We start from the raw sequence: 144,179 nt of genomic DNA on the forward strand, positions 1-144,179 counted from the left end.
AAGTTGGAGCTTATGGAGAATGGAAGGCCAGCAAGACCTTGAAACAACTTCAGCCTGAATGAGTGGTCATGGAGATTTGGAGTGGCAATGGATTGAAGATTGTGGCAGAGACCTAAAGATGATGACTTTGGTCAGTTAGAGCAAGTTTGGAAAATAGCAGATTCAAGGACCTTGGAAAGGAAAGGGAGGTTGGTGATGGGGTAATCATTTCTCGAGGATAGAGGAGGTTTTTTTTTTTTAAAATGGCTTTATAACAGTAGTTTTGAAAGGAGAGACAATGCCTGAGGAAGGTGGTAGCTGAAGAGGACAGATGAACCAGTGATGAGTTTTTTTTGAGGAATGAGGTGACTTGTGGTTTTGAAAAGGTGACAGACAATAATTGAGGAAAGGAAGCCATTAACAATGTTAGCTTCTGTGGAAGCCAGGAATTGAATGATAAGTGGATCAAGGCAGGTGAATCTTGTGGTCGACATGAACATGGAGAGGGCCTTGGGAGACGGGGGCGGGGGAGATAGTGTGAGCTGGAGAGTAGAAACGAGCATAGAGAGCTAAATGGATGGCTTTTATCTTAAAGACAAAGAAGTCCATGAGCTATTTGTACCTGGCTTTTGAGGGGAGGGTTGAGTTTTGCTGGGCCATTCCAGTGATATTACTGATGGAAAATATCTTTGTGCTGCTCTATAGGAAACAACTGACAAAATCATAGGTGGTAGACTGGTATATTGATTTTCCAAAGGTCTCATTTTGATCTGAAGTTGTTGTCCCTACTGTTTCTTGTGAGGCCACACTGGAACAAAGAGGTGTTCCCTGTAGGCGTTATCACTAGAATGGCATGACAGCAAGGTTGATCTCACTCAACAGTCTCCATGGGGCAACAAAGTAGGTGTTTTCATGAAACCATTAAATATTGTCAGTCTATTATTTTTCTACATAGTATGAGTGAATATTTTAAACAAAAAATGTACTTCCCCATAACACTTTCTCTCCACCCCTTAAAATGAATGAATGAATGCACAATTTTTTTAAGTTGTACTGATGTGATTGGTAAATAGGGAAGAAAAGTGACAAGTGTTTAAAAAACAAAATGTAGTGTAGTTGCAGTTGAATTTTAAAAAGTCTTAAGTACATTTTAAACCATGTTGAGAATACAGTATCTCTTGTATGTCATAAAAGTTGCTTTCTTGTTCCTTTTATTGGAGGTGGCTGTACACTGAAATACAAAAAAAAATTACAACCAAGGCATTTGCTTTTAAACAGAGGACACTTTCAGGGAAGTAACAGTATCTCAAACTGCCATGAGGCAATATCTGTTAAGTTGCCTGAACACTATTATCTCCAATTACTGGGAAAAATAGACATGTTGGTTTTCTGGATGCTATCATCAACATTTGACTGAAAACATTGCATTGTTGTCTCACTTAGTTACAGATTTGTGCTTTAAGGAAAGAACTGAACAATATTGTCACTAAGATTTCAGTACGGTGTATTGGTGAGTGGGTGAGATTTTCACACAGCGTTTTTCCTTTGCTACAAATTCAGCAAACATAACGGTGGGCTAATGACATTTTCATATTAATTCCACTTGAACTTTGAAAAATACCCAGCACTGTAACTAGATTTTTCTCTTTCATATCTGGGTATTTTATGGGGAGCATTTTGAGCTATATAACACTAAGTATTTATAGTTGCAGGTTTGTCATTGGTGGCGGAAGCAACTTGGTGATAAATTTAAGAGAATCACACTAGTATACCACATATTAAGGCGTAGTACCATGTGGGATTTTCAGCACAGTACCGATACACTGAAAGAGCAGAGTGACAACACTGAGCTAAACAAGGCTCATCTGTAAAGTAAACTGAACAATGAAAACAGAACTTTAAAAACCACAACATAAAATGAGCACCTTTGGCGTCTTTGTCTGCTTACATTTTCTTCTCTTCACTCATCAGATCATACACAATAAAGTCAATGATAAGAATGGTAACTCTTGCTACAAGGGCTTATTTTCTTTAAAAAGCAAAAAAAATTGCATTCTCTTTCCTGCCACTCTTCTTGTAAAGGCATCAAGTCAAGGTGGGGTTCAGGTCCATCGGCACCAGCAGCCCTCCAGCACCTTATTCTTCAAGTTCAGGCCTAGGCGGGGATTGCTGACAGGCTATATTCAATTGTGGGCAGCATATAGCCAAGCTGACCCTCTCCTCACCAAACATTGTCAAAATTAATTTTCCAGCATGGTCACTGGGTAGTGATCGGGAATGGGAACCATGGCTGATTATTCCTCTCCCAAAACCCAGAAGATACTGAAACCAATTGCAGCACCCCTACTGCAACCCTGGCTGAGATCAGCTAGCTTAACACAGACCAGGTCAAACCTGGGACCTCCCTAGTCTGTAAAGCTCAATATTTATCAACTGAGCCATCAGGGCAGCCATTTATTTTTTTAATCTTGAAAGTCAAGGGTTATATCCCATTGTTATGCGTTATTATAACGGGAGAAAACTAAACAACTATTAAAAACATGATCTGGCACAGAAATTTATCACATAATTACTGGAGTCGGCGGTAACTTGTACAAAGTTCATGGTCCCTAATATCTCCCCAACCTCCATTCTTCACGTGTGGAGTGATTGGAGCCAATGGATACATTTTACTTATTGCCATGGTTTCTGGGAACAAGTGCTGTACATTGCTACTTATAATTCTGTCAATTTTAGAAATTTCAACAGATGGCATGCAAGCTTTCTTGTGATGCATACCACAATCGCCAGCATGGAAAATACGAGGAACTTCACAGACCATAACTTTCCAATACCGAGGCAGACAGGATACTGTTAAATACTGTAATGTCCAGTCCCAGTTGTAGTCATCATATTCACAGAAAGTATTTGTGCACTCTATCATTTTCTGATAGGTGTCTCTAGTCATAGCCATGCCCATGTTGTGTTCTGTTGATCGCCAGGTTTTCACTTCCACCTTATTTGTTTTATCTGTGAAATCACTGACACGTGCATACGAACCAATGGACAATAAGTCACAGTCAGGACAACTTTCAGCCTTCAGGCTCCACATATTTTTCAAGACATGATAGAAATCAGGTGACAAGTAGTGGTCCTCTTCAATGAAGAGCATTAAACCCTTATGATCTTCCAAAACTTTTACCCTTTCCCAAACAAAATGCAACTTCCACCACCAGTGATGTTTGGTCTGACAGAATTTGGCCTCCCTATAGTGGCCGAATGAATCTGGATATTCAGCATTGATACAGCCCAATTTGAAAGCATTTGCTTTGCTTATGTCACGTGGACAGTCTTTAGGATCGTGTCCTGGGAATTCATTGGGATACAACTGGATACTGAATGGAAAAAATATCTGCAACACTTGACAAAAATCGATGCTAGCTACGATGTGATTGATCTGCGGAGACCAGAAGTCGTGGCTGAATATCAACAAGACGTTTTCTATTCCTTTGGCTTTTCTGAGCGAATCCACGAGCATCTGCAGGTATTCTGGCCTGTTGTGCACTTGAATCACCACCACCACATCATTGGGAGGACGTGTCTTTACGGTCTCCTGGTTCCTGACAGTCTGGTCAAAGTTCAGCTGGTAAACGACTCCGCGGTAAACCAGGGTCAGGTTGTCGACCTCTGGCTTGTCAAACCTGCTCAGCTGAGACTCGTTGGAAACTTTCCGGATCGCGTTGCCATTGCCAGCTCGCACCGACCTCGAAGTTTCGTCGCCCCTCGGAAAGGCTTCGTTTTTTCTGAACTTTCCGCCCGTCCAGAAGGCAAAGGCGGCGACCAACATGATGAGCGCCAGGAGAAAGACTTTCCTCTTGTAGATGCGAAACCTCATGTTCAGCGGCGAGGAAGCGACCCCGTCAGTGAAACTGGGCAAAAGTGGAGGTGACAATAAATCCCGATTAAAAGCGGCGGCCAGTTTCGCCGCAGATCTACCACTCGAATGACAGACACGCCGCGATCGCACACTCGACCGTTGCCAGCCGGCACCGCGGCTCCCCCCGCAATAACTGACGCCAGGCCCAGGTGTCCGGACAGCCGTCGTGCAGCAATTGCCCGCCCGCCACAAGCCCGGCAGTCGCTGCCTCTCTGTGCCACCACCTCCCAACAATAGATGCCGGAAGGAAATCTGAAGGCAGCGCGGCGGGTGAGTGGGGGATATCCGTTCACGGAGCGGCTCCTCCCTGCCTGCAGCGCTTCGCTTCGCTCCGCCTCACATTTAAACCGAGGCCGACGCTACCTCGGCTAACGGCTCCCCAGCACCCCGCCGCCCGGCAACCTACCGCGATGCCGCCCGCCGATTGGTGCGTTGCCCGCTTATTCGAACGCGTGCTTGACGCCAGGTTAATTGTGTATGGTCAGCCTAACTGTCCATCACCGCCCGCCCCGCCGCTCATTGGTGCTTCTGTGCACCAATGGCGTTGCACCTCAAATTACTGAGACGCTGACCGACAACGTCAGTGCTGCGCAGATCAGAGGAAGAAGAAGGAATATAGTGCTTGCTCCCTGTTCATTGTGCTTATCCGGACTGGCTATTTGACGATTTGGGAGGGAGGTCGTCTGGTTGTACTGACTTATTGACTGTAACAAAACCAAAATGCTGCAGGAGCTGGAAATCTCAAATAGAGACAGAAAGTGCTGGAAATACTCAGCATTGTGGAAAGAGAATGACCATCGACCTGAAACGTTAACCTTGTTTCTCTCTCCGCAGATGCTGCCTGGCCGGCTGACTGTTTCCAGCATTTTCCGTTTTTATGTTATAACTTATTTACTGTTTGGTGATTCGGTATCATGGTCTTCTCTGAAATCTCATCTTCTTGGCTGGGTGAGAGGGTGACCAACCTGTTTCCTCCTCCACCAGTGTCACTCAAAATGGCGAATGTGCAAGAAAGATAAGTGAATTTTTCCTCTGGAGGAAGGCTGTTGGGCTCAGAAGAAAGCACCACAACAGAAATAACAATACTGAAAACACGCAGTAGATTTGTCAATCCCATAAATAGAAAAAAAATGTCTCTGCCAAAATGGTATCCTGATGAAGGGTCTACACCCGATTCGTTATCCTGGGGAGGGTAGCCTATTTTTCTTTACTGGTTTAATTTTTCCTGCATATATAAGTTTTTTTTCTCCTTTTCTAATCTAATCTCCCTGCCTTTTTTCTTGTCTGGATCTTTCCCAAACCTTTTCACTGTCTTTGATATTTACACATTCTTTTTTGTCTTCTTTACCTCCCAGATCATCTAATAGTTACCTGTTTTTTTATTAAGAAATTTGCAGGTTATTTAATCGTTCCTATGATTGGAGTATCTCTTCATTCTTTTCACCCAAATCCTCTTTTTCCAACACTTAAAATGAAAAAGGGTTACACCTGAAATGTTCGATTCTTTACAGATGCTGGCAGATTTGTAGTGCATTTTCTGTTTTTGCTATTGCTTAGCCAGATTTTAAAGTGTATAGTAGGAACAAACATTTGTTGTAGCCATACTTTAGTATCCTATACTGAAAACTTCAACAAGCACCAGTATCAACTGTTATACTCATAATAAATGGTGAGACTGAGACTGTAATTTTTTTTAAATTTCAAAATATACTTTATTCATATAAAAATTTGTACAGTACATTCAAAAGCAGTTCAGTACATTTAGCTGCGGTCAGCAATCCCATACACTACATTTGGGTGCTGACGGCAGTTCCGTTCGATACATTTCCTTGCTTTTCAGTTCAAGTACAATTCGGTACAATACAGGATACATTGTAGTACATTCAACAAATTACATTACTTGTGTCACTATACAGTACACGGAATGGGTGACGGTACATTTACACTTTTCCTTTCCAATGTGCATTACGAAACAGACCTTGCATTGTACATGGCACTACATAGGTGTTTACAGATCATGGTGCTCCATGTACACAAAAAAGAAGTTACAAGTATGGCCCGAGGGGAGTTTTGTACTGATTCTTGCCCCTGGGTTTACCGTGGCAGAAGGGCTTTAAACTGTGGCCCTTCCCCACCATGCCTTTGCGGCGACTGCACCAATTTTAAGTGCGTCCCTCAGCACGTAATCCTGGATCTTAGAAACATAGAAACATAGAAAATAGGTGCAGGAGTAGGCCATTCGGCCCTTCGAGCCTGCACCGCCATTCAATGAGTTCATGGAAGATTGCGCCAGTCTGCAACACGCAGACGTGGACATCTCCTTGCTCTGGAAGACCAGCAAGTTTCGGCAAGACCAAAGAGCGTCTTTGACCGAGTTGATGGCCCTCCAGCAGCAGGTGATGTCTGTCTCGGTGTGTGTCCCTGGGAACAGCCCGTAGAGCACAGTCCTGTGTTACGGAGCAGCGCGGGATGAACCTTGACAGCAACCACTGCATCTCTTTCCAAACCTGCCTTGCGAAGGCGCAATCCTGAAGGAGATGGGTGACAGTCTTGGTGCTTTTGTGACAGCTCTGGCGATGAGACATTCTGCCAAACGAGTTCGACAGTCTGCTTGGGGAACCACCCGACAGGGTCCACCCTCCTTTCGTAGAGTGTCCAGGACGTTACGTGCTGACCACTTTTATGGTCTTGTGGTCAAAGGGGTTTTTTGTGAAAAACTTTTCCACGAAGGACAGGTGGGCAGGCATGGTCCAGCTGGTGGGGGCGTTTCGCGGCAGCGTGGCCAGGCCCATCCTTCACAACAAAGGGGACAGGTAGATACTCAGCACGTAGTGACACTTGGTGTTTGCGTACCGGGGGTCTGTGCACAGCTTGATGCAGCCGCACACAAAGGTGGCCATCAGGATGAGGGCCACGTTCGGAACATCCTTTCCTCCACTGTCCAGAGATTTGTACATTGTGTCTCTGCGGACACGTTCCATTTTGGAGCTCCAGACAAAGTGGAAGACGGCCCAGGTAACTGCCGCGAGAGATGGGCCAGACCTGTGCCACGTGTAGCAACCCTGAGAGCACCTCACTCCTGATGACCAGGTTCTTTCCTGCCATGGAGAGGAAGCGCAACTTCCACCATCCCAGTTTTTGCTTCACTTTGGCGATACGCTCTTCCCAGTTTTTGGCCCACGCCCTGTCCACTCCGAACCATATTCCCAACACCTTCAGGTAATCTGGTTTAATGGTGAAGGGAATAAAGGATCGGTCGGTCCAGTTGCCAAAGAGCACGGCCTCGCTTTTGCTGCGATTGACCTTTGCTCCCGAGGCCAGTTCAATCGAGCAATCTGCGGACCAACTGCGGATCCGAGCAAAAGACGGCGACGTCATCCATGTACAGGGAGGTCATGACCTGAGCACCTCCGCTGCCTGGGATCGTCACCCCTCTAATGCTCGCATCCCTCCTGATGGACTCGGCAAAGGGCTCGATACAACACACAAACAAGATAGAGGAGAGAGGACAGCCTTGCCTGACTCCAGATCTGATTGGAAAGCTTTCAGTTTCCCACCCGTTGATTTGAACTGCACTACTGATGTCTGTATAGAGCAGTTGGACCCAATTGCGGATACCCTCCCCAAACCCCATTTTGGAGAGCACGTCCATCAGGTACATGTGCGATATCCTATCAAAGGCTTTCTTCTGGTCTAAGCTGATTAAGCAGGTGTCCACCCTCCTGACCCGCACGTAGGCGATCGTATCCCTGAGTAGCGCAAGGCTATCAGAGATCTTCCTGCCTGGGACAGCGCAGGTCTGGTCCGGGTGAATCACCAGCTCAAGAGCAGACTTGACCCTTTGACAGGATCTTGTAGTCCACATTGAGCAGCGAAATGGGCCACCAGTTTTTGATTTCCTCCCTCTCCCCCTTCTGCTTGTAGATGAGGGTGATGATGCCTTTCCTCATCGATTCTGACATGCTGCCAGCCAGAAGCATACCCCCGTACACTTCTAGCAGGTCTGGGCCCATCCAGTCCCACAGAGCCGAATACAACTTGCCGTTGCTTCCGGGAGTTTTATTCATCTCGAAGGACCGTACGGCCTTTGTCAGCTCGTCCAGAGTTAGCGGGTGATCCAGACTCTCCTGCTCGCTGTCGTCTTAAGACCTCCGAAATAGACGACAGGAAAGACTGGGAGGCCGCGCGGTCTGTGGGCTTGAAGTCGTACAGCCCGGCATAGAAGGATTTGCTGATCCTCTGCATGTCAGGCTGCAAAGACGTCACAGAACCGTCTTCTTCCTTTAGGCTGGTGATCATAGAGCTCCCCGTGTACTTTTTGGAAGAAGAAGCGCGAACACGTCTCATCCTGCTCGACGGAGCGGACTCTGGAGCGGAAGATGATCTTGGAGGACTCTGAGGCAAAGAGCGAGGCTTGCTGGCCCTTCACCTCTTCGAGTTCCTCCGCGACATCGAACCCCAGAGACTGCAGCAGGAGCAGGTTTTGCATACTCTTCTGGAGTTGGGACAATTCCCTCTGTCTCCCTCTCGCCTCCTGAACACCTTTGAGGATGAAGAACCTCTTGATGTTCGTCTTGATTGTTTCCCACCAGTGCATCGGGGAATCGCAGAGGGGTTTTACGGTTCTCCAACCTTTGTAATCCCTCTTGAGTTCCTCAACGTTTTCCGGAGTCAACAGTTTCACGTTCAGCTTCCATATCCCTCTGCCAACTTTCTGGTTTTCCTGTGGGCGACAGTTGGCCAGGAGGAGGCAGTGGTCAGAGAAGAATACCGGCGTGACGTCGGTGGATCTGACCTTGAGCGTGTGGGACACAAATAGGAAGTCTATTCTGGAACGGACGGACCCGTCTGGTCTTGACCAGGTGTATCTGAGCGGTGCTCCATCTGCAGGGTTGCTGAAGATGTTGCACAGCTTGGCATCTCTTACCGCATCCATCAGGAGTCTGGACGTGGCGTCCAGTTTGCTGTCGGCTCTGCTGGATCGTCCAGCCGCATCGATGATGCAGTTGAAGTCACCGCCCAGAATGACCGGACTGGACGTCGCCAGCAGCAGTGGGAGCTGCTGGGAGGGCCAGCCGCTCGCTTCTGAGAGGCGAGGCATACACGTTAATTAGCCTTAGAGGGGAATTTTTGTACATTACATCTGCTACGAGGAGGCAGCTGCCCACCACCTCCTTAACTTCGGTGATGGTGAAGCGGCCTCCCCGCAGCAGAATGCCTAGGCCGGAAGACCGGCAATCGTTGCCTCCTGACCATATGGATGGTCCACGGGCCCACCTTTGTGACCACTGTGGCAGACCGCACTCCTGCAAGAACAGCAGGTCCGCTTTGACCTTGGCGAGGTACCCCAAGGTGGAAACACATTGCGTAGTGGATTTTACGCTACGCACGTTAATAGTAGCTATTTTAAAATCCATTTTAAAGTTACTGTTTACAGGTACAAACATTACTCTTCAAATAAATCGTCCTTTAAGTCCGAGGTCTGCCCAGTGGCCAGTTCCGTCATGCATAGGTTTAAACTATACAAGTCTACTGCACCTGGGCTGGCGTGGTCGTCATCCTCTGCCGTGGGAGTGTTTCGACCAGGGGACTGCTGCAGTGCTGTTATAAGGTCCGTTATGTCCTCTGCACTGTCCTCGCCTGGTGTTGGTGGTTCCCTCTTTTCATCAGTCGTGTCGGTCTCGGGCTGGTGTGCTTCGATCGCTGCGTCACTCCCGGTATTCCGGAGGTGGGGTGTGCTGGGCACTTCGCTGCTCCCGTTCTCCCGGAGCTGGTCTGCGTTGGTTGCTTCTTCGCTCCCAGTGTTCCGGAGCTCATGTGCGCTGGGCACTTCGCTGCTCGCGGGTTCCTGGAGCGGGGCTGCGCCGGTCACTTCACTGCTCCCGGCTGCCTGTGGCTGTGGGTTAGCGTATTGCCTTTTGTTTTGGTTGCGGTAGTAAGAAGCTTTTTCTCGTCTTTCCTCATCAGACGAGCTGCCGTCGCTGCTGTCTGACGTGGTTGTTAGCCGCCTCTTCCCTGTTGTTTCCGCAGGGACCCTTGCTCGCCTGTTCTTATGCTTGCGGGCCTTTTTCTTGACGGTCTCCCATCCCGCTTCATCATCTGCTGTCTCCTCGTTCCTGGACTCGGTGCACTGGGGGAGAGCTTCACTGCTGGCTGCTGGTGTCTCGCAGCTCGCCGTAGCAGGCTTGTCTTCCTCGCCGACTTGTTCCGAGTCCACGGGGGCGGTTGCTTCTTTGCCCCGGGCGTTGATCAGGGGGAGGATGTGGGTCTCCTCTGGAGCGTTGTGTTCCTCAGCTTCCTCCTCCTCTCGTGCAATGTTCTTTGCTGCCTGCGCATAGCTGAAGTTGCGTTTGGGGCAGTTTTTGTAAAGGTGCCCAGCCAGACTACAGAGGTTGCAGCACTTGGTCTCCTTACAGTCCTTTGTCTGGTGGCCTTCGTTCTTGCAGTTTCGGCAGATGACAGTTTTGCAGCTTGCCGCCACCTGGCCTGCCTTCCCGCAGGTGCCGCACACGTTGGGTTGGCCAGCGTACACCAAGTAGCCCCGACTTCCTCCGATGGCGAAGCTGGAGGGGGGGGGGGGGTGCAGAATGGTTCCGCTGGCGTCCACCTTCATGGTGACCTGGATCTGGCGCTTGCTGGTCCAAATCCCGTGCAAGTCTTTCAAGTCGCTGCTGTTTCCTGCCCCATCGACATACCTGGCGAGGAAAGTCAGCACATCAATGTGGGGGTTGTACATCTGCACTGTGATAGTGCATCTTCTCTGTGACGGGAGGGTGAACAGTGGCTCCCAAGTCAGCACTGAGCGCAGCGGTTCACTTGCCTCCTACAGTCCCTTCAGGAACTTCAGGCAGAGGGTGACGGTTCTGAAGATCACATCGAAGTAACCTCTCTTCGGGAGGTCCTGCAAGGTGAAGACGTTGGCGACTTTCATGCCACATGTTCCCAGCAGGATTTTCTTCACGATAAGGTCCCAGTTGATCGTTGTCTGTCCATCCACTTCCTTTACCGTCACTCGGATGGTGTTTCGGACGCCCTGGTTCGCTGCTCGGTTGGCCGCCATCTGGGTTGCAGATTCCTCCTTTCGATGTGTATTTTGGCCGATGCCTTCAATCTGTTGTGGTGCCAGTCCGGCACCTAGGTGGGCCTCTGGACCCGCCCAATGGTCGGTCGACATGCAGATTTTCCTCTTCTCTCCAATTGCCGCTTGGCCCAAGCCAAAAGGCCAGAGCCAGCAAAAGTGGAAAAACGAGTTTCTGCAATCAGTCAATTTGCATATGAATGCCCAATCAACCGAGACTACACTCGATCTTAGCCAAAAGGCCGAGAGCCAACAAGCATAACCTCCCTGCTCTTGTATTCTATGCCTCGGCTAACAAACCAAGTGTGAATGTTACTGAGAACACTTCACAAAGTAGTGTGTGTAATGAGCAAGTGTGGCCTTAGCTCCTTTATTAAGGTTCCAGAGTGCAGGTACCTCATGGGTGGCCTGTTTATATACTGTGCTCCCAAGGGATGCTGGGATCTCTTGGGACTCAACAGGTAGGCCCTCTGGTGGTCAGGTGTAATGCAAGTTACAAAGGGTTAAATACATAACATCAACATATTACATGTAATTTCTGCCGAGGAATTCTCTCCCAAAATAGTGTCATCTGGGAATTTGCCCCTTGTGACATTATTTAAATACAGATATAAAATATTGAAGTGCTGCTGCAGCAATTATTGTATTCCTTTCAATAATTTTGAAATATGGTTTAAGCACTAGTACCTTATATTGAAACACAGTTGAAGCATGTTTAAGTTTGACTGTTGGCACCTCAATGGGCCCAGAAGAGGCGAGGGCCAGCCACACTGCGATTATGTGTGCACGCTAGGTCCGTGCAGCAGAGCTGGTCTCCAGTCGTCTTGGGTAATCCTTGTCACTGGACCAAGAGCAAGCTCTGTCAAGCCCGTGTGATGGCTGATGTGCAACGGCCACCACACGTTTAAAAAAAATCCACGCACAGGCATCTTCCACCCTTCAAGATGTAGTTCGGGCTCTGGAGTATTCGGTCCTTCATTGAAACACCTGTGAACAGATCCCTTTTTGGCATGGAAGCAAGTCATCCTCGCTTCGAGGGACTGCCTATGATGATAGTTCTCATTATGCTCTCAGCAAACAGTTAATTTAATGAGACACTTGTGTTGACTTTAACTGATGTGCTGCCTAATATGTGAAGAAAATTACAGTTGGGATGATTATTAGCCATTCCCTTTGGCGGTTCTAGCCACGGTAGATGAATTTTGGTGGCCTGGATGAGCAATAAATTGTCATTTTGTCCAGTTTATTTTTTATTCTCAGATGGCAAGGCAAACTTACACCCATCCCAAGATGCACTGAGAAGGTGATGGTGGGCCTTCTTGGACTGCTGCAGTTCGTGTGGTGATGACGCTCTCAAAATGCTGAGAGGTAAGGAATTCCACAATTATGACCCAGCGACAATGAGGCTCAGTGATATATGTCCAAGTATGATATGTGATTTGAAGGGGAACGCATGTTTCCATGCACCCGCTGCCCTTTGTTCATCTTAATAGTGGAGATCAGGGTTTTGGGAGGTGTTGCCAAAGAAGTCATGGTAAGTAGCTGTAGTGGAGCCGGTAGATAGTAAACACTGCTACCAATGGTTTCCTGGTGGTAAAGGAGGAATTTTAGATGCTGATCAAGTGGACTGCTTTATCTAGGATGGCGTCGAGCTTCTTAAGTGGTGTTGCAGTTGCACCCATCTAGGCAAGTGGAGATTATTTAATTGTCCACCTGTGCCTTTTAGGGAAATCGAGGTGAGCCATGTGTCACAGAAGACCCACATGACTAGTACAATTGAATTTCTGATCACTGGTGACCCCCAAGATGTTGATGGTGAGGAACTTGTCAACATTACTGCCATTGAATATCATGGGGAGTTTGATAGGCTTTCTGGGGTTAATCATTGCTTGACACTTGTATGGTACAAATGTTATTTGCCACATATCAACCCAAGTCTGGATGTTGTCCAGGTCTTGGTGTATTCAGGACAGATTGCTTCATTATCTGAGAAATTTTCTTGATGTTTGCAATACCAGTAATTTCTGAAGATGTTCATTTTCAGGGTATACTCTTCCTAAATACTTCAATTTCTCCCCCGCCCATCTGAATGAGAAGGAATCTCTTATACCAGATGGAAGTTCTTCCACTTACATCTGGCTTGGATAAATGGGTCCTTTTCGGGTTGGAAATCGGTGGTTAGTGGTGTGCCACAGGGATCGGTGCTGGGACCACAAATGTTTACAATATACATGGATGACCTGGAAGAGGGGACAGAGTGTAGTGTAACAAAATTTGCAGATGACACAAAGATTAGTGGGAAGCGGGTTGTGTAGAGGACACAGAGAGGCTGCAAAGAGATTTAGATAGGTTAAGCGAATGGGCTAAGGTTTGGCAGATAGAATACAATGTTGGAAAATGTGAGGTCATCCACCTTGGGGAAAAAAAAAACAGTAAAAGGGAATATTATTTGAATGGGGAGAAATTACAACATGTTGCAGTGCAGAGGGACCTGGGGGTCCTTGTGCATGAATCCCAAAAAGTTAGTTTGCAGGTGCAGCAGGTAATCGGAAAGGCAAATTAAATGTTGGCCTTCAGTGCGAGAGGGATGGAGTACAAAAGCAGGGAGGTCCTGCTGCAACTGTATAGGCTATTGGTGAGGCCGCACCTGGAGTACTGCGTGCAGTTTTGGTCAACTTACTTAAGGAAGGATATACTGGCTTTGGAGGGGGTACAGAGACGATTCACTAGGCTGATTCCGGAGATGAGGGGGTTACCTTATGATGATAGATTGAGTAGACTGGGTCTTTACTCGTTGGGAGTTCAGAAGGATGAGGGGTGATCTTATAGAAACATTTAAAATAATGAAAGGGATAGACTAGAGGCGGAGAGGTTGTTTCCACTGGTCAGGGAGACGAGAACTAGGGGGCACAGCCTCAAAATACAGGGGAGCCAATTTAAAACCGAGTTGAGAAGGAATTTCTTCTCCCAGAGGGTTGTGAATCTGTGGAATTCTCTGCCGAAGGAAGCAGTTGAGGCTAGCTCATTGAATGTATTCAAATCGCAGATAGATAGATTTTTAACCAATAAGGGAATTAAGGGTTACGGGGAGCGGGCGGGTAAGTGGAGCTGAGTCCACGGCCAGATCAGCCATGATCTTTTTGAATGGCGGAGCAGGCTCGAGGGGCTAGATGGCCTACTCCTGTTCCTAATTCTTATGTTCTTCTGACTCAGCATGTAGTAATTGTATGTGTGGAGACTTGTGGCTGTATAGCTCCATTTTGGTAATGACATCAGGGTGAGCTGTGAGTACATCAGTTTTGTATAATAATTCTGATTGTGATGAGCTAGTTTCAGAACTCAGTAAGGTGTAGCACTAGTATTTTAATTAGGATTTTAACATCACAGTTCATTATCTAGCTTGGCCAGTATGATCTGCATTGGAAGGATTTTTGCTCTTTGGTGGATTAGAGTGTTTGCGGTCTTCTGCCAAATGCGTGAAATCGAATTTATATTGATCATGGAAGACAGTATTTTTGGGGGTAGGAGCATATCAGCTCAGGATAAAGTAATGCAGTGGTTATGTTACTGGACTAGTAATCCATGGCTGTTTGAGAATTTAAATTCTGTTTCAAAAGTCTCAATCCAGTTCCTTGTGGGCATAGGCTCACAATGCAAACTTGCTTCTAATTCAGCACTAATTGGCAATCTCAGTCTGGAAGACCAGTGTAGGGAATGTCACAGTGCAGCAGAGGCGACTGTTCACCAGAAGTTGTTTTCAACTTTAAAAGCTTAACTTTCTGCAGGGCTATGAAGCAGCTGCTTTTATACATTAGCTAATTATTATCCTTACCAGTTTAAGATCACTCTTCAAAATGAGTTCTGACTGATAGGGCAATAAAATTTTTTCCTATAGTTACCAGGAGATGTGATTCAATTACAAGTATTAAAGTTGGTGTCGGTCATGTCTTCTACTAAAAGGCCCTATGTGCACCTCCTCCTTGGGAGTCCTTGTGCATGAAACACAAAAAGTTAAGTATGCAGGTACAGGAAGTAATCAGGAAGGCAAATGGAATGTTGGCCTTTATTGCAAGGAGGATAGAGTATAAAAGCAGAGAAGTCCTGCTACAACTGTACAGGGTATTAGTGAGGTCACACCTAGAGTACTGCATACAATTTTGGTCCCCGTGTTTAAGGAAGGATATACTTGCATTGGAGGCTGTTCAGAGAAGGTTCACTAGGTTGAGTAGGTTGGGCCTATACACATTGGAGTTCAGAAGAATGAGAGGTGATCTGATCGAAATATATAAGATAATGAGGGGGCGAGACAAGGTGGATGCAGAGAGGATATCTCCACTCATAGGGGCAACTAAAACTAGTCTCAATAAGGGACTGCCCATTTAAAATTGAGATAAGGAGGTTGTAAATCTATGGAATTCTCTGCCCCAGAGAGCTGTGTCATTGAATATATTTAAGGCGGAGATAGATAGATTTTTGAGCGATAAGGGAATAAAGGGTTAAGGGGAGCGGGCAGGGAAGTGGAGCTGAGTCCACGATCAGATCAGCCATGATATTAAATGAAGGAGCCAGATGGCCTACTCGTGCTCCTATTTCTTATGTTCGTAAGCACATTGCTGAGAGTCTGGAGTCACATAGGCCAGACCAGGAAAGGAAGGCAGATTTCCTTCCTTAAAAGGAACCAGATGGGTTTTTACGATAATCCGATAGTTACATAGTCACTATTACTGATACTAGCCTTTTATTGCAGACTTAATTAATTAACTGAATTTAAATTCCCCAGCTACCGTGGTGGGATTTGAACCCAGGGTTATTAGTCCAGGCCTCTGGATTACTAGTCCAATAACATTACCACTATGCTACCGTTCTCTTAGACTGCCAGCGAATCCAAGGAATCTTAAGAGAAAATGGGCCGAAAATCAAACATGATTTTGATTTTTTTGACAGGAAGTGGTGCCGATATAACTTGTGGTTGAAAAGCTCACATTTAAGAACTGTGCAGAGTTGACAGCGTTGATGGTGAAACAAGTCCTTCTATTAGTCAAGTGCAGAGAAGCACTGATTCACGCAAGATCACATGATACAATCATAGTATAACCACAGGTGCTGCTTGAACTAGAAAGTACAGAATGTTTGAGGTCTTGAAACTAGGGTCTACTAACTCCATTGAGTAAATTCTCAACCCATCTAAATGACAAGAAGCAACACATTTTACTTTTATAGAAAATCATTTTTGGTGCTGAAACAAAATTGCAAAAATAATTAAAATGTAAACATTTCCAAGAATTATATCTTGTATTAATATTGGTCTGTCTGGTGTAATTTTAATGGACACAACACCAAATTATTAAGTTAATTTTTATTAAATATAAATGAAAATGCCACATTCAAGGGAACAAATTTCTTATACATTACAGTCTTGTCAATAAAAAAAACAACTGTATACTTCAGGTTTAAACGCTGCTGTAGGAAAGTGAGACACCCAGTGATCTATATACATTGACTGTTGTTGTGCTGCCTTGTATAAACTTTAGTTATGCGTGACTTAATCTATATACAGTCTCAAGATCCACTTAAATTTTATTCTTAAAAAAGTATTGCAAGCATTTTTAAACACTAATTTTCCTGTCAAACAGGCTTAATAAAAGTGTCCCAAGATTACAAAATATAGTACCCGAACTGCTGAACATCATTTCAACTCAAAACTTAAAACGTAAACAGTTTCAAGTTTCAAGTTTCCTCCCAGCAAGACTGCAATACCCACTTGCTGATTTGGAGTTCATAGTTTGTAGTAGTGTTCTTAAAATGTACATTTTGTTAAATTTCATCCACCACAGGAGTACACACCGATGCTGGATATGTTGGATAACAGCCGTCGTGTACATTGAGGTCTCTGCTTATCTCTTAAATCAATACAAATTCCTAACATTAATACATTTGGGAAATATTCTGCAACCTACCATTTAGTTACAGTATTTCACACTGATCATCTGTTGCGTTGTTGATACTTGTCAAGGAACTCTGAGTAACAAGTTAACGAACAGAAATAACAGAGAATTGGGGCCTCAGTGCCACCCATGTTGTCCACAAGGACCACAGTATGGGAGACCTGATGCAAATTCAGATTTACAACCACTTGAATGAAAGAGTTCAGGCAAGGTCTTCTGCAAAGGCATGTTTTAGTCAAATCCAGATCTTGACATAGATGAGCTGGAAGGATATTTGGCCCATAAGCAATCCTTTACAAGAAAAAAAATGCAATTAGTTAAAAAGGTAAGACATTAAAAGATCTAAAGCACATACAAGATGTAAAATAACCAAGTCTCAGCCATAACTGGACTCCATTCCAGGCCATTTAATTGATGGGTATAATTGACAGTGCATTGAATAAGTCACAAAGTTGAATACAACACTTATTCTAAGCTTCCACACATTGTTACATGTTTACATAATAGGGTGCAAAGTGCTGCTGAGATAGCAAATTATTGCAGCAACAGATTGTCATTTTTGCTTTCTGTATTTTTTTAATATATGCAAAAAATGTTACTTTGAAGCAACTCAATATCTGTACCATTTGAATGTCCGATTCCCATCCAAATCATGGGTTTGAATCCAAGCTTTCTCCAGTATTCAAACTCCCCCGCATTGGTTTGTTGGCACACAGCATTTACCTTGGGCAAGGGAGAAACCAACAATTCTCAATGTAAAAATGCACTTCAAGTTTGGCAAAGCCTACTAAACTCCTGACTCTGGGAGCTCCAACAGCTTTGTCAGTCAGTGGCATCACAAGGAAGATCCCAGGTCTAGGTTGTGTTAGCTGATCTCAGCTAGGGTGACATTGCAGACAATTTGTCTCGAGACCCTCAACTTTAACTGATGGAAAGGATGGGTTGGAGGGAGATATGGAAATCAACCAGACTTCTCAAATCCTAATTGCTGCCCAGTGACTTCTGCTGGAAAATATACATGTGTAAACATCAGCGAGGACAGAAATATGGTCAGCTCTGGTTCCTCCCATAGTTGAAAGTCAAATTGCTGTCAATCCAATTGGATAGGTATTAGAAAGTTGCTGACATCTATGAAACTATACCTAAAATATATGTCAGCACCTACTGGATGGAATGTATTGTGGGAGATATTTGGGAGCAAAATATTAGTGCAGATTCTTCTTCCAAGCTGGAAGGGTTTAAAAAAAACCGTAATAGTAAAATAATCAATTTTGCGCTGGATTTTAAGTAAAATTCTTTGTTAATTTTTATTCCTGAAGCACCATCCACAGACAAGGCTATTTTGGTGCTTATTTTAAAATTGCCAGTTAAAATAACTTCTCTCAAAGTAAATATGCATTTAAAATCAACATTATAGATTGCAGAGAAGTAACAGAATTCTGTGAATCATTCGGCTGCGATTCAACAGGAGAGAGCAGCTCAAAAGCAATCAGTTATATCTGTAGTTTGATGTGCTCCCTGTGTTGCAATACTGATCATCCTGTACTTGGCCAAGTACAAGGGGAACACATTTATATTGTGGTCAGCTTTTACTAAATCTGCAGACTTGAAACCCAGTAATGCTGCTGCTGCTAGGCTAATGGGCAGACCCATTATTAAATGCTGCATCTATTTTATTTGTGTGCGTTAAAATCCCTTACCTGTAATTTACCATTGCTCTTGCTGCAATCTCCAACAGGGTCATTGGAATCTGCAGCTGAATTGTCGGAGCCAGAAGATTAGGCTGTTCAAAAAGGTTTCCAAATAGATCCACATTCTCAAGGCACAACCTCTGGAAATCACACGGAAGATAAGGCAATTTGTTGCGCGCTGCTGAGAGGAAGCGCAGTTTAGTTAGCTGTCCAATCTTGTAAGGAAGCTGGAGTAACTCATTGTCATCAAGTTTTAGATTAATGAGTTCATGCAGTTCACAGAACTGAACAGGCAGTGCACGTAATCTGTTGTGGCTCAAGTCCAAAAACTGCAGTGATTTCTGCAATGTGGAGCTACACAATGCAACACTGAATGTCTCCAAGTGGTTATTGTGCAAAACAAGTTCAGACAGGCAGGCAAGATCCCCGATGGTAGCTGGAAGTTTGCGTATGTGGTTATTGCTAAGATCCAGCTTCCGCAGTCTTCTAAGGCAAAGCATACGCATATCCACACGTGCTAGTTTGCAGTAGGACACCTGCAGAAATTCTAGAGAGTAAGGGAAGTTTGTGGTGAGAGGATAATCCTTTCTGGATGTGATTACCATTTTGGCTTTTGGCTTTTCAACCTCAGAGGTCTTAGCTGGAGCCAGGTTGGACAATGGTATAGTGTCTATTTCACTATCTCGGTGAGCCAGCCTTAAAGCAGAAAGGAAGTTCTTCAAATTATTGACATCTGCCTGTTAACAACAGAAAACATATTTCAGCACATTATGAAATACCTGTTAATGGTTTACATTGCATTGTTATACATAGAAAGTAACCTTTTTTGTTAGGCATTTCCATTTTACCATACGGAGCTGTGCTGTACCAGATAATTATTCTCCCAGAAAATACAACAGACTCTCACTCTAACATTGCTGACAAGAGTATATCATTTGGGTCTCCCTTATTAGAAAACACAAAGCTACAGCCAACCTTTAAATCATCCCTTGCTAGAATGTACTTTCTGTAAAAATGTGCTTCTGTAAAGAGTCAGCTAGAGTAGAATAATTCAACAGTTTCTCATTAGAAGCATGTAACATCAAACATATCCAAGTCACAAAAAATGTCAACCACAGCTATTAACATGGGACCAAATGTTCTATACATTTACATGAAGACAATTAAAGTGTAACTGACCTTTACACATTCACACTATTTAAGAATAGAATTACTGGTGATCGGTTTAGTATTCATCCTGCTTTAAATAGGTACCAATGAAGCGGGAAGAGGTCCTACAAGCTGAATTTAGGAAGCTAGGAGTTAAATTAAAAAGTAGGACCTCAAAGGTAGTAATCTTTGGATTGCTACCAGTGTCACGTGCTAATCAGAGTAGAGGGATCAGGATAGTTAGAATAAATATGTGGCTTGAGCAGTGGTGCAAGAGGGAGGGATTCAAATTCCTGGGACATTAGAATAATTTCTAGGGGAAGTGGGACCTGTACAAAAGGGACAGTCTGCACTTGGGCAGGACCAGAACTGATGTCCTAGGGGTAACAATTGCTAATGCAGTTCGGGAGTGTTTAAACTAATATGGCAGGGGGATGGGAACCTATGCAGCGAGACAGGGCGAAGTAATATGGAGTCAGAAACAGATGGTAGAAAGGTAAAAAGCAATAGTGGAAGGCCGAGTAAACAAAGGCAAGAAACAAAAAGGGCCACACTACATCATAATTCTAAAAAGACAAAAGGTGTTAAAAAAAAACAAGTCTGAAGGCTTTGTGTCTTAATGTAAGGAGTATCCGTAATAAGGTGGATGAATTATCTGTGCAAATAGATATTAACAGATATGATGTGATTGGGATTACAGAGAGGTGGCTTCAGGATGATCAGGGCTGGGAACTCAACATCCAAGGGTATTCAACATTCAGGAAGGATAGAATAAAAGGAAAAGGAGGTGGGGTAGCATTGCTGGTTGAAGAGGAGATTAATGCAATAGTTAGGAAGGACATTAGCTTGGATGATGTGGAATCTATATGGGTAGAGCTGCAGAACACCAAAGGGCAAAAAACGTTAGTGGGAGTTGTGTACAGACCTCCATACAGTAGTAGTGATGTTGGGGAGGGCATCAAACAGGAAATTAGGGGTGCATGCAATAAAGGTGCAGCAGTTATCATGGGTGACTTTAATATGCATAGCATTGGGCTAACCAAACTAGAAGCAATACGGCAGAGGAGGATTTCCTGGAGTGCATAAGGGATGGTTTTCTAGACCAATATGTCGAGGAACCAACTAGGGGTGGGGGGGGGGGGGGGGGGGGGAGGCCATCTTAGACTGAGTGTTGTGTAATGAGAGAGGATTAATTAGCAATCTCGTTGTGCGAGGCCCCTTGGGGAAGAGTGACCATAATATGGTGGAATTCTACTTTAGGATGGAGAATGAAACAGTTAATTCAGAGACCATAGTCCAGAACTTAAAGAAGGGTAACTTTGAAGGTATGAGACGTGAATTGGCTAGGATAGATTAGCGAATGATGCTTAAGGGGTTTGACAGTGGATGGGCAATGGCAGACATTTAGAGACCGCATGGATGAACTGCAACAATTGTACATCCCTGTGTGGCGTAAAAATAAAAAAGGGAAGGTGGCTCAACCGTGGTTATCAAAGGAAATCAGGGATAGTATTAAAGCCAAGGAAGTGGCATACAAATTGGCTAGAAATTGCAGTGAACCCAGGGACTGGGAGAAATGTAAAACTCAGCAGAGGAGGACAAAGGGTTTGATTAGGGCAGGGAAAATAGAGTACGAGAGGAAGCTTGCAGGGAACATTAAAACGGACAGCAAAAGCTTCTGTAGCTATGTAAAGAGAAAAAGATTAGTAAAGGCAAACGTAGGTCCCCTGCAGTCAGAATCAGGGGAAGTCATCACAGGGAACAAAAAAATGGCAGACCAATTGAACAAGTACTTTGGTTCGGTATTCACTAAGGAGGACACAAACAACATTCCGGGTATAAAAGGGGTCAGAGGGTCTAGTAAGGAGGAGGAACTGAGGGAAATCCTTATTAGTCGGGAAATTGTGTTGGGGAAGTTGATGGGATTGAAGGCCGATAAATCCCCAGGGCCTGATGGTCTGCATCCTAGAGTACTTAAGGAGGTGGCCTTGGAAATAGCGGATGCATTGACAGTCATTTTCCAACATTCCATAGACTCTGGATCAGTTCCTATGGAGTGGAGGGTAGCCAATGTAATCCCACTTTTTAAAAAAAAGGAGGGAGAGAGAAAACAGGGAATTATAGACCGGTCAGCCTGACATCGGTAGTGGGTAAAATGATGGAATTAATTATTAAGGATGAAATAGCAGCGCATTTGGAAGGAGGGGACACGATAGGTCCAAGTCAGCATGGATTTGTGAAAGGGAAATCATGCTTGACAAATCTTCTGGAATTTTTTGAGGATGTTTCCAGTAGAGTGGACAAGGGAGAACCAGTTGATGTGGTGTATTTGGACTTTCAGAAGGCTTTTGACAAGGTCCCACACAAGAGATTAATATTGAAAGTTAAAGCACATGGGATTGGGGGTAGTGTGCTGACGTGGATTGATAACTGGTTGGCAGACAGGAAGCAAAGAGTAGGCAGTGCAGTGGCAGGCAGTGACTAGTGGGGTACCGCAAGGTTCTGTGCTGGGGCTCCAGCCGTTTACATTGTACATTCATGATTTAGACGAGAGGATTAAATGTAGTATCTCCAAATTTACGTATGACACTAAGTTGGGTGGCAGTGTGAGCTGCGAGGAGGATGCTATGAGGCTGCAGAGTGACTTGGATAGGTTAGGTGAGTAGGCAAATGCATGGCAGATGAAGTATAATGTGGATAAATGTGAGGTTATTCACTTTGGTGGTAAAAACAGAGAGACAGACTATTATCTGAAAGGTGACAGATTAGGAAAAGGGGAGGTGCAACGAGACCTGGGTGTCATGGTACATCAGTCATTGAAGGTTGGCATGCAGGTACAGCAGGCGGTTAAGAAAGCAAATGGCATGTTGGCCTTCATAGCGAGGGGATTTGAGTACAGGGGCAGGGAGGTGTTACTACAGTTGTACAGGGCCTTGGTGAGGGCACACCTGGAGTATTGTGTACAGTTTTGGTCTCCTAACTTGAGGAAGGACATTCTTGCTATTGAGGGAGTGCAGCGAAGGTTCACCAGACTGATAGGACTGACAAAACAAGAAAGACTGGATCAACTGGGCTTGTATTCACTGGAGTTCAGAAGAATGAGAGGGGATCTCATAGAAACATTTAAAATTCTGACTGGTTTAGACAGGTTAGATGCAGGAAGAATGTTCCCAATGTTGGGGAAGTCCAGAACCAGGGATCACAGTCTAAGGATAAGGAGTAAGCCATTTAGGACCGAGATGAGGAGAAACTTCACCCAGAGAGTGGTGAACCTGTGGGATTTTCTACCACAGAAAGTTGTTGAGGCCAATTCACTAAATATATTCAAAAAGGAGTTAGATGTAAGTCTACTTGAAGCACTACTGTAATGTGGTAGGTATTTATTCAGTGGAACATGTGTTGAAACAAAAGCTGAATTTAGCCAATGGCACAATACTATTTGAACAGTAATAAGATTATAAGTAAGCAGTTTATTTGTGACCACTGTGTTTTGAAATGTTAATTCAGTTATTCCTCAAGACAAATAGTGCACTACAGTAATGGAAATTACACCATAGAAACACTTGACGTGTATTTTCTGAGTTGCATCTCAGTGCAATTTGGTGCAACAATAAAAAATATTTTAAAACTTTACAACCCAAGTATTATTCCTCCTGGATTTTCTCTATTATTCTCTTGAAGGTGGTCATTCATGCTTTAAAATCATAAATTTTACAAATGCCCCCTATAAAAGGGGAGAGGGACACTAAACCTGGCAATTAAAACAAATTAAACTTTAAAACATATAAAATCAAATTAAAATTTGGTTGCCGGGGGTGATAGTGCACTCCAGTCCCTCCGGCGCCCACCTCTCGCCGAAGGCCGCGAGCTCTCCAAGGACACGCTGAAGAGAGGCAGGCAGTCGGGTTGAACGACCCCCTCGACCGCCCGCTGCCTGGACAGGTTGATGACCACGTTGGACATGCCAAGGAGCAGTCCTACGAGGAGGCGAGATAGTTATACATATAGAGTGAACCCTGTTGTCAGCTGGCAGCGCTCTTCCCTGTGAATCAGGAAGCTCTGGGTTCAAACCCTACTCCAGGCATTAAGCAGATAATCTATGTTGATATTTCAGTGAGATACTGAGGGAGTGCTATATTGTTGGAGAGCTACCCTTTGAGGAAATATTAAATCAAAATCCCATCTGCTTGTTATGGAAGTTCAAGTGGATAGTAAAAAACACAAGGCATTAACTGGGGGCTCCCCTGGTTTCGTAGCCAATGTTCTCCCTCAATCACCATTGACCAGAAACTTAACTGGACCTGCCACATAAATACTGTGGCTACAAGAGCAGGTCAGAACCTGGGTATTCTACAGCAAGTGAATCATCTCCTGACTCCTCAAAGCCTTTCCACCACCTACAAGGCACAAGTCAGGAGAGTGATGGAATACTCTCTACTTTCTTGGATGAGTGCGGCTCCAACAACACTCAAGAAGCTCGACACCATCCAAGACAAAGCAGTTCGCTTGATCAGCACTCCATCCACCACCTTAAACATTCACTCCCTCCAGCACTGATGCAATGGTGCTGCAGTGTGTACTTGCTAGGGCTTCTTCAATAGCATCTCCCAAACCCACGACCTCTACCACAAAGGCAGCAAGCGCATGGGAACACCATCAGCTCCAGGTCACACACCATCCTGACTAGGAAATATATCGTCGTTCCTTCATCATCGCTGCGTCAACATCCTGGAACTCCCTATCTAATAGCACTGTGGGACCTGATTAATTTATAATTATCGAGTAGCTGTGTGCTGTCTACGTGCTCACTAACAATGGAAAAGGTTGCAGCATGGTTGGGGGCCAAAGCACAGTCACCGGGTTAAGCGCTGTTCCGACCAGATAACAGGAACATGCTGCGAAACAGTGAACAGCAGGTGGAAGGGGCATGATGTGGTAATCACATCATGACCAAGGCGATTGCTATCTGCAATGGACAGCTGGATCATAACCAGCGGCCGTCCGGGGTCGACAAACTGACCCCAGTAACAGCAGGGAGACAATCAGATAATGGGAAGACCCCACGCTCACGACTATAACTGAAGCTGTAACACGCGGTAGAGTGCACTTTATTCTTAGTAACCGCAAGATGTAACTGAACGAAACTGGGCCAATAAAGTTTGCCTGGATACTACCACCGGACTAGAGTCTCGTCAACTGCTAAGAATATAAGAGACCCTACAGCAGTATGGAGGTACCTTCAACACAGTTGCAGCAGTTCAAGAAGGCAGCTCACCACCACCTTCTCAAGGGCAATTTGGGATGGGTAATAAATGCTGGCATTGCCAGCAACACCCACATCCCAGGGAAGAGCACTGCTAGCTGACTCGAGTTTACTCAGTTTATAATGATCTTTAAAAAAAAAATTGCTGACTGGTTAATTATTTCGCTGCTGCTTGTGATTTCCTGCTACGTGTAAAATAGCTGCCATTTTTGCCTACATAAACAAACAGTTACTACACTTCAAAATAATTGATTGTGTGAAGAACTGAGATCGGATAAGGTTCTAAATAAATGTAACATTCTCTAGAGCATGAAGTCATCAATAAGTCTGAAATTCTCATGAGGTCACAACATTTGTAGCCTCATTTGGCAGCTTTATAAGTCCATGAAGCATAGGCATGAAACAGAATTTATTTCATCTACATATTAGTGTTATGTAGCTCACTTTAGTCACACTACATTTTTGGTAGTATTTCTCTAGCACTGACTAGGATACAAAACAAGCCTTTAAACGACAGAAATCGTTGCACAAACTGTATGGAGTTATCCTATTGAAGTTTTTATTGGTCAAATAAAAATAAGTCAAACATTATTGAACTTCAATTATGGAAGAAGTGCATTTTCAATCGATTGCAGACTTGGATACAGTTGGACAGAGGTATTTCTGTAAAGACACGTCTCGGGACAAATCTGATTCCTCCCGCTTTCAAATTATTTTCATAGATTGAAAGGATACACAAAGGCACAATAGATCTATTTTGCATTTGGACAATGGGAAATGTGGATCGTTAAAAATAGCACAATTTACATTTCATGCTATAGATTGCATTACGTGTGATAGAGGATTGGCTAACAGAAAACAGAGTCGGGATAAATGGGTTATTTTGCGGTTGGCAAACGGTAACTAGTGGGGTGCCGCAGGATCGGTGCTGGGGCCTCAACTATTTACAATCTATATTAATGACTTGGATGAAGGGACCGAGTGTAAAGTAGCCAAGTTTGCTGATACAAAGATGGTGGGAAAGCAAATTGTGAAGAGGATGCAAAGAATCTGCAAAAGGGATATTGAAAGGCTAAGTGAGTGGGCAAACAATTTGCAGATGGAGTATAATGTGGGAAAGTGTGAGGTTATCCACTTTGACAGGAAAAATAAAAAAGCAAATTATTTAAAAGGAGAGAGATTACAAAATGCTGCAGTGCCGAGGGACCTGGGGGTCCTTGTGCATGAAACACAAAAAGTTAGTATGCAGGTACAGCAGGTAATCAGGAAGGCAAATGGAATGTTGGCCTTTACTGCAAGGGGGAGGGAGTATAAGAGCAGGGAAGTCCTGTTACAACTGTACAGGGTATTGGTGAGACCACACCTAGAGTACTGCGCACAGTTTTGGTCTCCTTATTTAAGGAGGGATATACTTGCATTGGAGGCAGTTCAGAGAAGGTTCACTAGGTTGATTCCTGAGATGAAGGGGTTGACTTATGAAGAAAGGTTGGCAGGTTGGAGTTTAGAAGAATGAGAGGTGATCTTATTGAAACATAAAAGATACTGAGGGGGCTTGACAAGGTAGATGCAGAGAGGATGTTTCCACTCGTGAGGGAATCTAGAACTAGGGGGCAGAGTTTAAGAATAAGGGGTCGCCCATTTAGAACTGAGATGAGGAGCAATTTCTTCTCTGAGGGCCATAAATCTGTGGAATTCTCTGCCCCAGAGATCTGTGAAGGTTCACCAGACTGATTCCCGGGAAAGGCGGGACTGACCTATCAAGAAAGACTGGATCAACTGGGCTTGTATTCACTGGAGTTCAGAAGAATGAGAGGGGATCTCATAGAAACGTTTAAAATTCTGATGGTTTAGACAGGTTAGATGCAGGAAGAATGTTCCCAATGTTGGGGAAGTCCAGAACCAGGGGTCACAGTCTAAGGATAAGGGGTAAGCCATTTAGGACCGAGATGAGGAGAAACTTCTTCACCCAGAGAGTGGTGAACCTGTGGAATTCTTTACCACAGAAAGTTGTTGAGGCCAATTCACTAAATATATTCAAAAAGGAGTTAGATGTAGTCCTTACTACTAGGGGGATCAAGGGGTATGGCGAGAAAGCAGGAATGGGGTACTGAAGTTGCATGTTCAGCCATGAACTCATTGAATGGCAGTGCAGGCTCGAAGGGCCGAATGGCCTACTCCTGCACCTATTTTCTATGTTTCTATCTTAATGAATGGCAGAGCAAGCTTGAGGGACCGTAAAGCCTACTCCTGCTCCTATTTCTTATGTTCTTATTCCAAGATTGGTTACTTAAACTACTTGTCCAGGACAATCCAGCGGAGATAAATTATCGTACCGAAATGTAAAATGATTTTACACAAAGCTTTGAATGCAAACTACAGGTTTGCATTAACAAGGTCCATAGGGAGGAGGATCGGTAACAAAAATATTTCAGGCAGTAAATTATTTTCTCAACTGAAAGATTTACCCATAAATAATTGATTTGATTATCTAATTCATAGGAAGTTAACTAAATTCACCACAGAAGAAAAATCAGATAAAGATATCCAATGAAGTCTCAATAGAATTTAGGTTGACATTAAAATGCTAAATTAACACGTACAGACAATGCATCACTTAAATTTTGGCAAATGTCAAAGGTATTGAGGCATGTTGCATCCACTGCCAGTTACCAAGATGTCTAGGCTTTATGCCAACATCAAGTAGGTCTCAACAGAGAAGCGAAGCAAACCACACGATGACCAGAGGAAGTAAATTTCCAAAGATAAACACTTGGGGCCCAAGTTTCCAAATGATTTGCGCCTGATTTTTAGGAGCAACTGGTGGAGAACGGACTATCTTAGAAATCGCAATTCTCCACATTTTTTTTTCTGCAGTTCTAGTCAGGTAGAACAGTTCTACTTTGGAACAGAATTTTTTTTTCAAAAGGGGGCGTGTCCGGCCACTGGCGCCTGATTTGAAAGTTTCCACAGTGAAAACGTACTCCAAACTAACTTAGAATGGAGCAAGTGAAGATTTTGTAGAACTGAAAAAAACTGTTCTACACATTAAAAAATCAGGCGCAGGTTACAAATTAGGCGTCCAGAACGAGGTGGGGGAAGGGAAGTCATTAAATTCTACAATAAATCCTTATTTATACTTCTACAAATAAATCCAACCTGAATAAACATTTATAAGCAAAGAAAAGATTAAATAAACCATCTTCCTACCTGTGTGAAAGTGCTTCAGGCACGGAGAATGCTGCAGTCAGCCTGAGGCGCCCGTTCTTCCCGCGGGGAGGGGGGGGAAAAGAGAGAGGGAGGCGCCCGTTCTTCCTGCGGCGCGGGGGGAGGAGGAGGTGCCCGTTCTTCCCGCGGCGGGGGGGGGGGGGGGAGGGGGAGAAGGCGTCCGCTCTTCCCGCAGGGGGGGGGGGGGGGGGGGTGGGGGAAGGAGGAGGCGCCTGTTCTTCCCACGGGGGAGGGGGGAAGGAGACAGTGAGAAGGCTGCAAGTGCTGATGGCAATGTGCTTTTATTAAAAAATGTTCAAAAATTAAACAGCTACAAAGAACTACAAAAATGGCCAAGTGCCAATGTTTCCTTCACACTGCGCGTGCGCGAACGCTCCAACACGCACGGTTGCCGGCAGGAAAAAACTAATTTAAATAGTACCCGCCCCCTCCCACTTACAAAATCGCCGCGAGTGTAGGCTCCGCCCCACTGGGCGAGGAGCTGCAGAACGCTCCAGAATCGCGAGTTTTTTTTTTAAGACGCCGTTTTAGGCGTGAAAAACGGGCGCCCAGCTCCGAGGGGCAACCGTTTTTTATCGTGTGGAAACTTGGGCCCTATATGTGGTGTGAATTAACCATTAATACATTTGTCTCATAAAATTCCCATTTACTTTTGTGAGCACAGGTAGAACGTCCAAAATCTAGAGTTCTAAAAACCGGAACTGTCCGAAAACTGGACATTGTGCAGATTGCAAGAGTTGAAGTCCGGAAATATTTCCCGAAAACTGGACTTTTAAGCTGTACATACCTTTCTCCAAGCAGGAATCCAGAAAAATACGCAGCCCGGCACGGCCTCGAGGTTGCCGTCGGATGTAATGCTCCAAAATTCGGAAATTCATGAAAGTCGGCCCAAGGGTTTCCGGATTCGGGACGTCAGATTTTCTCCGAAATCCGGAAATACCCGAAAACCGGAATGGCCTCGGTCCCGAGGTTTCTGGATGTTGTATCTGTATACCAATTTCACTCCCTGTGATAGGGTGGAAGGCAGGAGAGATTGAATAACAACCGTTGTCATTCAATCTCTCTTGCCTTCTACCCTATCACAGACCTTCCCTTTTAGTTCTTTCCTCCCAATTGAGAAGATCGACGCGTGGTTTAATGCAGTCAGCTGACCTCTCTAGATGCTTCCAATCTCTGCTTTGGTAGTGATAAGACTTTTATGTAAGGGGAAAATGGAGTGATTTAAGTTATTTTACAAACACTCAAGAATCTACTGGCAGTTTTATGCTATTCGCGTCATGGACCATTTGAACGTGGGGCCATTGTCGATTATTTACATTTGTGCTTTCAGCTTTGTTGCTATGTGGACATCTACAGCCTACATTTTTCTACCGGTTGTGCACAAATTACAATTATATTAATGGCTTGTGAGTGAAATAATTAGGGTTTTATTGCTATTTCTTATAATACATGCCAGTTTTTAGTGCCTGCCGGGAAGTGGGAGTGTGCAGCAATCTGTCACTTAGTGTTATGGAGAGTGCCACTTAAGTTATTGGCCCGAAGTCTGCATCAGCAGCAAGCAAATGGCCATTCTACCCAAACTACCCATTCATTACACTTACACGCGCCCACAGACTTTGTGGCCTTTTCCACTGGAACTTGCGGTTAGTAGAGAACCAAAATTGAGCGGCATCCTCCACAGGGGATTGGGACCTGTGTGAACAGGGCAAACAATGGTGTGTCTCCATAACCAATAAGATTGAAGAATCCTTACTGAGACCACAGCGTCTAAGCCAGGAAGTGCAAATTAGAATAGTTAATTCAATGCAAAATCATGTAGAGAGCGAAATAAGAGAGGGAAAGAAAGATGGGATTAAGAAAAAGCGATGAGACACACAAAGTAAATTTATTTATTAATCTCCAATAATAATGAGGAAATGAGGCTCCACACTTGTAAAAATTAATTTTCAGTGCCAGAGAGATTGTTTGGCTATAAGACTTATCACTCTGTTAAAAAAATTCACTTGCACTTGAATGGACAAGCCTCAACTTTTGCCAGCATGTTTAATGGTTATCTATCATCCTCTGCCGCCTCCAGGCCAGATCCAAGGTCATCCCATCCTCTGTCATTGAACTCCAGTACGCAGACAACACTTGCGACTGCGCATACTCGGAGGCCGAACTCCAAGCCATCATCAACACCTTTACCGAGGCGTACGAGAGCATGGGCTTCACGCTAAACATCCATAAGACAAAGGTCCTCTACCAACCTGATCCCGCCACACAGCACTACCCCTCGTTTATCAAAATCCACGACGAGGCCTTGGTCAATGTGGATCATTTTCCATACCTTGGGAGCCTGTCAGCAAGAGCAGACATTGACGATGAAGTCCAACACTGTCTTCAGTGTGCCAGCGCAGCCTTTGGTCACCCAAGGAAGACTGTGTTTGAAGACCAGGACCTCATATCCGGCACCAAGCTCATGGTCTAAAGGGCAGTAGTGATACCTGCCCTCCTATATGGCTCAGAGACGTGGACTATATACAGCAGACTCTTCAAAACACTGGAGAAGTACCACCAGCGCTGCCTCTGCAAGATCCTGCAAATCCATTGGCAGGACAGACGCACCAATGTCAGTGTTCTCGCTCAGGCCAACATCCCCAGCACTGAAGCATTGACTACGCTCGATCAGCTCTGTTGGGCAGGCCACATTGTCCGCATGCCCGACATGAGACTTCCAAAGCAAGCGCGCTACGTGGAGCTTCAACACGGCAAGCGAGCTCCAGATGGGCAGAGGAAATGCTTCAAGGACACCCTCAAAGCCTCCTTGATTAAGTGCAACATCCCCACCGACTCCTGGGAATGCCTGGTCCACATCCGCCCAAAGTGGAGCATCCAGGATGGCGCTGAGCACCTCGAGTCCCATCACCGAGAACTAGCAGAAACCAAGCGTAGACAGCGGAATGAGCCTGCGTCAATCCAGACTCCCCGACCACCCTTTCCTTCAACCACTGTCTGCCTCATCTGTGACAGACTGTAGGTCCTGCACTGGACTCCTCAGTCACCTGAGAACTTACTTTTAGAGTGGAAACAAGTCATCCTCGACTCCGAGGGACTGCCTATGATCATATAAGTATCGCAACTTCTGGCTGTACCATGTATTTTAATACCGAGTCTCTATGAGCTACCAGCGTAGCACAGCTTCTGGAGCAGCAGGGCAACTGGGACAGCAATTTCCTAATTTCTGCATTTAACTGCACATGTGCAGATGCCGGAAGTTTCTGTCCGATTTACTTCTTAATAACGGTGAGGCCACTCACTGTTAATTCTACCCCAAAATCCGAAACAATATGTCACATGATGTGACCCTCACAATGCCACCTTAAGGCGCAGCGTCTTTGGAATGTTGTGGCTACTCACTATTTTTAACATATAAATAGATAATACATTTATTATTTTGTTCCCTTGTGGCAACATATTTATGTTGAGGTTGGAGGATTTTAAAAAAAAGTGGCATTATAATAAAATGGCAGCATCCATTCTATATATCTTTGACATTCCAGATAGTATACGGTACGACTTTATTTGAAGAAATGTATCATGGCTACTGTTTATTTTTGACTGACTTCTCATATGTAAAGGATGTCCAGTTTCTACCCCTCCCCCAATTTTCAACCTCTATCTTTCAAGTTCGCCCTGCCCTTCAGGACATTCTTGTCTGAAGGCAATCTTTTCCCAGGCATCTACTAATATCACATTTAAACTATTAAGAACTGCTTCAACATTTTGTCTTGACAATTTTCCTTTTCTTTAGGAAAACACCTAGCCTCCAGTTATTTTCCCCCACTACCAGCCAAGGAAGGTATTGATCATGTGGCATCACGTAACTTCACATTCTGGAACACTAACATGTACCGATGTATCAAAGTCGTAAGTTGAAATGTTTTCTCAACTAGTAACTGCATATAACAAAGCAATTCCCAGGGAACAGATGTTATTCAAATAGCTATAAGAATACAAACAAAAATAGTTCCGACAGGGGATGGGGCACGATATCTGTGGGTTCAGTCTGACAAAACAGCTTAAGGGTGCCAAGCTTCTGCTGGAAGGCAAACAGGATGACTTCAGTCTTCCCGATTTGAGCTGGAAAAGCGGATACCATGTTTACTACTTTAATCACAGCACCAAACTTGTAAACATGTATATAATTGCTTAATGAACCTTCAAAACTTACTATTCCTCCTAACTGGGCATTAATGGATCATCTCCATTTTTAAACAGACACATTATGCCAACATAGCAACAGTTTGAATTCAAACTTTATATAAAAAAAAAATCAATAAATCCAGCTTGTACCTTACTTAGACAAACATCCACTGCTGGTTCTTTCAGTCTGATGGTAGCTTTTCCTTCTTCCACGAATTTGGTGAAAAACTGCTCTATATTTTCTTTCAGCTGCAAAGAGTTTTTTGTGAAAATATATTGTTAGCCAGATGCTTTCAAAAGTCCACTTGATTGACTAATTCTATACTGCATAACTCACCTTGTATTTACAGCCTGCTTTGTCTTTTAAGGTACAGATCAAGAGATGAATGGTTGCAGAGTTGTTTTTGATGTTTCGATCGTGGTGTTTCCCTATTGACAGAACAGCTCGGTTCCCTTTCCCTCTATTCCTCATACCGAAGGTCGGGAGCATCCGATTGATCACTTCCACCTCGCACTGGAGTTTCATAGTATCTGTAATGAAATGATCACCCACTGAAGACATAACTCTGGACAATCGGAGCACATAGCATTCCCATGGATGTCAACCAGATAAACAAGTTACCAGTATGGTCGCACAGAGTGTTTTCGTTCCTCATTGGCTGCCTCCACGGCAAATACAGCCACTGATAGGGGCCGCAGATCGCGTCACACAATGGATACAACGCCCCCTCCCCTTCCCTCTCACCAGCCAAATACATCGCGGGGTCATCGAGAAGTAAACGAGTACAGCTGCAGGGGCAAGAGTCGGGGGGGGGGGCAGCAAGAGCCCGGGGGGGGGGGGCAGCAAGAGCCCGGGGGGGGGGGGGGGAAGCAAGAGCCGGGGGAGGGGGGGGGGGGGGAAGCAAGAGCCCGGGGGGGGGGGGGGGGGAGCAAGAGCCCGGGGGGGGGGGGGGGGAGCAAGAGCCCGGGGGGGGGGGGGGGGGAGCAAGAGCCCGGGGGGGGGGGGGGAGCAAGAGCCCGGGGGGGGGGGGGGGAGCAAGAGCCCGGGGGGGTGGGGGGGAGCAAGAGCCCGGGGGGGGGGGGGGGGAGCAAGAGCCCGGGGGGGGGGGGGGGAGCAAGAGCCCGGGGGGGGGGGGGGGGAGCAAGAGCCCGGGGGGGGGGGGGGGAGCAAGAGCCCGGGGGGGGGGGGAGCAAGAGCCCGGGGGGGGGGGGGGGGGAAGCAAGAGCCCGGGGGTGGGGGAAGCAAGAGCCGGGGGGGGGGGGGGGGGTGAGAAAGTTGGATCTCAAACCAGCGTACTAAGCTTAAATGAAGGAGTCTATGAAGGCATGAGGGCAGAGTTGGGTAAAGTGGACTGGGAAAATAGATTAAAGGGTATGACGGTTGATGAACAGTGGTGTACATTTAAGGAGATATTTCACAACTCTCAAGAAAAATATATTCCAGTTAAGAGGAAAGTGTGTAAGAGAAAAGGTAGCCATCCATGGCTAACTAAGGAAATTAAGGATGGTATCCAATTAAAAACAAGGGCATACAAAGTGGCCAAAACTAGTGGGCAAAACAGAAGACTGGGAAGCTTTTAAAAGCCAGTAAAGAACAACTAAAAAATGATTAAGAAAGGGAAGATAGACTATGAAAGTAAACTTATAAAAACAGCTAGCAGGAGTTTCTATAGGTATATAAAAAGGAAAAGGAAGGCTAAAGTAACTGTTAGTCCCTTAGAGGACGAGGCCAGGGAATTAGTAATGGGGAACATGGAGATGGCAGAAACTCTGAACAAATATTTTGTATCAGTCTTTACGGTAGAGGACACTAACATTATTCCGACAGGGCTATGGGGAGAAAAACTTAACACAATCACAATCACTAAGGAGGCGGTACTCAGTAAGATTATGGGACTAAAAGGCGGATAAATCCCCTGGACCTGATGGCTTGCATCCTCGGGTCTTAAAAGAAAAGTAGCGGTAGGGATTGTGGATTCATTGGTTGTAATTTACCAAAATTCCCTGGATTCTGGGGAGGTACCAGCAGATTGGAAAATTGCAAATGTAACGCCCCTCTTTAAAAAAGGAGGCAGACAAAATGCAGGAAACTATAAACCAGTTAGTCTAACATCTGTGTTTGGAAAAATGTTGGAGTCCATTATCAAAAAAGCAAATTCAGTCAGGCAGAGTCAGCATGGATTTATGAAGGGGAAGTCATGTTTGACAAATCTGCTGGAGTTCTTTGAAGATGTAACGAACAGGGTGGATAAAGGGGAATCAGTGGATGTGGTGTATTTAGACTTCCAGAAGGCATTTGACAAGGTGCCACATAAGAACATAAGAATTAGGAACAGGAGTAGGCCATCTAGCCCCTCGAGCCTGCTCCGCCATTCAACAAGATCATGGCTGATCTGGCTGTGGACTCAGCTCCACTTACCCGCCCGCTCCCAGTAACCCTTAATTCCCTTATTGGTTAAAAATCTATCTATCTGTGACTTGAATACATTCAATGAGCTAGCCTCAACTGCTTCCTTGGGCAGAGAATTCCATAGATAAAAGGTTACTGCACAAGATAAAAGTTCACGGGGTTGGGGCTAATATATTAGCATGGATAGAGGATTGGCTAGCTAACAGAAAACAGAAGAGTTGGGATAAATGGTTCATTCTCTGGTTGGCAACCAGTAACTAGTGGGGTGCCGCAGGGATCAGTGCTGGGACCAGTACTATTTACAATCTATATAAACAACTTGGAAGAAGGGATTGAGTGTAACATAGCCAAGTTTGCTGATGATACAAAGATGGGAGGAAAAGCAATGTGTGAGGAGGACACAAAAAATCTGCAAAATGACAGACAGGCTAAGTGAGTGGGCAAAAATTTGGCAGACGGAGTATAATGTTGGAAAGTGTGAGATAATGCACTTCGGCAGAAAAAAAATCAAAGAGCAAGTTATTATTTAAATGGAGAAAGATTGCAAAATGCCACAGCACAGCGGGACCTGGAGGTACTTGTGCGTGAATCACAAAAGGATAGTATGCAGGTACAGCAAGTGATAAGGAAGGCCAATGGAATCTTGGCCTTTATTGCAAAGGGGATGGAGTATAAAAGCAAGGAAGCTTTGCTACAGCTATATAAAGGTATTGGTGAGGCCACACCTAGAATACTGCGTGCAGTTTTGGTTTCCATATTTGTGAAAGGATATACTTGCTTTGGAGGCAGTTCAGAGAAGGTTCACTAGGTTGATTCCGGGGATGAGGGGAGTTGACTTATGAGGAAAGGTTGAATAGGTTGGGCCTCTGCTCAGTGGAATTCAGAAGAATGAGGGGTGATCTTATCGAAACGTGTAAGATTATGAGGGGGCTTGACAAGGTGGATGCAGAGAGGATGTTCCACTGATGGGGGAGACTAGAACTAGAGGGCATGATTTAAAATAAGGCGCCGCCCATTTAAGACAGAGATGAGGAAAAATTTCTTCTCTCAGAGGGTTGTTAATCTCTGGAATTTGCTGCCTCAGAGCTGTGGATGCTGGGACATTGAATAAATTTAAGACAGAAATAGACAGTTTCTTAAACGATAAGGGGATAAGGGTTATGGGGAACTGGCGGGGAAGTGGAGCAGAGTCCATGATCAGATCAGCCATGATGTTATTAAATGGCAGAGCAGGCTGAAGGGGCCGTATGGCTTACTGCTGCTCCTATTTCTTATGTTCTTATGAAAGACCCGGGACTAGGGGGGGGGGGGGGGCGGTTGCGAAAGACCCAGGAGAGTGGTGGTGAGGAGGGCCAAGACCCGGGGGAGGGGGGGGGGGGAAGGGGGTGGCCGAGACCCGGGAGAGGGAGGGGGGGCCGAGACCCGGGAGAGGGGGGGCCCCGAGACCTGGGAGAGGGGGGGGGTCGAGACACGGGAGAGGGGGGGGGGGATCGAGACCCGGGAGGGGGGGGGGCGAGACCTGGGAGAGGGGGGGGGGCCGAGACCTGGGAGAGGGGGGGGGGGGAGACGAGACCCGGGAGAGGGAGGGCCGAGACCTGGGAGAGGGGGTGGGGGGCCGAGACCCGGGAGAGGGGGGGCCGAGACCTGGGAGAGGGGGGGGCCGAGACCCGGAAGCGAGACCCAGGAGGGGGGGGGGGGCGCGAGACCCGGGAGGGGGGGGGGGGGGGGAGGGCCGAGACCCGGGAGAGGGGGGCCCCGAGACCCTGGAGAGGGGGGGGGCCCCCGAGACCCGGGAGAGGGGGGGGCCGAGACCCGGGAGAGCCGAGACCCGGGAGAGGGGGGGGGGCCGAGACCCGGGAGAGGGAGGGCCGAGACCTGGGAGAGGGGGTGGGGGGCCGAGACCCGGGAGAGGGAGGGCCGAGACCCGGGAGAGGGGGGGGCCGAGACCCGGGAGGGGGGGGGGGAGGGCCGAGACCCGGGAGAGGGAGGGCCGAGACCTGGGAGAGGGGGTGGGGGGCCGAGACCCGGGAGAGGGAGGGCCGAGACCCGGGAGAGGGGGGGGGCCGAGACCCGGGAGAGGGGGGGGGGGCCGAGACCCGGGAGAGGGGGGGGGCCGAGACCCGGGAGAGGGGGGGGGGGGACGGGCCAGACCCGGGAGAGGGGGGGGGGGGACGGGCCAGACCCGGGAGAGGGGGGGGGGGGACGGGCCAGACCCGGGAGAGGGGGGGGGGGGGGACGGGCCGAGACCCGGGAGAGGGGGGGGGGGGACGGGCCGAGACCCGGGAGAGGGAGGGAGGGGGACGGGCCGAGACCCGGGAGAGGGAGCCGACACCCGGGAGAGGGAGAGGGGGAGGGGCAGGGATTAGAGTTTATGTCATTAATACTAACACCGAAAACCGATGTTGCTTTAAAAACTTGTAAAACAGGGTCTGACGTAAATCAGTTTTGGGGAAGTGCCAATTCGGGGAAAGTTCAGTTGCTGCACTGTAAAACGTGCTACTTCCCGAACGTGCTGTTCCTGTGTTCCAGTATAAAGTACTCCGTGTGATGCGGCTCTTTTGCCGACACGAGCAACAGATTTTCATTAGTTTCAATTCGTCACGTTCTCACAGACAGATTATTCGCGGTTACATTTTTTTTACACTCGAGTCCTGTATTGGTTTGAATTGGAAAATGTTTAAAACGGTTTACAGTGAGCCAGTTAAAAGCGCTTGAGCAGTAGATATGACCTCCCATGTCCAGTGTAATACCTTCCAGATACCATTTACATTCTGGAACCGCCATGAGATTTAGTCGTCAGTGCACGTACTGTACATTCACAAGGGCGGCAGTAAAACCTCAAAAGCCAAGAGCCCAGCTTTGTACCACAAAACATTATAGTGAATTAACAAATAACCACGTCACCATGTTCTCCACTAGTTCACGATCACGTACATTTGTAGTCAGCATAAGTGGAAAACAAAAGCCAAGAGGGAAGGGCTGTTTACAACAAAAACACACAAGTCTGACGAAAGGACTTTACCAATTCTGATATATACTTCTGGAAACAAAATATTGTATGCATCTCCAACTCATATCTTAATTCTCATTTTTCATTGCAAAAAATGAACAATTTCAGTTACAAAGGTGGAAAAATTAAACGCAAAGATTCAGTACTCTTGGTCCATAAACCTTTTCTATCAGCAAAAAGAGTTTCTTTGAAAATTAAGATTTCAGTGGGTATAGATGTTGCAAAGATAAGCTACTAAGAACAAAAGCAGATAGGTTGCAAGGAGCTAGCAGTACATCCAGTCTTGAGCAAAGATCTTTAAATAAACAGAGTGGAGTTGAGAAAGAATTACTTCTCCCAGAGGGTTGTGAATCTGTGGAATTCTCTGCCCAGGGAAGCAGTTGAGGTTAGCTCATTGAATGTATTCAAATCACAGATAGATAGATTTTTAACCAATAAGGGAATTAAAGGTTATGGGGAGCGGGCGGGTAAGTGGAGCTGAGTCCACGGCCAGATCAGCCATGATCTTGTTGAATGGCAGAGCAGGCTCGAGGGGCTAGATGGCCTACTCCTGTTCCTAATTCTTATGTTCTTATGTTCTAACAAGGAAAAATAGGTGTTCTTTTCTCCCGCTATATAAAAAGCCCTGGCAGTTTCATATTGATCTGGTCACCAACTGTGGAAGACCCAGGCTGTGGAAGTGGCCAAAGACCAATATAAAAGTAGCGTTGAAAGAATTTAACACATTTTGATTCAGAGGCCAAGGAAAAAGACACAGCAACTGTAGAATGGTTCTGACGAAAAGTCAGCGACCTGAAACGTTAACTCTGTTTCTCTCTCCACAGATGCTGGCTGATCTGCTGAGTATTTCCAGCATTGAGATATCCAGTATCCCCAGTATTTTGCTTTTGTTACTATAGAATGGTACTTTTTTTCTCATTTTAACTGCAGTCAAGCTCAATAATACCGAGTGACTTTAAACAGACTTCCTGAATCCAGTATTGTTACCCCATTTTCAAGGATCGGACTTAATGACAGACAAAAAAAAAAATTTTCAATGGCATCAATAGCTGAATCAGTCCAGTCAACCATCTAAACATGCCCTCCAAAATACTTTATACTTAATTTTATCAATTGTTGGAAGATATACGAAAGATGTTACGAAAGGATATACTTGGTTTGGAGGCAGTTCAGAGAAGGTTCACAAGGTTGATTCCAGAGATGAGGGGGTTGACTTATGAGGAAAGGTTGAGTAGGTTGGACCTCTACTCATTGGAATTCAGAAGAATAAGAGGTGATCTTATCGAAACGGATAAGATTATGAGGGGGCTTGACAAGGTGGATGCAGAGAGGATGTTTCCACTGATGGGGGAGACTAGAATTAGAGGGCATGATCTTAGAATAAGGGGCCGCCCATTTAAAACAGAGATGAGGAGAAATTTCTTCTCTGAGGGTTGTAAATCTGTGGAATTTGCTGCCTCAGAGAGCTGTGGAAGCTGGGACATTGAATAAATTTAAGACAGAAACAGACAGCTTCTTAAACAATAAGGGAATAAGGGGTTATGGAGAGTGGGCAGGGAAGTGGCGCTGAATCCATGATCGGATCAGCCATGACCATATTAAATGGCGGAGCAGGCTCAAGGGGCCGCATGGCCTTGTCCTGCTCTTATTTCTTATATTCTTTGAATAGGCCGGCCTCCCATCTTCCACCCTCTAAACTTCAGCTCATCCAAAACTCTGCTGCCCGTATCCTAACTCGCACCAAGTCCTGCTCACCCGTGCTTGCTGACCAACATTGGCTCCCAGTTAAGCAATGCCTCGATTTCAAAATTCTCCTGCGTATTTTCAAATCCCTCCATGGCCTCGCCTCTCCCTATCTCGAATCTCCTCGAGCCCACAACTCCCACCCGGAGATATCTGCGCTCCTCCAATTCTGGCCTTCAGCTGCCCCAAGCTCTGAAATTTCCTCACTAAACCCTCTCCATCTCTCTTTCCTCCTTTAAGATGCTCCTTAAAACCTACCCCTTTGACTAAGCTTTTGGTCATCTGCCCTAATATCTCCTTATGCAGCTCGGTGTCAAATTCCGTTTGATAACGGTCATGTAAAGCACCTTGGGGTGTTTTACTACATTAATGGCGCTATATAAATACAATTTGTTGTTGTATTTCATAGACTTTGTTTTTTTAGCCTAAAGGCAGTGATCTTAAGAATAGTAGGCAGTGTTGTCTCACTATGATTTTAGTAACTGCAATGAATGGTGAGCATCTAATTCTTAATACTATTTCCACTGTGATAAACACCAATTATAGATTCCGTCTTTCCACACTTGGGTTATGTCAACAGACTGCATAGTGGACTGTGCCTCAATCCTGCTCCACCACCCCCACCCCAGTTAATGTTTTAAAAAAATATATAAATACATCTGTACCATTGATAGTACCTGTAGTGGTTAAATTAGAATCAGATTATTGACAAAATTAAAGTTCAAAAACAAAGCTTGTAGCTTTTAAACTCCAAATTGCTAGTTGCTGGTCAACATTGGTAAAAGTGTTTGGCAACTGCAGTTTTGATACACCAGGATAGTTTATATTTAAACATTTAACATGTTTGAATGAGACACTAAATCTGTACTTTCCTTCAACATTTAGTAAACTGGAACGTTTTGTTCATTATTCGAGTTGTGTTGTTTGCTGCACTTGGAATGCGGTGTCCACATGGTGGGTGATAGAGGCTCTGGAAAAGGTGCAGAAGAGGGCCACTAGACTAATTCCAAGTCTAAAGCATCTTAGTTATCAAGATAGGCTAAATGAGTTGGGAATCTTTACCTTAGAGCAGCACAGACTTAGGGGGGGGGGGGATCTGATTGAAGTTGATAAGATAATGAAGGGAATAGACAGTGTTCCAGCCAACAAATTAATTAAATTAAATAAGTTAGGCAGGACCAGGGGTCATAAATTTAAGTTGTATAGGGCTAGGTCTAGGAGGTGGTTCTTTTCCCAGAGAATAGTAGACCTCTGGAACAAGCTTGTGTGGTAGATGCAAACTTGCTTGGTTCCTTCAAGCGAGGACTGGATTTATTTCTGGTTGGGATGGAGATCACTTCTTACAGAAGGTAGGTACTGCAGGGAATTCAAGACCAGAGTGATCTCCTGGACTAGTTTTAATCACCTAGATGGGTCAGAGGGGAATTTTTCTCCCCCAAAATTGGCCTGGGATTTTTTATGCTCTCCCAGGAGATCACATGGTTTCAGGTGGGGTGGAATGTATATGTTGTGTGGGACAGGTCGATGGACCAGATGATCTTTACCTGTCCATCATTGTTCGTATGCCAATATTCCAGGATGCTGAGTCAGTAACCAGTATTCATGTCGTCCTCCCTGCCAGCAGTGTTCAAATAGGCTTGAGCAGCACAAAACATTAACTGCTGATTCACCTATTTTTCCCTACAAAATAATGAAACACATCTCTCGACTCTGCTTCTTTATAGGCCCTATTGATGCACAATAAGAGCCTCAAAGATCTAGGTATTACAAGACTCGTAAGACAGACTTATAAAGACATCCACACCCATGGAAAACACTAGGGAATGATTTGGGATGTCCAAAATTTTTTTACACAAAATATCAATACCCATAAACTTTACCTGCAGAGATCCTACAACCACCAGAAAATAGCAGTTAACTTTTAGTTTTAACAAAACTAAGATTAATATATTGCTCCTAACATTAAAAAAATGTTAATTTCTCAAACCATAGTTTTGACCATTTGCCTCTGTTTTGGCACCATCCACAGATGATGACCAGCTAGTTGTCCTTTGCCAATGCCATGAGAAGGTAAGAAAACTGCCAGGATGATTTGTCTGTGCATTTTGCCTCCCTGGAGGGGGTTTCTTAACAACCTGCATTTATAGAGAATCTTTAACATAGTAAAATATTCCAAGGTCCTTCATAGGACACCGAGACACACAAGGAGATATTAGGACAAGTGACCAAAAGCTTGGCTAAAGAGGTAGGTTTTAAGGAAGATCTTAAAGGAGGAGAGAGAGGTAGAGAGGCGGAGGGGCTTCGGGAGGCAATTGCAGAACCTAGGGGCCAGGCAGCTGAAGTCACGGCTGTCAATGGTGGAGCGATTAAAATCGGGGAAGCGCAAGAGGCCAGAATTGGAGGAATGCAGAGGGTTGTAGGGATGGAGGTGGTTACAGAGCTAGGACGGGGCAAGGCCATGGAAGGATATGAAGAAGAAAACAAGTATGAGAAATTTAAAATCGAAGCATTGCCGGATCGAATGCCAATGTAGGTCAGTGACCATTACAGGTGATGGGTGAACAGGGCTTGGTATGAGTTAGAATCCACTTTATGCCTCATACAGACAGCCAGACCAAAAGAATGGTGAATCATGGCCTTAAACCCACATCTCACACAGTACATTACATTATGACAATATATTGTGTCACCCAGGTCAGTTTAATTTCAGTGACTTTATATTATTTAACAATAAAGCGAACACTGGCAACACCAAACAAATCAATAAAGTAGAATAAAGCAGAGTGCTTCATTCTCTTGATGGAGACGTGGCTCCAGGATGATCAGGGCTGGGAACTCAACATCCAAGGGTATTCAACATTCAGGAAGGATAGAATAAAAGGAAAAGGAGGTGGGGTAGCATTGCTGGTTAAGGAGGAGATTAAGGCAATAGTTAGGAAGGACATTAGCTTGGATGATGTGGAATCTATATAGGTAGAGCTGCAGAACACCAAAGGGCAAAAAACGTTAGTGGGAGCTGTGTACAGACCTCCAAACAGTAGTAGTGATGTTGGGGAGGGCATCAAACAGGAAATTAGGGGTGCATGCAATAAAGGTGCAGCAGTTATAATGGGTGACTTTAATATGCACATAGATTGGGCCAACCAAACTGGAAGCAATACAGTGGAGGAGGATTTCCTGGAGTGCATAAGGGATGGTTTTTTAGAGGAACCAACTAGGGGGGAGGCCATCTTAGACTGGGTGTTGTGTAATGAGAGGGGATTAATTAGCAATCTCGTTGTGCGAGGCCCCTTGGGGAAGAGTGACCATAATATGGTGGAATTCTGCATTAGGATGGAGAATGAAACAGTTAATTCAGAGACCATGGTCCAGAACTTAAAGAAGGGTAACTTTGAAGGTATGAGGCGTGAATTGGCTAGGATAGATTGGCGAATGATACTGAAAGGGTTGACTGTGGATGGGCAATGGCAGACATTTAGAGACCGCATGGATGAACTACAACAATTGTACATTCCTGTCTGGCATAAAAATAAAAAAGGGAAGGTGGCTCAACCATGGCTATCAAGGGAAATCAGGGATAGTATTAAAGCCAAGGAAGTGGCATACAAATTGGCCAGAAATAGCAGCGAACCCGGGGACTGGGAGAAGTTTAGAACTCAGCAGAGGAGGACAAAGGGTTTGATTATTGCAGGGAAAATGGAGTACGAGAAGAAGCTTGCAGGGAACATTAAAACGGATTGCAAAAGTTTCTATAGATATGTAAAGAGAAAAAGGTTAGTAAAGACAAACGTAGGTCCCCTGCAGTCAGAATCAGGGAAAGTCATAATGGGGAACAAAGAAATGGCGGACCAATTGAACAAGTACTTTGGTTCGGTATTCACTAAGGAGGACACAAACAACCTTCCGGATATAAAAGGGGTCGGAGGGTCTAGTAAGGAGGAGGAACTGAGGGAAATCCTTATTAGTCGGGAAATTGTGTTGGAGAAATTGATGGGATTGAAGGCCGATAAATCCCCAGGGCCTGATGGACTGCATCCCAGAGTACTTAAGGAGATGGCCTTGGAAATAGTGGATGCATTGACAGTCATTTTCCAACATTCCATTGACTCTGGATCAGTTCCTATGGAGTGAAGGGTAGCCAATGTAACCCCACTTTTTAAAAAAGGAGGGTGAGAGCTAACAGGGAATTATAGATCGGTCAGCCTGACATCGGTAGTGGGTAAAATGATTAAATCAATTATTAAGGATGTCATAGCAGTGCATTTGGAAAGAGGTGACATGATAGGTCCAAGTCAGCATGGATTTGTGAAAGGGAAATCATGCTTGACAAATCTTGTGGAATTTTTTGAGGATGTTTCCAGTAGAGTGGACAAGGGAGAACCAGTTGATGTGGTATATTTGGACTTTCAGAAGGCTTTCGACAAGGTCCCACACAAGAGATTAATGTGCAAAGTTAAAGCACATGGGATTGGGGGTAGTGTGCTGACAGGAAGCAAAGAGTAGGAGTAAATGGGGACTTTTCAGAATGGCAGGCAGTGACTAGTGGGGTACCGCAAGGTTCTGTGCTGGGGCCCCAGCTGTTTACACTGTACATTAATGATTTAGATGAGGGGATTAAATGTAGTATCTCCAAATTTGCGGATGACACTAAGTTGGGTGGCTGTGTGAGCTGCGAGGAGGATGCTATGAGGCTGCAGAGCGACTTGGATAGGTTAGGTGAGTGGGCAAATGCATGGCAGATGAAGTATAATGTGGATAAATGTGAGGTTATCCACTTCGGTGGTAAAAACAGAGAGACAGACTATTATCTGAATGGTGACAGATTAGGAAAAGGGGAGGTGCAACGAGACCTGGGTGTCATGGTACATCAGTCATTGAAGGTTGGCATGCAGGTACAGCAGGCGGTTAAGAAAGCAAATGGCATGTTGGCCTTCATAGCGAGGGGATTTGAGTACAGGGGCAGGGAGGTGTTGCTACAGTTGTACAGGGCCTTGGTGAGGCCACACCTGGAGTATTGTGTACAGTTTTGGTCTCCTAACCTGAGAAAGGACATTCTTGCTATTGAGGGAGTGTAGCGAAGGTTCACCAGACTGATTCCCGGGATGGCGGGACTGACCTATCAAGAAAGACTGGATCAACTGGGCTTGTATTCACTGGAGTTCAGAAGAATGACAGGGGACCTCATAGAAACATTTAAAATTCTGACGGGGTTAGACAGGTTAGATGCAGGAAGAATGTTCCCAATGTTGGGGAAGTCCTGAACCAGGGGAAAGTCTAAGGATAAGGATAAGCCATTTAGGACCGAGATGAGGAGGAACTTCTTCACCTAGAGAGTGGTGAACCTGTGGAATTCTCTACCACAGAAAGTTGTTGAGGCCAATTCACTAAATATATTCAAAAAGGAGTTAGATGAAGTCCTTACTACTAGGGGGATCAAGGGGTATGGCGAGAAAGCAGGAATGGGGTACTGAAGTTGCATGTTCAGTCATGAGCTCATTGAATGGCGGTGCAGGCTAGAAGGGCCGAATGGCCTACTCCTGCACCTATTTTTTGTGTTTCTATGTTGAGAAAACAATTTCTGCAAAATAACGATTTCAGCCAAGGATATACTGTCATGAGCACTGAATTGGACGTTTTTGAATTCCAAGACTTTCAATTTCACAGCTAGAATTCATGAGAAGTTTTAAACTTGAATTACAAATTATGTAATGTGTGTTTTGCTGGGTACTGAAAGAAAATTTATATCTTTCAATGGATTGTACCCATTTAATGAGCCAATTCACCTTCATATTCAGAATATTCAAAACAGACACTTTTTAACCAAATGAAACTATACTCCAAAAGAGAACTCAAAAAGGCAGTTTCTTCATGCTTCTGTTCCACAGGTGTCAGGCAATGTCCAGATACCCTACTACCCGTTATTTAAGTGTGAGCTTAGGCAGTGAGTATTTACAAACTATTTCAGAGAGAAGGGCATCATAGCCAAGCCAAAGGCAGTCAGCACCAAATATCCACACAAGAAACTTGCAGCAGAGGTTGCAGGATAGCAATCAGAAATGGGAACTCTAGCTAATACTCCCCTCCCCAACCCAGGGATACTGAGGTAATTTACAGTGCTTTCATCAATGCCCTGCTAACGTCACCTAGCTCAAAGACTGAGGACGTTTTTGAGCTACTGATAAATTCAGTGAAGCACAAACCATTGAAGTAATCCTTTTTTTTTTAAAAAAAAAGTTACTAATACTGGAGTGCCTCTTATCTGAAAGGACACAGTTGGAATAACATTTTATTTTCAAACATAAACATTAGCACATCTCCTTCAGTTGCCCCCGCTGGGCAGGGGGTGGGGGCAGAGGAGGGGTGGTGGTGTTCCAGCACACCCTCCAAAATTGCTACAATTCAGCTAATAAAAACTGATTAGTTGGAGGTTGTGTCTAAATGTTCACCACGATATTACAGTGAAAAGCAGCAACATTATTAATAGCACTTGGACTTCATGCTTTAAAGATTTTGTCTGACCAGACTTTTAAAAATTTGCTATATTTGAATTGTTAGATTAATGGAAGTAATAATCTTTCTATTTGAACTTTATTAAAGTTCCTATATGTAAAATACAGTTTAACTAGATTTATCTGGTTTGGCAAGCTCACATCCAAACACCACCCCCACACAACAAAAATCCTGCCTGCAAGTCGATAAAGGCAGTGAGAGACAAAAGTCTACCTCATCATACATTCCTACAACAGGAGGTATTTCCACTGAGCAAAATAAATGCACAATTTCCTTGACAGAGGGAAGCAGAAGTGTGGGATGGATTTGTTTTACTCATGGAAAATCCTCTGAATTAAGAGCGGAAAATACCAATGGAAGACTTGTCAGTTTTCACCAAAGTACCAAAAAATTGCTTTGACTCTACTTCCTGACATCTTTTTCCCATTCTGATACAACTATCAACAAAATAATCATGTCATCCACAGACATAAAAATGGGTAGGGAGAGATCAACTCAAACTTAGTTTCCTGCAGCAAACATATTTCCTGCAAGGGAAAACAATCTGGAATTTAAAGTGTATGAGGATTTTTTAATTGCCAATTTAAAGTGTCACAATCACTTAACCAAAAATTAAAGTGAAGCCTGTGCCACAATCACTTAATCAAAAATTAAAAGGAAACTTAACAAATTAAATGAAAACACTATTCCCCGGAGTGCTGATCCACCGGTCACGGAAAAGCAAATATCTCTCCCAGGCAGCAGCAGCAGCAGCAGGCCCTGTAAATGGCGGTTAGAGAGCGGCTGCGGCCATAACCTCCGCGCTGCGACTGCCCGGGAGACCCGGGATCTGCGACTCTCCCTCCGGCTACAGTATTTACACTAACTCCGCGTCCCACCCGCGCTTACCATGTAAGAGAGTCCGGGGGTGGGGGGAGGTGCCGATCGCGGGGAACTCAGCTCAGCTTCCTCCGCGCACCACCGGAGACTTTCAGGCAGCCCGCGCCTCACGGTGAGAAACAACAAGGCGGCTTCCCATTGGCGCAAATTCCCACCAATAGCAACCGCCAGAGACAGGTCCATATCCACCTGGAACCACAAGCGGCACTGTGGAGTAAGAGAAAGGTGAAATACTCGGAGCCCCAGGGCGCTGTGGAGTCATAAGAACATCGCTCAAAAATCTGTCTATCTCCGCCTTAAATATATTCAATGACTCAACCTTCACAGCTCTCTGGGGCAGAGAATTCCATAGATTTATGTCCCTCAGAGAAGAAATTGCTCCTCATCTCAGTTTTAAATGGGTGGTCCCTAATTCTAAGACTATGTCCCCTAGTTTTAGTTTCCCCTATGAGTGGAAATATCCTCTTTGTATCCACCTTGTTGAGCCCCCTCATTATCTTCTATGTTTCAATAAGATCACTTCTCATTCTTCTGAACTCCAATGTGTATAAAAATATAAGAACATAAGAAATAGGAACAGGAGTAGCCATACGGCCCCTCGAGCCTGCTCCACCATTCAATAAGGATCATGGCTGATCTGATCATGGACTCAGCTCCACTTCCCTGCCCGCTCCCCATAACCCCGTATCCCCTTATCGTTTAAGAAACTGTTTATTCAATGTCCCAGCTTCCACAGCTCTCTGAGGCAGAGAATTCCACAGATTCCTCATCCCTGAAAACAACCTAGTGAACCTTCTCTGTGAATAGCCTTCAATGTAAGAATGTCCTTCCTTAAATACGGAGACCAAAACTGTACGCAGTACTCCAGGTGTGGCCTTACCAATACCCTGTACATTTGTAGCAGGACTTCTCTGCTTTTATACTCTATCCCTCTTGCAATAAAGGCCAACATTCCATTTGCCTTCCTGATTACTTGCTGTACCTGCATATTAACTTTTTGTGTTTCATGCACAAGGACACCCAGGTCCCTCTGTACTGGAGCACTTTGCAATTTTTCTCCATTTAAATTATAATTTGCTTTTCTATTTTTTCTGCCAAAGTGGATAACCTCACATTTTCCCACATTATACTCCATCTGCTAATTTTTTGCCCACTCACATAGCCTGACAATATCCCTTTGCAGATCATAATTTGCTTTCCCATCCATCTTTGTATCATCAACAAACTTGGCTACATTACATTCGGTCCCTTCATCCAAGTCATTAATATAGATTGTAAATAGTTGAGGCCCCAGCACTAATCACTGTTTGCCAACCTGAAAATGACTCATTTATCCTGACTCTCTGTTTTCTGCTAGTTAGCCAATCCTCTATGCATGCTAATATATTACCCCCAACCCCTTGAACTTTTATCTTGTGCAGTAACCTCTTATGTGGCACCTTATCGAATGCCTTCTGAAAATCCGAATACACCACATCCACTGGTTACCTCTTATCCACCCTGCCCATTACATCCTCAAAGAACTCCAGCAAATTTGTCAAACATGATTTCCCTTTCATAAAACCATGCTGACTCTGCTTGATTGAATCATGCTTTTCCAAATGTCCCGCTACTGCTTCCTTAATAATGGACTCCAGCATTTTCCCAACGACAAATGTTAGGCTAACTGGTCTAGTTTCCTATTTTTTGTCTGCCTCCTTTTTTTAAATAGGGTCATTACATTTGCGGTTTTCCAATCCGCTGGGACCACCCCAGAATCCAGGGAATTTTGGTAGATTACAACCAATGCATCCACTATCTCTGCAGCCACTTCTTTTAAGATCCTAGGATGTAAGCCATCAGGTTCAGGGGACTTGTCCACCTTTAGTCCCATTATTTTACTCAGTACTACTTTATTAGTGATAGTGATTGTATTAAGTTCCTCCTTCCCTTTAGCCCCTTGATTAGCCACTATTGGGATATTTTTAGTGTCTTCTACTGTGAAGACCGAAACAAAATATTTGTTCAACGCCTCTGCCATTTCCCTGTTCTCCATTTATTAATTTCCCAGATTCATCCTCTAGGGGACCAACATTTACTTTAGCCACTCTTTTTCCTTTCTATGTACCTGTAGAAACTCTACTATCTGTTTTTATATTTCGTGCCAATTTACTTTCATAATCTATCTTCCCTCTCTTTATTATTGTTTTAGTCACAGAAAGGTAAAATAACTGGAGCCACAGGGGGCATTGTGGAATCACAAAGAGTAAAATACTTGGATCCACAAGGGGCGCTGTGGCGTCACAAAGAGTAAAATACATGGAGCCACAAGGGGCGCTGTGGAGTCACAAAGAGTAAAATATCTGGAGCCACAAGGAGCGCTGTGGAATCACAGAATGTAAAATACTGCGGATGCTGGAAAACTGAAATAACAAAAACTGCTGAAAACACTGGGTTGTCCAAGTGTTGTCAAATGGAAAAGTGCCTCCTTTTTAGAGGGGCACAACTAATAGAGATCTAAATCATAAAATAAAAAGGAAACTTAGAACTTAAATAATATTATCATCGTATAAAATACTGCGGATGCTGGAAATCTGAAATAAAAAACAGATCATCGACCTGAAACGTTAACTATGTTTCTCGCTCCACAGATGCTGCCTGACCTGCTGAGTATTTCCAGCATTTTCTGTTTATATTGTCAACTGTGTCCAATATGCCCTCCAGTCACTTCTCCACAGATGCCTCTTTTAATTAAAACCCCAAATCTAATAAAAGTGCTCCCTTTTTAGTGAGGCACAACTAATAGAAACCCAAATCATTAAAAAAAAGGAAATTTAACAAATTAAATAATAATGGTGCCACTTGTGTCACTGCGGTGCCCACTGGTTGCGGAAAGCCTCAATTGGCAACACGTGCTCCTTCTCCAGGGCCACCCGGGTGTGGTCAAAACCGCAGAAGAGATTCATGCAGTCAGAGTGACCATCCCTGCGTGCAACCTGGACCTGTGGATGGCTACCTTGGCCGGACTTCTCCACAGATGCTTGACCTGTTGAGTGTTTCCAGAATTTTCTGTTTTTAATTCCACCCCTTACACAGGAGTTGCTATGGAGTCAATACCACCCTCTACACAGGGCTCTTTTAATCCATAAGGCAATTAAATCATCAAATGGGAATTCTTAAACCATAATTGCTCACTCTTTAGAAGGGCACAAATAATAAGTTCTAAATGATGACATCACTAACTTAAATGAAAAGTTATCAAATTATAATTTTATTCCCTTTGTCCACAATGCTCTCCAGCCCCATTGGTCGCAGAAAGCCTAAAGCGTACTGGTGGACATCGCGTGTTCCCTCTCCAGGAATATCTGGGACCCCGTACACAGGAGGTGCTGTGAAAGTAATACTCATTCACTCCATATACTGATGGCGCTGTGATGTCTATACCTACTCTTTACAAAGGTGGTGATGTGAAACTATTTTCAAGGGGAGACTTACATCCTTCAACTAAGCTCAGCTGAAGTGTCAGGCTGAGTATTTCCTAATTGAGAGCTGGGTTATAGCTCGACAGATGATGCATATGAAACTCATGAATTCATGATTTAATTTATTTTAAAGTGATAATCTGATATAACGCTACTAAAGTGATTTTGTTCCAAAAACAGAAAACGTTGGAAATCTCACCGGGTCAGGCAGCATCTGTGGAGAGAAAAACAGAGTTAACGTTTCAGGTTGACGACAGTTTGTCAGACCCTTTGTCGACCCGAAACGTTAACTCTGTTTTTCTCTCCACAGATGCTGCCTGACCCGCTGAGATTTCCAGCATTTTCTGTTTTTATTTCAGATTCTAGCATCTGCAGTATTTTGCTTTTGTTTGAGCTATTTTGTTCTAATCTTCAAAGTATGCCTAGAAAGTAGGACCAGAGATCATAAATTAAAATAGTGAAAAGTAAATTTACCTCAGGTATATTTTAGAAAATAACTTTGTTAAGCAAAGAATGATAAATGTTTGGATAATCTACCACACAAGGTAATAGAAGCAAAAGCAGATGCCATGATAGGGAAGTGAATGGATAATTCTTTGCTCTTGCACTCCCAGTGGGGAGTCTACACGCAGAGTATGGAGTTGCATCATCAGCCTTTTAATGAATGTCTTGAACTTTGACGACTCAAGTTGGCCGTTTGCCATTCCTGTTCCTTATTTTCTTAATTTCCCTCAACTTATAGTGACTGAAGAATAAAGTTAGTTCAGCACTCACCACTAAAGAAATAATTTTCCAGAATTTGCAGTACTGGGTTGAGAAAAAGAGCTTTATTATCTAAATAAAAGCCACATGAACATAAATAAATTAATTAAGATATTAGGAAAATGCAGCTGTCATATTATTATCTATAGAATATCTACTACTAAACTGGATGAGTCTCACTATTCCTTCATATATTAGATAAAGAATTTTGTGTGACTGGAGGAGACTGTTGATGCTGTAAATTAGTCCAGTGATTCAGATGATATATGCCTTGAGAACCAAACTGGAGTAGATTTATGTGTTAGCTGTCGCTCAGTTGGCAGCACTCTCGCCTCTGAGTTTGTAGGTTATGGATTGAATGCTGCACTTTTGGATGAGATGTTAAACCAAAGCCCGTCTGCTCTCAGGTGGATGTAAAAGATCCCATGGCACTATTTGAAGAGCAGGGGAATTATCCCTGGTGCTCTGGCTAATATTTATCCCTGAATTAACATCAGATTATCTGATCATTATCACATTGCTGTTTGTGGGAGCTTGCTGTGCGCAAAGTTGGCTGTCATGTTTCTGACATTACAACAGTGACTACACTTCAAAAAGTATTTAATTTTCTGTAAATAGCTTTGGGATGTCTTGAGATTGTGAAAGGCACTATATAAACACAAGTCTTTCCTTCTAGATGAATCCATGAAATCCTCCCTTCTTCCACACTATATTCTCAGCACCTCTTGCCCTCACTACTTAAATTCACCACCTCCCTGTTCACCCTAGGCCTCTCCTTCCATATAAACTCCCCTACCTATACAGCATTCACACATTCAACCTCACCATCTCCCGTAGCCTCTCAAATGGTCTCGATCGCCCAATCTTTTCCCCTTATTCTTATTCAAACCCACTTCCTTCTGCATCCACATTTGAAAAATCACTCTCCCAAGTTGCTTACACCTGCATTCCAAACTGCCACAATACCTCTGCAACTGTTGGTTTGTTCAACCACTCCCTCACCTCTACCTGCTGAGATCATACCTAGCACAAAGGAAGATGGTTGTGGTGGTTGGAGGTCAATCATCACAGCCCCAGGACATTGCTGCAGGAGTTCCTCAGGGCAGTGTCCTTGGCCCAACCATCTTTAACTGTTTCATCAATGACTTTCTGACCATCATGTCAGAAGTGGGGATGTTTGCTGATGACTGCACATTGTTCAGTACCATTTGCAACTCCTCAGATAATGAAGCAGTCCATGCCCACATGCAGCAAGACCTGGACGACATTCAGGCTTGGACTGATAAATGGCAAGTAACATTCGTGCCACACAAGTGCCAGGTAATGACTATCTCCAACAAGCGAAGAGTCTAACCACCACCCCTTGACATTCAACAGCATTACCATCGCCAAATCCTCCATCATCAACATCCTGGGGGTCACCATTGACCAGAAACTCAACTTGAACAGCTACATAAGAACATAAGAAAAAGGAAAACAGGAGTAGGCCATACGGCCGCTCAAGCCTGCTCCGTCATTCAATAAAATCATGGCTGATCTGATCATGGACTCAGCTCCGCTTCCCTGCCCGCTCCCCATAACCCCTTATCGTTTAAGAAACTGTCTATTTCTGTCTTAAATTTATTCAATGTCCCAACTTATCTGAGGCAGCGAATTCCACAGATTTACAACCCTCTCCCGAGGGAAGAAATTTTTCCTCATCTGTCTTAAATGGGCAGCCCCTTATTCTAAGATCATGCCCTCTAGTTCTAGTCTCCCCCATCAGTGGAAACATCCTCTCTGCATCCCCTTGTCAAGCCCCTCATAATCTTATACATTTCGATAATATCACCTCTCATTCTTCTGAATTCCAATGAGGCCCAACCTACTCAACCTTTCCTCATAAGTCAACCCCCTCATCTCCAGAATCAACCTATTGAAACTTCTCTGAACTGCCTCCAAAGCAAGTATATCCTTTCGTAAATATGGAAACCAAAACTGCACGCAGTATTCCAGGTGTGGCCTCACCAATACCCTGTATAACTGTAGCAAGACTTCCCTGCTTTTCTACTCCATCCCCTTTGCAATAAAGGCCAAGATACCATTGGCCTTCCTGATCACTTGCTGTACCTGCATACTATCCTTTTATGTTTCATGCACAAGGTCCCACTGTACTGCAGCACTTTGCAATCTTTCTCCATTTAAATAGAGGGAGCCTCTTCTCTTGCCACCTGCTCTTGCGGGAAGCAAGCAGGGACTGGGGGTGGGTGGGGAGAGAAAGAATGTAGGTGGTAAGTTAAGGGTGAGTGGGTGGAAGGTTATGGAGAGATGAAAGAGTGGAGCAAAGGGATGAGGAAGATAAAGGGATTGAGTGTATGCTTCAGAGGGGAAAACAATAAGGATAATGATGGCAGTGAGTGGGTAATAGAAAGGGCAAACAGTATTTTAAAGGTAAAGGAGCAAGAGTCACAATGGGAATGAGGGAGTGAAGCACGAGAGATTGAATGGGAGGATGAAAAGAGCCGCTGAAGATCATATTTTTCCTGCAACTCCACCTGACATGCAGACCATTGCCATTAGTGTCTCCTTTCCTGACACAACCACCTCCCACCCAAAAGGAAAGTATAAGACAATGAGAACAAAAAGTTCACAACAAAAGCAGGTCAGAGGCTGTGTCTCACCTCCTGACTCCGCAAAAATGTCAACCATCTACAAGGCACAAGACAGAAGTGTGATGGAACATGCTCCACTTGCCAGGATGAATGCAGCTCCAGCAACACTCAAGAAGCTCGATACCATCCAGAACAAAGCAGCCAGCTTGATTGGCACCCCATCCACCACCTTAAACATTCACCCCTTCCACCACTGGCAAACTGTAGCTGCAGTGTGTATCATTTACAAGATGCACTGCAGCAACTTGCCAAGGCTTCTTCACAGCACCTTCCAAACCCCCAACCTCTACCACCTAAAAGGATAAGGGCAGGTGTGTGGGAACACCATCACCTTCAAGTTACACACCATCCTGACTTAGAAGTACATCGCCATCCCTTCATCATCGCTGGGTCAAAATCCTGGAACTCCCTCCCTAACAGCACTGTGGGAGTACCTTCACCACACAGACTGCAGCAGCGGATCAAGAAGGCAGTTCACCACTATCTTCTCAAGGGCAATTAATGCTGGCTTTGCCAGCGACGCCCACATCCCATGAACTAATAAAAAAAAATCCAGAGGCCTGGACTAATGATACGGAGATCTGAGTTAAAATCCCACCACGGCAGCTGTGGAATTTCAATTTAATTAATTAAATAAATCTAGAATAAAAAGCTACTATCAGTAATGTTAACCATGAAACTATCAAATTGTCATTAAAAACCCATCTGGTTCACTAATGTCCTTTCGAGAAGGAAATCTTCCATCCCTACCTGGTCTGGCCTATATGTGATTCTAGACCCACAGCAATGTGGTTGACTCATAATTGCCCTCTGAAATGGTCTAGCAAGCCACTCAGTTGTATAATGCAGCTCACCACCATCTTCTCAAGGCCAATTAGGGACGGCAATAAATGCTGGCCTTGCTGGCGATGCCCACATCTGAGGAATTAAAAAAAAATAGAATGTCATTTAGCCCCGTCTGCCGCTTCCCTTCCAGCAGCCCACCAAGCAAACCTCTCTCTATCTGACCCCCACTCTAGCTCTGAACCCCCTCTCCAATTTCTCATCTCTCTCTACTTTTCCCATTTCTATCCCTGCTCTCTACAAATTCATTTTGTCCCCTCAACCCCATTAAACTCCTTAACACCCTCTCTGCTGAGTTTTGTAAACATGTGTCAGTGTGATTGGAGCCGACAGTGCAGATGTCCGCCCACTCACACTGCAGCTTGCTCACGCCACCGCCACTTGGAGCTGGGGCGCTTAGTGGGCTCGGCGTAAGACGTCATCGCCGATACTGGTCGACGTGACATTCAAATGAGCGCGCGCCGAGGCGGCCGGGAACGGCTTGAAGAGCGCGTGCGCGGCCTGGCCTCTGCCTTTTGGATCTTCAGCCATTGTCGGAGATGGGTCACCAGCAGCTCTACTGGTCTCATCCCAGGAAGTTTGGCCAGGGCTCCCGCTCATGGTGCGTATCCGGCCGGCCGGCGTGGTGCGCGGAGGCCGAGGCCGTCGGGTGATGGCGGCGGGCGCTCCACTGTGTATGTGTGTAGGGAGAGTGGGCCTGAGGCCTGGGGCTTTCCACCATTAACCGATCGACTAATCTCCCTGTTATTTTGCCTTCGCAGCCGAGTCTGTGCCAACCGACACGGCCTGATCCGGAAGTACGGCCTAAACATGTGCCGCCAGTGCTTCAGACAATACGCCAAGGACATCGGCTTCGTCAAGGTAAGGGAGCGGCTGCCAGCCCGCGGCCGGGGTTGCGGCCTAGCGCACGTGTTGCCGCGCTCTCCCCGGCCGGCCCTGGGCACAGCGGCAGTGAGCACGGCCGCTGATACCCCTTCACACGGCCGTCCGGCATTTCGGCCATCGACCGGTCACTGCACTCAGCCAGCTTGTGTACAAGAAGGGATGGGGTGATCCAACTGCACATTGAAGAGCGCTTTATCGGGAATTCTTTCTGCACAGTTCATACAAACTTAATTCTCTAGGTGTCCATTGCTTTTCCAGTCAGTTCTGCAGGAAAAAATAATACGTCGAGCACATTCCAACCGGAATCGTCCGGCCACTGCAAATTTCAACTACTTTTGAGTGAATTTATTTGGCTAAATAGTAGCTTCTAATGGAAACTCAAATTTATCAGTAGCTACTGAAGTTAACCCAAGGTGCTTCAGCAGTATGCTGGTGGCCTGCAGTGTTTAGGACATTCTGTATTTTTTTTAAATACCTGGATCAAATCAATTTAACCTGACTTGACACAAAGCAAAAAAAAACACATTTAATGTGGCTGTGACCAGTACATTTTCTTTGAAGTTGGGCAGTGAGTAATCACTTGTGCATAATGCAATATATATCCTTAATTCTGTCTGAAATAACCACATTATGTAACTGATGAAAATTTTGCAACCAGTAGTTAAATTCTTGCACCTTATTGTTGTACTAAGTGACAAGTCTTGACATTCCTACTGTCACACTATGGACTAGTTGGATGGGTGGTTGACCTTTTCTTGTTGAGGCTGGGCATAGACATTAATGGCTCAGAAATCCCGGTTTCTCCTCCCTGTGGGCGTTCAACTGGATTCTACAAAAAAGATGTGTACTTACTTGAAGCTGCTGCGCCCACATGAGTTCCCGGTCCTGAGGCTTCCACTGACGTCAACGTGCACGACGTGCAGTGCGCAAGGCTGGAGTTACAGTCGTGTGGCTCTGGGCAGCCAATCAAGGTAAAGTATGTTCTCTCAATAATGGGAACTCCATAAATTTCCATTATTATGAGAACCCCCCCCCCCACGCACACAAAAAGAAAAAATACATTACATATTTAACATTAATTTAAATTGGTTATTTGTATAAAAATCTGATTTTTAAATTAAAAAACTGCTTTGAAATAAATTTGATGTAGTGGGCAGGGTTTTTAAAAATGGTTTTTAAAATTTATGTTCAAGTGTTTTAAAACTCTTACGCCTGTAAAAGTAGACTGTGTGACTGGTTTTATCAGGTGTAAGTGTTTTCAGGGCATCTGCTGGTCAAGATATAGGTAAATACCGCAATCTTGCTAATGCGAATGTCATGGCTGCCGAGATGCGCTGGATCCAGCTTGACAGATCGGAAAAGCCGGTTTTCAGCGCATGCACATTTTGTGCTAAAAAAACCGGCTTTTGCATGCCTTCCTGGGTACGTGTACTCTCTGTACAGACCCTAGGAGGCTGGAATTTCTGGGCTGTTGATTTCAGAACTTGGTACAGCTGGTTAGTGTGCAGTTAGTAACTACTTGTGCCCTGCTTTTTAAAAAAAAAATGCCTGTATTTGGGTATTGTCTTTGCTGCAAACAAGTTTATATAATCTTTATTTTCTAGTTGGACTAAATTACAAAAGGAGCAGGAGTGCAATCTAATTCAGTGTGAAAAGGAAGTACTCGGCACATTGCAACAACCATCAGCTGTGATCTCCTGGGAGAAGCAAACTTTCTGTAATGCTCCATTTTTGTAAATAAAATTAACTTGCCATTAGTGCTCAGTCCTGTTTTTATTGGTACTTCACTGAATAGTTTGTATGTGAATAACATTTCCATTAAAAAGCAACATTTTCCCCAACTTTTCTTCATGGTAGTGTGGATTCTCATGAAACACGGAAACATAGTAAACAAGGAGGATGGTAACAGACTTCAGGAGGATGTCGGCAGACTGGTAAAATTCAATGCAGAGAAGTCTGAAGTGATACATTTTGGTAGTAAGAATGAGGAAAGGTAATAAACTAAATGGTACAATTTTAAAGGAGGGGACAGGAACAAAGATCGAGGGGTGAATGTGGTAGGATTCATGGTGATAGGCAAAAGAACCAAAGGTGACATTTTTTTTAAGCGGTGAGTTGTGATTTCACTCTGGAAGCAAATTCAATAGTAACTTTCAAAAAAGAATTTGACAAATAGAAGATAGAACCATTACAGGGCTATTGTGGAGGGGAGTGGGGCTAATTGGACAGCTCTTTCAAAGAGCAGGTGTGGTGAGCCGAATAGTGGCCTGTGCTATATCATTCTGTGACGTGCTGCCTGGGATTCTGTTGTGATGTACAAAATGGTTGATCTGAGCCATGTTGGGTGGAGACCACAACATCACTAGGGAAGCTATGAGGGGATGTCCTGTTCGGTTGTACTGTATTGACTGATAAGTGGAAGTCCAGATATCTTGGGTGGAAAGGAGGCTGAATTGCAAATGAAGCAATGGCTTGTGGTTCTTTGAAACTGAATTATTACATTTTGCTTCCTAATAATCTTGTATCAACAGTTTCCCACATTACAACAGTGATGGCATTCCAAAAGCACTTCATTGGCTGTGAAGTGCTTTGAGACGTCCGGTGGTTGTGAAATATGCTATATAAATCCAAGTCTTTCTATAATGTGTCCCTATTCTAAACATTTAAGACATTTTCTTGCTGGTATAAATAAAATTGGAACAAGAAAACAATGTTAGCCAGTCAGCAGCTGATAAGTAAAAAGACAGGTTAATGTTTTCGGTGTAATCTTTTGCCAGAACTTTCTGACCCAAGAATTATGTCTAAAATACAAACCTGTCCTTTCCCTTTATTGATGTGGAATAATCAGTTATGTAGTTTGTGTGTTTTATTTATATCCTTAGTGTACCCTAACCATGCAGTTGAAGCAACAGGTAGAAGCAAAGACTCTGAACTGTTCCACCTCGTGATCCAAAATGTAAACATCAGGAAATTCTTAAAGTCTATTACAGAGGTGCATTTGGCTTTCTTGAGTACCTCACTTTATTCCATGCATCTCCTTTAAAATCTTAATCTCTCAAGCTTCACCATAAGATTTCCTCCCTCAGCCTCTGCACTGAGCTATTCATCCTCTGTAATTTCAATCTCTCTCTCAATTCATCATCCTCTTCTGATTTCTCCCTGTCTTCACACAAACTCCTACCCATATTCAAGGCCTTGTTATCTTGCGTGGGCTTTCTATTACCATCATCTCGATCACAGTCGAGCCTCCTCAGTGCTTGTATTCCTCGTCGCCCATGTTTTCCCTACCCAACTTCATCCCCACTTCTGTCAGTCTAGAATAATCATCATAGGCAGTTCCTCGGAATCGAGGAAACTTACTTCCACTCTTAAAATGAGTTCTTGGGTGGCTGAACAATCCAATACGAGAATCACAGTCTTCGTCACAGGTGGGACAAATAGTTGTTGAGGGAAGGGGTGGGTGGGACTAGTTTGCCGCACACTCCGCTGCCTGCACTTGATTTCTGCATGCTCGACGATGAGACTGGAGGTGCTCAGCCTCCACTTAAGGCGGTCTTTGGCCAGGGTCTCCCAGGTGTCAGTGGGGAGACCTTGTAATGTTTCCTCTGCCCACCTTTGGCTCGTTTGCCGTGAAGGCGTTCCAAGTAGTGTTTGCTTTGGGAGTCTAGAATAAACTAGTGTCACAAATGCCCCAACAAGTATTTATGTAGCATTTGGCCCTGCATTTGCCATGCTGTTTCTGCAGCTGTTGATCGGCCCAAAATTCCTCCTTCACCATTCATGTCTTTTGTCTCCCTTGGTATCTGCTCCAAGTCCAAGAGTTGCAGACCTGAGTGTATCTGGTGTACAGACATGGTGAACTACACCATCTTCCCCGGTGCTGCTCTTCTATTGTCTAGCTGAGTGTGACTGCTCTTGTTTGGTTCCACTTAACTATTCAATCATAGTGCATCTTCAGCAATGGCTTCTCTTTCAGCCTCTGCATTGTTACCTTTAGGGGTGTCTTCCAAGGTTCTATCATTTCTCATCTGTGCTTTGCCATGGTAACATTTGGAGACATGGGGTCAAGTTTCACTTGTACTTTGAGACAGCTCTACCTCTTGACCCCTCCACTGCCTCTTGTTAGCCTGCTTGTCCAGCATCCAATCCTTTACTCCAGCTAAACACTTGAAAGACTGAAGCTATTATGTTCAGCCTCCACCACACACTAACCTTGCCACTGATACTGTCCCTCTCCCTGCCCACTGTCTAAGGTTGAACCACACTGCAACAGTCTCCAATCCCATTTTCATTCCATCACAAAAGCTGCCAATGTACACCTCTAACGTCAGCCATCTCCATCCCTGCTTCAGCCGAACTTCTGAAACCATTAGATTCCACCCTCCATAAACTTGTTCTTCCAAAACTGCCTGCATCCTATAACGCACTAAGTCCCACTCACCCATCGCCTTTGCAGTTGCTGACTTGGTTTTTGGTCTCCCAATGCCTCAAATTTCCAATTCTCATCCTTGTGTTCAAATCCTTTCATGACCTCCAGCTCTGCAAGCCTCTGAGAATTGTGTTCTCCAATTCTGGCCTTGTGCTTCCTCTTGCCTCACCATTGCCTTTGGCTGTTTAGGCTCTAGGCTTTGGAATTTCCTCCCTAAACTTTTCCATTTGAATGCAGTCTAAATGAGTGGCTTTGATTTCTTAGAGGCTCAGGATGATGGTAGGCCATGTGTAGCAGATTAGAACTGGCTATGTGGGATTTTGTATTTTTGAGGATTTTGAGGTCTAGTAGTAGTTAAAAGGCATTGCTTTTCCTTAATGCCATTGTGTGGTTCTGTAAATTAACAATGTTTTAAAATGCCTTTTGGATTTATGAATGCAAGGTGAGATGTTGCAAGTAACACTGGGTGGATAAGAGTTCCATAGGCAGGAGAAGCAGTGTGTAAGCTTTGTCACTGGAGCCACCAGTCTATTTGTCACCTAAAGGTAACTTCTTGCCTGCTAAGTGTTACATAGAATTACACAAAAAAGCAGAGAAACAGGCCATTTGGCCCAACTGATCTATACCAGTGTTTATGCTCCACAAAAACCTCCCGCCTTGCATCTAATTCTTAACTTGTAATTATATAGCGCCTTTAATGTAGTGCTTCACAGGAATATTATGCGATATCGCCTTTAATGTAGTGCTTCACAGGAATATTATGCGATATAAATTTGATACCGAGCCACATAAGTAGAAATTAGCGTAGGTGACCAAAAGCTGGGTCAAAGAGGTATGTTTTAAGGAGTGTCTTTTTCTTCCTCATACTTATCGAGTCTCCCCTTAAATGCATCTATGCTATTCACCTGAACTACTGTGAGGTAGTGTCAGCCGTGGGTCAGTGGGTAGCACTCTTGTCAGGTTATGGGTTCAGGTCCCAAGCCAGAAACTTGAGTGCAAAAATCTAGACTGACTCACCAGTGCAGTGCTGAGGGAGTGCTGCCCTATTGGAGGTGCTGTCTTTTGGGACCTCCACGCTGCTCCCGAGGCCGCTCGCTGCACCTTTTATGGCCCTGACCTGCCGCTGATGTTCTCGCGCAGGTTGGGGCCTCCACGCTGCTCCTGAGGCATTCGGGGGTCATGAAAGACACTATAAATGCAAGTCTTTCTCAGCAAGTTCCACTTTTAACCACTCTGGGTAATGAAGTTTCACCTGAATTATTAGTGACAATATATTTTTAATCCCTAATTTTGGATTCCCCCACAAGCAGAACATTTTCTCTACATCTACCCTATCAAACCCTTATTTAAAGGCCTCTATTAGGTTCCCTCCTCAGTCTGTTAAGTCTTTGAGAACCCCTCAGTTCTGGTATTATCCTTGTAAATCTTTTGCACCTTATCCAGTGCCTCTATATACAATTTATAATGTGGAGACCAGAACTGTGCACAGTACTTTTATGTGTGGTCTAACCAAGGTTCTATACAATTTTAGCACAACTTTTCTGCCTTTCAATTTTATTCCACCAGCAATGAACCTTAGTATTGTGTTTGCATTTCTATGGCTTTGTTGACCTGTGTTGTCACTTTTAATTAGTGAATCTGTATCCTTTAGAACTTTTTGCTCCTCTACCCCTTTCAGCCTCTTTCCAAGAAGTATGTGGTCTCATTATTTCTTCTTCCAAAATGCACCATCTCACACTTATCTATATTGAAACTGACGCTCACATTCTGCAAGTTTATTAACATCTTGTATTTTGTCACAGTCTTCCTTGGTATTATGTTATGTGCCTTTTGGAAGATTGTGCATATAAACACTTGGTGCTTTCCTCATCATTGAAACAATTCTAAGATAATTATATACTCAGACTTTCTAATTTCCACACTATCAGTGGCTTGTCAGTTTTAGCACATCACTCTTATGCTGTAACTGTTGTCACTGACCGCTGTCATCTAGCACCTATGTTCAGCTCACCATTCCATCCCACCCTACCAGCAGCTGTCTGTTACTGGTGCTCAACTCATTCTGCAACAGTGAAACTCTTTTGAGTTTACCTGAAAATAAACAAACATTAAACCGTGCCACCCGCCTGGGTGACACAGCAGACATTTTCAAGGCCCCTTTTTTTTTTGGTTTTTTTTTTTGGGGCGCTAAAATCAAATTTTTTCCAGTGCCCCTATAAAAGGGGAGGGGGACACTAAAAGCACCGGCAATTAAAACAAATTAAACTTTAAAACGTAAAATCAAATTAAAATTTGGTTGCCGGGCGTGATGATGCACTCCAGTCCCTCCGGTGCCCACCTCGCGGAAGGCCGCGAGCGTCTGCAACAGTGAAATTCCAATGCCAGCGTATACAGGTGCAATATTGGATCCCACAGTCCTGATGTCAGTCCACACATTGAAATTAATGAAATTATGGTTGATGTCAGCTGTACTTAATTTCTTGTGTGTATGAAAGTCATTTACATATTTCTGAAATTAACCCATTTATGGCCATTTAATCAATTTAAGAATGATTGACTTCACAGCTGCCTATTCTTGAGCAAGTCGGTCATTTCCAATATGCAGAATCATAATTTTTTTCCCTTGAAAGGTCCCTGCCATTCATATACGTATGTAATTATCAATGGACCCTCACAAGCCAGTAATGTAATTTATTTCATTGCATGGATTGACAGAGGTTCTGTTAAGTGGTGTTATGATGGCGTGAACTGTGTAACGCTAGTGGGGATGAGTTGAGGAATGCTGGTGTGGTGCGATGACAGTTGCTAGTACGATCACACACATTCTATAGGCTGCCAACTAGTGGGAGGGAGATAGAGGAACAAATTTGCAGGGAAATTACAGAGAGGTGCAAGAACTATAGTGGTGATGAGGGACTTCAACTATCCTAATATAGACTGGGATAATATTGTAAAGGACAGAGGGGGAAGAATTTCTGAAGTGTGTTCAGGAGAACTTGATCAGTATATTTCTGGCGAGGAAGGAGGCATTGTTGGTTCTGGGAAATTAGGTGGGTCAAATCGAGCAAGTATCAGTCGGGGAACATTTCGGGAACAATGATCACAGTATCATAAGGTTTAGACTAGGTTTGGAAAAAGACAGGGAGGTATCTGGTAGAAATACTTAATTGGATGTAGGCCAATTTCTTGAGTTGAGAATGGATCGTGACTGGATCAAAGATTGACAGGCAAACCTGTAATCAAACAATGGGCTGCTTTTAAAGAGGAGATGGTTCAGGTACAGTCGAGGTGCATACCCACGAGGGGGAAAAAGTAGGGCAACCAGATCCAGAGCTCCCTGGATGATAGAGATGGAGAGTAAGATGAAGCAAAAAAAGAGGTGGTATGATAGCTGTCAGGTTGAGAATACAAGTGAGAACCAGGCTGAATATAAAATGTTCAGAGGGGAAGTGACAAAATAAGGGGCAAAGAGAATGAGAATAGATTGATAGCTAATATAAAAGGAAATCTGAAAGTCTTCTATAGGCATGTACATGGTAAATGGGTAGTAAGAGGAGGGGTGGGGTCGATTAGAGGCCAAAATGGAGACCTATGCGTTGAAATATCCTCTCTGCATCCACCTTGTCAAGTCTCCTCATTATCTTAAATGTTCCGATAAGATCACCTCTCATTCATCTGAACTCCAATGACTATAGGCCCAACCTACTCAATTTATCTTTAAGTCAACCCCCTCAACTTCAGAATCAACCCAGTGAACCTTCTCTGAACAGCCTCCAATGCAAGTATGTTCTTCCTTAAATACGGAGATCAAAACTATGCAATACTCTAGGTGTGGCTTCACCAATACCCTGCAGGACTTCTCTGCTTTTATACTCCACCCGCCTTGTAATAAAGGCCAATATTCAATTTATGTTCCCGATTACTTGATGTACCTCCATTCTAACTTTTTGCATTTCATGCACAAGGACCCCCAGGTCCCTCTGTACTGCAGTACTTTGCAATTTTTCTCCATTTAAATTATAATTTACTTTTCTATTTTTTTCTGCCAAAGTGGATAACCTCACATTTTCCTACGTTATACTCCATCTGCCAAATTTTAGCCTTTGCAGATTTTTTGTGTTGTCCTTACATTTTGCTTTCCCACCTATCTTTGTATCATCAGCAGACTTGGCTACATTACACTCAATTCCTTCATCCAAGTTATTAATATAGATTGTAAATAGTTGAGGCCCCAGCATTTGTTACTGTTTGCCAACTGAAAAATTGCCCACTTATCCCGACTCTGTTTTTTGTTAGTTAGCTAATCCTCTATGCATGCTAATATATTACCCTCAACCCTGTGAACTTTTACCTGTGCAGTAACCTTTTATGTAGTATCTTATCGAATGCCTTCTGGAAATCCAAATACACCACATCCACTGGTTCCCCGTTATCCACCCTGCTCGTTACATCCTCAAAGAACTCCAGCAAATTTGTCAAACATGATTTCTGTCATGTATCCTACATGGCTACTGTTGGTACTATCACAAGGTGTGCCACCAGAGGGCACAGCAGTCGGAGACTCGTAGGTTACCTGTACAGGTGTGCCTGGCCTAGTATAAAAGGCAGGCCACCAGGTGTGATCCTCACTGGAGTTAACTAATAAAGGACTAAGGTCACTACAGTTCGAGTACAACACATTGCATCGTGGAGTCATTACTAGAGCATCTAAGGACACAACAATTGACGATGAGATTGCGAACTTTCACGCGGAAATGGCTACCCTTGGTATGTTGCAGCAGTTTGCTGATGATGATTGGGACGCCTTTGGGGAGAGGCGAGAATGTTTCTTCACAGCAAACAACCTGGCAGGAGATGACCTGGCCACACTGGCTGATAAGCGCTGAGCTATCTTGCTAACCAGTTGTGGGCCCACCGTCCAAGGCCGCCTCAGGGACTTGCTGGCACCAGCGAAGACCATGACCAAGTCGTACGAGGAGCTAGTAACCTTGATCAATGAGCAACCCAAGCCCATGGAGAACATCCTTACAGCCAGACACCGGTTCTGCACCCACCGACAGTCCGAAGGCCAGGAAGTCGCGAAGTATGCTGCAGACCTCAGGAGGCTGATGGCACTGTGCAAGTTCGGCGACCACCTCAACGAAGCGCTGCGGGACACTTTCGTCATTGGAATTGACCATGAGGGCCTTCTTCACAAGCTAGTGTCGGCGGATACCACAGTCACACTGCAGAAGGCCATCTCTGTGAGCCAGTCATTCATGACCTCGACCTGCGGTTCTAGGCAGATGATTCACCCTCGGGACTCAACTCCGGCAGGTACTGTGCACAGTAACGCTATTTAGAGGCTGGATTGTAGAGTGCGAACCCTCTCAGGGAAGAGAGTACAGGCCCCCGAGTCCTTTAACTCAGAGTCCGCCAAGGGGGGCTAATCGAGTAGCACCATGCTGGCGTTGCGGAAGGAATCACAGGGCCCACCAGTGCTGCTTTAAAGACTATGTATGTAAAGGCTGCAGCACAAAGGGCCACCTCCAGCGAATGTGTAAGGGAAATAGGACTCACTGTGTCGATGAAGAGTCTGCAGATGGCCCGGAATCCAGCGCGGATTATGAATTGATAGGCAGAGAGCCAGCCCAGTCCGATGGGGAGGTACATAGCATGTTTAACTGCACCACCGAGTGTTCCCCACTGAAGGTGGAAGTCGAGATAGAGGGCGTTCCAGTCTTCATGGAAGTGGACACGGGGGCGAGCCAGTCAGTGATGAATCAAGGAGCCTTTAGAAGCTATGGAACAATCAATCAGAATGACCCGTGTTGGTCCCGGTTCAGGCAAAGCTGCGCAGCTACACCGATGAAATCATCCCAGTCGTTGGTCGCGTGAATGTAAAGGTACTCCATGATGGCGCGGTGCACAAGTTACCTCTGTGGATTGTTGCAGGTGATGGATCAACGCTGCTCGGCAGAAGGTGGATGGAGAAGATCCATTGGAAATGGGAAGACTTCACCCCTCCAGCGATCGAAGCCCCCTGCGCTCAGAGGCAAAGCAAGCCCTCACCTGAGGGTGGACCCAGCACCGGAGAGCAGACCAGCACAGCACCCGAAGCACAGACCGCTCAGCACGACTGCGTGGAGATGATCCAGCTGAGACGACCCGAACGCACCTTCCAGGCTCCAGTGGCAGGACTCCGGAGGAAGAAAATCTGATCCAAAGGCGACTTCCCAGCTTCGGAGGCAAAATCAGGGGAGAAGAGGATCACCGCAGTCAACATCGGGGATGGAGGAAAGATGGCGCCCAAACCACGAGGTGAGGTGCTGAAGACAAAGATGGCCACAGCCAGACCACGAGGTGCAGCGCTGATGGAGCAACACGTAGCACCAAACGGAAAAGCGGATTGGGGTAAAGAAAGCAAGGCTCTCTTAAAGGAGGCTGGCAACCCACCACAATTAAAGGGACTATTACATTGCTTAAGTGTGTGGAACAATAATTGTAAGTCAGACGAAAAAAGTGTAATTAATCAGGTAAAATGTGCAACCAATAATCTGAATTGTATATACGCAACCGGCGAGGAAAAGTCGCGCGATTTTGTAAAATGTGTAATTGATGAACTGAACTGTGCACATACAACCAGCGAGAAAAAGTCGGGCGATCGCAATCAGACCCACAGTGTATCCAGCATAAGTAATGAAAAGTTGTGCGATGCAGGATTTCAACTGAATGCAGTGGGCAGACACCCATCGGGAGCACACAGGTCCAGCGAGCTACCCAATGCTATAGCTTGTGTCCTGGGGACCAGAGTCATGCATCATGGAGTGTGGCCACAAGCAGCCGACACACACGAGTGCAGAGCAAGCGACCTCAGCAGGGCAATGGCACCGGTATCGATACCATGCCCCTGATCGGCTCCACCTCTCAGGCACCCGATGGCTCCAACTGTCACGAGCCTGAAGGAGCAGGCTGTATTAAGGTGCAGTCCCCAGATCCCATCACCACCAAGGCCATACCCGTAGATGTAGGGTCACCCGCCACAGTTTCCCCCAAAGGAAACAGGCACCAGCCAGGATCCCAAACCAAACGACGCTCAGCCCAGCGAGCCAGCAGTTCCCTGTGCACTGCTAGACAACAGCTCCTCAGGGAGCAGCAGCAACCCAGGGCGCAAAGAAAGGACAGGGAGGTCACAGGCCTCTGTGAACTGGCCCAATGCTAGGGACCATGGCAACAGCCCCGAGAGCAAGCTACGCGAGCCAACCGGGTTCCCACTGCCAGCACTGAGCACTGAGCCGCCACCAGACTGCAGGGACACAACCCAGCAGCTCCGGATCTAGTTTGTCCTCGTGCACTGGTCACTGCGTCGATAAGGCATCTAACGTACTTGTCGCACCACAGAAACACACAAATAATGCAAAACCCACTTTCGTGAACTTGAATGTACACCCCCACCAGAATCAATGTGGGGGAGAGAGAATATGGAGTGGTCAGGGACACGCACGCACACACACACACACACACACACACCTAAGACCAGAGCACAGTCAATGCAGAGGCAATTTGCACTGAGGGCTCAGGGGGGAGTGATATCATGTATCCTTGTCTGGCCGAGTATAAAAGGCAGGCCACCAGATGTGATCCTCACTCGGGAGTTAACTAATAAAGGACTAAGGTCACTGCAGTTCAAGTACAACACACTGCCTCATGGAGTCATTACTAGAGCAGCTAAGGACACAATAATTTTCCTTTTCATAAAACCACGCTGACTCTGCTTGATTGAATTATGCTTTTCCAAATGTCCCGCTACTGCTTCCTTAATCATGGACGCTAGCATTTTCCCAACGACAGATGTTAGGCTAACTGGTCTATAGTTTCCTGCTTTTTGTCTGCCTCCTTTTTTAAATAGGGGCGTTACATTTGCGGTTTTCCAATCTGCTGGGACCGCCCCAGAATCCGGGGAATTTTGGTAGATTACAACCAATGCATCCACTATCTCTGCGGCCACTTCTTTTAAGACCCTAGGATGTAAGCCATCAGGTCCAGGGGACTTGTCCGCCTTTACTCCCATTATTTTACTGAGTACTACTTCATTAGTGCTTCTGTAGCAGCGGTGAACGGTTGTTTTTTGGACTGGAAGATGGTATACAGTGGTGTTCCCCAGGGGTCAGTACTAGGACCACTGCTTTTCTTGATCTATGTTAAAAAGCAAGAAAGACTTGCATTTATATAACGCCTTTCACAACCACCAGATATCTCAAAGCACTTTAAAACCAATGAAGTACTTTTGGAGTGTAGTCACTGTTGTAATGTGGGAAACGTGGCAGCCAATTTGCACACAAGCAAGCTCCCACAAACAGCAATCTGATAATGACCATATAATCTGTTTTTTTTGTTATGTTGAATGAGGGATAAATATTGACCAGGACACCAGGGATAACTCCCCTGCTCTTCGAAATAATGCCAGGGGATCTTTTACATCCACTTGAGAGAGCAGACGGGACCTCGGTTTAACATCTCATGTGAAAAACTGCACCTCCAACAATGCAACGCTTCCTCAGCATTGCACTGGAGCATCAGCCTAGATTTTTTTTGTGCTCAAGTCCCTGGAGTAGGACTTGAACCCACAACCTTCTGACTCGGAGGCGAATGTGCTACCCACTGAGCCACAGCTGACACTTAGACTTGGGTGTACAAGGCACAATTTCAAAATTTGCAGATGACAAAACTTGGAAGTAAAGTGAACAGTGAGGCGGATGGTGATAGACTTCAAGAAGACATAGACAGGCTGGTGGAATATGTGGACACGCCGCAGATGAAATTTTACGCAGAAAAGTGCAAAATGATACATTTTCGTAGGAAGAATGAGGAGAGACAATATAAACTAAAGGGTACAATTCTAAAGAGGGTGCATGAACAGAGTGACCTGGAGGTTTTTGTGCAGAAATCGTTGAAGGTGGCAGGCAGGTGGAGACAACGGTTAAAAAAGCTTATGGGATCCTGGGCTTCATGAATAGAAGTATAGAGTACAAAAGCTAGGAAGTTATGATGAACCTTTATAAAACACTGGTTCGGCCTCAACTGGAGTATTGTGTCCAATTCTGGGCACCGCACTTTAGAACGGATCTGAAGGTTTTAGAGAGGGTGCAGAAAAGATTTTCGAGAATGGTTCCCGGGATGAGGGATTTTAGTTACGTGGCTAGACTGGAGAAGCTAGGGTTGTTCTCTTTACAACAGAGAAGGTTGAGAGGAGATTTGATCGAGGTGTTCGCATTCATGAGGGGTTTAGACAGAGTCGATAGAGAGAAACTGTTCCCATTGGCAGAAGGGTCGAGAACCAGAGGACACAGATTTAAGGTGATTGGCAGAACCAAAGGCGACACGAGGAAAAACTATTTTACACAGCCAGTGGTTAGAATCTGGAATTCACTGCCTGAAAGGGTGGTGGAGGCAGATTCAATTGTAGTTTTCAAAAGAGAATTGAAGGAAAATAATTTGCAGGGCTGCAGGGAAAGGGCGGGGATGTGGGACTAGCTGATGAAGTGCTCTTGCAGAGAACTGGCACAGGCTCAATGAGCTGAATGGCCTCCTGTGCTGTAACCATTCTAAGGGCTAAACTTTCCTTTCATTTTCGGTGGATTCTCGGCGATTTTCTCGGCGGTACAGCTCTTTTTCCGCCCGGCGAAAGTTTTCCCATTTTTTTTTAGTGGTATCGCTCAAATCCGAAAACGCCTGCCGGGACCAAACAGCCGACGTGCACCGCTGAGAAATTCGCCAGGGCATAAGTTTGGCCTCAACGGAAGCCTTTTCAGATCGCCGAGGGAACTGCCCTGTAAAAGCTGCTTGAACAGAACGGTAGGTGAGTACTCTGCAAAGAAAAGTAAGTTAAAGGTTCTTTCTTTATTTTTAAAACATTTTAAAACACCGATTATGTGTAGAAGTGTCGTGGGAATGTTTTCTAACTTTAAATTTTTTTTTTTAGTGAAATTTAAAAAAAAAAAAGATTTTCCCCCTCCCTAGGCCCAACTGCAGCCTCAGACTAAATTTAAAAAAAAAACGTCCGTTTTACTTAGTTTCCCCTTAACCGCCGAGAATGATGGTGGAAGGCCCATTTACGGGGGAGCCAATTTAAAACCGAGTTGAGAAGGAATTTCTTCTCCCAGAGGATTGTGAATCTGTGGAATTCTCTGCCCAAGGAAGCAGTTGAGGCTAGCTCATTGAATGTATTCAAGTCACAGATAGATAGATTTTTAACCAATAAGGGAATTAAGGGTTACGGGGAGTGGGCGGGTAAGTGGAGCTGAGTCCACGGCCAGATCAGCCATGATCTTATTGAATGGCGGAGCAGGCTCGAGGGGCTAGATGGGCTACTCCTGTTCCTAATTCTTATGTTCTTATGTTCTCGTCGGGCGATTAGTTTTAACGTAAAAGTGTAAATTTTTACCAAATATTAGCGGCTTTTCTGGGCGGGCAATCAGGTATTGAGGGGCTCTCAGGAAAATCTAGCCCTGGGATTCTATTCTATGATTCTAGTATATCCCGAGCACTAAACTGGAATCTATGAAAATTATTGCACAGCTTGCTTTCTTCACATTTCTGTGAGTAGACCACTAAACTTACAAATTTAAACACTTCCTGAATAGTTCCTCAACATACTGGTTTCAAACTGCTTGTCTTCAAATTCCTCCATCCTACCTCTGCAGACTTATCTAGCCCTGCATCCCAACTCGTATACTCTGCTCATTCGACGCTAGTCTACTGTGTACACCAAACACCCTTTGCTTCAGTGACAGAGCTTTCAATCACGCTCTTGAACTCTGATACTCTCTCCCTAAATTTTTATTTTTGCCTTGCTACCTGTCACCCCTCCTGTAAAGCCTTTTCGATCATTTTATTACATGAAAGGTGTTTATATATATTTAAGGCACTTGCCTTTTTGTATCTTTATTTCCTTTATCCTGACTTTTCATGTTCTTCCCTTTACTTTCATTTAATTAAATTTTAAACTTTTATATATTTTTTTCAGTCTTAACGGTCTTTACCTCTTTATCTTCCTCTGAACAGAAAAGGTGAAACTGATCTGTCGACTGAATTTCATTGCACCCGTAGTACTGACTCTGACCACTGGGAGGGGGTGTGCAGGAACACCGTATTATTCTCGGTTTCGGCACACTTACATGCAGTGGTCAGAATTGTGTGCTGCAGTGGTGGAAAGAATTGACACTCAGCTTCCGGGGAGAATTTTCTGGTTCTGCCATCTCCATTTCCACCCTATCTAGACTCATCTTTTGTTTCTTAACTTGTCCCATTACCATCTCCTTTTGCCTTACACCATCATCCCTTTTGTCTCTTAATCTCTTCTGCCTTCTGCACGAGGCACATTCTGGGGACAAGGTCACTCTGTGACCGTAACTCTTTATTTACAGGACTCCAAAGACGCTGACCCTGCGTGGGACCTCCCTTTTTATACCTGTGTGATCAGGTAAGGAGTGTCTCCCAAAAGTTTACCCCTTGTGGTCAAGGTGTGCATCTAGGTTGAGTGTATACAGTAACACAGTGGTGTTACATTGTGGTTACATACATGACATCACCTCCCCCCCCCCCCCCCCCCCCCAAAGTCTTATTGGGATCATAGGTTTAGTCTTTCAGGTGGTCTACGCTCACGTGGAGTGCCGCAGTTGGGGTTCTGGTTGTTGGACACTAACGTAAGTGTCTGTCACCTGTGGTGATTCCGGCCTGTCCGGGCTGACCGCAGGGACTGTGCATTCTTCTGATTGCTCTTGTTGCTCGTTCACTGGCTGTGTGGTGAGCTCCATCTCACGGTCTTCTTCAGGTTCCTCCGTATCGATGCTGAACCTTTTTTTTACTTGGTCCAGATATCTGACCATTGTTGAGTTTTACCACGATGACCCTATTCCCCTCTTTGTCAATTACAGTGTCCTCAAGCCATTTGGTCCCCATGGCGTGATTGAGGACGAATACAGGATCATTTATTTCTATACATCTCCCCTCGAATTACGGTCATGGTACTCATTTTATGACTTGCGCTTGCCCTCAACTATGTCGGTCAGGACTGGGTGAATGAGGGACAACCGAGTTTTGAGTGTCCATTTCATTAGTAGCTCTGTGGGCGGGACCCCTGTGAGCGAGTGCGGTCGGGATCTATAGGCCAGCAGGAGGGTCCTTGAATCCTGAGCATACCTTGCTTAATGATTTGGACCGCACATTCCGCCTGGCCATTGGAGGCCGGCTTGAACGGCTCAGTCCTGACGTGGTTGATGTCATTGCCCGACATAAACTCTTGGAATTTGTAGCTTGTGAAACATGGGCCATTATCCATGTCCGGCAAGCCATGGGTTGCAAAGATCACACGTAGGCTTTTCACGGTGGTGGATGATCATGAATTCAGAATGATGCACTTGATCCATTTCGAGTATGCAGCTACCACAATAAGGAACATCTTACCCATGAAAGGGCCCGCATAGTCAACATGAATGCATGACCATGGCCTGGTGGGCCAGGGCCACGGGCTGAGTGGGACCTCCCTCGGGGCATTACCCAGCTGGGCACGCGTCGTGCACCTGCGAACACAGTGTTCCAGGTCTGAATCAATTCCAGGCCACCAAACGTGTGACCGGGCAATGGCCTTCATCAGCACAATGTCTGGGTGCTTGCTGTGGAGTTCCCTGATGAATGCCTCCCTGCCCTTCTGTGGCATAACTACCCGGCTACCCCATAGTAGGCAGTTGGTTTAGATGGAGAGTTCATCCATCCGTCTGTGGAACGGTCTGACCTCTTCAGGACATGCTCCGTGTGCAGGTGCCTAATCCCCAGTCAGGACACATTTCTTAATCAGGGATAGGAGGGGATCTCCGTTTGTCCAGATTTTGATCTGGCGGGCTGTGATGGGGGAGCCTGCGCTGTCAAAGACATCGACAGCCATGACCATCTCGGTGCTTTGCTCCGCTGTCCCCTTAGTGGTGGCCAGTGGAAGCCTGCTGAGCGCGTCAGCGCAATTTTCAGTGCCGGGCCGGTGCCGGATGGAGTAGTCATAAGCAGGCAGCGTGAGAGCCCATCGCTGTATGCGAGCTGATGCGTTGGCATTGATAGCCTTGCTGTCTGACAACAGGGATGTTAATGGCTTGTGGTCCGTCTCTAATTCAAACTTCCTACCAAAGAGGTACTGATGCATTTTGTTTTACACCATAGACACATGCAAGCGCTTCCTTCTCGACCATCCCATATCCCCTTTCTGCTTGAGAGAGCGACCTTGAGGCATAAGCCACAGGTTGTAGTTGACCCTCAGCATTGCCCTGCTGCAATACGCACCCAACCCCATAGGACGATGCATCACATGTCAGAACTAATTTTTTACAGGGGTCATACAGGGTCAACAACTTGTTTGAACAAAGTAGGTTTCGCGCCCGATCAAAAGCCCGTTCCTGACAGTCCCCCCAAAACCAATCGCAGCCCTTACGCAGGAGCACGTGTAGCGGCTCCAACAACGTGCTCAAGTTTGGCAGAAAGTTCCTGAAATAGTTCAACAGTCCCAGGAATGAACGCAACTCCAATGTGTTGCAGGGCCTGGGCGCTTGTCGAATCGCCTCTGTTTTGGATTCGGTGGGCCGAATCCCATCTGCAGCAACCCTCCTGCCCAGAAACTCAACCTCAGGAGCTAAAAACACACATTTAGACTTCTTGAGTCGCAGGCCTACCCGGTCCAGTCGGCGTAGCACCTCCTCCAGGTTGTGGAGGTGTTCCTCGGTGTCTCGACCCGTGATGAGGATGTCGTCCTGGAATACGATCGTTCCAGGAATGAGTTTAAACAGGCTTTCCATGTTTCGTTGAAAAATCGCGGCTGCTGATCGAATGCCAAACGGGCATCTGTTATAAACGAATAGTCCCTTGTGCGTGGTGATGGTGGTCAGTAGTTTAGGTTCGTCGGCCAGTTCCTGGGTCATATAGGCCGAAGTGAGGTCCAATTTGGTGAACAGCTTGCCGCCTGCCAGCGTGGCGAAGAGGTCCTCCGCTCTCGGGAGCGGGTATTGATCTTGTAGGGACATCCGATTGATGGTGGCCTTGTAGTCGCCACAGATCCTGACAGAGCCATCCGCTTTTAGGACAGGAACGATGAGGCTCATCCAGTCACCGAATTCAACAGGCGAGATGATGCCCTCTCTCAATAACCGGTCCAATTCGTTCTCGATCTTTTCCCGCATCACATACGGCACTACTCTGGTTTTGTGGTGCACTGGCCTGGCGTCCGGGGTGATGTGTATAACTACTTTAGTGCCTTTGAAAGTCACGGCGCCAGGTTGGAATAGTGAATTAAATTGTTGTAGGACTTGTAAGCACGAACTTCGCTCCACAGGTGACATTGCGTGAACATTCTCCCATTTCCAGTTCATCTCGGCTAACCAGCTCCTCCCCAACAGTGCAGGACCATTGCCTGGGACAATCCAGAGTGGCAGCTGATTCACTAACCTGTTGTGTGTGACAGCCAACATTGCACTGCCCAGCACCGGAATTATTTCTTTAGTGTAAATCCGTAATTGTGTCTCAATACATGCTAATTTGGGTCTACTGGCTTTAAGTGGCCATAGCTTCTCAAATTGCTGAACGCCCATGAGTGACTGGCTGGCCCCAGTGTCCAGCTCCATGCATTAATAAAACCCTCATCATCATTGGTGGCGTTCTGGTGTATGAACTGTGAATATTCGCCACATGGACCCGCTGAACCTCGGCGTCCATCGATTTGCCCCAAAAGTCATCCTGCCTCAAAGAACCCTCTTCTGGTCCATCCACTTCATATATTAGTCTGGTTTCAGACTTCCTGCACATTCGAGCTAAGTAGCCACTGAGATTGCAGTTCCTGCAGACAAACTTGAAATCTGCAAGATCTAGCTGAGCGTTTTCCCCTACACCTCCAGCATGAGTTAAAGTTTCCATTATTGGGAACAAAAGGACTATGGCCAGGCATTCCGCGCTGACTGTCCCTTTGACTGCTCTTAAATACCCTATTAGTGGGTATCAATGGCCCCATCCCGGGCCGCATTGTCCACTGTGATGGCGTGAATGTCCGTTTAGCCTGCCATTGTCTCTGTTGAAGACCTACTCTGGGGTCTATTGCTGCCTGGGGAGTGTCGGACTGCTCCTGCCTGTTGCGGGGCTCTGAGTGGCATTGATGATGTTGACTCCCTGATCCATTGCCGCGTTAGAGGCAGAATTGCGCGCATATATTATTTTCGTCTCTTCCTCCCCTGCCATGAAAGTTTGAGCCATCAACGCCGCCGCTTCCAAGGTCAAATCCTTGGTCTCAATTAATTTGCTGAAAATTCCTGCATGACCGATGCCCTCGATAAAGAAGTCCCTTAGCATCTCCTCCCTGCAGGCGTCTGTGAACTTAGAGAGGTTGGCCAAATGCCGGAGGTCCGCTACGAAGTCTGGTATGCTCTGTCCTTCATGACGTCGGTGGGTGTAGAATCTGTGTCGGGCCATATGTATGCTACTCGCCGGTTTGAGGTACTCCCCGATCAATTTGCTAAGTTCTTCAAAGGTTTTGTCCGCTGGCTTTTCGGGTGCTAGTAAGTCCTTCATGAGCGCGTAAGTCTTTGGTCCACAGCTGGTCAAAAGATGAGCCCTTCGCTTGTCGGCTGCTGCATCTCCCAGCCATTCTTTCGTAACGAAGCTTTGCTGAAGCCTCTCAACAAAATCGTCCCAGTCTTCCCCAACACAGTACCGTTTGTCTGTGCTACCGGTGGCCATTCTCGTGGGCCGTGAATTCCCGTTTCCCGTCGCCAATGTAATGTCCTTACTCTACAGCATGAAACCATATGAGGCACATTCTGGGGACAAGGTCACTCTGTGACCTTAACTCTTTATTCACAAGACTCCAAAGATGATGACCCTGTGTTGGACCTCCCTTTTTATACCTGTGTGATCAGCTAAGGTGTGTCTCCCACAAGTTCACCCCTTGTGGTCAAGGTGTGCATCTAGGTTGAGTGTATACAGTAATACAGTGGTGTTACATTGTGGTTACATACATGACACCTTCCATCCTATCACAGACCTTCCCCTTTGTTCTTTCCTCCCCTACCCCCTTTCCCTTCCTCTACACTTGCTTAAAAACCTGTAACATTTCTAACTTTTTCCAGTTCTGACGAAGGGTCATCGACCTGAAACGTTAACTCTGTTTCTCTCTCCAAAGATGCTGGCTGACCTGAGTATTTCCAGCATTTTCTGTTTTCTTTTCAGATTCCAGCATCTGCAGTATTTTGCTTTTGTATTTGTGGAGAATTTTCTGGTGCTAGAGTTGTGCGGAGTGTCTATTGGCACCACTGTCAGCCAATGGGTTGGAGGCAGGCTGGGACTTACGGCCGGACTTGCACCAAACAGTGTATTTTACAGCAAACAAAGTATATTTTGTCAGTAAACAGCAAATCAAAGTCTATTTACAGGGGCTTATTTAAAAAGAATCTCTCGGAACTGCAGCAAACGGAACTCAGCAACTTCTCCCAATAAAAAGGGGAAGGGCAGAGGAGTTTGAGTGCCGGCATGGGTTTGACGGGCCGAATGGCCCCTTTCTGTGCTGTAACCATTCTGTGATTCCATTATGATTCCAGCAAAATGCAGTGAATGGAGGATAGTTACATAATACAAATTACGTGCGTAAAATCAATCCCAGTCATTTATAGCAGTGCCGTCTCCAGGCGGGATTGACGGGGGACTTACCCAATCATCTCCATTCTGACTGGGAATAGTGGTGTCACTATATGCAGCTGCAGTTGTGACCTTTGATGTGGAATATTCTACACGTCGCTCTAAACGTAATATGCCCTTGATCGGAACATCAGTGAGAACATGGGGGAATCACTGCATGTTCCCCATTACAAAGCATATTGAACAGTTTCATCTGCAAATGTTTTTATGCCACAGTTTGGAGCTGCTAGGCACCTGTTAGAATGCATATCTGGTAGGTTCTATTTTGAAAAGTCCATATGTTCAGACTGAACAAATTCTTCCTATTCAAGCTGAACAGAATTGTTCATATGATTTGAGTCTGCCTACAACCCTTTATGGGAAATTTGTGCTCATAGAATTAGGTAAAATAGGCACAAAAAAAAGTGCAGAAACAATGTTAGGATTACCAGCATAGAACCAGTTCCATTTGCTTAATGGTCTAGTCAGTAAACACCAATGCAATTTATAGCTGTCTGGAAAAATGTAAAAGAATGAAAAAATAGTTTTTTTTTAGTTCAGGTTATACTGATGTGTCCTAAACATGCATTTGTAGTTTGACATTTTGAACTAGATAACTAAATGACCATTTCCGGCATGGACACGATGGACCAAATGGCCTCCTTCCGTGCTGTAAATTTCTATGATTCTATGATCCTGGAGCACCTCTGTTTTGAGTTTATGGAGCAGTACTGGCAGTGAAGCTAAAAGGGCTCCCTACTGCCTCGGTTAAAGTGCTTATAGCTGAAGCTGGTAACAGCTTAATATTCTCTCATGGCTGAAATGTTTTGAATTGTTAGATAAATACAAATCAAAGGTCAAGTGCATGCTTTATAGAACTGACTTGAATGGCGAAGCACAATGCTTTTATTGTCATGTGCACTGTTCTTCTGTTAACTTTGATGTTCCACGTGCAACAGTCATACTTGCTTCATTCAAGGAAAATGGATAAGATGAGCAGGCCCAATTGTACAAGGCGCAAGGAACAAGTGCGGATGTATTGCCTGTGATTGTTTAAATGTAATATGACAAAGGGGCTTTGATATCTACTTACAGGATGGCTAACTGGTGTTAGTTATTTGAGTTTGAAGAGCTTTATTATAAATAATGGAAAAAAAAAATAAATGGAGCAACGTTATATTTATGTATGTGTCACTGAGGAATACAGTAGTTGGGGCCGAAATTCAGCCTCTCAAAAAGGCCTCTTACCGTCGGAAAGCAGCAGCCATGCGGCAGAGTCGAATGGCCGCTGATTTGGAGTCGAATGGCTGCCGATTTGGAGTTTTTCAGGCGGTCTCCACTTCTGCCCCGCTGCTGCCAACTAAGTGCGGAATCAAAGCGCTCACCGCCGATCTCCCGCACCTCCTTCTAAATTCACCTACAAAAATCTTCGTCCTGTCGAGTGGTGCCCCCGACAGTTTTTTTCTGTCAGTGCACTGAGTTCGCTGTGTATGCGGCATAGCTGTGTGATGGTCATTCAAGGGGAAGGCGCACTGCCGCTGCCGCCATGTGTTTTTTTTTGTCAGCCGACTGCCAGGTCGGGCCGACAATTATGCCCCCGTGTTCAGCCGGGCTGCCAACAGGCAATCTTGGGTGCCAGGCTGCTGGCCCGGCCGAAACCCTCCCTGGTGGTCCAGTGGAGGTCTGCATGTTTCCCATTACAAAGCATCAAAGTGGTGAAGGTCTTTAAGTGAAGGGGAGAGACGTGATGACGCACATGCATCATGATGTCATCAGCACCAGGCTGACGTCATCAGCGCCGGTGACTCCATCCTGTCTCCACTTCCGCCCCTCTAGCATGCTCACTGGCGTACTTCCACCCCCATGATGCCTGCTCCAAAAAAATTGCCAAAGAACTGAATTTTACGCAGGAGGCCACCTCATCCACAGCGGTGGAAAATACACTTCAACAGCGGTAGGTGTGATTCATTTCCGGCGGATCTGAATTTCTACCCCATTGTTTGCAATGATTGAATTGGTATACTAACAGTAGGGATCGTGTCCTTGTGGTTTGTAGACTTTTCACACACTTCTATTGAGTGATTTTATATAGTTGTCCTCATGATTAACTTTAAGTATTTCGGTATTGGGTTGGTTTGCAGTTTAATTCTTTTCTCTCCTTGCTATTGAAATTTAACTGCAGGGGAGTTTGACAGTGACAGCAACGTGAAACCTGATGATGTGTTACAGCTTGTGACAGTCAATAGCTTGAAGAAGAAATGTTATCATTACTGCTACACTGGGCACAGCCATTATATAAAGCAAGCAACAGTACTAGAAACATAGAAACCTAGAAAATAGGTGCAGGAGTAGGCCCTTCGAGCCTGCACCGCCAATCAATGAGTTCATGGCTGAACATGCAACTTCAGTACCCCATTCCTGCTTTCTCGCCATACCCCTTGATCCCCCTAGTAGTAAGGACTACATCTAACTCCCTTTTGAATATATTTAGTGAATTGGCCTCAACAACTTTCTGTGGTAGAGAATTCCACAGGTTCACCACTCTCTGGGTGAAGAAGTTTCTCCTCATCTAGGTCCTAAATGGCTTACCCCTTTGTAGGGGAGGACGAAAACCCCCCCATTTTACCCAGAAGGAAAAAGGCTGTGGGATCAGTCTGTGCTGTGAATTGAAATCGATACGGTTTGACCTTGGCAGAGCAGTGATTGGACAGGGGAGGACACCGGAGGGCCAATGGTGGGACAGAGTCAGCCCGAAGCATGGGGCTTTCAAGCCAATGGGAGAGCACTTGCTTTAAACTGTGGGACTGACTCAGCCATTATCGGACTATTGTCTTCCCCATGTTTACACTGAATTGGAGGAAAATTATGCAGACCTTCAGAAACCAGGGAACCCAAAACAACCCAAGGGCCTACACAATGGCTACAGGAGGCCAACGCAATCAACACCCACTCTAACCTTGAGTATTTTAACATCAGTGGAAAAAACCCTCAATAATCTAAAACTGCTGCATTTTTCAAAATCACAAAGCCCACCAATGGGAAGAATCGATTTCAGCAGGAGAGGCGGACTGGATAATCTGGCTATAAAAAGGGGTTTCTGACATAGTGTGGGTGGTTCCCTGCTCTTGTGATCCAACAGCCAGCAAGTCTCTCGACACTGAAGGAAAACCAGTGTCCGAAGATAGAAGAAACAAACCACCAGACTGCAGAAAGGCACAGTCGTGAGTATAACCTCTGGTCCCCGGAACTCCCAACTCAGTTAAGCCAGGAAAGGTGGGAGGTTGGGCATTGTACTGCTAAACTTGTGTAAAGATTTTCGTTGTGTCCGTTTAGGGGGATTGTTGTGTTTATGTATTGCTGTTTGTTGAGATACACCTTGTCAAATAAATTGGAAGCCTTAAGTTCCTCTTGGAATCACCTTGTCTCAGTTCTATTGTATTACATCTCCTGATCGTGAGTCTTATGTCAGAACAGTGTAAGGGAAGCTAGGAGCACCTCGAAAATGCTCAACTGTGTGTCACAGGCTAGGGAAGAAGGGGTTAGGAGTGTTTGACACTCACAGGTGCCTCACAGGCTAGGCATAAGCTGTGAGGACGCGCGAGTCTCAAAACCCCCTTCATAAGCTGTGGACACAGTCTCTCCAGGGGTGCTCTTGCAGCACTCAGGGTACCTCACAGGCCAGGCATAAGCTGTGAGGGTAGAAGCCCAAAGAGAGACACCCAAGGCACAACACCATTCCCTGAAAATCCCTTACAGAACATGGTGACCACGGCAGGACATAAGCAAACAGGAGATGTTAATATAACAAATGAGGTGATAACAGAGGAAACTAAAATGGAGGAGAGAATTTCGTCATACATTTTTGGCAAGGTGAACCTCACCAAACTTTGGGTGCAAGCCCTCACACAGGCAGAGCGCCCAGTGGATGCTTCTGCTCAGTGGACAGCAGGGAAGGACCACATCCACAGGGTGGAAAAGGCCATCTGGCTTATCTGCCTCACCCGCCAAGTCCGAAAGCTCGATCAGCGGGTGAAGGACTTGGAACAGAGTCTTCAGAAATCAGAGGAGCTCTCTGCTATCCGGGCTGCGGTTGGGGACAACCTGCTGGCCGAATTAGCTGTGGAGCAGCAAGGGAAGAGGCAGTTGGAGGAGACCTTCTGAAATAGCCGGGACTATCTTCAGTGTCAGGTCACTGAGGCCAAGGGTAGTGAGGGGTCCCTCTGGGAACAGAACTCTCGGTGCAGCCAGAAAATTTGGGAACTAGAGAATAAATTAAAAGATGTACAGGCAGCCTATAAAGTGGCCAGTAGCAGTGAGTTTGCAGATCATGGTCCCTGCCAGGAGAGGATTAAAACTCTCACCCACGCTCTATCCCAGGCAAAGGGGATGGTTGCCCTGATAGGACCCGGAGGGTCCACAGGGGACAAAGGAGAGTATTGGGGGGTAGAGGAGAATCCAAAGGCAAGAGATGCCCGACCACCTCCTGAGGCACCGGTGGTTTGTCTGGTGGGGTACCAGGAGGAGCGGGGCACGCAGGTAGTAACATACCCAGGGCTGGGGGCAGGACCAATGTGTCCCGCTCGGCAGCAGGGATGTGAGGCTCCAGCCGAGGGTCAGTTAAGGGCTGGATCAGGCGACCAGGTACTGTCTGCTGCACCGGGTATGGTGGGACAGCCGGAGGTAGAGGGACCAGTGCAGAAAGATCCTGAACAAGGGCGAATGTGCCCGATCAGGCAGCGCAAGTACAGTCCTCCACAGGCAGGTGGCCAAGGCCGGGGAGCGCTGGAGAGCGACTTTATTATTCCCCATGGAGTTCAATCACTCAGGGCCATGGTGGCCCATTTGGCCAAACTCACTCGCAGCGGGGACCCATCTATCCACTTCATGAAGGTGATGCAGGCAGGGGAAATTAATGGGTGCGACGAGGAAGAGACAGCCAAGCTGCTGCTCTTCTCTCTGGACAGCAAATTGTTCCAGGCCCTACCGGCAGAATGCCGGAGGGGACAGCGTACATTTACTGAGGTCCAGAGGGCCGTCCTTGAGGCTATGGGCTTCGATGACGGCAGTCCTTTCGAACGGGTCGAAAGGACAAGGCAGCTCGCAGGGGAAACCCCGCAGGCGTTTGCGGACAGGCTGTGGGTGGTATACCATGCAGCCTGTGGGGAGCTCCTCGACCGGGCGAATCTTTCCGCGGTACAGACTGGCCACTGGCTGAGGATGCTGGTGGTAAACTGCTTGCCCCGGCTCAAGGCCAGGGCAGAACTGTGGTTCGATTCCCGGGACCCCAACCTCACCGAGGAAGCAGTGGTCAGGCAACTGGCACTGGTCCAACGGAATGGAGGAGGGGAGGAGGAGAAAACCTCCAAAGGTCGGGTAAATAAAGTAAAACCCAACTCGATTCCCAAATGGGAATGGCACCAGGAGAGTGGCCGCTCGATTGATAAGGAGGGAGTGTGCTACGGGTGCGGGAAAGCTGGGCATTTTAAAAGGGATTGCAGGAGCCCAGTAAAGAGATATGGGGGGAGAAGTCCTTCAGGAGCCGCCCAGAGTGGGGGCAGTGGAGGGAGCTCCTCACCATCCCTTGACGAGATAGTAGCTGCAGTGAGGACAGCGCTGGAGGGGACTGGGAAAGTAGCCACGGCAACAGGCAGGGAAGCACCAGCAACCCTGCCAGTACAGAGGCCGTGACTAACCCAGACCCAGCCTGCATACCTGTGCCCACTAGAATACGACCCCTAGGGACAACCCTGGGTCAAGAGGGAGGTTGAGGGTGTATTGGGTACTTACCTTTTGGACACTGGTGCTTCCAGCACGATAGTCTATTCGGAGGACCCCGCAACCTCATCTCTATCAAACGGGGTGCCGTATCAACTAGTTGGGTTCACAGGAAATGAGAAGGCTGGGTTTTCCTCAGTCCCGCTCGCAGTTCATTTAGGAGCACTCCAAACACAATGGAAGTGCGTCCTGATGAACTGGGAGCAGGTGGGAAAAGGGATCTTGGGGGCTGATTTCATCATCGCTCGCCAGATCCCAGTAGACTTGAGGAATCACTGTCTATGGGGCACAGTGGGCACGGGAGCAGAGGGAGAAGTCATGGTTATTGATAAGAAACTCTGTGCACAATGAAGCCAAAAGTGGGTTACGACCTGGAGGTTCTGGTCGGTAACACCCCGGCCGAGTACCGGGCCTATGTGCAAGCAAATCTTGCAGCATTTGCCACCCATAAACACGATTGTGGGAGAGTCACAGGAGTGGAGGTTAGAATGGATGGGGATCCCATGTCCCGCCCGCAAAAGCAGTATGGCTTTCCCCGAGAGGCAGAAGAAGACTTGGAGACAGCTTTAAGCTCGCTTGCCGAGCAGGGTGTTTTGAGACCCATAGCCACCCATGTCAACTCCCCGCTTTGGCCAGTTAGGAAACCGGATAATTCTTGGAGGGCTACGGTGGATTATAGGGTGCTCAATAAAAACATCCCAGCTTGTGCTCCCACAGTAACGGCGGTTACGGATCTGATAGGGGAAATCCCTGCATCCGCAACCACGTTCACAGTGTTGGACATATCCAACGGGTTCTGGTCTATCCCTGTACGGAAGGAAGACCAGTACAAGTTTGCCTTCACCTTCCGGGAGCAGCAGTATACGTAGAGCTGCCTCCCACAGGGCTTTCATAATAGTCCCAGCATCTTTCACCAATACATGGCGAACTGCTTAAAAGGCTTCAGCCAACCACACCAGCTGGTCCAGTATGTGGACGACCTGTTGTTGTTCACAGACAGCAGTGAGGAACACGGTCCACTGCTGGCCGAACTGCTGGTCTTACTGAAGGAAGGGGGTTTTAAAGTTAACCCCAAGAAAGCCCAGATAGACCAGATAGGTCTAGGAGAGGTAAAATTGCTGGGCCTGACGATAAGGGCAGGAGAAAGGGCCATTGATGAGGCTAGAAGAAAGGCAGTGCAGGAACTCCCTGTCCCTAGGGATGTGTCGGGGGTAAGGTCTTTCCTGGGAATCACTGGCTACTGTAGGGACTTCATCGAGGTCTATGCAGCCACTGCCGCCCCTCTGCTCAGACTCCTACATAAGGGGGTCGAGTGGGAATGGGACGAGGGCTGTGAGGCAGCATTTGTCCGTCTTAAGAGAGACCTGCTGGTAGCACCAGCCCTAGGGGCAATTGATGGGGGGGAGGAATTCTTCCTGGAGGTGGCAGCCAGTGGCGACAGCTTAAGTGCAGTGTTGCTCCAGGGGCGAAACGGTCAGCTGAGACCAGTGGTGTACTCCTCCAGGGTCCTCACGGAGGTAGAAAAGGGATACTCAATTGTGAGAGGCACTTGCTTGCCACCCACTGGGCAGTAAAGAGAGCTCAGATCTTTACCGGAATATCCCCCATTACACTCCTCACCCATCATACCCCGACGCAGATGCTGTTGGACGGGAGGATTAAGGACGGGACAGTGAGCAGTGCTAGAATCACTCGCTGGACCCTCCTCCTCTCCCAAATGACTTTAAAGGTCAAGGGCCTCTGCGAGCCCAGGCTCGCAGCAAATTTAATCTTTCCAGGGCAGCCGCATAGATGCACTGTGGAGGGGGTATGGGTCATCAACTTTGGATTTCGGGCAGGGATACACCCCACAGGCCGTAAGATCTACGTTGATGGCTCCAGTTGAGTGTCCGCGGGTACAAGACTCACGGGCTGCGGAGTTTGGGATCCCAAGGCAGGGATTGCCTTGGCTCTTAAACTCCCATGCACCCTGAGCGCCCAGCAGGCGGAACTCTCGGCGGTGATGTATGTGGTCACACACCCCGAGGAATTCCCTACCCCATACACGATTTGCTCGGACAGCATGTTCACTTGCAATTCGTGTACAGATTATCTGGTGATTTGGTCATGCCGGGGGTACACCTCTGCGGATGGGAAGCCCCTTGTGACCAAACCCCTGCTAGAAAAGATCGTAGCTGCAGTGGGAGAAACCGGGGATGTATATATCCATAAGCTAAAGGCCCAATCCAAAACTAAGCCACGGGGGGAAGGTAACCAGCAGGCAGACCTGCTGGCAAGGGAAGGTGCTCGTACAGGTCGCCCATGGGACCCATACAAGGCAGGCAGGATAGCAGCAGCAAGAAGCAAGCCAGGAACACAAGGGAGCGTAGGGGCGGCTGCGGCCCCGGACCTTAAAGTAGTCCAGATGCAGGATCCGATCCTGAAGGCTGCCTTGGCTGCTATCAAAAAGGGGGAAAAGGCGGAGGGCCCATAAAGTGCTGCAGATATTGCTGTGCGGGAAGGCATGTTGTTTAAAGGGGACAAATGGGTAGTGCCGCCACAACACCGGAGGGAATTCCTTCAGCTGGCCCATGAGGGTCCAGGTGCGGGACACCCTGGGCCGGAATCTACCTGGCAACGGGTAGAAATGGCAGGGTGGTGGTCAGGCCTCCGGGAAGACGTCCGCAACTTCTGTGCGGGCTGTCTGGTTTGCGCTGCAAACAACCCAGACCCTCAGAAAAGGAAGGTGTCTATGGGACACATCAGGCGGGTAGAGGGACCGTGGCAGTCGATCCAGATCGACTACATCGGACCCCTACTGGCCGCCCAGGGAGGTTATAAATACTGCCTCGTCCTGGTGGATGTGTTTTCCAAGTGGGTGGAAGCCTTCCCTTGCCGAACAGCTACCATGGTGGGGACTGCAAAAATCCTGGTGAGGGAGGTGTTCTCTTGGTGGGGTCTACCTCAAATCGTGGAGTCCGACCGGGGAAGCCACTTCACCGGCCAGGTGATGCAGGCCATCCTAAAGGTGCTGGAGATAAGAGCCAAATGGCATGTCGCCTACAACCCTCAGTCCTCAGGCCCCGTAGAACGCCTGAACCGGACCCTAAAGGAAAGGCTGCGCAAGGAGACGGGAGACTCACCGAACGTGGGTGGAGGTCTTACCGTTGGTCCTCATGGGAATCCGGGCCAGTCAGTCAAAGAGCACAGGGTACTCACCCCATGAGCTGATGACGGGCCGGATCATGAGAACCCCAGTGCATGTGTTGGCGCCGGTTCTCACCGAAGGGCAGCTCCAAGAGGTGAACCGGGACTGGTTTGTCAGGAACCTGTTTGAACAGCTTCAACAGATTCACTGGCAGGCGGCCAACAACATGGGTAAACAGCACCGTGCCAATCGGCTGGTATCGCTAAGGATCTGCACCGGGCACCGAGGGGACACCGAGGACTCCCTGGTTTTCGGATGCTCCGGGGACAGAGCGCTGACAGTGACCTACTCCCACGAGGGGAGATGGCCTGGGTGGTTGCGATCGAACTCCACCAAGTACTCCAACCATAAGGACTTTACCTATGGAGAGGCCTCCATCCCCTGCCCGGAGATCACTGTGGCCACTTCCAGAGTGAGAGTGACAGAAGGCAGGAAGGTATGCCTAACTTGCCAAGGGGACATACCTCTGGGACGGTGGTGGTGGCTCAAAAAGCTCAAGAGGGACGTGGGAGACCGACACTCGGACTGGGAACGTCTGGATAATGATACCTACCGAACCATCATGGGGTCATCTGGCGGGGTAACGGTGTGCTGGGAGAAATGGTGGGCGTATGACCAAGGAATTTATTTGTGTATGTGGGGATCCACTCGCGTGTGTTCAGTGGGGGTCTCCATTGCTTTCTATAGGTGGTGGTCAGGATGCCCGTGATGGGGGCGTCCCCACGACCAGCACCCCTGTACCGAGTGGAGAATGTGGGAGTCATTCGTGGAGGGGTGCATGTTCGATTCCAAGAGGTCCCACCTTATGTCACAATGTGGGAGCACACTGTGACAGGTACAGACCTCTCGGGTTGTCGGAGCAGGGGAGCACAGGTAATCCTGTGCCCCCAGCACTTGAACGCTTTTGCAAGGCCACAATGCGGGTTCAGCACTGCTGGGGCAGAGCCTATCAATTGCACAATGGAGGTAATGGCCCCTAACCACATGCCTCCACAGGTAGCATATGTAGGCGGTGGGACATATTGTGTCACCACAAGTTCCCAATGGTATGAACACGGACCGGGAAGGTGGTGTCCAATACCGTACAGCAGCTTTTGCTTTAAACCCAGGGCAGAGGTTCAAGTGGCACACACCAGAATCACACCCATCCCTGAACCTTCCACGATTCACCTCACGGTACAAAACAACCTCAGCCACCTACAACAATATGTCGCCCATTTTGGGTATCCCATTGCCCCACTACCTGATAAACTTACAGCCCTCCTCCAGGCAGTGGATCTGTCTCAAAAACATTTTTACACCATGGAGCAGAAAACTGAAATTCTAGCAGGGGTGTCTGGGAAGTGGATGAGCAATAGACGGGTGTCTGGGGAGGATGAGCAATAGACGGGTGTCTGGGAAGCGGATGAGCAATAGACGGGTGTCTGGGGACTGGATGAGCAATAGATGGGTGTCTGGGGAAAAGATGAGCAATAGACGGGTGTCTGGGGGGATGAGCAATAGACGGGTGTCTGGGGACTGGATGAGCAATAGACGGGTGTCTGGGGGGATGAGAAATAGACGGGTGTCTGATGAGAATGAACAATAGACGGGTGTCTGGGGGGATGAGCAATAGACGGGTGTCTGAGGAGAATGAACAATAGACGGGTGTCTGGGGGGATGAGCAATAGACGGGTGTCTGAGGAGAATGAACAATAGACGGGTGTCTGGGGAGTGGATGAGCAATAGACGGGTGTCTGGGGAGGATGAGCAATAGACGGGTGTTTGGGGACTGGATGAGCAATAGACGGTTGTCTGGGGAGTGGATGAGCAATAGACGGGTGTCTGGGGAGTGGATGAGCAATAGACGGGTGTCTGGGGGGGAGATCGGAAGGTTTCTGCACTGAGTCCGGGGAGGGATGTGCCGATCGGAAGGTTTCTGCACTGAGTCCGGGGAGGGAGGTGGCGATCGGAAGGTTTCTGCACTGAGTCCGGGGAGGGAGGTGGTGATCGGAAGGTTCCTGCACTGAGCCCCGGGGAGGGAGGTGGTGATCGGAAGGTTTCTGCACTGAGCCCCGGGGAGGGAGGTGGTGATCGGAAAGTTTGTGCACTGAGCCCATTCCCCAGACACCCGTCTATTGCTCATCCTCCCCAGACACCCGTCTATTGCTCATCCGCTTCCCAGACACCCGTCTATTGCTCATCCAGTCCCCAGACACCCGTCTATTGCTCATCCGCTTCCCAGACACTCGTCTATTGCTCATCTAGTCCCCAGACTCCCATTGATTGCTCATTCTCCCCAGACACCCGTCTATTGCTCATCCAGTCCCCAGACACCCGTCTATTGCTCATCCATTCCCCAGACACCCGTCTATTGCTCATCCTCCCCAGACACCCGTCTATTGCTCATCCAGTCCCCAGACACCCGTCTATTGCTCATCCCCCTAGACACCCGTCTATTGCTCATCTAGTCCCCAGACTCCCATTGATTGCTCATCCTCCCCAGACACCCGTCTATTGCTCATCCACTTCCCAGACAACCGTCTATTGCTCATCCAGTCCCCAGACACCCGTCTATTGCTCATCCGCTTCCCAGACACCCGTCTATTGCTCATCTAGTCCCCAGACTCCCATTGATTGCTCATCCTCCCCAGACACCCGTCTATTGCTCATCCAGTCCCCAGACACCCGTCTATTGCTCATCCATTCCCCAGACACCCGTCTATTGCTCATCCTCCCCAGACACCCGTCTATTGCTCATCCAGTCCCCAGACACCCGTCTATTGCTCATCCCCCTAGACACCCGTCTATTGCTCATCCAGTCCCCAGACACCCGTCTATTGCTCATCCAGTCCCCAGACACCCGTCTATTGCTCATCCTCCCCAGACACCCGTCTATTGCTCATCCATTCCCCAGACACCCATCTATTGCTCATCCAGTCCCCAGACACCCGTCTATTGCTCATCCAGTCCCCAGACACCCGTCTATTGCTCATCCCCCCAGACACCCGTCTATTGTTCATTCTCCTCAGACACCCGTCTATTGCTCATCCACTCCCCAGACACCCGTCTATTGCTCATCCAGTCCCCAGACACCCGTCTATTGCTCATCCACTTCCCAGACACCCGTCTATTGCTCATCCAGTCCCCAGACACCCGTCTATTGCTCATTCAGTCCCCAGACACCCGTCTATTGCTCATCCACTTCCCAGACACCCATCTATTGCTCATCCCCCCAGACACCCGTCTATTGCTCATCCAGTCCCCAGACACCCATCTATTGCTCATCCTCCCCAGACACCCGTCTATTGCTCATCCTCCCCAGACACCCGTCTATTGCTCTTCCCCCCAGACACCCGTCTATTGCTCATCCATTCCCCAGACACCCGTCTATTGCTCATCCGCTTCCCAGACACCCGTCTATTACTCATCCACTCCCCAGATACCCGTCTATTGCTCATCCTCCCCAGACACCCGTCTATTGCTCATCCTCCCCAGACACCCGTCTATTGCTCATCCCCCCAGACACCCGTCTATTGCTCATCCATTCCCCAGACACCCTTCTATTGCTCATCCAGTCCCCAGACACCCGTCTATTGCTCATCCAGTCCATAGACACACGTTTATTGCTCATCCTCCCCAGACACCCGTCTATTGCTCATTCCCCGCAGACACCCGTCTATTGCTCATCCACTCCCCAGACACCCGTCTATTGCTCATCCACTCCCCAGACAACCGTCTATTGCTCATCCAGTCCCCAGACACCCGTCTATTGCTCATCCCGCCAGACACCCGTCGATTGCTCATCCGCTTCCCGGGTGGGATCGCATGCCTTAGTAATCGGCCAACTCCTGATTGTAGCATATCTGCTAGTTACAAGCTGTAAGCTCAGGAGAAAAAGAAAAAGAAAGCAGTTCCTCAGGCTACTACACAGACAGGAGAGCAGTTGCTAAACACTCAAGGCATGTAAACAAAGCTTGACCGCGACACTTAGGCGGTTTTGTTATTCCCAGGGATGACTACGTTTTCATACATAGCCCCTGGGGAGTTTGCAGGGCAGGTTTCTTTGTTTTACGGTTAAGACTGAAATGAGACTCAATGTACAATTGCCGCTGTAACCTTAATTACATATATGTATATTGCTGTTGTATATTGTAACCTGTTGAATTCTGTGTTTTGTACCGCGTTAAAAGGAATTACGATATATATCGACGGGATCAGTTTAGAGTTAAACTGGGGAAAGTTGGGTAATTTGGGAGACCTAGAGTTTTCTCACCACCCTGAACTTTGACACACTCGAGTGGTGTCTGACTGTGTCAGATGGGGGATTATGTAGGGGAGGACGAAAACCCCCTCATTTTACCCAGAAGGAAATGGGCTGTGGGATCAGTCTGTGCTGTGAATTGAAACCGATACGGTTTGACCTTGGCAGAGCAGTGATTGGACGGGGAGGACACCGGAGGGCCAATGGTGGGACAGAGTCAGCCCGAAGCATGGGGCTTTCAAGCCAATAGGAGAGCACTTGCTCGAAAACTGTGGGACTGACTCACAGCCATTATCGGACTATTGTCTTCCCCATGTTTACACTGTGGAAGGAAATTATGCAGATCTTCAGAAAACTAGGGAACCCAAAACAAACCAAGGGCCTACACAATGGCTACAGGAGGCAACCCAATTAATACCTACTCAAACCTTGAGTAGGTTAGAAAAACTGAATGGGAGGAAAATTATGCAGACCTTCAGAAACCAGGGAACCCAAAACAACCCAAGGGCCTACACAATGGCTACAGGAGGCCAACGCAATCAACACCCACTCTAACCTTGAGTAGGTTAACATCAGTGGAAAAAACCCTCAATAATCTAAAACTGCTGCATTTTTCAAAATCACAAAGCCCACCAATGGGAAGAATTGATTTCAGCAGGAGAGGCGGACTGGATAATCTGGCTATAAAAAGGGGTTTCTGACGTAGTGTGGGTGGTTCCCTGCCCTTGTCATCCAACAACCAGTAAGTCTCTCGACATTGAAGGAAAACCAGTGTCCGAAGACACCGAAGATAGAAGAAACAAACCACCAGACTGCAGAAAGGCACAGTCGTGGGTATAACCTCTGGTCCCGGAACTCCCAACTCAGTTAGGCCAGGAAAGGTGGGAGGTTGGGCATTGTACTGCTAAACTTGTGTAAAGATTTTCGTTGTGTCCGTTTAGTGGGATTTAGGGGAATTGTTTTGTTAGTGTATTGCTGTTTGTTGAGATACACCTTGTCAAATAAATTGGAAGCCTTAAGTTCCTCTTGGAATCACCTTGTCTCAGTTCTATTGTATTACATCTCCTGATCGTGAGTCTTATGTCAGAACAGTGTAAAGGGAAGCTAGGAGCACCTCGAAAACGCTCAACTGTGTGTCACAGGCTAGGGAAGAAGGGGTTAGGAGTGTTTGACACTCACAGGTGCCTCAAGGCTAGGCATAAGCTGTGGGGACGCACGAGTCTCAAAACCCCCTTCATAAGCTGTGGACACAGTCTCTCCAGGGGTGCTCTTGCAGCACTCAGGGTACCTCACAGGCCAGGCATAAGCTGTGGAGGGCAGAAGCCCAAAGAGAGACACCCAAGGCACAACAACATTCCCTGAAAACCCCATACATCTTATCCTTAGACTGTGACCCCTGGTTCTGGACTTCCCCAACATTGGGAACATTCTTCCTGCATCTAACCTGTCTAAACCCATCTGATATTTCATCTTCAGGTCCCAGTGTTGAGTAAACATCAGGCACTGGTCATCGGCCCTAATATCTCCTTATGCGGGTCGGTGTCAAATTTTGTTTTGTTACGCTCCTGTGAAGTGCCTTGTGACGTTTTACTATGTTAAGAGTACAACAAGTTGTTGTTGATGGCTTCCTCTGTGATGGGTCCCAACCCAAGTGACGTTCAATAGTCTTTATTTTCCCTTTATATCACCTTTATCCCTTCTCTCTGAAGGTGACGACTCAAGGTCTTGGTGATCCTCTGGCGCCTGATCCACGAGGTCATGTGGCTATTTGCTTGTGGCGGCCCTCACAGCTAAGCTGGATACTGCCCTCACCTACGCCCATACCGTTCTGCACAGGTCACTGCAGAATGGATAGGAGCAGGAATTCTTGAAGTCTTTTCCCCCTCTACCTTTTCTAACCCAACACCACAAGATTCCCTCAACCCACTCAGGCAACCTTTGAGAGCTGGAGCCACTTTTAAACTGGCGCTGCTAAAAAAAGCTGTCTCAGTTTGCTATTGGGAATTTTTAAAAAGCTGAATGTAGAAGTGTATGTGGCAGGAACTGGCTCATAAAAATTGATCTCATGGAATCTGAACTAAAACAGCAGCAGCCTGAAGCCGGCTGAACTCAACAAAGACGTCGGTGGTTTTGTTCTGATGAAGGGGTCCACCTAAAATGGTAACCTTTCTTTCTCTTCCAAGTGCTGATTGACCTGTCCAGCAGTTCCACCATTTTCTGTTTTTATGTCTGAATTACAGTATTTTTTTCCTTTTTCCTCCAGACCCAGCTAATTCAGATTTCTACGTTATATTCAAATGTCTTTTTAGCACCTAATATTACAAGAATATTCAATCTTTAGTTTAAAGTAATAACATTTGCATGGGTGCATCTTCACAGATTTTGGTGGTATGGTGTGCACTTGATGGAGAATGATAGTGTTTTACCATTACTTACAGCTAGATGGCACAACATTAATACAGTTTGGATTTCCTTTTCAGTGCAACTAAAAAGCATCTCCTTTATAGTGAATCTGTGGCTAATACTTTCGCAAAGCAACTGTATGGTTTGATTCCTCTTTGTCACTATCTGCAGTCAATTTGAGCTCTTTAGAAATAATTTAGTTTCCTTTTTGATGTGTTGCATTTATTCTGTACTTTGTAGAGTTGGAGTTCCAATATCAACACGGCTGGGCTCCGCATCTGCATTAAAATGGTTGCTGTCAGCTGATCCATTTCCCAGCCTCTGCTTCTCCTTCAGTTGGGTTGAAAGTTCCTGCCTTGGGTCTAAATCCCTTTGGCGCAGTTCAAAATATGGATTACCAAAAAAAGCAAACTCTGGAAAAAAAAAACTTACTTGTGAGCCACGATGCAACACTTATAATGAAAGCGCTCCGAGGGCAGTTGAGATAGAGATGGGAAGGCTGGTTGAGAGTGTTTTGTTTGTAATGTTTTGCTGCCTCCAGCTTGTGAAATAGTCAGGAATCTGAGCCTCCAAATTCTCTATGCAGCACAAATTTAACTTGCATCACTGGGTAAATCACTCTAAGATGTTTGACATGAAAGGCACTATTATAAATGCAAGTGTTATAACTCCTGGCACACACTGATATACATTTCACTAATACCTTCTGTTCCCTATATTTGTCATAAATGCATCTATCAAACAATGAATGAAAGGTTTCTTTGTGACGCTTCCTTTCTGGTTCTCTCTGCCTCATTTATGTTGCGTTCTGGTTATCTCTCGGTGCTCTTTTGCTTTTGTCATTTGGTTCTTTCTGTCATGCTCTTTTCTCCATCTGGACCAGGGTTTTTTTTCCTCTCTAAATTTGATTTGTTTATCTATTATCTTCCCCCATTCTAGCTTAAATATCTTTATATCTTTTTCCCTCTCTTTTTCTTATGTCATGTCCACCCTGTTAGTTTCCTCAGTAAATACTGAGGCAAAGTAATTATTTAATATTTCTGCCCTTTCGCTGTCATTACATACATAGACTGTACAGCACAGATACAGGCCATTCGGCCCAACGGGTCCATAGGAGCCTCCTCCAACCCTATACATATATACACACACAAACATATATGTAAATATATATATGTTTCACACAAACCTCATCCCACCTACTTCATCTAATCCTATCAACAAATCCTTCTATTCCTTTCTCCCTCGTGTATTTAGCTAGCTTCCTCTTAAATTAATCTTGCTATTCACCTCAACTGCTCCTTGTGGTAGCAAGTTCCACATTCTAACCACTCTCTGGGTAAAGCTGTTTACACTTTGCCTGTGAGCTTAGCTTGTGCATCCCTTAGTGACCCTAGCCTTTACCTGACTTTCCTTTTGCTATTTATGTATCTGTGGAATATTTTACTATTTCTTTTGATATTCACTGATCATTTAATTTCTTTGTTCGTTTTTGCTTTACTCATTGTTTTATTGACTTCTTTCTTAACCTCTTCCTATTCCCTTTTGTCACCTGTATTTATTGTCTATTTACTTAGTGTATGCTTTTTCTGGTAGTTTCAAATTTACCCTTGTCTTTTTATAGTGTTTTATCATTGGATAGTTTGTTTTAGTTTTTCAGGGGAATATATTTCTCCTGAAATTTATTGATCACCGTTTTAAATATTTCTTATTGCTGTTCTATCTCATTGTCAACATTTTTTTTTCCAGTTTACATTCCCCAGTTCCATTCTCATCCCCTCAAAATGAGCTTTTCCCAATCTGTTACTTTGGTCTTTGTCTTACTTGTATCTTTCTCAAATGATGTCATACCTTATTATGCTGTGATTAAACCTTACAGAGGAAGAAAATCTAGTTCATTGTGTCCTATGTGATTAAGACAAAGATGGATGCTCAAGATATTTGAACATAAAATCATTTTCTGTTTATTTAAAATTAACTGTCGAGTGCAGTAAACCTTTGACAGTGTGTGTAGTCCACGCATCTAATTTTTTAAAGATAAAATGATAAATACAAAGCACGCTGAAGTGAGAGAGTAAATGCTGTGAGCTACTGCCTCAATATCAGCCCAATCCCGTGACGAACCTGAAGCACACATGCACAGAACACTTCCGGTTCGTTGGCAGCAGTCGCATCCATTGGTAAAACCTTTATAAGCATCCAGGATGCATGCCTGAAACAGGCCTGTTAGGTCCTTTGCGTCTTTGCAAAAAACATTCCGGAAGTAGTGGAGAATCAAGGATCTAGTGAGAATAAGAACATAAGAACATCAGAAATAGGAGCAGGAGTGGGCCATACGGACCCTCGAGCCTGCTCCGCCATTTAATACGATCATGGCTGATCTGATCATGGACTCGGGTCCACTTCCCTGCCCGCTCCCCATAACCCTTTATTCCCTTATCGGTTAAGAAACTGTCTATCTCTGTCTTAAATTTATTCAATGACCCAGGTTCCACAGCTCTCTGAGGCAGCGAATTTCACAGATTTACAACCCTCTGAGAGAAGAAATTCCTCCTCATCTCAGTTTTAAATGGGCAGCCCCTTATTCTAAGATTATGCCCTCTAGTTCTAGTCTCCTCCATCAGTGGAAACATCCTCTCTGCATCCACCTTGTCAAGCCCCCTCATAATCTTATGCGTTTCGATAGGATCACCTCTCATTCTTCTGAATTCCAATGAGTAGAGGCCCAACCTACTCAACCTTTCCTCATAAGTCAACCCCCTCACCCCCGGAATCAACCTAGTGAACCTTCTCTGAACCACCTCCAAAGCAAGTATATCTTTTCTTAAATATGGAAACCAAAACTGTACGCAGTATTCCAGGTGTGGCCTCACCAATACCCTATATAACTGTAGCAAGACTTCCCTGCTTTTATATTCCATTCCCTTTGCAATAAAGGCCAAGATTCCATTGGCCTTCCCAATGAGGAACTGAAAGAAATTAATAATAGTAAGGAAATAGTACTGGAGAACTTAATGGGACTGAAATGTGTACTTATTCACTTTGGTAGGAAAAATAGAAAAGCAGAGTATTTTTTAAACGGTGAGAGATTGGGAAATGTTGGTGTTCAGAGGGATCTGGGTCCTTGTACATGAATCAGTCTCAGAATAAGGGGTTCGCCATTTGGACTGGGATGAGAAGAAATGTCTTCACTCAGAGGCAGGTGAATCTTTGGAATTCTCTACTCCAGAGGGCTGTGGAGGTTCAGTCATTGAGTATATTGAAGACATAGAGTGATAGATTTTTGGATATTAAGGTAATCAAGGGATATGGGAATAGTGCAGGAAAGTGTTGAGGTAGAAGATCAGCCATGATCTTATTGAATGGTGAAGCAGGCTCAAGGGGCCGAATGGCCTACTCCTGCTCTTATTTCTTAGGCTGTCTATTTGCATATAAGAACATAACGCCTGTTTGAGTCGCATGTTGCAAAATGTAATTACAGCACATGCCTTATATGCTGCAGTCAGTTTCTACAGGCGTTTGGCAGCCAAACCAATGGTCCTTAAAGGGACCACCTGAAACTGCCACCAGTAACTTACCTTATTGTGGAGGAGAAGGAGCAGGAGAGCTCCTCCGGACTCCACATTAAATCCTTAGACTGGGGATCTCAACCTTTTTGCTTCTGAGGGTCCCCCTCCCGTTATAAAAATTCCACGGACCCCCTGCAACACAGCACAAGTATATTTTCTGTATAAAAATGAGTTATACAATTAAACATCCATATTTCTTATTATTTTTGTTTTACTTACTTAATGTGAAATTTGTTTCTGGTGCTGAGCAACAATTCTGTCACGACGAGGAGATCTGAACTCCTAGGTTTGCAGTAGAAGGACTCCCTCTACTCCATTTATCAGGCCCATGACCAAGTTATGAGGTAGATTTCAGGCAAAAATGGGAACTCGTTTCATGGAGGGAAGACTGGGTAAAAGCAAACTGCGGTCGAGTAACCAGGGGGGAGAATCAATTCCAAGGTGTGGATACCGATGCTGAACCCCCTGACATGGGGCCGTGTATTTTCCATGTGGTAGTTGGTGGTGAGTGAGCTTGCTAAATGGCCCTGGATTTAAACACCGAGAACATCAAGACAGTTGACACCCTGCCATTGGCCCCGTGTAACCCCACCCACTGCGCTGAATGTAGCTGCCCCATCGTATGGCTAAAGGGGAAACTCTGAGAAACTTGGGAGGACAACTGCTGGAGGCATTGCCTGGAGACTGAACCAGCGAGAACCATCCCAGTGCTCAGTACTGGGAAATGGCCCCACTACGCTGGGTAAACTCCAATGGGACACTTGGACACATTTGAGGGTCTGTAACCCTTGGTTCTGTCACCATGCACCTAAACTCTCTGCAGTCAGGCGAATAGAGTCTGTTTGTCAGGGATAGAGTTTGTGTTGTGCCATGTATAATGAAAGCCTCTGCACTGTTTAGCAACTTGTAAAGAAATGTAACTGTATTCCCATCCGTTCCGTGGACTGCTTTTATCTGCATAGTGTTACATGTAACGTGATTGGTGATCGGTATTGAAATGTATCCTAGCATGTAATGTAAACCTGCTCTTATCTGCTCCATGTAATACCCTTATTTGCACAGTACTACATGTAACGTGAATTACGGATTGTACTAAACTGTACCTTGAAATGAAATGCACGCTAGTGTATTGTATGGAACTGCTGTCAACATCCAAACGAATTGTATGGAATTGCTGACTGCAAGGTACTGAACTATTTTCCAATGTATTGTGAAAATCTTATGTGAATAAAGTATATTTTTGAAAAAAAAGAGTTTGGAATCCATATGAGGCCCCCTGTATTTGTTTCTTGACACTGGTTTACTGGAAGTATTGATCTCTCAGTTGCCTCTCCCCCATTTGGCTCTGACACTCCAGTGTCTAACTCTAAATGAGTCTCGGTGCCTTTAACAGTTACAGCTCCTAGAAGGATGTGAGACGTTTGAATTCTTGCTTTACTCTCCCCCGTTGTATGGAGCTGCCCAATGTATCCTCAGTACTTTTAATATTGATTCTACAGCGCCACTGGGGTTGGAGGCTTCTGTTTAGCTTTTCTTTATATTCGGGAGATTGAACTATTGTGTGAAAGAGATTTTCATCACCCCATGACTGTAAATCCCAATGTTCTGTTGGGAACATTTTGCGGTCGAGGCAGAAAGTATCAGGCGTGACATCGAGAAACACAATATAAATGGATGAACCTGAACAACAATTTCATCTGCTGCTCCTTGTTCACCAGACCCAATCATATAGGTCAGCAACTGAAGGGGAATTGTCTGTGGATCGGTTCTACCCCTGTGTAGTTTAGGCGAGGAGCACTCGGAAACTGTGTTGAAGTGAATAACCCAGAGACTGAAACTATACTCAATGTGAGATCTTTATAGATGCAGTTCCTGGGGAAGCCACTGGGTGGCAGCACCATTCTGGGTCTGATCACTGCTATTAAACACCAGCTTTGTTTCGTGTGATTAAAAACAGAAAATGCTGGAAATACTCAGCAGGTTAGGCAGCATCTGTGGAGAGAGTAACAGAGTTAATGTTTCAGGTTGATGACCTTGCATCAGAATTGGAAAAGGTTATAGATGTAACAGGTTTTAAGCAAGTGCAGAGGCAAGGAAAGGGGGGCGGAAAGAAAATTATGAGAAGGTCTGTGATTGAGTGGAAGTCAGGAGAGATGAAAGGACAAAAGGGATGACGGTGCAAGGCAGCCTTTTTTGATGGACCTCTTGAAACCATCTCATGGACCCCTGAGGGTCCACAGCCCCCAGTTGAGAATCTCTGCTGTAGGCCACTGTTCACTCCCACCTCCCTATCCCGGACTCTCTGTGAAACTTTGCTGCACCCTGGGATAGACGAGCTGCCTCAGGGGCTGTGACTGGTGCCGGCAGCTCACTGGCAATGAGCAAATGAGCCTGGTGGACCAATTTTCCGCGGTCCTGCTGCCGGCCTCATTAGGCGAGTGCAGCATGCGATGTTCTGGGATCCGTTACGCTGATTTGGCCGCGATCTAATTTCTAGGCCTATTTGTATTTTGTCACAGTAACCTACTTACTGACTATTTTTGCTTGAATCAACCCAACTGTGCAGAAACCCTCACCTACAGAGATTTAAAAAAAATTTAAATTATAGTGGGGCCGAAACTGCCCTGTTCTGCGCCTCCTGTTAGCGCTTCCAGGAGGGCACTAACAGGGTACAAAACGGTGCCCGCGCCAGTCTCGCGGGTTACAAACCAGGCCGACCTCTTCCCCCGGACGGAAGTTAAAGGGGAGGTGCGCTGCGCTGAACACCACCATTTATTTTCTTTGGCCAACTCAGTGGTCGGCCCCGTCCGCTGTCTGTCGCGTGGTCCAGGCCGCCAGCATGTAGCCCGGCTTTCTGTTTTGGGTGCCGGGCTGCAGCCATGGCACCACACAGCCCTGGTGGCCCAGTGCAGGCCATCAGTGGGCCTGCAGCGTTTGCCAGCGGCCCTCCCTTTTAACGGATGGGGAGGGACATTGAAACGGGACACTGCGTGGAGAAGCCATGCAGCACTGCCGAACCCGCCCGCGTAGCGCCCCCGAACCCATCCCAATAGGAAGTAGAGCACGCGACATTGCGCTCATCTTCCTGTGAGGGGAGGTAACCTGAATTTCGGGGTATTTTGTGCAGATAATCCACGATGCAAGTAGATATTTTAGTAAAATATACGGTTAGCCCTTATATTTGGGTTAAAATGATGGACAGTAATTTTGCGTGAATGTGTTACGTGCTCCTACACTATTACCGTTCATTGTAACTTCTAAACTCAGATTAATAAGTCCGAAGAGACATAAAAAGAAAATTAATTTGAAAGAGAAAAACAAATTTAACTTGAATTGTTGGCCAACATCTGTAGCTAATGTTCACTTTAGAATGGAGGAGTATGAGCAAATCCAAACGTGATATAGTCTTTTCTGTTTTTAGTGTAAGCTCTACTCAGTTACACACTGCCTCTAGGATTCTGCAGTAGAATTGAGAAGCAGTCACGAAGTTTGGCATTTTCTGCAGCATTTCTCTTTAATAAATATTTAATGCCTTTAGGATGTGAAGCAGCATCTGAACAGCTTGTAATTTCTTGGCATGGCAGGTGTGCTATCCATGCTGTGTAGGATAAGTGAGAATACTTTTAAGGAAAATAGATGGAACCTATCCTTGCATGTGCCTTACCAGCCTTGGGACAGCCGGCATGCAATGGGAAGATAATAGCAGTTGGCAGGATGAGGCCAAGAAGGTCAGGCAGATGACAGAAAAAGTCAACTATGAAAAGTTTCTTTGCTGTTTAATCGATTAGCCTCTGTGTACACATAATGGGAAAATCTTTCAGCTTAAATGTAATAGATCAATAGCAGGAAACGTAAATGGGGAGGAGAGAGAAAGTGAAGAAAGGTTTAGAGAAATGTAAATAGTTGTCAGAAGTTTGAACACACTGCCACTGACAAGGATGAGACATGGGCTCATGCTTGGAATTCCTCATATGGCAAATTCCTGATATCTGCTGTTGCACCAGGAGAGGCACTGAGCATAGGCTTAGAATTAGGGGAGAAAAATTTGAACGGGGGAGTCGCCTCATGCCGCTCTCATCTGCTCTCATCTGGAGTAAAAATAAAATGGGGAAGGTGGCTCAACCATGGCTAACAAGGGAAATTAAGGATAGCGTTAAATCCAAGGAAACATAGAAAATAGGTGCAGGAGTAGGCCATTCGGCCCTTTGAGTCTGCACTGCCATTCAATGAGTTCATGGCTGAACATGCAACTTCAGTACCCCATTCCTGCTTTCTCGCCATAGCCATTGATCCCCCTAGTAGTAAGGACTACATCTAACGCCTTTTTGAATATATTTAGTGAATTGGCCTCAAAAACTTTGTGGTAGAGAATTCCACAGGTTCACCACTCTCTGGGTGAAGAAGTTTCTCCTCATCTCGGTCCTAAATAGCTTACCCCTTATCCTTAGGCTGTGACCCCTGGTTCTGGACTTCCCCAACATTGGGAACATTCTTCCTGCATCTAACCTGTCTAAACCCATCAGAATTTTAAACATTTCTATGAGATTCCCTATCATTCGTCTGAACTCCATTGAATACAAGCCCAGTTGATCCAGTCTTTCTTGATATGTCAGTCCCGTCATCCCGGGAATCAGTCTGGTGAACCTTCGCTGCACTCCCTCAATAGCAAGAACGTCCTTCCTCAAGTTAGGAGACCAAAACTGTACACAATACTCCAGGTGTGGCCTCACCAAGGCCCTGTACAACTGTAGTAACACCTCCCTGCCCCTGTACTCAAATCCCCTCGCTATGAAGGCCAACATGCCATTTGCTTTCCTAACCGCCTGCTGTACCTGCATGCCAACCTTCAATGACTGATGTACCATGACACCCAGGTCTCTTTGCACCTCCCCTTTTCCTAATCTGTCACCATTCAGATAATAGTCTGTCTCTCTGTTTTTACCACCAAAGTGGATAACCTCACATTTATCCACATTATACTTCATCTGCCATGCATTTGCCCACTCACCTAACCTATCCAAGTCGCTCTGCAGCCTCATAGAATCCTCCTTGCAGCTCACACTGCCACCCAACTTAGTGTCATCCGCAAATTTGGAGATACTACATTTAATCCCCTCGTCTAAATCATTAATGTACAGTGTAAACAGCTGGGGCCCCAGCACAGAACCTTGCGGTACCCCACTAGTCACTGCCTGCCATTCTGAAAAGTCCCCATTTACTCCTACTCTTTGCTTCCTGTCTGCCAACCAGTTCTCAATCCACATCAGCACACTACCCCCAATCCCATGTGCTTTAACTTTGCACATTAATCTCTTGTGTGGGACCTTGTCGAAAGCCTTCTGAAAGTCCAAATATACCACATCAACTGGTTCTCCCTTGTCCACTCTACTGGAAACATCCTCAAAAAATTCCAGAAGATTTGTCAAGCATGATTTCCCTTTCACAAATCCATGCTGACTTGGACCTATCATGTCACCTCTTTCCAAGTGCGCTGCTATGACATCCTTAATAATTGATTCCATCATTTTACCCACTACCGATGTCAAAGGCTGACCGGTCTATAATTCCCTGTTTTCTCTCTCCCTCTTTTTTAAAAAGTGGAGTTACATTGGCTATCCTCCACTCCATAGAAACTGATCCAGAGTTTATGGAATGTTGGAAAATGACTGTCAATGCATCCGCTATTTCCAAGGCCACCTCCTTAAGTACTCGGGGATGCAGACCATCAGGCCCTGGGGATTTATCGGCCTTCAATCCCATCAATTTCCCCAACACAATTTCCCGACTAATGAGGATTTCCCTCAGTTCCTCCTTCTTACTAGACCCTCTGACCCCCTTTATATCCGGAAGGTTGTTTGTGTCCTCCTTAGTGAATACCGAACCAAAGTACTTGTTCAATTGGTCTGCCATTTCTTTGTTTCCAGTTATGACTTCCCCTGATTCTGACTGCAGGGGACCTACGTTTGTCTTTACTAACCTTTTTTTCTTTACATATCTATAGAAGCTTTTGCAGTCCATTTTAATGTTCCCTGCAAGCTTCCTCTCGTACTCTATTTTTCCTGCCCTAATCAAACCCTTCGTCCTCCTCTGCTGAGTTCTAAATTTCTCCTAGACCCCGGGTTCACTGCTATTTCTGACCAATTTGTATGCCACTTCCTTGGCTTTAATACTATCCCTGATTTCCCTTGATAGCCATGGTTGAGCCACCTTCCCTTTTTTATTTTTACGCCAGACAGGGATGTACAATTGTTGTAGTTCATCCATGCGGTCTCTAAATGTCTGCCATTGCCCATCCACTGTCAACCCCTTAAGCATCATTCGCTAATCTATCCTAGCCAATTCACGCCTCATACCTTCAAAGTTACCCTTCTTTAAGTTCTGGACCATGGTCTCTGAATTAACTGTTTCATTCTCCATTCTAATGTAGAATTCCACCATATTATGGTCACTCTGCACCAAGGGGCCTCGCACAACGAGATTGCTAATTAATCCTCTCTCATTACACAACACCCAGTCTAAGATGGCCTCCCCCCTAGTTGGTTCCTCGACATATTGGTCTAAAAAACCATCCCTTATGCACTCCAGGAAATCCTCCTCCACCGTATTGTTTCCAGTTTGGTTAGCTCAATTGATACGCATATTAAAGTCACCCATGATAACTGCTGCACCTTTATTGCATGCATCCCTAATTTCCTGTTTGATACCCTCCCCAACATCACTACTACTGTTTGGAGGTCTGTACACAATTCCCACTAACGTTTTCTGCCCCTTGGTATTCCGTAGCTCCACCCATACCGATTCCACATCATCCAAGCTAATGTCTTTCCTTACAATTGCAGGGCATATAAATTGGCCAGAAAAAGCAGCAAACCTGAGGACTGGGAGAATTTTATAATACAGCAGAGGAGGACAAAGGGTTTAATTAGGAAGGGGAAAATAGAGTATGAGAGGAAGCTTGCTGGGAACAGAAAAACTGACTGCAAAATGACTTCTATAGATATGTGAAGAGAAAAAGATTAGTGAAGACAAACGTAGGTCCCTTGCAGTCAGATTCAGGTGAATTTATAATGGGGAACAAAGAAATGGTGGACCAGTTAACCAAATACTTTGGTTCTGTCTTCACGAAGGAAGACACAAATAACCTTCCGGAAATACTAAGGGACCGAGGGTCTAGTGAGAAGGAGGAACTGAAGGAAATCCTTATTATGCGGGAAATTGTGTTCGAGAAATTGATGGGATTGAAGGCGGATAAATCCCCGGGGCCTGATAGTCTGCATCCTAGAGTACTTAAGGAAGTAGCCCTAGAAATAGTGGATGCATTGGTGATCATTTTACAACAGTCTATCGAATCTGGATCGGTTCCTATTGACTGGAGGGTAGCAAATGTAACACCACTTTTTAAGAAGGGAGGGAGAGAGAAGCCGGGTAATTATAGGCTGGTTAGCCTGACATTAGTAGTGGGGAAAATGTTGAAATCAATTATTAAAGATGAAATAGCAGCACATTTGGAAAGCAGTGACGGGATCAGTCCAAGTCAGCATGGATTTATGAAAGGGAAATCCTGCTTGACAAATCTTCTAGAATTTTTTGAGGATGTAACTGGTAGAGTGGACAAGGGAGAACTGGTGGATGTGGTGTATTTGGACTTTCAAAAGGCTTTTAACAAGGTCCGACACAAGAGATTGGTGTGCAAAATTAAAGCACATGGTATTGGGGGCAATATATTGACGTGGATAGAGAACTGGTTGGAAGACAGGAAGCAGAGAGTCAGGATAAACGGATCCTTTTCAGAATGGCAGGCAGTAACTAGCGGGGTGCCGCAGGGCTCAGTGTTGGGACCCCAGCTATTTACAATATACATTAATGATTTGGATGAGGGAATTGAGTGTAATATCTCCAAATTTGCAGATGACATTAAGCTGGGTGGCAGTGTGAGCTGTGAGGTGGATGCTAAAAGGCTGCAGGGTGACTTGGACAGGTTAGGTGAGTGGGCAAACGAGTGACAGATGCAGAATAATGTGGGTAAATGTGAGGTTATCCACTTTGGTGGCAAAAACACGAAGGCAGAATATTATCTGAATGGTGGCAGATTAGTAAAAGGGGAGGTGCAACGAGACCTGGGTGTCATGGTACATAAGTCATTGAAAGTTGGCATGCAGGTACAGCAGGCGGTGAAGAAGGCAAATGGCATGTTGGCCTTCATAGCGAGGGGATTTGAGTCTAGGAGCTGGGAGGTCTTACTGCAGTTGTACAGGGCCTTGGTGAGGCCTCACCTGGAATATTGTGTTCAGTTTTGGTCTCCTAATCTGAGGAAGGATGTTCTTGCTATTGAGGGAGTGCAGTGAAGGTTCACCAGGCTGATTCCCGGGATGGCAGGACTGACATATGAGGAGAGACTGGATCGATTGGGCCTGTATTCACTGGAGTTTAGAAGGATGAGAGGGGATTTCATAGAAACATATAAAATTCTGATGGAACTGGACGGGTTAGATGCAGGAAGAATGTTCCCGATGTTGGGGAAGTCCAGAATCAGGGGACGTAGTCTAAGGATAAGGGGTAAGCCATTTAGGACTGAGATGAGGAGAAACTTCTTCACTCAGAGAGTTGTTAACCTGTGGAATTCCCTGCCGCAGAGAGTTATTGATGCCAGTTCATTGGATATATTCAAGAGGGAGTTAGTTATGGCCCTTACGGCTAAGGGATCAAGGGGTATGGAAAGAAAGCAGGAAAGGAGTACTGAGGTGAATGATCAGTCATGATCTTATTGAATGGTGGTGCAGGCTCAAAGGACCGAATGGCCTACTCCTGCACCTATTTTCTATGTTTTCTATGTTTTCTATGTTTGGCTCTAGGAGGCTGGCAGAAGATTATGTAAGTTGGCACTCCCATGAAAGCCAAGGTTACTGCTCAGTTACTGTGTGTGGAGCAATTCTTTATTATGAGATCCTGATCAACGTCTGCAAAAAAAGGAAATTTATACACCAAAGCTTATTACGTTCTTGGCCACAATTCGGTGAGTTTATCAAACTGCTGCTGAAAAGTTTAAATATATGATTGCCCAGAGCCATTTGTGTTTATTTAACTTAATGGGTTTTTATTTTTAATTGTATTAATGAAAGAAACAAATGATAGAGTTACCTATTTAATTTAAATATTAACCAGTTGTTTTAATGACCTCAGTGACTGGAGGAAAATACACCTGAATGCCATCATATATTAAAGAAATATTTTATAATTCTTAACAAAAATATATTCCATTAAGAAACAAAAACTCCACAGGAAAAGTGACCCATTCGTGGCTAACTAAAGAAGTTAAGGATAGCATTAGATTGATAAAATTGATAAAAAGGGAAAAATAGAATATGAGAGAAAACTAGCAAGAAATATAAAAACAGATTGTAAGAGCTTCTACAAGTATATAAAAAGGAAGAGAGTAGTAAAAGTAAACGTTGGTCCCTTAGAGGCTAAGAAAGGAGAAATTATTATGGGGAATAAGGAAATGGCGGAAACATCAATCAGGTCCAGGGGAATTGCCGGCTTTTAGCCCCATTAGTTTCTCTAGTACTTTTTCTCTACTTATATTAATCACATAAAGTTCCTCACCTACATTGGGCCCTTGGGTCCCCACCATTTCTGGTGTGCTTTTTGTGTCTTCTACTCTAAAGACAGATACAAAATATTTGTTTAAATTTTCTGCCATTTTGGGAACTACAGGCCAGTTAGCCTGACATTAGTCATTGGGAAAATGCTGGAATCCTTTGTTAAGGAAGTGGTATCAGGGGACTTAGAAAATCATAACATGATTAGACAGAGTCAACATGCTTTTATGAAAGGGAAATTGTGTTTGACAGATTTATGAGAGCTTTTTGAGGATGTAACTAGCAGGGTAGATAAAGGGGAACGAGTGGATGTAGTATATTTGGATTCCCAAAAATCATTCGATAAGGTGCCACATAAAAGGTTATTACACAAGATAAGGGCTCATGGGGTTGGGCTGAGTCTTTGAGTATATTCAAGGCTGAGCTGAATAGATTTTTGGACTCTAGGGGAATCAAGGGATATGGTGATCGGACGGGAAAGTAGAGTTGAGGTCGAAGACCAGCCATGATCTTACTGAATGGCGGAGCAGGCATGAGGGGTGGTATGGCCTCCTCCTGCTCCTATTTCTTATGTTCTTATGTTCTTATATGTGAGATAGCTGCACACACGACGTGCTTTTTTATTTAAATGTATATGTCCAATGAAGTACTTTTGAAGTGTAGTCACTACTGTAATGTAGGAAACGCGGCAGTCAATTTGCACACAGCAAACCCCCACAAACAGCAATGTGATAATGACCATATAAACTGTTTTAGTGATGTTGATTGAGGGATAAATATTGGCCAGGACACTAGGGAGAACACCCCTGCTCTTCTTCAAAATGGAGGATTAGAATACAAGGGGGCAGAAGTTATGCTGCAGCTATACAAAGCCCTGGTTAGACCACACCTGGAGTACTGTGAGCAGTTCTGGGCTCCACACCTTACGAAGGATATATTGGCCTTGGAGGGAGTACAGTGTAGGTTTACCAGGATGATACCTGGACTTCAAAGGTTAAGTTACAAGGATAGATTACACAAATTAGGGTTGTATTTCCTATAATTTAGAAGATTAAGGTTTGATCTGATCGAAATTTCAAGATATTAAGGGGAACAGATAGAGAGAAACTATTTCTGCTGGTTGGAGATTCTAGGACTAGGGGGCATAGTCTAAAAATTAGAGCCAGATCTTTCAGGAGTGAAATTAGGAAACACTTCTACACACAAAGGTTGGTAGAAGTTTGGAATCTCCTGCAAATGCAATTCATGCTAGATCAATTGTTAATTTTAAATTGGGGATTGATAGCTTTTTATTAAGGGATATAGGCCAAAGTCAGGTACATGGAGTTAGGTCGCAGATCAGCTATGATTGCATTGAATGGCAGAGCAGGCTCAAGGAACTACTCCTGTTCCTATGTCATGAGATCTATTACTCCCACCTGAGAGAGCAAACAGGGCCTCAGTTTAGCATCTTATCTGAAGGATGGCACTCCCTCAGTACTGCACTGGAGTGTCTACCTAGATCTTTGCACTGGAGTGGGACTTGAACCCACCACCTATCTTGATTCAGAGGCACAAGTGCTACCAACTGAGCCATAGCTGACACTTGAGTTGTCTTGTCTTGAGGCAAATGGCAATTGTGCTATTGCTTTGTTGTATAGATTAATCTCACCAGAGTTAAATCGTCGTTTGATTCTGATTAGAAATTAGGATTTGGAAACTTCTGGTTTAGGAGAATCAATTCTTCATCTGATAACAGAACAGCCTCAACTTTCCACCAGTCAGGAGGTCACGGCCAATAGACATTTAACTGGCTGCTCGGGGAAAGAAATCTCTGTGAATAAGGGCGACATGCGACACTAACTTCATCCCAGGAGGTTTAATTTTTATAATGCCTTTAACTTCTGACACTTTTGTCAGGTAGCCAGCATAGAGCTGAACATTCAGCTGGGAAAGTATGACCTGTTATAAATCCTGTACAGAGTTTGAAATTGTGTGGGCTGAGAACAACGCAACAATAAATCACATTTCCACACTTGTGCTGCAATGAAGCAGTTGAGGCCAAGACACTGAGTCCATGTGAGAAACAACTAGATGATGCAATGGGAAAGTGGCAGGGTAGTTACTCTGGAAGGATGAGATGAGTTAGGCTGAAGGGATGGCTTTGCCTAAACCTAGCTGGTGGTCCTGTCACAGCGTGACCTGCATTACTACCCATTTTACAGCCTTAAATAAATGAAACTTGGCATTAGTGTCAGAAACAGAATGGAAGGGGTGAAATTCAACTTCAGTGGGCCGCAAAACAGGTGGTAGCAGATCAGCTGCTGTTATACACCCCGTCCGATTGTTCATTCCATTGACATCAATCAATCCCGCCGAAGTTGAATTTCACCTCTTCAGGGTATTTTCCAATTCCATTCATGGGGTCAACCCTCTCGGGTTGATGATGTTGGATTACACTGATACTTCAGAAACCTTACACGAGTTAGGATTCAGGTTTCCCTCTGCAATTCCCCCATGCAATACCAGCAGAGCACAAGTCTGGCTTTGGTGCACCGGAAAGAAAGGAAGACTGGGGTATGCGGTACCCTAAGTTGCACTTGGCTCAACAGATGCAGGTTTGGCAAAAATCTTGGAGCAGAGCATCTGCTTGCTGGCTTCGATGGGGAGCACTTTGTGCCACAGATAGACAGATAGACAGCATCACACAGGCCCCCATGACGCAACCTCCATCTTATTGTTTGGTTCTAGATAATGCTTCAACCTACATTGTTCTATTATGAACTTCTATGCATGTTTACTAAGGACTGACTGAAGATCTTTCTCATAGATATTGTCAAAGGATGTGAGTGTAGTAATGCCTTGCACATGCTTTTCAGAAAATAAAAGGTTCATAGTCGACGAGAAACACAGTTTGCCTGAAATTGGAATAGGAACTGTTATACTTCGATATTTGTAAAATGTGATAATTTGACCTCAAAAAATCTTTATTCATTTACCCAAATGGCTCAATTAATGTCTCCAGTGCAGACCAGGAAGGTTTGAAATTCAATTCCTGGCCAGTAAGTTAGCTGGTACAGTCCCTATTTAAATAAACCGTAATATATAAACTCTGTGATCTACTGTTTAAATTAATTCTTATAACAACAACAACTTACATTTATATAGCGCATTTAACGTCGCAAAACAAAATGTTCCAAGGCGCCTAACAAGAGTGTTATCAATAGAAACATTTTTGACATTGAGCCACATAAGGAGACATTAGGACAGGTGGCCAAAAGCTTGGTCAAAGAGGAGGGCAGAGAGGTCGAGAGGCGGAGAGGTTTAGGGAGGGAATGCTAGAGCTTAGGGCCAAGGAAGTTGAAAGCACGGCTACCAATGTCAAGAAGGAGACTGACTGAAAAACTCCTTAAAATATTAATTCCAATACCTAATTACACAACATATTTCTATTTTGTATGACTTTTTAAAGGAATGCTGGAGATAATGGACAAGCAGGATATGAGACATCCTGGATTCTAAAGCCAATCAGGAACAGTCTGCAGATGACACAATAACTTGCATTTCTATAGTGCTTTAAACAGATAAAACGTCCCAAGGTGCTTCACAGAAGCATAAGCAGACAAAAGTGGAGATATTAGTAGGGGTGATGACAAGCTTGGTCAAAGAGGTGGATTTTAAGGAGAGTTTCAAAGGAAGAGCAGCAGATGGAAAGACGGAGTGGTTTAGGGAGGGAATTCCAGAGCGTAGAACCTATCCAACTGAAGGCATGGCTGCCAATGGTGGAGTGAACATAAGAAATAGGAGCAGGAGTAGGCCATTTGACCCCTTGAGCCTGCTCCGCCATTCAATAAGATCATGGCTGATCTGATCATGGACTCAGCTCCACTTCCCTGCCTACTCCCCGTAACCCTTTACTCCCTTATCGCTCAAAAATCTGTCTATCTCCACTTTAAATATATTCAATGACCCAGTCTCGATAGCTCTCTGGGACAGAGAATTCCATAGATTTACAACCCTCTGAGAGAAGAAATTCCTCCTCATCTCAGTTTTAAATGGGCGGCCCCTTATTCTGAGACTATGCCCCCTAGTTTTAGTTTCCCCCGTGAGTGCAAATATCCTCTCTACATCCACCTTGTCGAGCCCCCTCATTATCTTATATGTTTTGATAAGATCACCTCTCATTCTTCTGAACTCCAATGAGTATAGGCCCAACCTACTCAACCTATCTTCATAAGTCAACCCCCTCATCTCCAGAATCAACCTAGTGAACCTTCTCTGAACTGCCTCCAAAGCAAGTATATCCTTCCTTAAATACGGAGACCAAAGCTGTATGCAGTACTCTAAGTGTGGCCTCACCAATACCCTGTACTGCTGTAGCAGGACTGCTCTGTTTTTATATTCCATCCTTCTTGCAATAAAAGCCAACATTCCATTTGCCTTCCTGATTACTTTCTGTACCTGCATACTTAACTTTTTGTGTTTCATGCACAATGACCCCCAAGGAGGGGATGCACAAGAGTCTGCTCAGCAAATAAGCAGCACCCAGACAAAGTTTAAAAGGTTGAAACCATACTGATAAATGGGTTTCTGCCTTGGTACGTGAGCTGCAATTTTGGCTGAAGCATGCAAGGATTTTGAGGTATTTAACATTTGTGGTTCTCACTGCACATTTGGTGCAAATCGATCAGATATTTGCAGTCAGTGAAGTACCTTTGAAATGTAATCACTGTTGTAATGAAGGGAAACATGTTTTTTATGTTACTGAAGCTGGCCTTGAAATTCTGTGACAGCGTACTCTCAGAGTACACCGTCGCATTCTCTTTGAAATGCCCCACAAGTTCCGGATTTCCGCATGCCAAAATCCAGAATTTGTGGCCTGTCAATGTACGTGTTGACAGGCCATCTGCGGGGACACCAACAAAGCAATCGCTGGTGCAGAGTTGGACTATTAGCAATTGCCCATGTAAGTCTTACAGTTGATGCAAGCTGGCATAGGGCCTGTTTGCATCAGCGTAAGGGGAAATTTAAGGCTTAAATTAAACATTTTCATATCCAAAATTATGCATGCACACTGTATTAAATGAGCTTATGTAAATATTGGCCCAGTTACAGTTTTAAGGATGTTTAAAATGATCAAAAATTTTAATTTTTATTGAGGTTGGTGCAGTGAAGGTACATATGAATAAAATTCAATTTCTGTACATTGTATAATTATAGGTTTGGGGATTCCATTGCATATCATTAGGGAATTCCCTTTGTAAATTATTGCAATGGAATTCTCCTTTGTCATTGGAGGGCCGGGTGCCCACGTGCTCCCAGGTACCCTTCCGTACCACCTGCGTCCCTGGGATCCGTGGGCCATTACCCTGCCCTCCGCCTTGAGGCCTGGGACCGCAACTATTCGCAGCCTGAGGTCCAGGAGATACTTTTGTAAATGTTTCGTGGGTCAGAGACGTACTCCGGAGGTACACCTCCAACTGCAATTTCTAGGCCATTATCCATAGCCTTCCCCATATGTTTAAGTAACACTCCTGTGGCACTGGATCATTTAAAAATGATAAAAGGAGCAGTTAAGACCAGCAATCTTTCTGTCCAATGGCCAAGAATAGTGATTAGCTCCCTTGTCATTCTAAACAAAATCAATGGAGTTAGACTGAAGGAGATTAAGAGAAAAGTAACTGTCCATTGAGTCTGTCTAAAGAAAGAAACTGAGAGAAAAAATTGAGGCTTCATTTTTGAAAAATAAAAGCGTGATATATGTTTGGAATTTTTCTATACCTTAATTTCAGTTATTGCAATATTAAATTTGTTTTATTTAAAAATGATTCCTTTAGCTGCCAGGTCACTGGGTCACAGAGAAAAAATTCTTCCCAGAATCCACTGATAAAGGAATGGTGCGAGCAATCAGATAAATGAATTGCTGCAAGTTGGAGCTCTCCACAGTGGTTCTCAATTTTAAATAAGAGGATTGTTTTAGTAAGTCAGCTCTTGTAATGCACTGTTCATTAGAGTGGAGTTCTCTTTGAAAGTATACTCATTCAGTTCCTTTGTTCACGGATTAAAAAGCAGTGCTGCCATTTAAAGCCGTGCCCCAAGATTGCTTTCCTCTTCTGACTCCCATGTTTTGCTACTAACTCGATGGTAATTCTTATACGCGCTGGGAATGGAGATGTTTTTCATGCATGGCTTCACATTTTCCATGATTTCCACAGTTTTTGTTGGTGATAATAGTAAGCTTTGGTAGGAATCCATGATCTGCAATCTGGTGCTCTTTAATAATGGTAACTGCTTAGATCGCCTGGTCCATTAAATTGGTTGGTGGAAATTGATAGCTTGAATGATGTTCTGTTGTAGAAAGACACAGCTGCCATTTTGTCCTAATTGTTTCATGCAGCTGCTGTGAGTTGAGTTCATCCATGTCATTTACATTTAGTTTGCTGTATTACATGGAGGATATTTTGCATTAATGACACTTTGTATGCACACCACACCTAACTCTGTGTAACTTCCTTAACAAACCAAAGCATTCTAGCGAATATCTTTAACATTGTTTTACCTTTAAGATCTGCTGAGATTTTTGTAAATGTCAAGAAACAGCTGGGACAATTCCAATAAAGTGTTGGATCGCAACTCGATGCAAGATTAAGGAATAACAGAACATCTGTCTTGTGCTGGAGCATGTTTGCTGAAACCAGGCGTGATTTTCATTTTTGAATAGTTACTCTTGGCAAACTCAGACTTACTTTTGGCAATCCTGGGTGATTGGAAGGCCAGGATGAAATGGGAGCAGGCGGCACATTGAAAGCAGCAAAGAAAGCTGCCTCTTTCAAAGCTAAAGAATGATAATTTCTCCAGTTTCACCGTGCAACTCAATCATTTGAGGCTAGGGACAAGTGTTGTGAATCCTCTCTACACTGCCTTTGTGCCTTTTGATAGACTTTGGTTGATTCTGCACCAAAAGCTATTGTCAATGGTGTGAAATGTATTTAATAAAAAAGAAATGAGCATTTCACCTAGCCACTCAAATCTCCTTGTTGTTTTCTCCTTTTTTGAGGATGTGAAATCTCTCTATTCCACCCACCCTCCCCCCACTGTGTGTACAAGGTGTACTGCACCATTCTGAGACTCTTTGGGGGCTAAATTCCATAGTCCCTGAAAACGGGCTTGGGGATCATGCTGCCTGCTCATTTCCATGATTCTAGTGTGCAGCCAGCACTAACCGTGCTGTTCATTGGCTGCTCCCATCAGCAGGGGACCAAAATCGTGAGAGGTTAGCTAGCCTACACCACTTAAAGGGGAGGTGCACTGTCGCTGGAACAGGTGATGGAAGTCATTTTACAATTGATTCTGACATGGGAAACACTCCATAATGGCACAACTTGGGAGAGAGCAGGCTCCACGGTTTTCTGATGCTGGAAACCTTGGTGGAGGAGGTGGAAAGGAGGAGAGATGTGCAGTATCCACCGGAGGCCCTCCAGACAAATGCTCAGAAGGTAATGGGAGCAGATAGCCATGGTGATCAATGCCAGGAATCAAGTTCCGAGGAATTGAATGCAGTGCCACAAAAAATTCAATGACCTCACATGAGTGGTCAAGGTCACTGAATGCATCTTCAAATACGATTTCCCACCAACTGCTCAGCAACTGCGCAATGCACCATCATTCATCTACCAATAATCTCTATCAATCAGGACTCATACCTAACATTCATAGCTTCATCTCACCCTTACACACTTAGCACTACTTCAAGTCTTCGGTAATTTCCTACCTAGATTGAGCACTTCTTTACAGCCACTGGACATGCTGCTAAGAAAAGGCAACAACTGGGTTTGGGGTGCGTCTCAAGATAGAGCTTTTGAGAAAGCTACTAATCTGCTTTGCTCTAACAAGCTGCTGGTACATTATCATCCATGTAAGCGTCCAATATTGGCCCGTGATGCTTTGTTATATGGAGCTGGCTGCGTGCTCCAACAAGCTAATGAGTCGGGTAAACTACAACCTGTTGCATATGTTTCTAAAAGTTTGTCAAAGATGGAAAGAGCCTACAGCAGGGTAGAAAAAGAAGCACTAGCCTGTGTGTATGGAGTTAAAAAAATGCATCAGTACCTGTTTGGTCTTCGGTTTGAACTTGAAACAGATCACTCGTTTCATTGTTTTCAGAAAACAAAGGTATCAATACCAATGCATCGTCCCGCATCCACAGGTGGGCGCTGACATTATCTGCCTATGATTATGTCATTCGCCATAGACCTGGCACCGAGAATTGTGCTGGTGCACCGAGCTGTCTGCCTTTGCCCACACCGGAGGTGGAGACGCCACAACCTGCAGACCTACTGTTAGTCATGGATGCTTTTGAAAGTGAAGGAACCCCTGTCACGGCTCAACAAGTTAAGACCTGGACCAGCCAGGACCCGATATTATCGGTTGTGAAACGTTGTGTCCTTAGTGGTGATTGGTCTGCCATACCCAAGCAAATGGGCGATGAGACCAAACCTTACAAGCTTCGCAAAGACGAACTATCCATTCAGTCAGATTGCTTACTGTGGGGTAATCGTGTTGTTATGCCTAAGAAAGGGAGAGAGAAATTTGTACATGATCTACATAGCACTAATCCCGGTATTGTCATGATGAAAGTCATTGCCAGGTCTCATGATTGGTGGCCTGGAATTGACTCTGATCCGGAATCATGTGTGCATCAGTGCAACACTTGCATGCAGCTAAGTAAAGCACCAGCGGAATCGCCGCTGAGTATGTGGTCGTGGCCGTCTAAACCATGGTCCAGGATCCACATCGACTTTGCAGGTCCCTTCCTGGGGAAGATGGTTTTAGTTGTGGTGGATGCATATTCCAAGTGGATAGAGTGTATAATCATGTCATCTAGTACATCCACAGCTACCATTGAGAGCCTTCGTGTCATGTTTGCCACTCATGGTCTGCCCGACATTGTAAGCGACAATGGACCTTGCTTCACTAGTCTGGAGTTTCAAGAGTTCATGAAACTCAATGGTATCAAACATGTGAGGTCAGCACCGTTCAAACCTGCATCTAATGGTCAAGCAGAACGTGCTGTCCAAACCATCAAGCAGAGTGTGAAACGTGTAACTCAAGGTTCATTGCAAACTCGCCTGTCATGCATATTGCTTAGTTACAGGACAAGACCCCACACGCTTACCGGGGTCCCCCCTGCTGAACTATTGATGAAGAGAGGTCTCAAGACCAAGCTCTCTCTTGTCCACCCTGACTTGAATAATCATGTTAAATACAGACGTCAAAGTCAGCAGTGGTATCATGATCGCGCTGCTGTGTCACGCGACATTTCTGTTAACGATCCTGTGCATGTACTAAATTATGATCAAGATCCCAACTGGATCGCCGGTACTGTTATGGCCAAGGAGGGTAACAGAGTGTTTATTGTCAAGCTCAAGAATGGGCAAACATGCAGGAAACATGTTGATCAGATAAAGCTGCGGCACACGGATGAACCGGAACAGTCTGAGGAAGACACAATCAGTGACCAACCAACTTACCCTCAGTCATCAGAGGACTCCGCTGTCATCAATGAATCTGGACTTTCAATCCCTGACATGATCACTGCCACTCCCATCAGATCGGCTACCCAGCCCCCAGTCATAACAGACTCAGAACGCTCACCCAAGGCTGGAGTTGAACTGAGACGATCAACTCAGGAGCGGAAAGCCCGGACCATCTCAATTTGTAAAAAGACTGTTACTAATATCTTAAAGGGGGATATTGTCATGTATGTATGCTTGGGATTACTAGCCACCAGGTGGCAGCACTGTCGGAGGTCATTGGGCTGTATGAACGTGTGTACGGCCCAGGTATAAAAGGCAAGCCATCATGTAATGTAATCACTTTGGACCCTAATAAAGCAGAGCCAGGTTTGTACCTGTGTTAGTTTACAGTATTCAGTCTACTGAGTTATTACATACATAACAGTTTTGTTCAAATAAAATAGGTTCCTAAGATTACAGCGCTTTAAAATGACTGATTAATTGGCACGAGATTACTCTATCAGTGTGATGTCACATGATCGATAATAAATTCACACTCATAATTTTCAAATCTTATTCAAAACATCAAAATTGAACGTAAAGCACAGCAGAGAAGGGAGAGATCATGGACTGATTCAACTAAGGATGATCATCAGTAGTTCCCAGCATTTGGCTTGACAATAGCACAGATATAATTGCTGGCAATACTGTTGTGTATCTGTAAAGCATGCACTCTCATGTTCTGCCACCAGGGAGCCCATCCCCTGAAGTCCCAAGGGATCCCAGCATCCCTTGGGAGCACTGTATATAAGCCGGCCCCTAAGGCCTGTTCCTCACTCTGGAGTGTCTTAATAAAGACTGAGGTCACTGTTACTTTAACCTCCCTGTGTGCAGTCTCATCTGCGTTTGGAACACAATAAATACTTTTTCCAAATGTATGTTGCACTTATGCAGTAATTTTACCAATTGTTGTCCATTTGGAAAACTAAACAACCCAAATTCATTTTAACTCCCATGTTGCTGGAGACCCATTTCAGAACATAGTCTGATATCCAAACAAACTCAGAGATAGGGTCACACAGCAGGTAGGTCCTTCGAGCCATTTTGGCTGCCCGCCCACCCAGTTTCCTCCAGGTGGGTCGGGTTAAATTCATCCCAAAGTGAATTTTTGCTGAAGGAGGGTAAGGAAATTCGTTTAGCCTAGGACTATAGAACCGATATGTTCAATCAAGCAATGTTTCCTTCCTTGTTGGATTAGAAATATACTAATCTAGAAAACATTCTAAAAAGCATTATCCACTGTGACCGCATACTCCACATTACTTTTATGAAAATCTATCTTGGGTTAAACGCACCAAATTCTATTGTGGTTCTTGCTTATCTCTCTGAACTGTCTACATTACATCCCCACTTTTGATGGCCTGTAATGCGCAATGAAAATTGTACCATTTGCTTCATATTCCTTAACACTATCTGCATGAAATCTATCCTCACTAGAACGGTAGAATAAAGGATAAAAAGGTTACAGCGTTGCAACCTGAATATCTCCATGAAGTAACAGCATATGGTTCAGAACAACTGGCAGGGGATTGCATTTGTAAGCAAATTATTTAAATTAGCCATTTTTAAATACAGATTTGATTTCGATTCCCAAGATGGGTCAGTTGGTAAAGTCAGCATGTAACTGAGCTATGCTGACCAGTGCCATGTCCATCTGCTACAATTGGTCTCTCTGCCTCTTGTCGTAGGGAGGAGAGAATCAGTCAGGGTCTCACTCCTGGTTGCTCAGTGGTCCGTACCGGTAATTGCGTGTATATGGATGTCAGGTAAGGACAGTATTGGCTTCATCTGTTATGCTCTTCTCATCCTGAGAAATGTCCACATGGTGGAGGTCCGGGAGCATGTCAGCAATGGTACCATACCCTGCAAGGAGCCTTCAGGTGTGAAAGAGAGAACAGGAAAACATTTACCAAAAAACATAGTTCATTTTCACTTCAAAGTTTTATTTCTTTTGTCCAGCACTTGAAGATCAACAGGGGTAAATCTATGGGTTTAATCATTTACAGAAGTACAGACAACCTGGGATTTTGTTACTTTCACTTGGAAATGTTCTTTGCAGTAAAAAAATGTTCCTGTCAAAAACTGTTTACAATCAAATTAACAATTATACCTGCCGTTGTTTTGTATGATCCAGATTTTGCCCTGGAAAATTCAATTTTGCTGCTGTGGCATTATTTTATTTTATGTTTTAAGCAAAGCTTGGAAACAGATGATAGATATCTCTTCCAATATTAGATAATACTTTCCAGTTCTAGTTCTGAGAATTTCTTATTGTGGGTCAGCTCACAAAGTGAGAAAGCAGGAATCTGTAAATTGGCAATAAGAGAAGCTGAACAAAAAATGGCTTAACACAACCACAGACAGTTGCTGCATTGCAGCACGAAATGATTCTTCCAGTAAATACAGTACGTAAAACTGAAAAAGCTCAATTCTACATTAGATCCAAACAAGCTTCATAAGTATCATAGTTATTGCTTCAACATATAGATGACAGGCTGCTCCATCTCTGGGGGGTGAAGGAAAGAAATAATCTGACATAGCTCGTCCCACTACATGTGCTCTTCCTGTCACCTGATCTTGGAACAGGATTGGCAGCAGCTGTGCTAGGTAAACAGCTCAGAGCATTCCATCCCACTGGCCCAAAGATGCATGCTGGGATTTCAAATGGTTGAATAAGGATAAAGTGGGGAAAAAAAATCATCTCTTCATCCAATTGAACCCTTCTAAACAATAACCCACCATGGCTCAGTTACAGCCCGATAAAACAACTGCTATTAATAAAGGGGGAAAATCATTACCAAAAAAAATAAGGAAATTGGACAAGATCACACCCACTAATTGGATTTACAACTTAATTGCTGTCTGTCTGCACTGCAATTGGGAATAACTTAGTGAAGAAATCATATCTTTTTCCATTGTCTGTATATTCCTTTATTGCACACTTTGTCTTGTGTGTGTGAAGGTGCATTCATATCTATAGTGAAATGACATTCATATCTATAGTGAAACGACATTCATATCTAAGATCATAAGAATATAAGAATTCGGAGCAGGAGTAGGCCATGCAACTCATTGGGCCAGCTCCGCCATTCAGTAAGATCATGGCTGATCTGCAACCTCAACTCCACTTTACCGCCCAATCCCCATATCCCGTAGAGTCCAAAATCCATTGATTGCAGCCTTAAATATACTCAATGACTCAGCATCCACAGTCCTTTGGGCTAGAGAATTCCAAAGATTCACAATCCTCTGAGTGAAGAAATTTCTCCTCATGTTAGTCCTAAATGGCCGGCCCCTTATTCTCATCCCAGGAATCAATCTAGTGAACCTTCGTTGTAGCCCTTCTAAGGCATGTATGTCCTTCCTTAGGTAAGGAGACTAAAACATAGAAACATAGAAAATAGGTGCAGGAGTAGGCCATTAGGCCCTTCGAGCCTGCACTGCCATTCAATAAGATCATGGCTGATCATTCCTTCAGTACCCCTTTCCTGCTTTTTCTCCATTCCCCTTGATCCCCTGAACCGTAAGGGCCATATCTAACTCCCTCTTGAATATATCCAATGAACTGGCATTAACAACTCTATGTGGCAGGGAATTCCACAGGTTAACAACTCTCTGAGTGAAGAAGTTTCTCCTCATCTCAGTCCTAAATGGCCTATCCCTTATCCTAAGACTATGTCCCCTGGTTCTGGACTTCCCCAACATCGGGAACCTTCTTCCCGCATCTAACCTGTCCAGTCCCGTCAGAATCTTATATGTTTCTATGAGATCCCCTCTCATCCTTCTAAACGCCAGTGAATAAAGGCCCAGTTGATCCAGTCTCTCCTCATATGACAGCCCAGCCATCCCTGGAATCAGTCTGGTGAACCTTCGCTGCACTCCCTCAATAGCAAGAATGTCCTTCCTCAGACTAGGAGACCAAAACTGAACACAATATTCCAGGTGAGGCCTCACTAAGGCCCTGTACAACTGCAGTAAGATCTCCCTGCTCCTATATTCAAATCCCCTAGCTATGAAGGCCAACATACCATTTGCCTTCTTTACTGCCTGCTGTACCTGCGTGCCCACTTTCAGTGAGTGATGAACCATGACACCCAGGTCTTGTTGCACCTCCCCTTTTTCTAGTCTGCTGCCATTCAGATAATATTCTGCCTTCGTGTTTTTGCCCCCAAAATGGATAACCTCACATTTATCCACATTATACTGCATCTGTCATGTATTTGCCCACTCACCGAATCTGTCCAAGTCACCCTGCAGCCTCTTAGCGTCCTCCTCACAGCTCACACCGCCACCCAGTTTAGTGTCATCCGCAAACTTGGAGATATTACACTATATTCCTTCATCCAAATCGTTAATGTATACTGTAAAGAGCTGGGGTCCCAGCACTGAACCCTGCTGCACCCCACTAGTAACTGCCTGCCATTCTGAAAAGGACCCGTTTATCCCGACTCTCTGCTTCCTGTCTGCCAACCAGTTCTCTATCCACATCAATACATTACTCCCAATACCATGCGCTTTGATTTTGTACACCACATCCACTGGTTCTCCCTTGTCCACTCTACTAGTTACATCCTCAAAAAATTCCAGAAGATTCATCAAGCATGATTTCCCTTTCATAAATCCATGCTGATTCAGTCCGATCCTGTCACTGCTTTCCAAATGGGCTGCTATTTCATCCTTAATGATTGATTCCAACATTTTCCCCACTACTGATGTCAGGCTAACCGGTCTATAATTACCCGCTTACTCTCTCCCTCCTTTTTTAAAAAGTGGCGTTAAAAATTAGCTACCCTGCAGTCCATAGGAACTGATCCAGAGTCGATAGACTGTTGGAAAATGATCACCAATGCATTGACAATTTCGAGGGCCACTTCCTTAAGTACTCTGGGATGCAGACTATCAGGCCCCGGGGATTTATCGGCCTTTATTCCCATCAATTTCCCTAACACAATTTCCCGCCTAATAAGGATATCTTTCAGTTCCTCATTCTCACTCGACCCATTGTCCCCTAGTACATTCGGAAGGTTATTTGTATCTTCCTTTGTGAAGATAGAACCGAAGTATTGGTTCAATTGGTCTGCCATTTCTTTGTTCCCCATTATAAATTCACCTGAATCCGACTGCAAGGGACCGATGTTTGTCTTTACTAATCTTTTTCTCTTCACATATTTATAGAAGCTTTTGCAGTCAGTTTTTATGTTCCCTGCAAGCTTCCTCTCGTACTCTATTTTCCCCTTCTTAATTAAACCCTTAGTCCTCCTCTGTTGAATTCTAAATTTCTCCCAGTCCTCAGGTTTGTTGCTTTTTCTAGCCAATTTATATGCCTCTTCCTTGAATTTAACACTATCCTTAATTTCCCTTGTTAGCCATGGTTGAGCCACCTTCCCAGTTTTATTTTTACTCCAGACAGGGATGTACAATTGCTGAAGTTCATCCATGTGATCTTTAAATGTTTGCCATTGCTTATCCACTGTCAACCCTTTAAGTATCCTCTGCCAGTCTATTCTAGCCAATTCACACCTCATACCATCGAAGTTACCTTTCCTTAAGTTCAGGACCCTAGTTTCCGAATTAACTTTGTCACTCTCCATCTTTATGAGGAATTCTACCATATTATGATCACTTTTCCCCAAAGGGCCTCGCACAACAAGATTCTAATTAGTCCCTTCTCATTACACAGCACTGTAAGGGTTGAAAATCCAGTGCTGCACAAAAAAAAGGCACCCGGTAACAAGGAAACAGTGCATGGGATCATCCCATACACTATTTTAATCGAACATTGGCCAAGGCAAGCCTCAGGAAGAAAGGCAGGCTGGGAAGGATGTCTGTGACCAGACAATATGTGAATTCGGGGGCCACAGGCAGGCTGAGAAGCCAGCCAATCCTGGGAAAGTGCATCGTGGGCCGGCCAATCAGTGAATCGAGCCGGGCCAGAAGCAGGGAAATCCTCGACCAATGGGGAATACCCAACCCATTTTGTAAAGGACAGCTTACCTGGATCTAATCAAGGAGAAGGGCCCATCACCAGCCCATTACCCATGTACATAAAGACAATAAGAAAGGCCAACGCCTCGGTGCATCCTGACCCTGACACAATAGCCAGCCAGACTATCAGGCATCGAGGTGCACAAGAAACAATGCTTTAACTTAACACCTTATCCCCACCTCGACTCAAACAATGAGACACTGATTCAGTTTGGGCGCGAAAAAGGCCGGAACCGAACCGGGTATAAAGGTGAGAGCTGGCAGCACTTGAAGAACACAGACGAGGGGACCTGACGACACCTCGAAGGAAGAGCGAGGGACTCAGCCTCGCAAAAGAACGACCCAGGCTAAAGAACTTCGGAGCGGCCAAAGACAACTGCCACCAGCGGACCTAGACTCCATCCATGTGCTGACCCAGCGACCGAAAACCAAGGAAGAGAAAAAAGGGGGCCCAACCTTACCCTAGGCAACCGAGCTGCACACCAGGACCGCGCTCCAAGACCCACCGACTGGCCAACGACGACCGAGGTGACCGGGGGAGGCAACATTCACCCTAGTCCACACCGACAACTCACCCGGCCGAAAAGAAACACAACTGCGAGCCCATACAACCTCCGAGGATAACTGGAGCAAATCCGATTTAAGGTGGGACCCACTATACCCGTCAAAGGAAACTGTGAGTATCACCCTGGAGTCTTCTCCCAACTGTCAGCTTAGGCTAGTTAGGTGTAAAGAAGGGGGTGGGTGATAGAGTGGGTCTAAGGATTTTAAACTTGTGTAGAATTTTGTTGTGTCCGTTCCTCCCATAAACCTTTTTTTTCTCCTTAGTGCAAAGTGGTTCAACAAGCCAGTGCGTCGACCTTGTATTTCACTTGGTCCACACTTTGGGGGCTCGCACCAATTTTATTATGTGTGTATTATTTTTGTGTTGTCTTTAGCAACTTAACCTTGTTTAAATGCTCACCTGGGTTTTAATAAAGTAGGACTTACCTGACTTTTCCAGGAACATTTCTTGTCTTTTGCATCTCTGAGTGTTTTATTGTGGGAAGCTCATTATCCACCTAAATTCTGAGGTCAGAACCAGATAGTGGTGCAGGACGCCTCAAAACATCAAGGTTGCGATTGGGTATAAGCAGCCTTGGACCTATTGGTGGTATCAAATATATCACTAAGCTGTAATTGGGTATAAGCAGCCTCAGACATATTGGTGGTATCAAACATATCACTAAGCTGTAATTGGGTATAAGCAGCCTCGGACCTATTGGTGGTATCAAACATATCACTAAGCTGTAACTGGGTATAAGCAGCCTCAGACATATTGGTGGTATCAAACATATCACTAAGCTGTAATTGGGTATAAGTAGAAAAGGGGTCCACTGATGATAGCAACTCAAATCACCATGGTCTGAAGGTTGCGCCCGGTCACAAGCAACAGTAGAAGGAAAAACCCCTACATCACCCAGTCTAGGATGGCCAGCTCCCTGGTTGGTTCCTCGACATATTGGTACAGAAAACCATCCCTAATACACTCCAGGAAATCCTCCTCCACCGCATTGCTACCAGTTAGGGTAGCCCAATCTATATGTAGATTAAAGCCGCCCATGATAACTGCTGTACTTTATTGAACACATCCCTTATTTCTTGTTTGATGCTGTCCCCAACCTCACTACTACTATTTGGTGGTCTATACACAACTCCCACTAGCGTTTTTTGCCCTTTGGAATTCCGCAGCTCCACCCATACCGATTCCACATCATCCAGGCTAATGTCCTTCCTTACAATTGCATTGATTTCCTCTTTAACTAGCAACGCCACCCGCCTCCCTTTCCTTTCTGTCTATCCTTCCTAAATGCTGAATACCCTTGGATGTTGAGTTCCCAGCCTTGGTCACCCTGGAGCCATGTCTCCGTGATGCCAACCACATCGTATCCGTTAACTGTTATCTGCACAGTTAATTCATCCACCTTATTTCGAATACTCCTCGCAGTGAGGCACAGAGACTTCAGGCTTGTCTTTTTAACACACTTTGCCCTTTAGAATCTTGCTGTAATGTGGCCCTTTTTGCTTTTTGCTTTGGGTTTCTCTGCCCTCCACTTTTACTATTCTTCTTTCTATCTTTTGCTTCTGCCCCCCTTCTATTTCCCTCTGTCTCCCTGCATAGGTTCCCATCCCCCTGCCATATTAGTTTAACTCCTCCCCAACAGCACTAGCAAACACTCCCCCTAGGACATTGTTCCGATCCTGCTCAGGTGCAGACCGTCCGGTTTGTACTGGTCCCACCTCCCCCAGAACCGGTTCCAATGTCCCAGGAATTTGAATCCCTCCCTTCTGCACCATTTCTCAAGCCACGTATTCATCTGAGCTATCCTGCGATTCCTATTCTGACTAGCGCGTGACACTGGTAGCAATCCTGAGATTACTTCCTTTAAGGTCCTACTTTTTAATTTAACTCCTAGCTCCCTAAATTTGTCTCGTAGGACCTCATCCCATTTTTTACCTATATCGTTGGTACCTATATGCATCACGACAACTGGCTGTTCACCCTCCCTTTTCAGAATGTCCTGCACCCGCTCCGAGACATCTTTGACCCTTGCACCAGGGAGGCAACATACCATCCTGGAGTCTCGGTTGCGGATGCAGAAACACCTATCTATTCCCCTTACAATCGAATCCCCGATCACTGTACATAGTACTCCAGGTGTGGTCTCACCAAAGCCCTGTACAATCTATGATGAAATGGCTTGTGCTATCTTGGTAAAAAAAAATCTCCAGAAATAAAATAAACTGGAATACACTTCCTTAAAGCTCACAGAGCCTATACTTTAACATGCCATAACTTAACCATGTGGGTCTGACTAGAACATAAAAAAATCAACCATGGTTCTATTAATATTATAATATTGAACAACAATGTTCCTGCTAAGATGCACACATGCATGGTTGCGCAGCAATCTGAAATGTACCACGCATTGAAATAAACAGGCCATTTGGTCTCGGCGGACAGGGCCTGATACAGTTTCCCATCCAGGGAAAACAGCAACAGCTTGTGAGCCTCGGCCTCACAACACCCGTTAATCCCCCCAAACTGGTCCACCTCGGTGAAGTAAATTGTGGGGTCCCCTTCTTTCTTTAACTTGGGCACCCCCGAGATCATATTCTGCAGCTGCGGGGTGGTAACTGGAACCACAAAATCGGGCGGGCCGAACTTCTGCTGCCATATGGGCCACATCGGTTCCTTTGGCGTTTGGGCGGTGGTCGGACGTCCCTACCCTGACCCCAATCCTCACTTTCTTCTCCCTCTTCCTAGTCCACCCGAGTTTTCCCTGGGGCCATTAAGCAAACCATGCCTTTGGCTTTGGCAAGAGCTTGAGTCAAGCTTTGGATTTTTTCTTGGCAGTGCCCGTGATTCCCACTCTCAAACCCCCGACTGTAAGCTGTCTTAATATCTCTCAGTTGCCCCTCCAGCCCGTCAACTTTACCCGTTAAGCGGGCATTCTCCTCCCGTATAGCCTGCTCATTGAGCTTGGCCTTGGTGACCTGGCATTGCAGGTACTCTCCTGTGTTACGGGAGGTTTCCTCCTGAGTACGCCTTTCCTGCATCTCCTCGCATAACTCATCCACTAATCTGTTCCCCACTTTGGCCCTTGCGGCTGACTGCTGCTCTGACTCTGGGAGCTCTGCCTTAAGCTTACCAACCTGCAGCCTGAGCAGCTGGACTTGCTTCTGAAAATACAGGAGCCAAATGGCCTTTTCTTTTGCCTTTGTGTGCTCCTTACCCCCTGTCCACTCTGCAGCGTTGTCCTCTGGACTCTCAGCTCACAATAGATCTAACACCCACTGCTGTGTTACATTAACTTTACCGAATACGTACGAGGAAATCCTATTCCTCATTGCCGATCTCTTGACCTTGAGATCTTCCATAACTGTCTATTCACTCATACCGGTGTCCTGCCGCGGTCACCAGGTTCTGTAAGTGATTTTGCCCCTGGTGATTTTGAATTACCCCTCTTACAACAGTTCTAGATACCGGAATTATAGTCGTGAACAGTAATATACAGTCATAGACAGATCTTTTCAGTCTCAACCATCACAATGCTTTTATTCAAGTTAAAACACACACCTGCACCCAGTAAAAACACACCCTGGTAGTGTAATACAAACAAAACCAGTACAACACATAGTCTGGCCTGTCTAAACAGGCCCCTAACGCGAAGTACCCACGTCTAAAACACTCCTGCTTGGATTCAAAATTGCACCACTGAAATCTGTCCAACAGAATGTGTGTATGCTTATGATTCTTGCAAAAACGTCCCCACTAAAACCCTGAAGGCTTGGTTGGGACACACTATGCGGTGGTCTTAAAGATGTGTGGACTGAGATAAAAGCTCACCAATTACCCCTCTGGCTTACTCACTGCTTCTTCCGATGAAGCGTATCTTCTGGGTCTTCAAGTCCAGTCTCAAGATCAGCTTCCCAGTCGAAGTAGCAAGACTCTCTAGTGTTTCTTCTCTCCATCCCAGATGGAGTGCTCAGTCCTTGTGCGTTGAACGAAGCAAGCAGGCACAGAGAGGGGCGAGGGAGAGAGATGGCAGCCAAAACTGCCTCTCTTATACTTGCAAAAATGCTTCTTCTCATGCCAGAAGTCCAACTGTCCTTCCCCTGAGGCTGTGCAACTCAAAAGCAAAATCAAGTCTCTCGCCTGTTCCTTTGTCAACTGGACTATACCTCGATGTGTCCACCGGTACGCTCGCGGCCTTCCGTGAGAGGTGGGCACCGGAGGGACTGGAGTGTATTATTACCTCCGGCAACCAAATTTTAATTTGATTTTATATGTTTTAAAGTTTAATTTGTTTTAATTGCCGGTTTTAGTGTCCCCCTCCCCTTTTATAGGGAGCATTTGTAAAATGTATGATTTTAGTGTCCAAAAAACCCCCCCAAAAAAAACAAAAAAAAAGGAAAAAAGGGCCTTGAAAAATGTTTGGAGTGTCCCCCAGATTGGGGGGGCACTTGATTTAAATGTTTACTTTGTCTCCTAAAAGAGTTGTACCTCGATGTGTCCACCGGTACGCTCGCAGCCTTCCATGAGAGGTGGGTGCCGGAGGGACTGGAGTGCATCATCATCCCCAGCAACCAAAGTTTAATTTGATTTTACATGTTTTAAAGTTTAATTTGTTTTAATGCCGGGTTTTAGTGTCCCCCCTGTCAGGGGGCACTTATATAATTTGCCTCTCGGTGCCCTAAAAAACCCCACAAAAAAACACAAAAACCCCCCCAAAAAGGGCACTGAAAAGTGTTTGGAGTGTCTCCCTCCTTTAATAAGGGGGCACTTGAGTTAATCTTTATTTTGTTTCAACAAAAGAGTTGTACCTCGATGTGTCCACTGGTACGCTCGCGGCCTTCCGTGAGAGGTGGGCGCCGGAGGGACTGGAGTGCATCATTACCCCCGGCAACCAAATTTTAATTTGATTTTACATGTAAAAACCCCACCAAAAAAACAAAAAAAACCACCAAAAAAACCAAAAAAAAGGGCACTGAAAAGTGTTTGGAGTGTCTCCCCCCTTTAATAAGGGGGCGCTTGAGTTAATCTTTATTTTGTTTCAGCAAAAGAGTTGTCCCTCGATGTGTGGCTCCAATGAGTCTGTGGTTGAATAGCTTTCCTTTGTCTTTCAATGACCTGAACCCCTGGTCACTTTACTTAATATCTTACTGATTGCAAGACAAAATGCCTGTCCATCAACCATTCCTGCCACTGATTCCTTGGCCACCTGATGTGTATTCCTGTGGGGCATATTTGGATCTGCCCCAAGTCAGTGCTGTCTGCTCTCTGCAGTAACAGAAAATGTGTCCAAGCAATGTCCGAAACTTTGGGCTAGATTTTACACTTTTGTGCTTATCGCCCAAAAATGGGCATTATTTCCAGCATGGGTGGTAAAAAAGGGTTTTCAGATCGCCAGCTTCTCGCCCATTCTCAAAGCACCTAGTCTCCATTTAAAAAAATGAGTGTTACCGCGAGCGATATGAAATGGGCGGTAGTGTTAAATTTTTTTGACCTTCTGCCGTAAAGTGTCACCGTCCTTAACAATGGCATGGCAATGCTCGATTCCCACGATTCAGGAGGTCAAGGGTCATCATGATATCCGCAGAAGAGGAGAGAGAGAGAGAGGGAGCTCAGAGGGACTGAAGGCGTGTCTGGGTGTGCTGTGGCTGCTTTGGGAGGAAGAAGGGAGACTTTAGAGCTTCACAGCAAGTAGAGAAACAAAAATTAGCTGTTACCAGCCACATATTTGCCTGAATTTGGCCTATAATGGAGAGAGGGGAGGAGGCATCAAAGCATGCTGTGGAAACTGACGTTGGAGAGAGCAGTGAGGTGGGACAGGAGCATGTTGGAGGGCACAAAAGAGCCAGGCGGTTCTCGGACGAGGCAAATGCCTCCCTCCTGCAGGAGGTCGAGTTATGCTGGGGTGATTTGACACAGGGAGGGCGTGGGAAGCCCGCCCCAAAGGCCGACCAGAGGATATGGACCGAGATAGCAGAGGTGGTCTCGTCGGCGACCAACGAGGTTCGTGAAGGCAACCAATGCCGCAAACGATGGAATGACCTTGTGGGATCCGCAAGAGTAAGTATTACATTGATTTACATGTACTTATATATTTATATAATTTGATTTGTAACAATCATGAGTGACTATCAGCAGATGTGAGGTTTTTTACTTTTACCGGGAATGTTTTACTCGAAGCCTGCGGTCACGGTGCATGTCTTTAGGTAAAGAATGAGAATTTTCATAATAATCATGATTATATCTGTTGGTTATGTGTTGTATCAGTCTCTGTGACAGTACCTAGCAATGATATCACACAATGATCTCATGCCATATCGTCCTGTCCCTTTTTACAGAAGGAGCTATTGACGATGAGGTCCGTGCAGAGGCAAATGTGTGGGGGGCCACCAGTCCCCACTGAGATGGAGGAGCGGGTGCACGCACTCGTGAGAAAGCACACCCGGACAGCCACGGACGCATCTGCAGACCCTGAAGTGATACCACGTGAGTGAAGCTTACACCATTGCTTGATGTAAATTCAATAGATGTCACACCCACTCATATCCGAAAAATCATATATGACAGATGATTTCTAAAATTGTCATAGAAATAATGCTGGCCTAATGAAAATCATTGCAATGCAAATGTGTTAATAGTCATGAAATGTGATGTCAGTGATGATATTGAGAGCGGTGGTGCTTTTGTCGTGCATATGCTGTGTGTAGCGGTGGACTCACCTTGTGACCCTAGCAACCCCTTCTCCTCTAATAACCTTATTTGTGTTTTGCAGCTCAGCCAGCAGCGCAGCCCCAGGCAAGACCACAGAGGCCAGAAGGTAGGGGCGCGGGGCCCGACTCTCCGGATGATCCTACATCTGGTGCTGAGGAGCTCCGATTCTCGCCCATCAATCCACTGTGTCTGTTCCCCACAGATGAGAGCAAGGACTTCGAGGAACCTGTATCACCACGCTCTAGAAGCCATTCCACCCCAAGGCCATGTAGTGGTCCTCTGGTCATTCCTGCCTCCACTCTGGAGATACCGGCCCCAAGCACCTCGTCACAGGGCACCCCATTTGTCCCCAGGATGGAGCCGACCCCGCGAAGGTCTCATGGACGCGGCAGGTCTGTTCCATGAGCACCACATGAGAGCGGAGAGATGGTACAGTTGTCCAGGAGGACTGTAGACATTAGTGACCAGCTCATCAAAGCATTGGGGGGCATATCATGAAAGCTGCCCACCATGACCGAGTACATTCCGCGGATGGTGGGGGCCCAGTGGTCCCCGAGTGCAGCACTCCACCCCTAGGTACCGCACCACCACTGCGAACGACAGATGAGAGCAAGGACCAAGATCCTGCTTCTGCATCAGAGAATGTTGCCCCCTTGGCAACCCCCCGCTCCCGTACCCGTGCAACCACTGCCTCTGCCTTCATCCCCCCCAATGAGGCACCGCCTGAGGAGCTCCTTGGCTAGGCACCGTGGAGTGAGGAGGGGAAGAGGTAGAGGTGGGGAGAAGAATGGAAGGGGGGAAGGAAAGTGAGGTGCATGTCCGCAGGTGATGGCTGTGTTAATATTTCCATCTGGGTATATACAATTTGTTGTAATGTATAGGGGCTGGGGGCCATCCTCCTGCTTTGCCTTTGTATTCTGTGTTGCTGGACATGTTGAACATTTGATTTATGTCAATGGTGGAAAAAGAGGGGTGCGGGCGGGGGTTGAGTGTTATTGCCTGTAATACTTATGATTTCAGACCAATGTTAGTATAAATTTTTTTTTATTGAACATAACCTTGTTGTGCATTGTCTCAGATAGCTGGACCGTTACACACTGATGATTCCTCAACATAAAAGGGTTAAATACAACTTAACTTCAATCAACGTAAACTTTAACTGGCACCAAGGTAATGGGCACCATTGATGTCTGAGCTGCACACACAGCAGTATGTCAGCATTGTCACTCACATCAATGCTCTTTCAAGCAAATCGTTCAGATATCATCTCCCCACGTAAGAGTCTTGCAGCTATATAGCTACCACGGACCCTTTCCTGCGGTCTGGAGGGGGTTGTGGGCATGGTTGCATAGCCAGCCTGATTGTCCGGCCCTAGGTCAACGTCAAGCCCCTCGTCGTCCTCTTCCTCTCTCTCCTGAGGTGGAGCATCAGTGCCTTCTGGCAATTCTTGGCCCCTCCTGATAGCCAGGTTGTGCAGCATTGAGCACACGACCACGAATTTACCTACTTGCTCAGGGTTGTATTGTAGCTCCCCTCCTGAGAGGTCAAGACATCTGAAGCGCTGCTTAAGCATAGTTATTGTTTGGTGGCCCCATTGCATTGAAAGTATAATAGCGATTGATGAGAAGCAATGATTTCCTCACTAAAATACACCCAGAGTAAACCCCCAATAGTCCAGAGTCTGAAAATATGTCTGTTGAGATGTTCACTTCAGCTGAGAAGAACTCCAGAGTCAATACAAACTCCCCCGAAGTTGAAGCAGCCTTTTGAATGAAGCGACCTGCGATTTTAAAAATGCCAGCCACACCGCTGGCGTTCGTTCAGAATAGTTCAGTTTTTTTGGGCGAGCGATATTGTGGGTGATGTGTGTGCGAGGTGGTGAAAGTGATGGTGGGCGATCTCATGGGCGTTAGTTTCACCAAGTGTGCTGTTCATGACAAAAAAAAGTGGGCAGGTGGTATTATTGAATCTTGACATTAATTCTGTGCAGAAAGTAACGCTGGGCGATATTATGGGCATTGATTTTGCCCATTCTGACGATTCCGCCCCAAAAAAGTGTGCGGGCGTTAATATTTTTTCCCGGCGTTAAGCACATGGGGAAAGTAATACTCGGTGACGAGTTTCCTAAAAATGCCTATCAGTTTCCATTTTGTGCCAAAATGGGCGATATATGGGCGTTAGACGTCATTTCAGCAATAAAATGGGCGTTAAGTGGACGTTAAGCATGCAAAAAAAGTGGAGGTTCTAGCCCTGAAAGTATTTGCTGTCGATGTTTTCGCCGAATCTTACACAAGCTATCTAATCTTCCTTCATATCCCCATCCCTTTATACTTGGGATCAGTAGCATTGCCCTTTTCTGCACTCTTTTGAATGCAAGCATGTCCCTTTTGTCATTTGGGCACCAAACTTGAACATAGTATAATGTTTGGTTCAGCCACTGCTTTGGAGAGCCTGAGCATCATTTCTATATACTTGCTCTGTACTGTTTTGTCTAAGGCCAGGGATTTCCTCAGAGCTACTCCTTCTCCACCTTCGTAACTTTGTTGTAAATGCAGTGAAAACCCAACAGCGGTGCAGCCAATAGATGCCGTTAAGTTTTTTAATTGTTTTGCCACAGTCTGGACATTGAAAATGATAAGTTATACTTTTACTTCCAAGTCCCATTTTAAGTTTTCCCCCAGTGCTAATTTGGTTCCATTCATGGTATACGTATGTCCCATTCTTTTAGCCATTACATTTATCAGTATTCAGTTTTATTTGTCATGTATCTACTCACTTACACAATCATTATTAATCTTATACCCTGTACTTACAAACCAATATTAATGCTACATGCTCTATCTATATTTTATCCCTATTGTTGTATTGTCAGCAACTCTAATCGTTTTATACTTGGTTTCAGTATCTAGGTCATTTATGTAGTGTAGAAACAATAGGAATTCAAGTATTGATCCATGTGAGATTCCAATCAACATTTGCCCTTTCCCCATCATTTACCGATTTCCACCATAAATTTCTGTATTTTGGGGGGATTGATGGACCAATAAAAAGAATTCTCCTCTGACTTCTATATAAAAAAAGAATTCTCCTTGTAATTCATGATGACATGAGACACATTGGGAGTAATTTTGACTGTTGGTGATAGTGCAAAACGGGCGATATTGATTCAACCGCCCATTATACATCTCTCCCGATTTTTATTTCCATTGAAACAAAAGCCAATTTTAATCTCCCACTCATTGGCTGCCTGAGGCCCGCCCAACTCGAGCAGATCTCGAAATAGGATGTCAGTCAACCCCCAAAAAATAGGCAAGAGCCATATTTCAATATTGAAATGTTGGTTGTCTAACGTTGGTTGTGGATCCTTGACACCATTGCCATGTACCAATGGAGGGACTGCTGCAGGCCACTCACAAAACAGCCCAAGGTAAGTTGTTTTAAAGATGTGTGGGCTCAGAAGGAGTATTGCCTCCCCCTGCCCCTTTAACTCTTTACTTCTAGCTTGGCTCCTCAGAGGAGCCATTGGATTTTCCAGCTACCTGTCTGGCAAGTTGCTGGTCAGTATTGCTTGATTTTCAGACCTTGCATCAATTCCATCGCCCGCCTCCCACCCTACGGAATCAGTCACCTGAAAATCAGCCCCATACTGTTCCATTATACAGTATCAAAAGTATTCCATGTGACTGTGCACACATTTGGCAGAATTTGTGGAACTGCAATTGAGGCCTATACAAATGAACTCTGTAAGTAATTGCGGGAGATCATTTAGCATAACTGTACTTGTTCAACTTAGTCACTTGTTCTCTTGACTTCTGGTAGAGTAAAAACTAATTTTTACTGATTTTCTTCAAGTTTACCTGAGTTTTTTGGGGGGGTCTCATTTTAATTTCTAAACTTGATAGAGAACACCTCAGAGAACCTGTGTTTTTAGTTAGTATTAAAAACTGACTTTAGTGGTCCATACTGATATCACATCGCATACAAGTACTCTCTGTTTCCCATTTTAAAATATATCCTTATCCATAATAAGTAATTAATCAAAGTTCAGCAAACAATGCAAACAGAGATGGTTTCTCTAGATTTATTGTGCTTGGCTCTGGGCATATAATGGCCTTGCTGTAGTAGGTTGATTTTAGTTCCCAGCATAAAATCAGCAGCAGGAGGGAAGGGCAAGGGCAACACTACCTGGAGGAACCAATAGGAGACCCATTCTATTTTTCAGGTCACCCCTCTTTGTAAGCTTTAAGTGAGCTGCCAGTACAAAATGTGCATCCTATACGTAGCTCGCTGATAGGGAGGCAGGAAATCAGGAGCTGTTGCAGGTTCGTATGGGGCTGCATCACTTTAAAGGACTGCAGGAAGATATCTAGTGGCAAGAAGAGTTCCAACAGATTCCTGAAGTTTTGGAATACTGCTGAGGAGATATTGGTGGAACAGGTTTGTGAGAAGAGAGGTCCTCTCCCCCTCATATGGTCAGTAGGGGCCAAAGAGTGTTAGTGAACAGGTGTGGCAAGAGGTAGCGCATGTACATATGAACATTTACTCCAGAACTTGGCTTCACTTCTCACCAGGAGTTCCAAATAGAGACTGCCCTTCACATCTCTCTTTTTTTGCACAGCCCTGTAAAACCCTTCCTTTGCCTCTTCACAATCAATCCTGCCTTTCCCCACTTCCCATGGTTGTCCATAAGTCACTTTACCGCCTTCCTATTTTCATTCATGCCCTCAAAAGCTGCTACTGCCCATGCAAATATTCTTTCTGCTTGGCTCTTGCTGCTTCTTCCAGTCATCATGCAGCTATGGTAAACTGGCTATACATGGCAAGTGCTGAAAACCCTTGCCCGGGACACACATTTACCTGTTTCCATTCGTCTCACAGGAGAAGTCTTCACACAATAGGAGGGAGGCAACCAGCACAGGAGAAGGTCCTGCTGCTCTACAAATGCCTAGCTCTATGGAAGAGGCTGCTCTTTGTATAATGGGAAGACCCACAGCAGTCAGCCTGAGAGATGGTGAAGTTGGAGGCCTGTCGCAGCAGGGGTTGTTAGTGTCTTGCCTTCCTCTTTTACTACTTCACTCTTTCAATCACGCACTCATTAACCTCCTGAACACGACAAGCTGGTGTGGCCTAGTGTTGCCACAGAGATCTGACAAGTGCTCGTCATCAAAATAAGCTTGAAAAGTGAACCCATCCGATGCACTGCTTCTTAAAGTTCTGCAGGCATGTGGTGCTGGGCCTATAAACTCAATGGAAGGGTAAAGATGTCTCCGAGTACATATCCTTGTGTTTGCTGTCCCTCCAGCTGCAGCTCCATTTATTCCTCCTCCTCCTTCTCCCAGACTGGGATTCCGAAAACTACCTTCATCAAGAAATAAATGCATTGCCCATAGTCCTTTAACAGTTCAGCGCCTAAAATAGCAAGTTCAATTACTTTTAATAACTTTAATATCAAAATACCCACAAGCTAGTGCAAGAAAGATATCTTTCTAAGATCCATACAGGATTACAATACAACAGCTGAATAAAGTTGAAATGGCTGCCTCATGGTTTGCCGGTGGAAGCAAGAACTGACATTAGTCAGGCAGTAAGGGCTGAAATTGGGTCCATGTCATAATGATGACATGTAACAATAATTTGCATGTATTCATGAGGCTCCTGCCTATTTCAGACAGGAACTCTGGTCGCCATGAATTATTCCCGTCCCCACCCCCACTACCCAGAATATCAGGCAATTCTGCAACCAGCACAACCTGGGGAGGAGGACGGAACTCCATTTTCTGCCCACTACCGCCCTATCTTAGAGTGCAAATAGGGCGGTAAGGGGACCAAAATTGCCCCCTATGTCATTTGGTACGGCACATATTCTGCAATCACAAGGCACATCGCTGACAAACCTGCCAAGAATTCTTATTCATTTCAAGGGAGGCTTACAGGTTCAAGAGGCAGACACCTCTGGAACTTAAAACTATGGATTATTAATTCAAGCTTAAAACAAGTGTTATGACCCTTAAAAATGTAAATCTAACACCTGTTGAAGGATCCTGTCATGTATCTCACGCTACTGTACATAACTGTATCTTACCATGCTATACATGACTGTAACTAGAGATGACCTGTAACCACAAGCTTACCTTACCACCAGGGGTGCACTTGCAGGAGACACTGGATACCTGTCCCAGACAGGTATATATGGACAGGTCTCAGGCAAGTGTGGCATTCGAGAGCTGTGTAATAAAGGTGCAGGTCCTGAGTGACCTTGACTTCAGTATGTGCCTCGTGTGAATCTGTACTGCAGGGACAGGACTTTACAGTGGCGACGAGTTACGGGATTACAGAATCCACAGAATGGCGACCAACGGCTCAGATGAAAAATACAATGCTGAAAATAATTGGGAGGACTTTATAGAAAGGCTCCAGCAAAGCTTTGTAACCAAAGACTGGTTAGGCAACGATAAGGCAGACAAGAGAAGAGCCCATCTCTTGACCAGCTGTGGCTCGAAAACATACGCCTGAATGAAGGACCTGCTGGCACCCGAGAAACCAGCAAGCAAGTCGTTTGAAGAGTTGAGCACACTGGTAAGAGACCACCTGAAGCCAGCGAGCAGCCTACACATGGCCAGACACAGGTTCTACAACTACAGACGCTGTGTGGGCCACAGCATACCCGACTTCGTGGCAGAACTTCGGAGGTTGGTTAGCTTATGTGAGTTCGCTGATGAATTAAGGAGAGAAGTACTGAGAGACTTTTTTATTGAAGGAATAGGCCACGCAGGCATATACCGAAAGCTCATAGAGACCAAGAACATGACCCTAAAGGCAGCAGCACTGGTTGCACAGACATTCCTGGCAGGAGAAGAGACGAGGTTGATCTACGCTGCGGGTACGACAATTAACGAAACATCGGAACAAGGGGTTCACAGCGTGAAACAAGCCGCTACCCCCACACACAGACAAAGGCAGGAGAGCAGGCCCTCAACAGCAGGCAGTGGCGCCAGAAGCCATCAAGGGCCACATGAACGGCCGTTCACACCTCATCAACCCACAATGCGAGCAATCAACTACAAACTGAGAGAATCTCAAGAGAGATCAGCCAGACGCAGCTCATCCTTTGGAAACAATGGAAGCGGTCTGTGCTGGAGATGTGGGGGAAGGCACTCATCGAGGGGGTGTCGATTTCAGCATGCTGTTTTCAGAAACTGCGACTATACATGGCATCTTGTCCGCATGTGCAGAAAAACGGCAGCTCGGCTGGTATACGAATCGGAAGGGTCAGAAAGCGGACCAGAAGACGGTGGGGACAGTACCCGGGTCAACACGATCAATGGCCACTGCTCCTACAACAAGACGCCTTCAATAATGATGAGGGTCCTACTCAACGGGATACCCGTCAACATGGAGCTGGATACGGGAGCAAGTCAATCTTTCATGAGCGCTCAACAATTTGAACAGCTGTGGCCTCACAAAAGAGACAGACCAAAACTTACAAGGCTCGGCACCAAACTAAGGACCTATACCAAAGAAATCATCCCAGTCCTCGGCAGCGCCATGCTCTCAGTCACACACAAAGCGACAGTGAACCGACTTCCCCTGTGGATTGTTCCCGGAGATCTCCCAGCACTGCTGGGGAGAAGCTGGCTGGCAAACCTAAACTGGAAATGGGATGATGTTCATGCCATGTCGTCAGAGGAATGGACCTCCTGCTCAACAGTTCTAAGTCGATTTGAACATCTCTTTCAGCCAGGTGTGGGCACTTTCAAAGGGGCTAAAGTCAAAATCGACATCACACAGAATCCTAGACCGGTCCGTCACAAGGCTAGAGCTGTGCCCTATGTGATGAAGGAAAAGATTGAACATGAACTCGACAGGCTTCTGCGGGAAGGCATTATCTCACACGTGGATTTTAGCGACTGGGCAAGTCCGATCGTCCCAGTCATGAAGCCTGATGGATCCGTACGAATCTGTGGGGACTATGGGCCCAAGTTTCCACATGATTTGCGCCTGATTTTTAGGAGCAACTGGTGGAGAACGGACTATCTTAGAAATCGCAATTCTCCATATTTTTTTTTCTGCAGTTCTAGTCAGGTAGAACAGTTCTACTTTGGAACAGAATTTTTTCTTCAAAAGGGGGCGTGTCCGACCACTGGCGCCTGATTTCAAAGTTTCCACGGTGAAAACGTACTCCAAACTAAGTTAGAATGGAGCAAGTGAAGACTTTCGTAGAACTGAAAAAACCTGTTCTACACATTAAAAAATCAGGCGCAGGTTACAAATTAGGCGTCCAGAACGAGGTGGGGGGAAGGGAACTCAATAAATTCTACAATAAATCCTTATTTATACTTATACAAATATTATACAAATAAATCCAACCTGAATAAACATTTATAAGCAAAGAAAAGATTAAATAAACCATCTTCCTACCTGTGTGAAAGTGCTTCAGGCACGGAGAATTCTGCAGCCGTTCGTTCCCGCGGGGGAGGGGGGAAGGAGACAGTGAGAAGGCTGCAAGTGCTGATGTGCTGATGGCAATGTGCTTTTATTAAAAAATGTTCAAAAATTAAACAGCTACAAAGAACTACAAAAATGGCCGAGTGCCAATGTTTTTTTCACACTGAGCATGCGCGAACGCTCCAACGCGCACGCGCAACGTTGCCGGCAGGATAAAAACTAATTTAAATAGTACCCGCCCCCTCCCACTTACAAGATCGGCGCGAGTGTAGGCTCCGCCCCCCTGGGCGCCGCGCCAGGCAGACAAGGAGCTGCAGAACGCTCCAGAATTGCGAGGTTTTTTTTAGGCGCCATTTTAGGCGCGAAAAACGGGCACCCAGCTCGGAGGGGCGCCCGTTTTTTATCGTGTGGAAACTTGGGGCCAGAGAGTCTACTCAAGTCCATCCCAGGGACGGTTGTATTTCAAGACGATATACTTATCACGGGCAGGGACACCGACTCCCATCTCCACAATTTGGAGGAAGTACTAAAGCGGAAGTACTAAAGGCCTAAGAGTTAAAAAATCCAAGTGCCTGTTCCTCACGCCCAAGGTTGAATTTTTGGGCAGAAGGATTGCCGCTGATGGAATCCGCCCAACAGAGTCCAAAACAGAAGCAATTCGCCTGGCACCCAGGCCCTGGAATGTCTCAGAACTGCGCGCCTTTCTCGGGCTACTTAATTACTTTGGGAACTTTATGCAGAACTTAAGCACGCTGCTGGAGCCTCTCCATGTGCTACTCAGGAAGGGGTGCGATTGGTTTGGGGGGACGCCCAGGAACAAGCCTTCAATAAGGCACGCAACCTTCTGTGTTCCAACAGTGTTTTGGCTTTCTTTGATCCAGGTAAAAAGCTAGTTCTTACATGTGATGCGTCAGCGTACGGGGTCGGGTGCGTTTTACAACATGTCAATAGTGCGGGTAAATTACAACCCATAGCTTATGCCTCCAGGTCACTTTCGCGGGCGGAGCGCGGGTACGGAATGGTGGAGAAGGAGGCGCTTGCGTGCGTGTATGGTGTCAAAAAGATGCACCAATACCTTTTCAGGGCCAAGTTCGCGTTAGAAACCGACCACAAGCCCCTCACATCCCTACTATCCGAGAGCAAGGCAATAAACGGCAATGCCTCGGCGCGCATTCAACAGTGGACACTCATGCTGGCGTCTTACGATTACACCATAAGGTACAGACCAGGCACAGACAACTATGCTGACGTGCTTAGCAGGCTATCCCTGGCAACGACGGAAGGGTCTGACGAACAGAACTGTGATATAGTCATGGCAATCAATGCCTTTGAGTCCACAGGTTCGCCCATGACGGCTCGCCAAATCAGAGCCTGGACGACCAGCGACCCCACGTTATCTTAACCGGTGACTGGGCAGAGGCTCACAAGGCCTGCCCCGAGGAGATCAAACCTTTCTATAGGTGCATGCATGAGCTGTCACTACAAGCAGACTGCCTGATGTGGGGCAGCCGAGTAGTTATGCCTCTGAGAGGCAGAGAGGCATTTGTCCGGGAGCTCCACCGCGAGCACCCGGGGATCGGTCTCATGAAGGCCATAGCCAGATTCCACGTCTGGTGGCCTGACATTGATGCGGACTTGGAGCTCTGCGTCCAAAGGTGCACCATTTGTGCCCAACTCAGTAATGCCCCCAGGGAGGCCCCCCTGAGCCCCTGGCCCTGGCCCACCAAACCGTGGTCGCGGGTGCATGTAGTCTATGCGGGCCCACTCATGGTCAAAATGTTCCTCGTAGTTGTAGATGCATTTTCTAAGTGGATCGAATGCACCATTTTAAACTCGAGCATCACCTCCACCACTGTGGAGAGCCTTGGAACCATGTTCGCAAAGCACGTCATTCCTGACATATTGGTCAGTGATAATGGTCCGTGCTTCACCAGCGCAGAATTCCAAGATTTTATAAGTGACCACGGCATAAATCACGTTAAGACGGCACCGTTCAAACCGGCCTCCAATGGCCAGGCGGAGCGAGCAGTGCAGATCATTGAACAAGGCATGCTCAAAATCCAAGGCCCCACGCTGCAGGGCCACGTGTCGCGACTGCCGCTGGCATACAGATCTCGTCCGCCTTCATTGACTGGAGTTCCCCCCGCGCAACTATTAATGAAATGGACTTTAAAGGCAAGGCTCTCATTAATCCTCCCAGACATGCATGAAATCGTTGAGGCAAAGTGCCGTAAGCTAACCGAGTACCATGACCGAAATTCGAGGGGGAAGTGGAATGAGATAGGGGACAAAGTGTTTGTGCTAAACTATGGCAGGGTCCAAAATGGCTTGCAGGGACAGTAACAGGCAAGGAAGGAAACAGGCTACTGGCAGTACAAATGGACAATGGCCAAACCTGCCGGAGGCATGTAGACCAAGTCAAAAGTAGATTTACCAACAACACTGCTGAACCAGAGGCAGACTACAATGTGGAACTCACACCACACCTGGTGGACAGACAGAGGGAACAACCTGAGGAAAGGGCAATCCCAACAGACAGCTCAGGCGAGACACCAACAATCATATTGAACGAAACAGACAGCCCAGGCGAGATACCAGCAATCACACCGAAAGAAAAACAGGCACCAAGGCAAACAACTGAACCACAACTAAGACGCTCCATGCAAGAGTGTAGACCATCTGAGAGACTGAACATATAAAGACAATATGACCTTGGGGGAGGGTGATGTCATGTATCTCACACTACTGTACATAACTGTATCTTACCATGCTATACATGATGTAACTAGAGATGACCTGTAACCACAAGCTTACCTTACCACCAGGGGTGCACTTGCAGGAGACACTGGATACCTGTCCCAGACAGGTGTATAAGGACAGGTCTCAGGTAAGTGTGGCATTCGAGAGCTGTGTAATAAAGGTGCAGGTCCTGAGTGACCTTGACTTCAGTATGTGCCTCATGTGAATCTGTACTGCAGGGACAGGACTTTACAGATCCCATCGCAAAATTAGACTACGATGAGTGCAGTCTAATTGGGCCTGCCCCGCTTAGGATTCCTCAGTTCCCACTGCGACCCCCACCGCGACCGCCAACAACAGGTTAGTTACAAAAAAATGTAAACCCTTCTTGTAGAGCTAGGAGGAGCAGAAGTGATTCCCTGACTCCATAGGAATCGTAATCAGACCCCAACTACAGCTCGCTTCAATCTCCTCCCCCACCCCCCCCACCCCCCTCCCACTCCCCTCCCACTCCCCTCCCACTCCCCCAGTACTTACCTGAGAGTCACTGCCAGCGAGACAGGTGGCCAGGCCTGCTCGCTCCAAGTATGGTGATGAGGCCCAAGGAACAATTTTCATCGATCCTCAGGGCCCCTCAGTTCAGGCTCGCACTGGTTATGCAGCATCATATCTGGCTTGAAAACAGGCACAGACTAATTTCTGCACCAATAAATTTAGAGGGAACATTCTATAACTTCAAATGTACATTACGTAGAGTTTCACTACCTTAGAGACTCCATGCTCAGGACAAACTAAATGCTGGCAAACAATGAAAATTGTCACAAAGGTTTAATTATCTTTAGCGTCATTGTGAAGATTAAATTGCTGAAAGCCTGACATTATTTGTCATTTTTCAATCATTACAACCAGTTCTAGATATAGAGGGAATAGTTGGGCTGAAATGTATTTCAAGGTAATGACATAATTGAAGGGTTACAAAGATGCCATGAAATAATTATCAAAATCATACGGTTATATTACAGGCTATAATTCATTCTGTGGTGTCCCTGCACCGTACTACAAACTCACACGAGGCATGTACTGCAGACACAGTCACTACGTGACCTTAACCTTTATTCACAGGACCAAGGAGTCATGGGTGGGACCTCCCCTTTTATACCTGGAAACCCAGGTGAGGAGTGTCTCTGTGGTCAGGGTGTGCATTTCTAGGGTATAGGTACAGTGTACAGGAGTTGCATGAAGGTTACAGTTACATGAAGATTACCGTTGCATGATGGTTACATACATGACATTACCTCCCCCCTTACGTCTTTTTGTGTCAAAGGTTAAGTCTTTCAGGTGGTCGACGCTCTCTCGTGGAGCACCGCAGTTGTGGCTCTGGTGGCTGAGCCTCGGCATGCGTCTCAGTCACCTGAGGTGATTCCGGCCTGTCCGGGCTGGCCGCAGGGACTGTGCATGCTGTGGATTGTCCTCGTTGCTCGTCCACTGGCAGTGGTGTGGGTGACATCTCATGCTCTTCTTCAGGTTCCTCCGTGTCTATGCTGAACCTTTTCTTTACTTGGTCCAAGTGTTTGCGGCATATCTGCCCATTGTTTAGTCTGACCACTATGACCTTATTCCCTTCTTTGCCAATTACTGTGCCCTCAAACCACTTGGGTCCCAAAGCATGGTTAAGAACAAATACCGGGTCATCCATTTCTATACACCTCCCGCTTGAGTTTCGATCATGGAACTCAGTTTGGGACTGGCGCTTGCCCTCAACAATGTCTGCCAGGGCTGAGTGAATGAAGGACAGCCGCGTTTTAAGCGTGCGTTTCATGAGGAGTTCCGCTGGCGGGACTCCCGTGAGCGAGTGCGGACGGGACCTGTAGGCCAGCAGGAGGCGCGATAGACGGTACTGAAGGGAGGGTCCTTTGATGCGTATCATGCCCTGTTTTATGACTTGGACCGCACGTTCCGCCTGGCCATTGGAAGCCAGCTTGAACGGTGCTGTCCGGACGTGTTTAATACCATTGCCCGACATAAACTCCTGGAATTCGTGGCTGGTGAAACATGGGCCATTGTCGCTGACCAGGATGTCCGGCAAGCCGTGGGTCGCGAAAACCGTACGCAGACTCTCTATGGTGATGAATGTCGTGCACGAGTTTAATATGATGCACTCGATCCACTTCGAGTATGCATCGACAACGATCAGGAACATTTTCCCCATGAACGGGCCTGCATAGTCTACATGAATACGTGACCATGGCCTGGTGGACCAGAGCCACAGGCTGAGTGGGGCCTCCCTGGGGGCATTGCCCAGCTGGACACACGTCGTGCACCTTCGAACCCAGTGTTCCAGGTCTGAGTCAATTCCCGGCCACCATACATGTGACCGGGCAATGGTCTTAGAAACATAGAAACATAGAAAATAGGTGCAGGAGCAGGCCATTCAGCCCTTCTAGCCTGCACCGCCATTCAATGAGTTCATGGCTGAACATGAAACTTCAGTACCCACTTCCTGCTTTCACGCCATACCCTTTGATCCCCCGAGTAGTAAGGACTTCATCTAACTCCCTTTTGAATATATTTAGTGAATTGGCCTCAACTACTTCCTGTGGTAGAGAATTCCACAGGTTCACCACTCTCTGGGTGAAGAAGTTTCTCCTTATCTCGGTCCTAAATGGCTTACCCCTTATCCTTAGACTGTGACCCCTGGTTCTGGACTTCCCCAACATTGGGAACATTCTTCCTGCATCCAACCTGTCCAAACCCGTCAGAATTTTAAACGTTTCTATGAGGTCCCCTCTCACTTTTCTGAACTCCAGTGAATACAAGCCCAGTTGATCCAGTCTTTCTTGATAGGTCAGTCCCACCATCCCGGGAATCAGTCTGGTGAATCTTCGCTGCACTCCCTCAATAGCAAGTATGTCCTTCCTCAAGTTAGGAGACCAAAACTGTACACAATACTCCAGGTGTGGCCTCACCAAGGCCCTGTACAACTGTAGCAACACCTCCCTGCCCCTGTACTCAAATCCCCTCGCTATGAAGGCCAACATGCCATTTGCTTTCTTAACCGCCTGCTGTACCTGCATGCTAACCTTCAATGACTGATGTACCATGACACCCAGGTCTCGTTGCACCTTCCCTTTTCCTAATCTGTCACCATTCAGATAATAGTCTGTCTCTCTGTTTTTACCACCAAAATGGATAACCTCACATTTATCCACATTATACTTCATCTGCCACGCACTTGCCCACTCACCTAACCTATCTAAGTCACTCTGTAGCCTCATAGCATCCTCCTCGCAGCTCACACTGCCACCCAACTTAGTGTCATCCGCAAATTTGGAGATACTACATTTAATCCCCTCGTCTAAATCATTAATGTACAATGTAAACAGCTGGGGCCCCAGCACAGAACCCTGCGGTACCCCACTAGTCACTGCCTGCCATTCCGAAAAGTACCCATTTACTCCTACTCTTTGCTTCCTGTCTGACAACCAGTTCTCAATCCACGTCAGCACACTACCCCCAATCCCATGTGCTTTAACTTTGCACATTAATCTCCTGTGTGGGACCTTGTCGAAAGCCTTCTGAAAGTCCAAATATACCACATCAACTGGTACTCCTTTGTCCACTTTATTGGAAACATCCTCAAAAAATTCCAGAAGATTTGTCAAGCATGATCTCCCTTTCACAAATCCATGCTGACTTGGACCTATCATGTCACCATTTTCCAAATGCGCTGCTATGACATCCTTAATAATTGATTCCATCATTTTACCCACTACTGAGGTCAGGCTGACCGGTCTATAATTCCCTGCTTTCTCTCTCCCTCCTTTTTTAAAAAGTGGGGTTACATTGGCTACCCTCCACTCGATAGGAACTGATCCAGAGTTAATGGAATGTTGGAAAATGACTGTCAATGCATCCGCTATTTCCAAGGCCACCTCCTTAAGTACTCTGGGATGCAGTCCATCAGGCCCTGGGGATTTATCGGTCTTCAATCCCATCAATTTCCCCAACACAATTTCCCGACTAATAAAGATTTCCCTCAGTTCCTCCTCCTTAATAGACCCTCTGACCACTTTTATATCCGGAAGGTTGTTTGTGTCCTCCTTAGTGAATACTGAACCAAAGTACTTGTTCAATTGGTCTGCCATTTCTTTGTTCCCCGTTATGACTTCCCCTGATTCTGACTGCATGGGACCTACGTTTGTCTTTACTAACCTTTTTCTCTTTACATATCTACAGAAACTTTTGCAATCCGTCTTAATGTTCCCTGCAAGCTTCTTCTCGTACTCCATTTTCCCTGCCCTAATCAAACCCTTTGTCCTCCTCTGCTGAGTTCTAAATTTCTCCCAGTCCCCAGGTTCGCTGCTATTTCTGGCCAATTTGTATGCCATTTCCTTGGCTTTAATACTATCCCTGATTTCTCTAGATAGCCACGGTTGAGCCACCTTCCCTTTTTTATTTTTACGCCAGACAGGAATGTACAATTGTTGTAATTCATCCATGCGGTCTCTAAATGTCTGCCATTGCCCATCCACAGTCAACCCCTTAAGTATCATTAGCCAATCTATCTTAGCCAATTCATGCCTCATACCTTCAAAGTTACCCTTCTTTAAGTTCTGGACCATGGTCTCTGAATTAACTGTTTCATTCTCCATCCTAATGCAGAATTCCACCATATTATGGCCACTCTTCCCCAAGGGGCCTTGCACAATGAGATTGCTAATTAAT

General features: G+C 45.7%; 3 protein-coding genes across 6 annotated transcripts; 1 reads left to right on the forward strand and 2 right to left on the reverse strand.

Moving 5' to 3' along the window:
• Positions 1–1,179: 1,179 nt before the first annotated feature.
• mgat2 (alpha-1,6-mannosyl-glycoprotein 2-beta-N-acetylglucosaminyltransferase) lies at positions 1,180–4,225 on the reverse strand. Its single transcript, XM_070877530.1, has one exon. It carries the CDS (start codon positions 3,851–3,853, stop codon positions 2,549–2,551), a length of 1,305 nt encoding a protein of 434 aa, XP_070733631.1. The 5' UTR covers positions 3,854–4,225; the 3' UTR covers positions 1,180–2,548.
• Positions 4,226–16,314: 12,089 nt separating this feature from the next.
• On the reverse strand, positions 16,315–47,100 carry lrr1 (leucine rich repeat protein 1). 4 transcript variants are annotated; one of them, XM_070879403.1, is made up of 6 exons: positions 46,993–47,099; positions 41,139–41,274; positions 32,769–32,962; positions 32,582–32,680; positions 18,619–19,346; positions 16,315–17,209 (listed from the first exon to the last, which is right to left on the reverse strand). In XM_070879403.1, exons 3-6 carry the CDS (start codon positions 32,955–32,957, stop codon positions 16,957–16,959), a joined length of 1,269 nt encoding a protein of 422 aa, XP_070735504.1. In that variant the 5' UTR covers positions 32,958–32,962; positions 41,139–41,274; positions 46,993–47,099; the 3' UTR covers positions 16,315–16,956. The 4 variants fall into 4 exon arrangements, 3 of the variants coding, with proteins under 3 accessions (XP_070735504.1, XP_070735503.1, XP_070735502.1); XR_011593134.1 differs by lacking the exons at positions 41,139–41,274; positions 46,993–47,099 and adding exons at positions 17,542–17,641; positions 33,054–33,181 and having other exon boundaries at positions 17,124–17,209; XM_070879402.1 differs by lacking the exon at positions 41,139–41,274 and having other exon boundaries at positions 46,993–47,100.
• Positions 47,101–55,189: 8,089 nt separating this feature from the next.
• Positions 55,190–57,342, forward strand: rps29 (ribosomal protein S29). The gene is made up of 3 exons (XM_070877531.1): positions 55,190–55,301; positions 55,462–55,561; positions 57,190–57,342. Exons 1-3 carry the CDS (start codon positions 55,240–55,242, stop codon positions 57,196–57,198), a joined length of 171 nt encoding a protein of 56 aa, XP_070733632.1. The 5' UTR covers positions 55,190–55,239; the 3' UTR covers positions 57,199–57,342.
• The last annotated feature ends 86,837 nt before the right edge of the window (positions 57,343–144,179 follow it).

This window comes from Pristiophorus japonicus, chromosome 4, assembly GCF_044704955.1.
Source record: "Pristiophorus japonicus isolate sPriJap1 chromosome 4, sPriJap1.hap1, whole genome shotgun sequence".
NCBI classification, from domain to species: domain Eukaryota; kingdom Metazoa; phylum Chordata; class Chondrichthyes; family Pristiophoridae; genus Pristiophorus; species Pristiophorus japonicus.

What these genes read in the sequence shown, in the direction of transcription:
- mgat2 (XM_070877530.1), bottom strand. Translation starts at nt 3,853, where the DNA reads ATGAGGTTTCGCATCTACAAGAGGAAAGTCTTTCTCCTGGCGCTCATC.
- lrr1 (XM_070879401.1), bottom strand. Translation starts at nt 33,087, where the DNA reads ATGAGGAACGAAAACACTCTGTGCGACCATACTG. An exon ending in AAGCAGGCTGTAAATACAAG is followed by an intron (nt 32,681 to 32,768) that starts GTGAGTTATGCA and finishes AACTCTTTGCAG; the next exon opens with CTGAAAGAAAATATAGAGCA. An exon ending in TGGATGTTTGTCTAAGTAAG is followed by an intron (nt 19,347 to 32,581) that starts GTACAAGCTGGA and finishes TGTTGTTAACAG; the next exon opens with GCAGATGTCAATAATTTGAA.
- rps29 (XM_070877531.1), top strand. Translation starts at nt 55,240, where the DNA reads ATGGGTCACCAGCAGCTCTACTGGTCTCATCCCAGGAAGTTTGGCCAG. An exon ending in GGCCAGGGCTCCCGCTCATG is followed by an intron (nt 55,302 to 55,461) that starts GTGCGTATCCGG and finishes TTGCCTTCGCAG; the next exon opens with CCGAGTCTGTGCCAACCGAC.